Source organism: Simochromis diagramma, unplaced genomic scaffold, assembly GCF_900408965.1.
Source record: "Simochromis diagramma unplaced genomic scaffold, fSimDia1.1 OVJJ01000321.1, whole genome shotgun sequence".
In the NCBI taxonomy this organism is placed as follows: domain Eukaryota; kingdom Metazoa; phylum Chordata; class Actinopteri; order Cichliformes; family Cichlidae; genus Simochromis; species Simochromis diagramma.
The window spans coordinates 11,606,679-11,750,857 of NW_024386772.1; the positions used below are offsets into that span (position 1 = coordinate 11,606,679).

A 144,179-nucleotide genomic window follows, 5' to 3' on the forward strand; every position below is an offset into this window, starting at 1 on the left:
GTCACCTGAGAGACACATGACGACATAACGTCCCTCTGTCTGTCGCCAGAGGACCGAAGCCCTGAGATGAGTATGAGCATCACATGCTGAGTCACTTCACACAGCTCTTCCCCACCCATCTCCACTGTGGTATGTCACAGCTCTATAGACGTGTGGATGGAGACCAGCATCTGGTCATGTGTCTGAGGATGGTTCATCATTAAAATAAATCATAATGATAATCATTTTAGCAATAATAACTGTGATCAACAACCATTCTTTTGATCCACTTATTTTCCGACCAGTCTGGTTTACGTGCTTCTCTAGGAGCCTTATTGTGACTAGATGATGATGATGAATCCATGTATTTTGTCTTAAATGTTGTGTGAAAACAAAGCAAGCTGTCAAGGTGCCACCATACACAATTTTAGGCTGGTCAGTGTGACTGCTTTAGGCTTCTAGTAGGGGAATGGGGGTTGTAAAATGCTGAATCAGATGTCTGTGTAAGTACATAGACCAGTCTCAGGGAGGATTTGCACTTGTCTTGGACTGCTCATTTGCTTTCATAATTAGACAGGGACTACTTTATGGGGGGCTGTAGAAATCATGGGTGTTAACTTGGCAAAGGACAAGATCTTTTCAACCCTTACTTATTTAAATACCTGATTTACTGTTTTGTAAATGCATCTCAATCAAACGTGTTAGAGTTGGGTCACGGAGAAGGTCACATTTTTTGAAGGATTGATAACACTCCACTACAGAGAATTTCCAACAGTTTGACTGGTAAAATATTTTCAGTGCCATTGCATTCTTGTGTTCATTTTCATGTAGTTTAATTTACTTCTGATTTTGAAATTTACCATGTGTGGATCACTTGAATCACACTTTTTGTTAGTTCATGTTAATAATAACAAGATACTGAATTAAACAAAAAAAAAAAAAAAAAAAAAAAGATGGACCAGTGCTTTTGCTTTTGCTTTTTTTTTTTTTTTTTTTTTTTTTCTTTTCTTTTCAATTCAGTACCTTGTTATTTTAGTTTGAAAGCCAAGGCACTGCTAACCAGCTAGCCCCACCTTTTTTCTGCTAGCTAGGAAACTTTCAGCTGCCTTCAGTGAGTCTGTTATCCCAAGAAGGCTCTTTTCTGGCTCGGTACGAAATCAGCTGTAAGCTGAAAGGTCACTTCAGCCAGAATCTGCAGCAGACGCAGAAATTGTACATGTTTCATAATGCAAAGCTCAGCAGACGTGCAGATCAGGACGAGAACCAACATCTTTAACTGTAGTCCAATTCAATGGCGTTTAAGTCTATTTGTGGAACGTGATAAGTACTGGAGAGGCAGGGAAATGACATGAAAACCACGAGAATAGCCTCCTGGCCAACATGGGAGCTAGGGTAAGGTAGTTAATTCCAATTAGACCTAAAATAATATACCTCTGTATCGCAAGTTTTGTGAAAGTTATCTGATAAGATTGGTCGATCACTCGGCCCTTAATGCAGACTGAATCATCTATAATAAGGTGCATGTAATTATAATGTTACTGTTTTAAATAACAACTGGATGAAGCCATTTCCAAATGAATATAATAACGATCAAAAGGGACAGTGGGAATGCTCTTATTTGTCTGTATTATTATTATTTTTTTCTTATAATAATGACAATAGAGGCTGGTTGGTATAAAATTGAGTGGACAAAGCTGACTAACAAAAACACAAGAGTACTTTGATTATTGTGAGTTGAGCTCAGACGAAGTAAAGATAATTTTAGTGTTTTGTGACCATGGAAAAGTGATCCAGTATGTTACCTTTTATCTCGTGACCACAAAGAGAAATCCAAACAGTAATAACACCCATTAGCTCTACAGCCTTCCAGATGTCTTATTTTCTCAGTTGTTTTTTTTTTTTTCTTTTTTTTCCTTTATTGTACAGGGGATGGTGCATTTGGGGGACAGCTAGTTGTTTCTGTCCAGACAGAGTTGCAGTGCAGCCTTTTAGGTTTAAAAAGTAAAAAATAGGCTTGGACTGCAATTATTACTGGAGCCACTAAAGAGCAGATAGTTTTTCTGCCTGTGCACTACCATTCAGATAGTCCCTCTGCACCAAACATCCAGGTGGGTTTCTAGCATCCTGTTGGGATTGATTTATTTAAATCATTGTCCCAGGACTAAACTCAGTTGTTGTTTTTCTTTTATTTTAATTTTTAAACTGGCATGGCAGAAATGAAAGCCTTTTTGAAGATGTGGTTTATTTTTGTTCAATTTTATATTTTTTCTATATTATATATTTAGTAATGTACATGATATTAATGTGGCAATGATTCTTTTGTGAATATCCTCTCATTTCATAAATAAAATTTATTGATTTTTCAACAGTTGTCTTTCTTTTTTTGCTTCTGGTCACCAAATGTTTTATGCTTTCCAAAGTAATGATGTCTTTTGGTTTGTTGTTAATATATCAACTCTTAATTTTCAGTGTGAGAAGGAATGTTTTCTATTGGCTATTCATGCTGTCAGGTTTGCTCATTGTGGAAAGTCTATGCATACAGGTATCCTATCTATCCACTTTTTTTTTTTCCTCCAGTAATGAATGGCTCCCCATGTACTGAGACCATCTTTAATGAGACATGACCTGTGTCTAAGGGAAGCACAATGAAAGGTTTCTTTAATTAGCATGCTATGTGTCCTTGTCACAGACACAGTAATAGATTACATACATTAATGCACCACATGTAACCACGGTTACCGTACTAGCTACAGTGGGCGCTCATTACTTGCCTCCTTTGATTCACCCGCTCCACCTCTGCTAAATTAGAGATGACAAATGGGTTAGAAATGTTCCCGCATTGTAAAGATATACCTCTTTCTGCAGGTGCATGATTTAACCAACATACAGCCTTTCATCTAAGCATCATCATCTGAAGTATATCAGAATATCCTGTTGTGTTTTGTTGTGGACAGATATATACATATATAGAGAGAGATAAATAGATTTAATTTCTTTTTCCAATATGCATGAGGGAGGAAAGAAGCCTATTAAAGAAATATTGCTTCCAAAAATGATTCTTTAAGATGAAGTAATAAACTGTAAAAGGTACAACAGCTAAAGTTGGCCAAGGGCTGTCTTTATTTTAACCAAGTATGTAATTATGTATTTATTTATGAATTAATCTAACTTTTCTGATCCTATTTAACATTACGTGTCATTGAAGTTTTGCAAAAGCCCAAAGGCTGCTCCTGCACCAACCTGCCATTTAAACAACCCCAGTAGGGTTGAGTGTGCATCCCAGTCTGTGCTGTGGAAGCGGCAGATGTTCTAAGCACAGATGTTCTCAAACAGAGCAGCAGAGGGCAGCACACTCTGTTAGCTAGACAACGGTGTTCATTGCAGTCTGAAACTCATAAACAGTAAACAACTCCACAGCAGGATCAAGACATGTGAGCTACATAGAAGATATTTATCTTTAATCAGTTGTTACATAGAAACACACACACACAGAGTCCTTTCCTTTCAGCACACAGATATGAAGGTGGGCGATGATGAATGGCTCCCATCAGTTGAGTGGAGAAGCAGGAGAGAGTTAAATGCGCTGTCCTTGTTCTGCGGTCTATGTATGCGCATACATTGTTATATTTTTACCATGGCCAGCTAAAAATCTGGGTTAGTCTATGGCTCCTTTTCTGTGTGTCCTCTCGGCTGATTCCCATCTCGCTTTAAAGGTGAATGCACGGTGAACACCAGTTACACACAACAGTGCAGGCAAACAGAGAAACCTGTGCATGTTTTACATTCATCAGTGTCTGGTTCACCTTCAGTTTCAAGATTTGCAGATACCAAAGCTCCTGGAATAATCTAACCAACATTGTTCTAAATAATGTTCCCAGGGCAGTCCCTCAAGTAATGGACATTCAGGTGTATATATAGTTATACGTATAAGCGTAAGGACTAAAAGAACATGAGAAAAGACAGAAAAAGTCTGTGTTAAGCTGCTCTGGTCACCTTTGACTCTGTTTGCCAGACTCTGGCTGAAATGTATTTGGGCAGCTGTTGCCTGGCATGAAATGGTGATTGGGTTGGCATCAAGTATGGTGTTTTCCTTCTCCAGCCAACACAAACATCTGCTTTGCCTCCCATCACCATTTCGCCCGATATCAAACAACAAAGCTCGCCTGCTCTGCTGCCCACGGCCATCCTAAGGATTAATGACCCACCGAGCACATTAGCAGTGCCCTATTGCCCCTGCCTGGCTGGGGATGGGAACAAGGAAAGCCAGGGCAGGCAAACAAGGAGAGGGAAGGATTAGTGGTCCGGATGATAAAGTACTGTACAGGTCAGGAATCAAGATGAATAAATTTTCAGGTGATTGTGAAATGTTGAGTATTTTCTCTTTATACACTTGGCCTTGATCAATAATTTTACTGCCAGAATAAAAATATTGCAATATCTGAAAAAAACAACACAGAGCAGGGAAAGTCATCTGAGGATAGAGGTCGTTAAAATACGGAATGTATGGCTACTAAAGCACAGCACTCAGGCTAAAACGACTTGCTCTTAAGTAAAAACAAAAACTAAGGATCTTCTTCCTTCTCCTTTATGAGCTGACCTGCACTGCTCCTGTGAGTACTCACTTTCCTAAATGCTGATGTCCGGGTGTGGACGGGAGGGCTGGATTACCTCAGTGACTGTAGCCTAAACATGCAGCTCCAATGCAGCTGAGACACAGTCGTCATTTTCCTGAGCGAAAGAAAGCACAGTGCGGCCTCTATCTATAGAGCTGTTTTAAAGCTTTGACCGGACTGACCAGACAAGGAAGATAACCAGCTCTGCATGCTTGGGCCGCTGTCTCCAGTCCACTTTATGGCCTCCCTATTCAATTTCACACAATACATTCCACGGGCAATGTACAGTTTAAGCTTTTCATCGCACAGCCGAGTCTGGGCCCCAATCGGACGCTATAAACGTTCATCCCAGAGTTCTGTGTGTCACATGCATGCTGCAGCTGTTGCTCCTTTTATGGATGCTTAGGAGAATATTCACCCACGCTGTCTTGTATTTGTAAAATGTGATGTTTACGTGGTTCCGTTTTGCTCTGTTGAGCTGTCAAAACTTGCGGGCTTTCAACCCAGAGAGCTCTGCAGAGAATAAGTGCAATAGTTTAGAGAGTGTCATGCTAAGTGGGACTGTTTAGGGTTGGCTGGGTAGAACATGCACTCAGCACACCACCATATAGACTGCTGTTTTCTAAATGGACCCTATTAACTGAATGGAAATGGGCTGCACTCAGGCCTGCGTTGTTAGTTCAGAGAGGACAAGCTACGCGGCTCACACAGCCTGGTGTCGTCTCAACACGGCTGACCTGCCACACTGGCATGTTTCATCACCAGAGGACCGATATGGCGCCGCTCGCAGCCACCAAAGGGCAATTTGTTGCATTTGGACTATAACTGTCAGGAAGAGATATACCCTCACTTAAATAGCCGCCCATAATCTGCCCCTCTCCCTGTATTATCCTAATTGAACCCATGGGCGGCCAACACCATCAATAGCTGAGCTCATCTGCAAATTAATAAAACATGGGCCTTCACCAACTCTATGTCTGTGATAGAGCTTGGAGCTACTTAGACACACTAAAGGAGAGAGTGTTTGTGATTTTTATTTGGAGAAGAAAAGGAAGTACAATAAAATGTTCTCATTTTGTTTTCCAGCGGTGATGAGCACAACTTCTTATGGCTCCCATGGTCAAACATGCATTTCCTAATGAGATCCTTTATCTTCTTCTCCTTCCAATAATGGAAATGCCTATGAAAACCATTATACACCACTTACCTAAACATCATCGTGGTAGTTACCCTGTCATATAGTGTTGCTAGATCACTGGTTGCAGGTTCCAGCTGATTCAACAGGTGATACGATGTTCTGTGTTTTTTCCTCACTGCTGATGTGAGACCACATATGCCTCGGTCAGGACTGAGACATGCTGGCACCATCAACAAGTGCCACATCAGCGCAAGTACGGGGCGGCGGGGCTTTTGACTAGTGTTTATTTTGACTGTCTGGACCGAAGCCCAGCGTGATGTGGGAGACTACGAGAGAGGTGGTCATCATAATAAGACCTGCTTCTTAATAACAACAAATCCTCGAGGACACTAAGAAAACAGCCCGACGTTATTAAAGACATCTATCACATCTCGTGGGCCGTTAATCACTCAGTCACCATCTCTCCCTCCACCTCCTTTCGCCACTGATGATCACTCTTCTACCGAGTGTGCAACCAAGCCCACAGTGACCAAACTTTCCTCTTCTTGCTCTTTTTTCAATCCCATGCAGCTTTCTTCTATGTAGCACAAGGACCTTTGTTTTCACACACACAAAAAACCCACAGCAAAGACTTTCAAAGACTTTGACCTCCCACTGGTCCCCGAAAAGGAAGGCCAGGTCCAAAGTGGCATCACTCTCTGAGGGAAAACAGTGCTCCTCCAATATCAACACAGCGTACCTGGCCTTGAGTGCACCTCAAAGCTTTTGGTCTATTCATGGGTTTATTTTACAGAAGAGTTAGTGTGCACTAAAAAAAAGAAGAAGAAAAAAAAGAAAAAGCCTCTTGGACATAAAGAAAGGAATGCTGTAAAAGCTGCAAGGCCATGACAACTTGATGAGCCATCAAGACCGACGCTGAGCAACCACAAACATGGATAAAAAAGGCTGACATCACAGGGCTTGCGTATATGGAGTCATGGATATATGGACAAAACAGAAAAACAAACTGACTCCCCAAAGAAAACAGAGCGAGTAATCCTTGGACAGAGCATTGTTTGGGCACACTCATGATTGTTGAAACACCTCAATGTTATTGTGAATGATGGGGCATGATTGTCTGTGCTGGACTGGTTACAAGGTGGGGGGGTGTAAAAACACGAGTAACCATTAAACAAGGAAGGGTTCCCTCACAAAAATATACACATATATGAGAATGTTTAAAGCTTTTAATTACATGCATAAGAATGAAGAAAAGTATTTCAGAGTATAAGAATCATGCCATAAGTCTTTGAGTTAACTGAATCATACTAAAAAAGGATGGGTAGAGTTAGAATATAGTAAAGTGCATTTTTTCTCAACTCTCTGACTTCACTTGCACTATTCTTGGCGATTTCTGCAATGTTTGACTTTATTCCAGTGAAATTTAAGGGAAAATATAGTGCCTTTAAAGGAGTCTCTAAACCATCCACCAACTCCTTTGGCTGTGAATCCAATGTGGGAAAAACAAACTTGTGACTTTAAAAAAATCAAAAATCAAATCTAGATTTGAAACAAAAAGCTTACATTACAAACCGGAGGTGAGACGTTTAAAGAAAGTGGATATTCAGAGATGGGAATCTTGGTTGTAAAGGATACTCACTTCAGGCAAATGAAGGTCGGATGTATGGGTGGATGTGGATGCTGGGAGTTATACAACACACTGAAACTCTACACCAAAGGCGAGTTGCTCTCGAGCAGCAACTGAAATGTGGTTAAGTTGTAACTCATTTTATAGCTCAAATGCTTTGTTATGTCCATAAAGCGTTTGGACGTAACAAAGCATGTATGGTCAAGCTAGTATGGTCAATTCTGGCTGCAGGAACCCAATGTGCAAGTGGTTTTAAAATGTGGAATCCAAAACAAATGGGTTGCAGGATGGTGGCTGTGTCAGTCTTTTATACACAGTCTGTGCTAGCATACAAAGTAATTCAGGAATTTAGTTTGAAATGCACCTTTTCCCCTAGCTGACTTGATTTCAGATTTCTAAATTTTGCTGTGATGTCAGGACTGAAAAGCCAAGCCAAGCCAAACTGCAGTTCCTCTAATGGCCACTTGACTTTCACTAGTTACTTTAACAGCATGAAGAAGTATAATATATGTTTTTAGCCTACATGAGTAGTTTCCTCCATCATAACAGCTGTTCGGTTGGAGAATGTTTTGATTTGTGGACTAAAGGGGATGGTCCCTTGATTGATAGCTTTTCTAACATACCTGCTCTAGCTAACGGCCTAAAATCCACTGAATTGTCCACTGTGTGTTTATGCTCTACCTGCCTTTTGGAGCATTTTTAATTGAATGATCTGATACATAATATAGCTTGCTGTGTGTTTTTTCATCAAAGAAAACAGTGAGTAATCCTTGGACAAAGTATTTTTTTGGCACTGCACATGATTGCTGAAACGCCTAAATGTCACTGTGAATGATGGTGCATAATTGTCTACAACCTGTTCAATCTCCAGTTGTGGTGAGTGAAATTCTAGTGTTTTGTTAGCATGTAAGCACTCATTAACTGATCTGAATGTATTTGCCTTGCACCCATGCAGATTATGAGTACAGCTAGCTAACATTAGCCGATATCCTGGTGCTTCAAAAAAAAAAACAACCCTAAACAATGCTAAAGTTAAGGCTTTAAAAGGGAAGTCTAAAACCAGTGGGTGACATCACAGTGGCTGTGTCCATCTGTACAAAGTCTGTGATTAATCTCCACAGACTCCCATGTTAAAATACCCAATTTTACAACAAACTCGGCTGTTTACATTTTATTAAAGTTGTGCACTTTTAGAGGGATGGACAGTTGTGTGACAAGTGGCACTGACTAGGCCCAGCTGTCTATGAAGTATTGCCTCGGCATGTTTGATTTTCTTAGCTGGACCTCTCAGACATTCACAATATTATTGTATTCTATGCTCAATATTCCATTCAGTTAAAAATAGCATCAATTTTACTGTTTTTTTTTAACAGCAGGAGATTAAAACATATTGACATATTCACTTTGCTATAGATCAAACGAAAAAATAAGTTAATCCATAGTGCTAGTAAGTGTACTCTGTTCCTTTTAAACACAGCCAGGTTATCCATTTGACCCTGCTTTGAATCTTCATCCTGAGCAAAGTTGTTAGGTCTAGCTTCATATTTTTCACACAAATGTGACAATATTGATTTTTCACATTTAATACTACACCAAAAAAAGAAAGAAAGAAAGAAAGAAAGAAAGAAAGAAGAAGAAGCACATTTCACAAAATGTTGGGTTCTGTGTGTGAACAGCACCCCTTCTTTCTGACAATCCCACATTTCCTGAAATGATAATAGGTGTTCAGACTGTCTAAGACTGTTTGAAATAGTTTGCACAACTACATTAAAATCCTCCCTACAGCTTTGTGCATTAATAATTTAGCACTCCGGAAGGGGCCATTCTTCATAAAGATGACTATTACTTTTGATTCCTAAGTAGTAAATTTTACAGCTGATACTTAAGCGCAACTTCTTCTGTAAGGTTGCACGTGTATTGTCGCAGTAAATTAAATTCCTAGGACTCGAATAGGATCTACCAAGAATGCCAGAAAGAGACATAATACGTTTATTTCTTCAAGTGTGGTCTTTAAAACAGCGCAGTGTCATGCAATGAGCTGTCCGGTTTCTATTTAATGATTTACTCCCGCGAAACTTCAGTGGAAACATAATATTTTACATCCCTCTGAATGTCTTGTGTAGTGCAGCAGAACGTAATGTCGACTTTCATTACTAGAATTGGAGTTTTTCAGAGAGTACAAGCTGGAGTTTGTCCAGACAGGGCTGTTGAAATTTGCTGTGTTGATTAACATAAAAAAAAAAAAAAGAAGTCACTCACTGTCGCTGTCACTGCCCATAAAAAGTCGAGCCCAAAAGACATTAAGTAGAGGATTTATGGCCCCTATATATTTGAGTGGAGGGCTGCTAAACCTTGTGAAGTCTCTCTTGGCGCGGTAAGGTTTTGCTTTCTCTGTCTCGCTCTGTTGGTTTTTTCCCTGTTGCTTCAGAGTGCCTACAATTTCCCTTTCTTTATTTTCATTGGCATTTAAAGAGCACAGCGCTCTGTTGAATGTACTCATTCAATAGTGAGCTTTTCAACACAGACATACACACAGGAATACATTAGAACACAGACCCGTGTACACACACAAAGAACGAAGCCATGCGCATGCAGAGAGTAGACCCTGACTTTCCTGCTCAATGCCACATGACGTTGGAACCCAGCGAGCATCAAACATGCACCGGCTCTGAAAGCATTTCTACCTGTCTGTGTTCGTTATTGTTGGGGGGGCATTAATTGATTGGCTTGCTCTCTGTTCCCGTTTGTGAAGTGGATTTAGTCCTGGCCTTATGAAGGTTGCTGAAATCTATTCAGACCATTCTCTTTGCCTGGTGGAGCAGAGCACAGCGGTGGAGCAGCCGCTGTCTCCAACTTTATTGGTGGAAATTGCCCTTGCACTTTTTAATCTGCCATCTCCCGGGGTCTCATAACACTTTATGGCTTTATATGTCTCATCAGGTTTTATATTCTACGATCATACAAAAGATGACTTTCTGCTTTTTATGTCTTTGATCTCGTTTTTGGTTTTTCAGTCACATCAATTTCTTTTCTTCGATATTTCCAGCTAAACGAGTGGATGATGTTATGGGGCCCTAAGAGAAGTTGAAGTATTGTTTTTACACTTCAGTACAATGGTTAAAAAAAAAAGATGTGCATGTACCATTGCGCTAAAATAGAAAGAAACATGCCTTTTATGAATGCTGTACGTGCGTCAGTATGGCTGAACTGATGAATAGAAGCAGTCACATGGGGGAGATCAAACTGTGTTTGTACAGCTACAGTTTATGATCTGTTTTTTTATATACACACTTCAAACTATGTTCCAGTAATTAAACATTTAGCTGTTTTTCTCTCCCCATAAAACAGCCCACGTGCACCTCGAGGCTATCTGGATCATCCATAATTCTTAGAAGGAATAATTGCAGAGAGAAATTGTCAGGATCAAATCATCAAAAATAGTGACATTACTCAGTTTGACTCATATAAGCTGCAACTTTCTGTGCATGCCTCCCCCCCCTTCTTCTTCTTTTTTTAACACACACACATGGTAATAGCTCATGCAGATGGTTCTATAGTCACATCTGGCAACAGCTGGAGTTGTGGGCACATCTGTTCCATCCTAGGTGGAGACAGAGTGGGATTCTGCTGCTTTCATACTGACCCTCCTTTACATATATTCACTTTTCAATCCACTGCAGCAACACAACAGCCAAAATCCTACACCAGCGGGGCTCTCGTACCTTCCCCCTATTCAGACGGAGCAGTCTATTACGCTCGCCCAAGGGGAACAAATGTCTGCTCAAATCACATACTTTACACTCTCACACGCATTGTTTCCTTCTCTTTGTTTTCTTCCTCTTGTGACTTCGTTGATTTTTCTTCCTTTTGTTCTTTTATTTTTCTCATTTCTGTCCCCCTCATTTCTTTCCCTTCCTTTTCATTTTCCTCCCCCACTTTAATAATATGTCCACATATTATCAAAGTGGCTGGTGACTCGTAATTAACTGCGTGGAACACGTACAGCTAGATGTGTGTGGGAGACACAAGATCATTTCTAAAGCAGCGAGGGTTTGTGGTCATTTCGTCACCGCCGTTTGATGACATCTTGCCATCGGAGGCTAACTCTGCATCAGATCCCCAAACAAAATAAAAACACCTAAGTTCTGTGCGGTTTTTAAACTAGACTGAAAAGACGCAAATAATTCGATCTGAATAAAAATGTGGAAACTCAAATACAGTTCAAGACACATGACCTGTCTCTTACTCGTTTAATTTCACTCCCCAGTTCTTTTTTCTGGAGAGATCCATGAGACCCATTTCCTTTCTCTTCCATCACCTCCCACTACTCTACATCTTACTTTTTACTTGCCACATTCTGCAATCAATCTGGTGTTCATTTTATCTAATGAGCTCACTAGGTTGTCTTAAGCAATGGTGATTGATAATAATGGCTTAGAAATGTCTCATTGATTCACTCCTGTATCAGACTAGTGAAGTAAAGGCTCTCTCTTCATTAAAATCATAGGTCATCAACTGAACGGTCTCTCCCACAGTATGTTTTGCCTCTATCGGGTTGGCAGATCCTTTGTTTTTGACTGCCCCTCCCCCACTCCAATGCATGATAAGTGAAGATGGTTTGTAGTTAACGCATCTGCATCTCTTGTAATATTCCTTTCTGTAAGGCTTCCCAATCTTATGTTATTGCTTTTTTTTTTTTGAGAACATACCATCCGCCATGTTTTACAATATTTTGCACCTTTAAACAGACTGTTGAGTGTTAGCAAATGTGTGCAGTAGACATCATTTCATTGCAGCCAATCAAAAAAAAGCAAACGTGTTACAGTTGGTCAGTTTGCTGGAAGTCTTTAATTTTTATGGCTGGGCTTCTTAACAGCCATGACTGATGGAGCCATTTGACTTTAAAGCTGTAAGAGCTCCTGTTTGTTATGCAGGCAAGATTGTGAGGCCACTGGCAATATGTCTCAAAACATATTACTGCTTTATGCATATACCCTTTGTGTGTTTGCACTCGCATGTGTGAGAGGTTGTGCATGAGAGAGGGGGAGCGACAGCGAGAGAAGGAAAAAGAACTTGAGGGGTGGGGGCTTCTTCTAATGATAATTTAGGAATGGGTGTATGTGACAGAATTTGCACCTACATGAACAGTGCACAGTCAGCATGCGAGCTCAAATCACTTCAGTAGTTTCACATCAACCAATTTAATAGCTCAATCCCGGCCAGTGAAGTTTTTATTCCAAATCCTGTCCATAATCTAATGGCCTTTGAAAGTCTGCCACTTCCCCCTGGCTGACAGGTTGTGCATTTGGATCTAATTGAATCCATTTACATCCTGCACAAATGGAAAGCACATGGAGGCCTTCCCACCTGGTTTTGATCAGCTACTGAGTTGGGAGAACCACACTCTTTGGAGTCCGCCGAGTGCCAGCAGGGGTACGCTGCGGAGTGAAAGATGGAGAGTGAAGGAAGAGAGGACACATTTTGATATCACCCTTGGCTCTAATTAAATTCAGTTTGAGTCCTGTTGCCTCTTTACAATTTTGAGTGTCCCTGCCTGTCTGTCAGACTGTAGTCTTTTACAGTTGTATTATTTTGCCACAAGGGGGAGTCTGGCAATACCCACTCATGTATCACTGCTTCTGTAGACCCAAGAATCTTTCATCCTTAAAGTACGGGCAGATCTTTTCTGGTTTGATGTTGGATAGAATATAGATTCAATCTTAGATGTACAAGGCCTCAGGGGGTAGTTGAAATGTTACAGTAGTTTGAAGGATAATTAAAAACCTTTGCTGTAGCCTTTAATGCCACTTAACAATCAACAGGTTTGAGTTTTTAAAGCAACTTAAGGCATCTAAAGACAAACAGAACTCAAAAGAGGTCAAACCATTTGCAGCTAAGGTGTAGGATTCTACGAAATACCTTTGTTAGGCTCCTCTTTCTATTTTCGCTTCATTTTACAGTGTTTAAACTAGTATAAAAAAAGATTTGGGGGCATGCTGGTGTTGTCACTGGGTGCACTTGGTTTTAGGGATGGGTCATAAAAATGTTTAATGTAGTTAGTCAAAAGTTCCATCCATCTACTTTTTTCCACTAATCCAATTCATGGTTGTGGGGAGGGTGTGCTGGAGCTTATCCCAGCTGTCAGAAGTTAAAACGTTAAATTCATCTCAGGAAGAGTTAGAAGAGAAGCTAAACTTAAAGACCAGACATTAAAAAATATGCTTCATTTTACACATGTTAACCTGTGTACCGCTGTAGTCATCAAGGAGATTTAACAGTCATGCCTTGTTCCCATATAGAACTGCAGTCTTAAAAAATTATGCGTGAAACATATTTTCTCTCTCCCAGGCAGCTCGGTGGTGCAGTGGTTAGCACTGTTGCCTCACAGCAAAAAGGTCTTGGGTTGAAATCCAGTCTGGTTCATTTGTGATTCTCACTGTATCAGGACATAGCCTATCTTGGTAGTTGGGATAGGCTCCAGCCTCCCCCATGACCCTGAACTGGATAGACAGATGAAGATGGACGAATATAACGGATGAACAACTGACCTCACAGCTCATTGTTCATTTAGTGGGCGAAGTTCAGTTATTGTGCAAATGTACTGTTTATAAGGTTGGGGAAACCTGCAGTCAGCTGAGACTGAAGAAGTCACTTAGATGAGTGACGAAATGTTTCTTCCACTGAAAGCGCTACGTTCAGATGAACAGAATCAACCTTTTAGGATGGATGACTATATTTTCTCCCAAACCTTCCTTTTTTCAGAGAGAGCATATATAGTTATATATAATTATATTATTTACGATATAATTTTTTTTCACTTTCTTTCAGGAAATAAATCATACTGGTAACCATAACAAAAACAGTTTAGTCTCTAAAATGTGGCCAATGTTGTGAACCCAACATTGGCCGCATCTCCTGAGTGAAAGATCTGCATTTGACCACCCCACCCTCCTCAAAGTATAAACATCTCTAATACCAGGAGCAGGATTACAGCTATTATTACTGGGGGAGAAAGTATATATATATTAGCTATCAAGAAGACAATCTATTCAAACACAGGCACACTGATGCTGTCTCTCATTCAAAGCATAATTAAGATTTCTTTTTACTTGTGTGGGAAAATAAGAGGTTGTTTGTGTATCACCAGTTGCCAGCAGTAGTTTTGTGTACTGCATGCAGCATGCAAACGTTAAGATTAGTGTCATTATTTCTATCAAGAGAATTTCCTAATGCTGTTCTTTTCATTTAATGACTATAACTTTTTTGTTTGTAATGCTGATGTATTGCGCACATCATGGCTAAAGTATCCCTGCATGCTGAAGGGAAGCATATGAGTGGAAAGTGGCATTTGTGTGTCTTTTTCCACACACATCAGAATTCATAGCACGACTGCTGTGCATGGCCTACATCCATGTAGTTCTGCAAACAGATACGGTTATTGGAGCAATGGGTAACATCATGACCTTCATCGGGTCCTGCTCTGTCCATCCAGCCCCACCTCCTGCCGCATCTGGTTTGACCATCTCAACCCCAAACCCCTGCTAGCCACCCCCACCTGCACCTCATCAATCTTGGGTGTCATCATTGCCACACTTCTGGCTATTGCTAAAGTAAGCCACGACATGAAGACGTGAAAATGATGAATGGACTTTTCCGGACAGGAAGCGGCAATGTTTGAAGAGACACCCCACCCCTCCGTCGTCTTTCCGATCCATTTTTCACTTTCTTGCATCTGCCATGTCTCTCAGTTGTCCGTCCTCCTTGCATCAATAGAAACCCAGTTCCACAAAAATAGGCCTCAAAAAGATGTTTTGCGTTTCTTTTTTTTTTTTTTCATATTCTCTCTACAAAGTTGAATCCTCAAAAACACATTTGTCTAAATTTAGTCTGTTGGTCATGAGCCACACTGAGAAAATGTATTTTCTGCAAACTGTGACTGCATAAAGGGAGCTTGAGAAAATCACTAAATACTTGTTATACATTCATCCTTTTTCAATACAGTCACCCAAACCCATGCAGTTCCCCACCATTTTAGCAGTTACTTCCCCATAAACAAGACTTAAAGTGAACTTTGACTGTCTGCATGTCATCCATTGTTGCGTCTACATACCTATAGTACAGTCATTCATTGCTGTAAAATGCCATCCATTAACAGTTGTAGAAGTTTCTGTATTTTTATGGTTGTTGATGTGAAAAGAACCACTGTGTGTTCCAAAAGAGCCATTATCAATCCAAATCTTCATAACTCTTCTCCATAAAGCTTCTGTCGAACACTTGCATATTGTCGCTGAATGCCACAGAGGTTTTTATAACTGTTCATGACTGAGATATTCATCGTAAATGTTGGTCAGGCATGGTTATTACAATATGAATGACAGTAGTTTTCTCTCTCATGTGATTTTGAAGTTTATCTCAGGATGTATGTTAAGGCTTTAGGCGCATATTTTGTTGAAAAGAGCCAGCACCTCAAATCCTTCTATAGTCTTTGCTTGCATTTTGCTCCCATGAACTCTAGCTTCCAATATCAGACCAAAGAAACACTCCCTTGTTCCTATGCTCCCTCAGGGCAAAGTGGCAGTGCTAGATATTTAAGAGATTTAAGCCTCCTTTGTCAAGCGGACTGAAGCCACTCCTTCTTTTTTTCCCCTAAAGCGCAGTATAGCAGCTGGGCTTTAATACAATATCGTCATCATCTGTAGATTAAGACAGGCAAGGTATGTTGTTCCCATCAAAATGAGCAGGGGAATAAAACGTCCACTGAAGTTTTCTTGAACTCATTTGTTTTCCAAGCCTTTCGGAAATGATTCTCTGTGGAATTGCACAATTTGTCTCACATCAATTATTTCTTATAAGACAAAAAGCTCCTGTTAAGTCTGCTATGCACAGCAGGACATATGTGAATATTCAATAAAAGATACAAAACTGCAGGTAAACACTCCAGTAAGGCTTTTTTTTATTTGACACATATTCCATCACAGCATTTCATTGTGAATACATTGAGAGATACCCTTTCTTGTAATTTGATTAGTGGACCAGAATTACAGCCAGCCCTCTCTCATTTACTATTACTAAGAAGAAAACAATTAAGCTATACATGTTAGCTATCAAGGAGACAACGCGCCTGTGCAGAGACACACTACTAGATAAAACATACACTCACACACACACACACACACAAGTCTCATTTAATCCTTTATGATGCGCCTGGAATTTATAATGATTTTAATTAGAAAAGGTGCGGTAGGAGTCTACTCCATAGCAATGCTGACACTCCAGGGTGCCTCGAGCCAATTAAAAATATGTGCTGATCAAACAGTCTGCCCTCACCGTGTACAACTATCCCCGGAGCCTCTGCTGCAGCAGAGGGATGGACAAGCTCACGGCCTCTTGCTCTCACCGCGCAGGCTACAGAGGAGCCAGCAGCTCCACTCGACACTCTCCACCCTGAGATCTGGTTCAAGGCTCAGTTATTCCCATTAGCCGCATATGACGCAGGGTAACGGAGGCCTAAGCGCTGAGCAGAACCCCCATAAGAGAAATCCATCAGTTCACAATCAAACGTTTGTGAGAAAATGTCACACACCCATTTGATCCCAAAAGAGATCTCCCCCCTCACAAGGGAACAGGCACAGCCCACTTTGCTCTCACACTCTGAGTGAGAATTATATGACAATTTCGAGTGACAATTAAGCCTGGTATTAATTACATCGTTCTTTTTGTTTCAAGAAATCCCTGCGATGTTGCCAGACCCAGGAGTGCTCAAAATAGATACATTTAAATGAATGTGAAATCTTCTTATATTTTCCAGATGTTAATATTCTTGAGGAATCCTCCATCTCTGTCACATCCTTTTCTCCCCTCTCTCTGTGAAGTCCCTCCTCCCTCTATCATTAGGCATCTCTGTCCCTAGTGATTAATGACACTAATGAGCATGTGCAGCCATTCACTCTGCCACACATTATTCTATTCTCTGGCCTAGGCCATGTGTCATGTCCTCTTGAGGATGAAGAACATAGCTTCCTGGTCATATTCAGCTGAACAACAATATTAACCCCTATCTTTTGCAATAAATGCATATCAGGGGTACACTTGATGCACAATCGCACAAACAGAAACAAACAGAAACAAACAGAGAGACAAATGATCATGCTAAAAGGTTTACATTTAAACCCACCTGAGTATATAGTGAAAAATTATTTAGATAGATAATGATTTTCTAGCTCGTGCTCAGGTCAGAAAAATGTGAAAGCACAAACTTTTAAAAAAAAGAGGCCAAAGCTTGTAGTGAGATCATCAAAAAAATAAGATAATTTTTCTCTTTGTGTGTTGCTTTGTGTCACTCTGCTGGTTTGGCAGCTCATAAATCCACATTCAAACTTTCTCTTTCTTAAAAATGAAGGGTTATTGATGATATTAGAGGAGATGTTGCTTATTGAACTGACAGTGTCTGATGCCGTTTCTGCTTTTCTCCGCTCCAGCGTTGCTGTGGTGGATCTGGCGTTGTTAAACTTTTATCTTTGGCAGACGTTGCAGGCTTGTCAGGTGAGCAATAGGAAATCATAACTGCATATTTGAAGATCCATAAAGAAGGCCCCCATATCTTTCAAGACATGTATTAGCCAGGACCCTGAAATACAGCTGCTCACTTTTATGTTGGAACCCCAGTTGGCCATTGGGATTTGAAATTAATATGACAGAAGGGCCATCTGCTATAGGAGACCACAATAGCATTCAGGAAAACTGGTTTAGGCCTTGCAGAGGACATTTTTAATTGGATGCGTCACACAAAAATATATACATGTCATATAAACTCATTTGTTGGAATGATGGCTGAGCTGGATTTATAGTAGCCTGCAAAGAGACACAGAGACACAGGACAAGAAGGGGAGATGCTTAGAAGGAAAATAAATCAAAGGCAGACACCCGGCCACTATTATTATATTCTTGTTATTGCTTTACAATCAATGCACCGCATCAGATAGCTGTGAAGGAATGCTTAGTTTTACTCCAATTGTTCTGCTTGTTATCGGAAGTCATGGCATTTTAACATGTCCTGACATCAGTGCCTTTAACTAAAAGCCACATAGTTTCAGTCAGGCCCGCAGCTTGCTGTGCCGCGAGGCTTGAGTCACTGAATCCCTATTGATCATTCATCAGTAACTGGTGGCTCACTCTCAGCATCTTCTTGATTCGGCAGCGGTGTAGTGTTATGCTCTGGTTTCATTTTTTTGCTTTGCTCTGCAGTCTCTGCTACATGTGTTGCAGTAAAGTCACAATACAGCATTGCAGAAGCAGAGCTGTTTTACTATTTTCATGAGCAATAAAATTTATTTTTTTTGTAATTATTTATTTGAGGCTCGTCTGTACCTTGCATCTGCCGTTCAAACACATTTACAGCTTTTGCTAATTATTATCTGGTACCTTGATCATATTATGACATACTTTTTTTTTTCCTTTCCAAAGCTGGATTTATCATAAATGTCGCTCATAAATGTTTTGCTCTCCTTTCTTTATACTGAATTTTCAAGACAATCTGGGTTCTTGTCATTTTAAAACTCGTGCAGAGGATTTTAGCAATCATCTTAAAGCAGGATTTGCCACATAATTTCTCTCTGACATTACAAAGCAAGCAGTAAAAGAATTCTTCATTTGAACTATTTCACTGTCAGCAGAAATCCCGCAGTATTGAAACTGGCAATTGAAATCAAAATATCCTAACAAACCAGTCCTAACAAGGATTCATGGTGTTGTGAGGGGGAGGGAATACACAGTGAGTTGTGTGTTTGAGTGTGTCTGTGTGTGCTCCTGAATGAAAAGCGGAAACCCAAATAGCTGAGCTGATTTGCCACAGACAGACCTGGGTCTGGGGAGACACCAGGCTCGTCTGGGACCCCCCGAACTGATTGTCGTGATCGTTGCCCAGTTTGGTCATGTGACGTTTATGCAATGTTGTCCAACCTGCAGCTGGGGTGGAAATCAGTCACCCAACACACAAACCCTCTTTTCTTTTCCCAGACAAGAGCTTTTTGGTAACAACAGCCATTTTGCTCACATGACCAAAAGAGCATCCTGTCAGTTGAATTCATTACTTGCAACAATTCAGTATTTTTTTTTCAGCACATACATGAGCACGAACACTCACTTAGCCTTTGAGTGCATTTCCTTCATGTTACCGCAGAAGCATGGAATTGTACTAACAACTGGTTATGCACTTTTCACATATTATCATTTCTATTGTGGGCCTGCAGGGCTACAGGGGAAACAATCGCTGCTCCACTACAATCCTCACTGAGGTAATGAGGGTTTTAAAATATGACTTGAGGCTCAGTGAACCTAAAGGTAAAGAAGGGCAAATGCAACAGAGCGCTAACTTGGAGAGAAAAAGATTAGATCTTGCATTTAAACAAACAATTGACCTGCGTCATTTAAAACCTTGAGACTTTTAGCTCTGCGATAATTTGACTGAAAAGCTTAATTTTTTAATTTGTACTCATTATTTTTAAAGCAGTCAAAATATACTTCTTTGCCAAACACAGACATTTGATCTACAGCTGATGGATAAGTGTGTGTCTGCGTGGATGTTTGTGGGTGTACATTCTGCGCATTGGCTGTAGACACCTTCAGTAAGCTTTTGTTTACAATCATAGGTAATATGATGGAAATGAGCGTGTCCTTTTGTTTTTTTTGCAAGAATAACATCTATATTTTTTATTAGTGTGGTAAAACCAGAGTTCTCTCCTTGAAGTGAAGACAGGACCACATAGAGGGCGGTTTTAAATAGAGTCCAGTCCTAGTAGGCTTCTGGTTTTGCCATATGCCACTACAATTCACAGTTATTAGCACTAGCACCTTACAAGCACACAAGTATGCAGATACACACACGGTCCCACACACACACTCATAGGTCATAGGTCATTTGTTGTCAACCATCTCTGTATTATTTCAGGCTACATGCTGTTTAAAGGCTTAACTTGGCCAAAGTAGAAACATGAAAGCGACCCCCAGTAATAAATTCATTCAGGGATGAATCTCATTGTTTTAGGTTAAACTCAATACACCACGATTTTGGAATATGTGTCTAAATTGTAAGAAAATTGGATTAAAATTGCCTAGATGACTTTTAACCTCTGATTCATGTAAAGTTTTCTTTCTTTCTTTTTCCCCCCCTTCGCCAAATTTACCTGGTACAGATATTCTCTAAACGTGGAATCCATATAACGCTCAAAATACCCCGGATGTACGGCTGCTTGTAATATTTCTGGGTATTTTATTGTGGAACTAAAATCATATGGACATTTTTCCCCTTTCCCTAATATCCAAGGGCCCTTTATCCGTGTATAGATGTGGGTGGGAGGCTACAGACTGTCAATCATTAATGCTTCATTGATCAAGGACAATCCCCGTCGTAAAAACGGTCTCTCTCTCTCTGGCTCTTTTTTTTCTGCAGAAATCTCTCACTCCGCATTAATTATCACTCTGCCTGTTGTGTGTGGGCGTGCGTGCACACGCGCGTATTAGCGTGTGTGCTCCTGTGTGCAACTAAGCACCCCTTTGAATATTTCGCATTGCACGCACTCACTTGAGAAGGGCTCATGATGAGATGAAATTCCAGCACCTTCTGCTAAAATACAAGTTAGTATTCAAGCAATGTGGCCGAGCGTTTGTGAAATCTCACACAGGGCAGTGCACACAAAACTCGAAAGAAGAAAGAAAGGGGGGAAAATGCATTAGCCAAGTCCATCTTAACGTAGGGCATATTTTGATTTTTAACAATTGAGGGCTGAGGTATACAGGCTCTCTGAAGTGAAGTGACACCAAACCAGCCTGAGATTTTCTTTTTGCTCAAAAATATATAAATTACTCGCTTTTTCTTTTCTTTTTCTTTTTTTGGCTATCCATTTAAAAATAAAATTCTTAGATGGATGTCTAAAAATAAAAGATTCTTAGATGGATGTCTAACACACACACGCGCGCACACATAATTTACCATAAACCTTTATTTTTGCCTTGAATAGCTGTCCCTAAATTCCCTTAAGTCTACCTTTTTAAAACCGCACACACACACTAAAAAAAATTCCAATAAATAAATGAATAATTACAGTTATTAGTCATCATCCATACATTGCCAAATAAGAAAAAAATAAACTAGGGCAGTTCGCTTCTTTATTATTCAAAATAAATACCACATTAAATAAATAAATAAATAAAATAAAACACGTCTTCAGTAATATTTCAACCCACATTTGCAGCGAGGCAGGCAGGATCAAGAGTATTTTCAGTAAATCCTTGAGTCAACAAACTATTGCTGGAATAGTAACAAGGGACATGCAGGACCGTCGTTTAAAAAAAAACAAAAAAGTCAAATATTTTGGCTGCACCACATTCACGATCGTCTCTCCAGCCTCTCCACATATCCATCCGCTATCTCGCCTCGCTCTCGTATTTTACACCCCGATCTGAATTTACCGAAGCCAGACAAACAGCATGCGACGCGATCATCCGATTAACTCCAAGTAAATTTCCTGCAAACAAATCACGCTGGATTTTCCCCCCATTTTTATATCATCAGCAGCAGCAGCAGGAGCACGTTGACCGGACTACGACAAACCTCATGCAGCCACACTTTAAAGCGCTGAAAGACTCCATGCAGGTTTTCTTCTCCATTAAAGCGGACCTCGGCGGGGTGATCCACAACCGGAGCTTTTTTTCTGTTTGTTTGTTTTTTTTAGGGGGGGGGGGGGGGTCTTTTTTTTTCTTTTGCCCCCCTTTTCCAGCGCCCTCACGTGCAGCCTATAACCCGAATCGTTTCGTGGCTCGTTTCACTTGTTTTCATTACTTTTCATAAAGCCCCGGCATCGCTAGTCGGCATTTACACGAAAACTAACCTCCATTATTTTAAATATCCAACACATAATTTCCCCCTCTCTGCAGTATTCCCTTTGATTCACGCTTGACTCATATGGCTTCAGGGCCAATAGGGGTCCGCCTTTGGGGCGCCTTAAAACCGTTCCTTCTTATCCCCCCTTTCATCATCTAACCTGGGACGCCTTGAAACTGCAGGGCCAGTTATTGCCTTTTTTTCCCTCCCGGACAGCCCAATGCGGACTGGCCAACAGCCAATCAGAGTCTTGTTTACATTCTGTGACTGACAATGCTCTGTCCTCGTGCCAGCCAATCAGAAGCAAGCATACAATAGGGGATTCATTTGTAAACATTTAAAATAATGCAGTAACCAATCCATAGTAATAGCACTGCGTGGATAAAATTGGGGAATCTCTATCTTATCTCCATGATTCCGCATGGAGATAAGATAAATTCGTCTTGCGAGCATTGGTCAGAAATGCTGTAATGGCTGTAAAGAAGGGGAAAAGTAGAAGTACACGTGTTTATATGTATCCCCATGGATGAACGCCTTGAATTGCTAACAACATTTTAAAAGATATGGGCTATTAATCTATAATCTATAAGTAGTCTGCTTGTACTTGGTGTTGCAATGTTTTGTTTTCAAAACTGCATTTGTGAATAAAAACGGTATTATTTTATTGATTATTTAAACACTATATATTCTAGCGATGAAAAGACTGCTCAGATGGTTTGTAGGCAAAGATCCCTTGTTTAGCTTTAAATAAGTAATTAAAAAAACAAAAACAATTTAATTTAACATCTTCAATAGGGGGTGTCAAACATAAGGCCTGAGGATCAGATTTAGCTCTGCAAAGACTCCAATCCGGCTCCCTGTACAGCTTTAGAAAGTTGTGCAAAGATTTGGAACGTTTAACTGTATTTTTATAGGTTTGATTATTGATTAAGACCCCCACCCCCCACTGCCATCCACACTAGACCAAAGTAAAAGGACGTTTTCTATGAATGAAAGAAAGCTTTGTGTTCTAAATGTACAATTACAAGACAGTCTGAGCAATGAACACGTATATCCTTCATTTTCACTGGCCCAGCCCAATTCACATCAAAGTTGGATGTATATGGCCCAAAAAGTAAAATGAGATTGACATCCATGCTCTACAGTGTACTCTTTTTTTCTTCTTTCTCTCTCTCTCTCTCTTGTTTACACACACACACACACACACACACACACACACACACACACACACACACATACATATATATATGTGTGTGTGTGTATATTAAGTGTTTATGCTTTTATGTGGATTATTGCTCATTTGTGGCTTTAGAATTTTGGTAAATGGTTAAAACGACTCTTTTTTTTATTAGTGTCTCTTCCTTAGAATACTTTGGTGCGCTGCTATAAATAATTAAATGCACATGAATGTAATATGTGCCGTTTAATTCTTGATTTTATACTATCATCAAGCCGTTCTCTATCTTAGTTTTATCTGCGATAGATTAAAAGCTGTGCTCGTGGTGCACTGCGCTCTATTGTAGCGATTTGTGCATCCAGTGCTTTTAAATCTGGCGCTTTTCACTCCTTTTATCACTGCCAGTCACCACACCATTGGTCTCTGCTGCCAGCCAATCGGAAACCACCCTGTCCGCGGGCGGGCGGCACGAGCTCATTAACATGCAGGTATCCGACCAATGGGAGGATGTGTTTACCCTGCCCTCGAGACGCGAGGTACGCAGTTGCACCGGGAGAGAAACCGCTGCTCGGAGATCCGAGCCGCAATCCAGCCAGGCCGGAAGCCCCGGTCGCACTGCTTCCATAGAGTGAACCAGCAGGCTACTGCACAGCCTCAGATGGAAATAGTCTACTGTAGGATTACACTCTAGCCACATGGTTTATTTCAGATTTTGATTTAAATGGGCGTCGCACTTGGCCTTGCACCTTTCCTCCTTGAATTTTGTGATTTTATAATTTATGGTTATGCAAGGATTTAACATACCAGTAAGTAGTAATTTTATATACCTGATTTTCTTTACTTTTAATAAAACATACCAGGGCCTGTTTCCTCGTTGTAAAATGACAGATGGTGTAGTAAAAATGCAGATTAAAAAAAATGCCAGGCTGTATGTGGCATGCTGTGCATTATAGAGTGCCTTGTTATAATTTCTAAAATAACAAAACAGGATGAGCTGTATCTTCCGAGGAATAAATTGTAATTTTATACCCTACATTTACATTTACATGACATAATCAAGGGCCTATTATTATTATTATTATTATTATTATTATTATTATTATTATGCACTGTAATATTATAAAATGACTACTAAGACTTTACAGCTCTTTTTATTATCAAGAAGCTTAGCTGTATTATATTTTATGTGTTTTTATATTTTAGTTTAATTATTTTTTGATTAATTTTAATTTCAGCTATTTAAATAATAATAATAAAATAAAAAATAATATCGTTTGATTAATAGTTTAGAATACTGTGCTTTACCTATTGGTGTGTATATATTATGGCTGCCAGACGTATAAATTCCTAGCGGAAAATTTGCATACAAAGAGAACGGGAGGAATGTCTTCACACACCCCGGCCGATGTGCACTCCTTGCCGGCCAGCTCAGTCGCGGAGGGCCGCTTGTCTCGCAGCACTATCCGACCTATACCGCGTGATTTGATTAACTATCTGCTTTCCTGCCGTCGACTCGATCTTACAAATGTAATTGACATTTGCTTAATCAATTGTATTATGGTCGTCGATCCTTTGATTTTTTTTTCTCCCGTTATTCGAACGATTGTTTGATGCACGATTTCGCAAATTTTAGGCTAAAATAAAAAACAACAACAACAAATAACCACATGCGATTACACGGCAGCAATTACATGCCCGTGCGTATACTTTTGGAATATTTAGAAAGCTGGTAAATGCTCAGTAGTGTTATTCTTACAGGTCTGTTGGCATACAGGGAAGGCTGAACGTAACAGCATGGCGAGGGGAAGGTAATGGCCGACTGCAAAGCACTTTCTCAGTGTGGAAACAAAGGCAGTCCTCCTGACGGGCGGCCATTCACCTTGGATCGCTTTGCAGCCCAAGAACGCAATCTTCTGCTATCATGAATGCTATAGCAGGGCTTATTTCACGTTTTCGCGTTGAGGATTCACATGCAAGCTCACACATTACCTCAGGAAGGCTCGGTCAATACGATTTTTTTCTTCTTCCCAAGGACCTGCGAATGGAGCGATTTTATTGTTGTTGGTGTGGCATTGGATTGGAGGCTGTAACTGGCAACATGGGGAGATAATGGTGCTGAGAATGAAATAGCTTAAATGAGAATATGCCTGCTCTCTATTGGACGTTGTAAAAAAATAGTTTTAATTTAATTACATTTTATTTTAGTTATTACATTTATGAAACAGATATAGATTATTATCTTGGCAATCCATTTGTAAAAGCTATTGATGACCTCAGATGGAGAATCTATAATATAAAATGAATCTTTCACTTATATTTTGGAAATTACTAGAGTTGTTTTTGAATCCCCTCCCCACCAACAGCCAGTACTGAAGCACAATATAAGCTTTCCCCTTTTGGGAGACCTGTTAAAATTCGTGATATATATATATATATATATATATATAATTATTTTTTTTTTTTTTACAGTAAAATACAGTTTATTTTCATTTTGAGAATGGGCCACTTTCCCATCCAGACTAAATATTTCTATTTTTGTGGCATGGCAGAGGATGTAGCCTGTAATGTATTTACTACTCCATTTGATTACCTGACCTGAAATAGGTCAAGGCAGACGAAGACAGTGAGAGTGCAGTTATTCACATGCGCACACACATATACTCACGCGCAGACGCGCGCACGTGCACACACTCGCTCACACACACACTCAGGGAGAGAGGGAGAAAGAGAGAGAGGGGGGGGGGGGGGTGAGTCCATGCCTTTCAGGAGCTGATGCATCTCTGTTATAAGGCTGTATTCTAAGTATGTTATTATTTATTATTATTACTATTAATATTTTCAATACAATTCTTACGATTTGTGTCGAAACTCTGCGAACTGACAGCTCAGACTTCCTCTTCAAATAGTTTATTTTATTGTCATATTTATTAAGAACTGGGATTTTTGTAGCTTGAAAATGCTGCATGATATATTCGCGATTTATGCCACTTAATATCGTTATAGAGCAAAACGGTGCCATGCGTAATGAGAGGTGGATGGAGATTACAGAGGCACAAAAAACGCCATGCATCAACCCGAGACAATAGGACGAGCTAGAGAAGGCAGGCAGCGTTGTTCACCTTGAGATAGGCTGAGTAGGCTTCCATCATTTTTAACCCTCCGAAACAGGACGACACGTTTCCTCTCCCTATCAAAACTACAAAGCGGGGGTAGGGGGGATTGTCAGATTGCCGCAGAAATCACAGTTGATCTAAATCATTATATTGCATGTCATTGTGCTTTTAGAGATGGTGACATCTGGTGACTGCTGACGTGGATGTTGAATAAAATGTTTAGGCTCGACGTAATCTGAGCATTGTAATGCTTTGCATACAAAACTGAACATATAGAAACCTAAAATGTGTCACCCTGCTCGACGTGTCTGTGAAATCTGAAGTACTCCCCTCCATATTTAGGCCTGTATCCCAGGCTGATCAATAGAGCCGGAGCTGAACCCGGCTCAGTGGGCTTTCGGGCGGCTCGGTGGTCGTTTGTATCTGCCATGTCTTATTTTCTGTAGTCAGTTTTAAGTCGTAAGGTTTATTTTTTTATTAGCAATATTTTAAATATATATCCTTAGTGTGACAGGAAGGATATTTGAGCAGAAATAAATGAAGCGGTACTAATGATGTGTTTTCTCCCATTTATTTTATAGTACTAGACTGCAGTAATGTTTTGCATCGTGTTAGGCTTATCTTAAATGAGCTTTCCATTTTTTCCATTTACTGAACATGTCTCTGAATTTCTCCACTGACAGAAAAGATGATCGGGGGCTACGTTTTTGGCTGGAGAAGCCTGCGATCGACTGAATGCAACACATAGATACGAGGGAAAGGATTATTATATGGGTTGCATTTGATTTTCCTGACCTGCCCTATCCGGATTTCGGATTACTAAACATTCTTCGGAATGGAAGGACGGGATTTCGCTGCTCCGGCGCACCTCCTTTCTGAGCGGGGCGCCTTGGTGCACCGAGCCGCCTCTCGGATCGCTCCCTCGGGCCACAGCTCTGTGCAGCATGCCGGCCACTTCCCGCCGGGGAAATACTACCCCTCACACATACCAATGGCTCCCCACTCAGGTTAGTCAAACGTATAATGTGTGTGTGTCTCCCACACAGCAATACTGTTTTTCTTTTTTTTCTTTCTTTCTCATTTTGTTGTGCCATAAAGCCAGCTGTGCATTTATCAGCCCGAATACAAGACGGTGTCGGGCATGTATATGGAGTCGTACCAAGCTGATTATTTTGCACAAAAGAGAATAATAGAGGGGGGTTTCTGTTATAAATTATGGGCTGCTCAGGTGTGACTGTTTATAGGAATCCGCTATGCAAATATCAGCTAATAAATCAAGAGAGATTTGATTTACACAAGGCCTTAAACCAGGAATTGTGATTAAGCTGAATCAACATTTATCTCAAAGGTAATGACGACATCTTTGTTAAACAAATAGTCACTTGATAAGATGGGTAAATGCCATGTGTTTAAGAGCTGTTTTAGTTTGCACGTAGGAAGCTGGACAGAGCACAACGACACTGATTTCCTGCTGGCTCGCGAGCTGAATTTAAAATGAGATTTTGTCACTTCACGTTAAATTGTAAAGTGTCACAATGATGCCATCGCTTAACCAAAACCCTTGGCCATACCCAGAGCCATAAGCACGGAATGGATGGATGGATGGATGGATGAGCAGGTCTGCATGGGTTATGGCGTATGAAGGTTATAGGAAGGAAAGCAATACTAATCCTCCTTCTATATTGGGCTTTGAAGTGTCGGGGTGCAAATGTGTTCACAGTGAATGCATCAGGTTTAGCAAGTGACTTGGGTTTCATGTGAACCCAAATGTGAATGTTTTACAAACGGAAGTATGCACATTTGTGTCTGCACAGAAGAGTCCAAAATTTACAACCCTGCAGAATTAACTCCAACAGCTCATATGTTTTTTTGTTTTTTTGTTTTTTTTAAAGGACAATAAAAGAAAATGATGCACAGTCCCTCCACCCCACAAAACCTTGAAAGTGCTCCTCTTTACACATTTACTTGATTTGTGATCACTTTTTGTGCCCACATTCAGTTTTTTTTTTTTAAATTCTCTTCACACATTATTCTGGATTTAATTAAATATATAATGGCAAGAATTCAGTTCAGACAGGAAAAAAAGGATAATATAATTATATTGCACATCTGTTTTAATGGACTGGATCACAAAATGCGTGCTGGCCCTTTTTATTTTGTCCACCCATGTAAAACAAAAGAGATTTAAATAAGATAAGTCAAAACAGAGGCGTATTGATTGCATCAAACAGCTCCACTTTTGAAAGAATCTTCTTTGAAAATATGTAAATGCAACCCCTAAAAACACATGTTTATGATGCAGCTGAGCAGTCTTGGGTTACTGGCAAGCAAAAAGGCATATTTAAATATTTAAACCCTTTAAAGTTATTTTATATGCCCAAGCCGCTAAAAGTGTAACAACCCGCTCAGTGTCGGTGGTGAAAATTCAGCATGCATGTCATCCCTGATGATAATTATTATTAATTAAAAAAAAAAAAATCTGAATTGTTATTTTATATACTTGTTTGTTTATTTATGTTTGGGATTTTTAATAAAGTGTTCTGCTACAGCAGGGCAGGGTTGTAGTAAGTTAACCAGATCCTAACCAAATTCTGCATTCATTTGCAAAAATCCTACTAAACATGAGGCATAATTAGTCATTCAGGAGAATTCATGGGTGCCGTTCACAATTCATCTCTCATCATTCATGTGTGCTTTTGGCAGTAGTGACACACACACACAGACACACACACACACACACACACACACACACACACACACACACACACACACACACACACACACACACACACACAGTGCCTGCATCCATATGTCTTTCATTTTTATTTTTTTATTTTCTTACCATTCATTCTTACAGATGTTTTGCTTGAGAGCACGAAGGCTCAGTGCTGGCTACAGAGCACAGGTGCACCCCTCCACCACCTGCCCCCAACCATATTTGGTGTACCTTTCGTAGTATTGTGCTACACACATGAAGGCCTAACCTTCCAAATGTCATCACTGTTCAATGAGCAACACAGGTGGTTTATTGTTCTCCTCAGTCTTGTCAGTAGCGCATGGGCGTGACAGTGGCGCGATCTAATATCCTCGTGATCTGCAAAATGATTTTATTCTTTACATTTCAAGTGTTTGATTGAATTAACATAAAAATAATTTGACATAATTTCCAAATCTTCTCTAGCCTCCACTAGGATGACTTTGTTATTGTGCTCTGCTGACATCCAGCATTTGATTCATTGTTTCAATAATATTTGTAAATGTCAGGCATGCCATGATGCAGATATGTGGATGAGACATGAAGCATAATTTATATATATATATATATATATATATTATAATAGCAGCTTGTAAAAATATTGGATTATTTCTGTCAAGACCGCATGTTGCATTTTTTTAGACATTTAAAAAAAAAAGAAATATTTGGTGGCAGAACTAGCTTTTAATACCAGCACCTGGATAGAAAGTTCATTAAAACACAATTTAGATGTAAACTCGTGTTGTAAAAGGAAAAAGAAAAAAAGATTTGTACTTATTCTGAATTCTTTTTTAGAAAGAACAACATTATTTTGCAATTTAATTATTTTCATATAGATTTTTTTTCCAGTTTCCCCAAAACATTAAATCAAATCTTACTATGTAAGATTGGTTAAATGCTTGTAGGGTGTCGAACCAAACTGGTTCCAGTTTGTTCATCTTGACAGGGCAGGTCATTAGTGTCCCTTCAAGTGTCCTGTATGCTGGCAACATTAGCACAACTGAGCGTGTTGTTTGCGGAGTGTGTTCAGTTTCTCTTCACTTTACCCCTGGGGACTAACTTGCACACTGGTTCACATGAATACTTTACAAAGAGCATGAATATTTCAGGGTTGATGTAAAAATGCATTCAAAGGCGGGTTTCTGATGTGGCTCCTTGAAAGGGTTCCTCTGACGTTGCGGAGGTATTTATTGCGAGCGCTCCCTTCACCCATTGCTGCTAAAAAAGAGCGATGGCAGTTGCAGCATTCTCCCCTGGCATTGTTCCTAACAGGCTTTTGGAATTTTGAATTTTTTTTCTGGGAAAAAAATTCCTTTGTTTTTTTGGGGGGTGTTTTCGGCATGCCACATGCACACTTCTACCCTCTTGTCCACTGAACCATGTTACTTAGAGCCAGTAGAGATTCTGTCAGTTTGCATTTGCCTCTGTCCATCTTCACCTACTACAAGCCAGTCATTTGTAATGCATGTCAGGTGGTCGATTTATAGTTTACACTTGCACTGTGTTCTGGGAATCTGACATTGGAGCAACTTCTCTCTGCCTGTATTTGCTGATACAGTTCGACACAGACCTGTAAACTCCTCTAATGCGATTTAATTTGGCCAGTTCATTTACAAGGACTTTGAAATAGTAATTTTATCTTCTTCTGGCTCCGATGCAGAGTTGGAGACGGTCCTCGCTTGGCTGTGAGGCCAAGATTCAGATGTTGGATAGTGTCAGAGCAGGAGACACAGTGGAGCTGTCTTTACTGCTGGCATTTATGGTTGTGGGCTCATCTTTCAGCCATATTGTTCTGATCAGTGTGCTCTGACTGAGGTGTGGCTGTGTGAAAGCAGCGGGGGGTTCACAGCCTGTCCATGGTTGAGCTCTGCTCTAAACATCCCATGTAATCAAAGGTCATATTTATGCCATCTCACTTAGTCTCCTCTTCCTTTGCATCTGCCCGGCCTCCCTTTCCATAGGCTGTCCTCTGTCTCTTTTTCCCTTCCATTTTTCAGTCTCCTTTCTTTCCAGCAGGAAGACTCTTGTGTCTGGGAAGTAGTGGTCTTCCTGCCACTTCTGTTTTAGCCACCCTCCCTTGCCCCTGGGCCATTGTTGTAGACCACAGCTTTGTGTGTGTTTTACAGCTGCTGTTAAAGATAAAAAACAGCCCCTTCCACCCCCTTTATTGTTTTCTGGTAGGATGTCCCTGTCATTCCCTTGGTTTTTATGTCCTAGTTGGATATCTGAGCAGCGCCCCCCTTCAAAGGTTAGCCATGCTGTCTGGCTTCTCCCATTTTTTTTTCCAAAGGAGAATAAATAACTTTACTGGGACTTTTATTGAACGTCTCATTGCTGGACTGTCCCATGGGTCTGTGGATGCTGGGAAGAGGCTTCAAAGACAAACACAGGTGTTTGGTGGAGTTAGCAAGGGGCTGGTTACAACCAGGGTCTTTAAAACAATAAACTTCAGCGAGTGAGTGAAGGTTGTTTGTGGGAAAAGAGGTTTCTTCTTCTTGGCCTTGTAGTTCTAGTGTTTTGAACACTCACCGGGTTTGTACCCAGCTCCTGTTTGCCTTTGCCCACTCCCCTTCCTTGTTGACCCCAGACAAGAGCAGCGGCTGGAGTGTGTTTCATGGCCAGTGTAATTATTTAGCAGCACAGCTTCCAGCCTCACTCATCCTGCCACTAGTCTTTTCTCTGGAACTCTAAACCTTTTGGGCTATAGTGACATCTGAGCGAACATACATTTTGAATATAGTGAGCATTGTATTAAAAGGCTACTTGTACACAGGGGCCACTATAGTTGATGTGCAGTGACAGAGCATGGGTCTTAGGCCAAGTTCTATTTGGCTTTACGCTACGGCTCTGCAAAACAGAGTGAGAACCATGGCCTGTTGTTGGGCTCGTTTGTGGATTGTTGTGATATAACACAGTTCAGACATGCTGTCAGTGGAGTCCCCCTGAATAGTGGAGGTGTTGCTTGGCATCCTACACCTGGCTGAAATAGCACCTTGCCCTGTGCAGCTGCCATCTGTCACCTTCCCCTGACACTGCGGCCCCCCCTGGAAATCCAACTGACTGGCAAGGGCAGTCAACTGTCTGTGAAAGGGTAAGCCCCTTACATATTTGCAAATACCTTTGCTTGCAAGAGTAACAAGACTTTAGGTGTATCTGTATCATTAAAAAGAATTTTTTTTTACTAATGATTTAAGTGATCATGAAAAAATATTAGCATCTAAATCAGCCACTGAGTGTAATAAATTTAAAGTTCTATTATTTAAATTTTGTTGCTTATCAGCAAAACTGTTCACACAAAGTGAACACTTTGGGTAGAGAAAAAAAAAGGATCTGGCTTTGCAAGAGGATTTTGGTTAACTGGTGGCCATGTTACCTCAGATACAGGCTCTTGACTCAGTCCGCTACCCAAACCACACCATGTGGCATGATGCCACAGAACCCTTGCCTTGAGCTTGGGGCGTGTACACAGGACAAACACAAAGGAGTCCCATGGGTGACGGTGACTACCAGGGTAATACCTTCCTGTATTGGATTTCAGGGCATTGGATTTCAAAACCCTCTCATGTATTTTTACACTCAATGTGAGGAAGTGAAAAGTTAATTGACGAATCCAACGAAGCCACGATGAACAGGCACGCACATATGCATGCACGCAAAAAATAATGGAAATAAAAGTGTTGTTGCCTGCTTAAATAGACTGATAGGTTTGCCCAAAGCCAACCGCTGCTATTTTGTTTGTGATTCAGATCTCTCTCTGCCCCCTCATGCTCCCTCCCTCTCTCTTCTAGTATCAGGCTGCTTCTCATCAGGCAGCCCCAGGCCCACCTCAGCGCATGGCCGTATTGCATGTGACAGCTGTTAGACATTATTAACGGCTCAAGCAGAAAATCCAGATTACTGTTTTTTAATTTCAGTTTTATTATTGTAATCGTTCAGTGAAAAGAACAAAAAAAACCAAAAAAAAATAGGGGGGCCCTTTTGTTGTTAGCAGATTTGCGGTCAGTGACAATACTGCAAGCACACGAGTGTTATGAATGTGTGTGTGGTTATGTTTGGGTTGGTGGGTGGGTTTGCGTGTGTGTTTGTGTGTCTTGGGGTAGTGTTCTCCAGACAAACCACCCCACCCCACTAGAGCTGAGGCACCCCGTGGTTGGCTGTAAAGCCTAGACAGGTGCATTGTTAACCCTCTAACGTCTGAGCCTGTCTCTGCTGGATCTGATGTTAGTTCTCTGGCAGAATTGAATGCCACTTGGTGCGGCATGTGTAGCAGTCCCAGTTTGTGCTGCATTCACAGGAAACAGCATGCTGCTCTAATGGCGTGTTCTTTCTCCGCACAAATTAGGAGTTTTGAAAATGACAGTTTTTCGGGGTAGCTGTGCAGGCTTCACTTTCTGCTTCAGCACTAACATGTTGTAATGTCTGGATTTTTATTTTGAAACAACGATACAATTCAGCAACTGCTATGGTTTTTCTCTAGAGTTTGTCTTTATTTCCTTCACTTTCTATTTTCTGGATTCTGAGCTTCCCTTACTCAAATGACTGTAATCTATAAATGATAGTGTGCGGCAAACTGGTAGAAAAACTTTACCCACGATTCGAAGTCTGCCAGTGAAGAGAAGCAGGTGTTTGTGATGTACAGTACCATTCAATAAGATGTTCCACTTAGTATATGCAAAAAAGAAAATTGCCATTAAATATACAAGCCGTATGCCTCTGAAGAGTGTGTCAGCCCTTTTGTGAGAAAACAAAGATTAGCATCAGGAATTCCATTTTAATAAGTCTCTTGGGAATATCCAACCAGATGCCAAGTCCTCAATCCAAAAGGGACTTGTTGCACTTTCTGTCTCTCTCGCTCTGTTTTTTCCACCCTCTGTCTTGGTCTCTCTCTCTTGCATGAATATCCTGAGCTCTGCCTGACACTGATCAGAACCCCCCCAAAAACTTCTTCCTCCCCTTCTGCTTTCTGTTCAAATCACTCGTTTTGCACCATAAATTCTCTCATGCCTACACGTTTGTTCTTTGATGATCCATGTCATACCCTTTCTGCTCCTCCCTGAAGCTTCCCCACATCCTCCATTTCCCCCGCCCTTTTCATATTCCCCCCCCCCCCCCCACACCACCACCAGTTCCTCAAAATGGATTGTTTTGTTGCCCTCTACCTCTTTCTGCATATTTTCCCCCTGCCCCCTCTGCCTGATGTGACCACTAGGCTACACTGCCTCCTCTCTCTCTGATACAGTATGCATCCCGTGGATCCGGGGTAAATGACTGGCTTTGCAGCAACAGATGTGCGTACGTCTGCTGTCGCTGCTTTGCAGTAAGGTTTTTCCTCTTGCCATGCGTGCCCACTGACCTCCCCTCTGGTGTTAGCGAGTTAAGGTTACTTTGTTTCCTCGAGAAAGAAAAAAAAAAAACGGACAGAGAGAGGGATGTGACGGCAAGTCTGGATGCACACTTGTCAAATGCTGTCATACACTTGCTGGTGCATTACAAATACATACGCATAAAAAACAGCATGTACACACTTGCGTATGCACACACACACACACACACAGCATAAGCACGTCATGCAGACTCACACATCTTCCTTCCCAGGAGGCCATGGGGCCAGTGGGACAGAGCAAGCTTGAGAGTCTGGTTCATCTGTTTACATCTAATTATAGAAACAGGGCTATTTCTGCAACCACTACTCCAGCTTTTTTCATATTCTAGAGTGAGAGAGAGAAGGAGGGAGGGAGGGAGGAAGACAGTTGGGGAGTAGGAATAAAAGGAAGGTGTGAGAGAGAGACGAAGAGAGAGAGAGAAGAAAGAGGGAAAAAAACAAAGCCTTGACAGCCTTTTCTCACAATGGTGAGCGGTTATCTCATCCCCTCAGCACTGCTACAGTCTGCAGTGTCTCAGTACAGTACAACAGGACAGGGAGGGGGAGAGTGTCTTGTATTGTAAGCCCTCTCATCCTCATGTAACATGAATGTGCAAATTTATGAGAAACAAGCAACAGCAAAACAAAGCAATCGCTGTTTTCTGTTTTTTCTTTCTTTTCTTTCCCCCCTTATTCATTAGCCTTGACAGTCACCCCAATAAAAGAGAATAAATTCTGCACCCGTGCCCTGTAGGCTTGTAGTTTGACCCAGTGGAGAGCGCCGTCCATCCAAAACAGTCCAAACAAAACGAAGTAAGAGTTGATGTTGGGGATTAACGTTGTATAAAATGTATCTAGTATTAAAGAGACAGGGCCAGTGCTGTAGTTAATCCTCAAGCTTGGTGGCTGACACCCAGCTGAGTGGCTGCAGTTTGCCGGTGGGGCTGGAGCGGGGGAGGCACTGGGCTTCCTGCCTGGGGATGCCAGGTGAGAGCCAGATCAGGCCAGGGATGTGCCTCTTTTTGGTTTTGGGGGGGGGGGCAGTCAGGCTGCAGCCTCTTGCAGGTGTTTTCATTACAAAAAAAAAAAGAGGAAGAAGAAGAAAAAGAAAAGAGGCTGAATGCACAGCCTGTGGGATGCAACTTGAGACAGGTTCTTCCCATCCCCCCACCCTAATACATAAACTCCTACATAATGGAAATGCTTGCTTGCATACACCAAACTGCCACCACCCACTCCTTTTCCTTTATTCTCAGACGTGGCAGGTAAATTAATTGGCTGCCAGCGTGTAACATATATGCCGAGATAAAGGTGCTCTGTCTGGCCGAGGTGTAGCGTAACGACCGTAATGATAGCTCCATTGTGCTTATGTTTAGGGGGGTAGTTAGCGGCACAGCTAGCAGGGTCGTTGCCGGAGGGCTGGATAGCCTCTGATTAATAGTGGGGAATGCTTTGAAGTGACACCCAAGTGCACCCGCTCACAGGCTAATGGCAATGCCATCGGTATAGGGAGTGCTCCCTCTTCCTCAGTCTTCATTAGCTAAGTTTCCCCAGTACTCTCTCGCCACCCACGCCTTACATGCTTGCCTCTTATATAGACAGCCTTTAGGAACACTTACGTGTTTTATTCTTGCAGTTGTTTCGTGGTTTCGCTGTCATTTCTCATTCACATTTGTGTAAGGAGTTTTTTTTTTTTAAGGCATCGAACAAAAGCAAAGAAGAGGCCTTTACTCACAGAGTTTCACCACGAAGGTGAACTGTGTCACAGCCTAAAGACTCATGGGATTCATGTGGCACAAGTGGGACATGGCAGGGGACTGTTCCCAGGATCCACTTTGATCTGGCATGCTGACGGACGAGCTACAGCTGTGGATGTGTGTGTGTTGTAGCAGGGAGGCAGGGTTGGGTCTGTCAGCTGTTGCAGTAAAGTAAACTATTAGTGGTGGGAGAAGGCAGCGATTCCAGTGAAGAATTAGAACCAGTTCTAATTGCAGTGAGGTTGGGCTATGATTACATGCTGGCTAATGCACTGACAGACCTCTTACTTGGCTGGCTCTCAGAAAGCTGCTGAAATGGCTCAATGCCTTTTGGTTATACAGCATAATGGGAGGGTGTGTGAACACACTTGTGTGTGTGTGTGTGTTTGGTATGTGTGGGTGGCTGCCTGTGTGTATCTCTGATTAAACTTGCTTTTAAGGAGTGGGGTTTTTTGTGCTTTTTGCATGTTTTTCCGCAAGTTTTTGCATACTTGTGCATTTTCTGTTTGATAGCTGTGCTCTGCTTGTTTCTTGAGTGCCTGTCATTATTTGTAGTAGAAGCAACTTTTCTTTCCAAATCAAAACTCAGCTGGCACAACTGTCTCTGAACAGTACAGAAGAAGTGTGTTTTAGTGTGTTTTGAGTTTTTGTGTGTATGCCTCTGTTGTATTTGTGTGTGTGTCTGTGTATGCCCATGGGAAACGGCAATCAAAGGAGCCGTGTGGTGTAGAGATCGTATGAAAGGAGTGAGAGAGGAAACAGAGTGGCAGGCAGCTGAGAGGGCAGCATGTGGGGGTGGACAGGGGGCTGATGCAGGTGCCTAATTCTACCTCATCTCTGGGCATTTTATATTCCATCCATCTCTCTCTTCTCCAGTTCTTTATGGGGCTGCTGGTTGATAAATCCACCTGCTTCAATTACATTGCTGATTAGCGGGTATGTCTGAATAATAGCACACAGATGGATTTATACATTGTAAGCCTGTTGCTGAAGTAATCAGGTAGGACTTTTAAGAAGCTGTGCTTATTTTTCACCTCATAATTTGAATTATAATTAGGATTTTGTGTGTGTGTGTGTGTGTGTGTGTGTGTGTGTGTGTGTGTGTGTGTGTGTGTGTGTGTGTGTGTGTGTGTGTTTATTCAGGTGTGAAGGCTTCTTTCCCTTCTACAAGAAGCTCAGCAGTAAAGTGCTTAAAATCACATGATATTCCTTGCATATGGCCTGACAGTTATGGGAAATATCTGCTGTTTCTTCTTCAGACCCTTAGGCCTGTGTTGTCTGTTTTTTATCTAGGCAGAAAAAATACAGACATCATTGTGGTTTCTCTGAGCTCTGGAGGTCAGAGAAAACATTCAACAGAGTCACAGGAATTTTCTAGTGTGTATCTGTGCTGATTACTTACTGGTTTAGTCGTGGCTCTTACATAGACTGGTGTGTTTCAAGGATTACTCACGGGATCACATGAGAGATCTTCAAGAGGCATTTTCATACAGCAGGGACCCCAAATGCAACCCCAACAACAGTCCACTGATGATTACCAATCATAAATGTGTCATGTGTATGTTTATTCGTGTGTGGTTGTTAGGAAACAAAATGGGATGAGTTTGAGTTTAATAATTCATGTACAAGATCAGTAACGTGTCGGCTAAGCAGTGAGGTATGAGGAGCGAATTGGTCATCCTTGGTAACAGGGTATTGCGAGACTAGAATAATCTGTACACATGGAAACTGGATGGATAAATACCACGTGTATAGCGGTAAAGTAGGCAGCTGTGTGGGAAGCAGAGGATTGTTGGGAAGAGTGGAACATGTGAGGGTTGTGCAGATGTCTGTTATTTTAGAGAGCAAATTTTCTTTAAGCTATGAGGTCCACAGTGTATTAACTCTATGTGTGTGTGTGTGTGTGTGTGTGTGTGTGTGTGTGTGACTAAATGCGTGTATCCCTGTTTGACAGATCTTATTTCAGAAAGTGGAGCTGCTTTGAGGATCAATACTGACATGCTGACTGCACTCGTGCACATGCACGACACACATACACACACTTTTTTTGGGCTCAGTGTCTCATCTGTCAGTTGTCAGTTTTCTCCAGCTCCATGGGTTCTCTTTCGAGCTAGGCAGATGGCGAACACTCAGAATGAAAGCAGATCCTAAGTCCTTTTGGATCTCCATCAGTCTCTGGGACCATCCTGCACAGGGCTCAAGTTTCTCAAGCACCGGCTGAGCCTTCCCGGCGCTCCAAACCAGCCATTTCGTCACCTTGCTTTACCCAGCTCACGTATGTCGAGTGTAACGGCGGTTCTTTTAAGTCTCGCATCCAGCAGCAGTCCACATTAACTCACACAAGCGCTGAAGCTAAAAAGGCTGCTGACAGTTGCTCCCATTGCTTACTCCACCTCCTCCCTACCAGTTCAACAGATACCTAATCCCAGTAGGGTATCTATGCCCCTCTGCTCTTCCAGCTTCTCACCAAGTGTGTAGCCCTGCACTGCATGCATTAACCAAGTTCACCAAAGGGCATATTTCCCCACACTGGTCCATGTCTCTTACCTGAAGGAGCAGCTGCACTTCAGGGTCTACCAGCCTGTATGTTTTTATTTGAGAATGAGCAGGATTCATTACAGCACGCTTGCTTGGACTTGCTTTTGTTTGAAGGCCGCCCTGCACCTAACTGCAAGAGATTTTTATGAGGCACGGTTCTGAGCCAGTCAGCCAGGCTGCTGTGCCACAGATTGGTGGGGAGCAGTGCCATCCCACCACATACACCATCTGGGAGATTGTGCGGAGAGGAAGGGAGAAAGTTTGTGTTCTTTTGATTATGCACATATGTTTGTGTAGGTTTGTATTTGTGAACATGCAAAGGGAGAATGGTGGTTAGAGCTACTTGTGAAAGTATTTTTTTTTTAAAAAGGGGGGAAAAAGTTTGTCTTTTTTAAAAAAAAAATTAAGGTGGACCTTATACTGCCCCTGCCCACATCTTGTGATTTATGGGCTTGTGAAGGAAATCTCTCATTTGCCACTTTTCATCTTTTTTTTTTCATGTCATTTTTTTCTCTCACTCCGTCTCAGTGGAATTCAGTTTTTCTCCAGATCTTTCACTGTTTCCACAAAGCAGCAATAGAATAAGAGAGAATAAGGGAGAAAGGGAAGCGAAAAGGACGGCAGCCAGAAGGAAGCCGTAGTCCTTTTTTGCGATTGGTTTAAAACCGTGTTGAATAAAAGCCTTGTCGTAGCGGATATGCTTCAAGTAAATATTCATAGGTGTTGACATGCCAGCGTAACGTATTGTGTTTGTGGCAAGCAGGCATGTCGGTATGCAGTGTATACTTTCTGCTTGTAAATAATTCAAAACACTTGTTATGGTGCTGTTCCCGCTGCATTGTGGTTGGAGCATCATTGTTGACACTAATAAATGAAAAAAATGTGTTTGCATCTTTTGTGCAACTTTATATGGAGAACACTGCTGGCCACGGGGCTGAATGTAACTGGTTTTTGCTGCTAATATCTGCCGGTGAGCACATTACCACACTGAGGTCGCAGTCGGGTCAACTGCAGTCTGGAGCTTTTAGTGTTGGTGTGCATGTGAATGTACATTTATCATGTCTTTATGTGGACCTTACTCACTCAGGTGCTAGCTATAAATCTAGCTCACCCTTTCCTGGCCTGGTGAGGACACAGCAGGAGCCGATGGGGGTTCACCTTTTTTCTTTTCTTTTACAAACATGGGGGGGGGGGGGGGGGGGGGTATAGGAGGCCAAAGGGTTAGACGGGAAGAGAAGAAGAGAAGAGAGATAAATGAGGGAGGGGGCTTAATGAGAGCCCTGACTCACATGATTATGGGACTGGCTGATAGAAATCAGGATCTTTCTCAAAGAAGTCAATTAACCCCCTCCCCCTACTCTAATTATGCATGGATTGCTCCACTGGCTCTTTACTGATAGGGCTGCTCAGCACAGCTCAATATGCAGACTCATGCTGCCTGAGTCTGTGTTGTGAGAAGCATTTGTCAAGCTTTTTTTTTTTCAGTCTGCTAGCAGCCTGCTTTAAACTCAGGGTTTTTCAAAGTCATTTGTTACCCCCATTCTACTCCTCTTTACTCACCTGCCAGGCAGACAGTCAGTCAGTACCAGGCAGTGCCAGTAGGGGGCTCCACTCTCAGGAGGATTCTGGTTATTAGCGTATTAGTAACTAGATGATGACTGAACTCTGTGGTCAGAGTAAATAAGCAATGTTGTAGAATGTCAACACGACCAGGCGGCTCCTTCACAGCACCCAGTGTTGACATAACTGCTCTCTTATCTGAGGAGAGCAAAGCCCATCGCCACAATAGAAAGCTATGCCAGATCAAATACAGTAAAGGCTAGAAACCACACTCTCCAAAACACAAATCCATACTCACACAGTGGCTGTGAGGGAATGCGGTGCATGTGGTAATACATACAGCACAAAACAATGGATAAAGCTGCGGTCCCAGCACAGGTTATTCGTTCTGCTAGACTGTCTGGTTTTCATGTTAACCCATTAAAATAATGGGGTGTTTAGGGTGCTGGCAGTCTGCGTAAAGAACCTGGACTCTGCTGTTATTGCTCAGCTTGGTAACGAATCAGTCTGACAGTCATAAAACACGCTTTGCCATTAAGCATCAGTGAATGAGCGGTTTAAGGTGAAGTGACAACTAATAGTTGTCTCAAAAAAAAAAGCAGAAGAAAACAAAGGACGCAGGGGAGAGAGGACGCAAAAAGAAAGATGTCCGTGTTTTGATTTTCAAAATCTGTGTTTAAGCACCTGTGTCACATTTGCGATCTCTGTGTCAAAACATTTCAGGAGACCTTCTTCCCCTCATTGCCTCACAGCACCCTAATAACTCTTCTTTAGTCTGCTTCCTCGCCGCTTCCCCTCCACACGCCGCCCCTCCTCTCCATTATGGCCTCTGCCAGATCTAGACGGCGCTTGGCTCACACTGGCGTTATGATAACCTGCTGAAAGCTGTTGCTCTCCTGTGAGCATGCAGACTCCCAGCCGAGGTTTCCCTGCATCACTTTTCCCTCGTGTTCTCCGGTCAACCCCACAGCTATGACTTGCTTCATTTGTTTCATACATTCACCAAATCATTGCATGAGTTCAGACCTTTCATATAAATTTTGGCTTTCTGACCCAGCATAGGGGCTGATATATTTTATGGCCACCAATGTTAAGCATAAATTAAAGAAAAATAAGAATAGGTGTCAAAGGAGCTTGCAAAGAAAAGCATCTGGACTTCTTTAAGTTGCTTGAAGACGTTTCACCTCTCATCCGAGAAGCTTCTTCAGTTCTAAGGTCTTCAGTTCTTCTCGGATGAGAGGTGAAACGTCTTCAAGCAACTTAAAGAAGTCCAGATGCTTTTCTTTGCAAGCTCCTTTGACTACGATGACCTGGATGACTGAGAACCTTCACAGACAAGAATAGGTGTACTCTTCAAAGTAACTTTAATAGTTACTCAGGGATACTGAGTTTTTATTTGAAACCTAAAACACTGCTAGTATAGAAGTATTAGACATGGCCAGTTGGAAAACATTTTTTTTAACTTGCAGGTTTATAACTTTTCAGTATTTAGTGGTGTTTTTGTGTGACTTGTCAGTAAGTGTGTGTGATTGGAAGGATCTGCTAAGGCAAACCAAACAAGCAGCTGCAACACATCTGTTGGCTTCGATCAGATGCTGCAAGCCTGTTGTAAGCCCACAAGGTCTGTTCCCTTCTTCTCTGCTATTTCTTTTATACATATGTGTGTGTGTGTGTCCCAGACAAATACAGAGGGGAGGATAACACATGATGGCCCATAATGCCCCTCCAACATACTAAATGCGATCACTGTAAAAGTAATGGAAGACTGCAGTGGTAGCTGTTCATCCACACAGACAGGAATGAGCAGCTGATCTAGAAAAAACAATCCCCCTTCCTCCTCCGTGGTTTGACCTTGTATTTTTGCCTCTTCCACAATGAGTCGTTAAAGCCGTCAAGATAACCAGCTGGAGAGCAGAGGAGGCTAAGGTAGGTCATGGCAGGTCAGGGAACAGGAGGGGAGACAAGAGGCATTTAAATTTGTGGGGTTTTTTGTCTTTGCTGCTGCCTTGTTCTGTGTTACACTTCATCTGCTGATGTTTGTGCAATGATGAGCTCCGTTCTTTTGTAATGATGACAGGAAATGCTCTTAATTTTACTCATTTCTGCCTTTGTGGCTGCAGATGTTGAGCAGACACCGGCAGCAGCATTCCATAGATGACCGGTGTCAAGAGTTATCGCAAGATATAACTCATCTTTAAAGGCCAGTTTGGCAGCGTGATTTGGCTAAATTCGTGCATTTGAAAGTGCAGATGGATAAAGTGGGAGAGGAAGTGGTTATCTCCATGAGTCGAGAAGAGTCTTGTCATTATGGCTAAGACGTTTGGTAACAAGAGAAGTCAAGGTGATGCATGTGAGATTATACACTGTGTTCTTTACAAGGTGATACTGTATAATGTTTGGCCTTGGCTACCCAGGTGCCTCGCTTCCCCTTGTCTGTAGGTTATCAGAACAAAACTCCTTGCATTTGTCTTAGCCGAACGCTACAAGAATTAAACATTTTTCCTTTGTTCCCCCTGTGAACCAACAGCAAATTACATTCAGGGCTGCAGAAAGACCTTGGACTGGCTGGTGCAGCGGTTCCCGGCTCTGTTATCTGCACTGTTCTGCTCTGTGCCTCTGACAGGCTACATCAAAAAGAGAGAAGCCAGAGCAGGGAGCTGCCTTCTGTTTCTTTCACAGACATCAGACTTTATCATATTACAGGACAATCCAAGAGAACTTGGAGGACAGCAGCAACGTAGTGACTCCAACCAGACCCCTGATGTCCAGGACTGCTCTGCATGACCTAAATGAGGTGCCAGGCTACAGACGGAGGGAGGGAGAGAAGATGGGAAGACTAGGGAGAACAGGACATTCCGACGAGTCCTCGTTGCCGTTTGAATGCTAGGATGTTGATTTATGGGTGACTCTGATATAGGGAGGGGCTAACCCCATAAAACAAGATGTTCATTACACTTTTGGACCTTGTGAACACTGATGGACAAACAAGAGCAGAGAAACGGAGCGCAAATGGGACAAGAGAGTGGGAGGAAAAGTGATTTTAAAGAGAAAAAAAACTGAAAATGAAGAGAAAGTGTTTCCATTTTGAAGCATGTGGCTGACGCCAACTGAGGGAAGAGACCGAGGTGATGAGGGAGGACAGAAATATGGAACTGAGCAGCAGGGGGATGGAGGGAGAGTGATGTGGGATGATGGAGAGGGTGTGAGGACGGAAAAGGAAAACTGAGAAGGGGAATGAGTGATGGGGCTCGAAGGAGCAAATGGAGAAGAAGGGATGAAAGTGAAAAAGGGAAGACAGCAGGCAAAATTTGCCCCAATGAATTGAGCTGCTTGCAGATTTATGTGGTGTTGTGGTTATCATTGTGCATGAACCAAAAGGAGATGGGGAGACTCGAGCAATGCGACGCCCAAGCGTGAGCGTGCGTTTATCTGTGTATGCATTGCAGCGCACTTTTATTCTCCCTCAGCACGTTGCCCATGTCTCCTCCAAAGCAAACTAACTTCTGAATTTGACAGAACCCTCGCCTGTGGTGAGGTAACATCCACCAACATCCACACTACACTTTTCCAAAGTCTATCTACCTAGCACTGCTGGTTGAGAGAAGAGAGGATTAGACCACCCAGGACTGGGTAGTCAAAGCACCGCTTTGATGTGGCACGAGCATATGTGCAGTGCATGGGTACAATCTCTGCTAAAACACACTCGCAAAACACAGTTTTACTGCCTCCTGTGCGGCATCATTACTCCTCGTCAGTGGAGCGGTGGGATGCTCAAAAAGAGAAGGAGAGGGAGAGCGAGAGAGACGCAGCCACCTCCTGTGCCAGGCACTGCCAGGCTGAAATGCTGGAGCCGTATGGTCACCCCGAGGGAGGGGAAACCTGCCCGGTCTAACCACATCTCAATTAACCAATTAAGTTCAAAAGTTAACAGGGTACTAATTAGAGAATAGTGCTGAATCCTTGTTTTAATCTCTCTTTTTTCCCCACTACGAGGCATGTCTGTGTCCGTGACCTGGCTGGCTGAGCTTTGCCTGCGTCGGCTGAAACATGGCACGCAAGCTGCCGTTAGTCACCCATCCATCCCCATGGCCAGAACATAAAACCAATGGATTTAGAAGGATCAGTCATCAGCTGTAAAACAAACCAGATTCAGAGCATTCCATCTGATCTTTCCAGTGAAACAGGAGGACCATGAAAATCCCATTTTTGGATCTAGAGTTTTCAGAGACCTGTGAGTGAATATTCACAAATGAAGGATAGTTTTTAGTCATAGCTAACGTGGCTGTTTCCTGCTCATCCGGCTTGTATTTGTTCCTGCAGATGGGCTTTAATGGATGCCAAATGGGAGGTTTAGTGCCTCACTATTGGCCTGTTGGAGTCTCTTTTTAACACCATCATATTAAATGACTTGCGTTTAGGACTCGAGGCAACGGCGTGCTCCTGTCGTTGACAATATGCCTCGGGCAGAAAGTGTTTGTAACACACCGCTAAAAGTATAAATTTTATCCCCGCATTAAAGGAGGAGAAGAGGGGCTGCTATATTGGCTGCTACCACCAATAAAAAGATATGTGGGCTGTATGACACAATTGTAGTAAGGCGGCTTTGAGCCCCGGAGCCAAACATGGTGTGTTTAGAATCAGGCTGACAGCTCGATATAGAGAGAGGTGAGAAAGCCTTCTTTGACTCTGCTCTGCTTTCTAACAGGGAATTATTATTTTTTCTGTCTGTTTGTTTTTTGGGATTTGGGGAGTGGTGGTATTTAATGACCCATGCAATTCAAGCTCCTGAATGATTGGTAGGATGATTAGCTGTTTGTATTTCTGAGTGTGTGCGTGTGTGAATGAAGAAGAGGCTGAATAAGTCTTGGATGTCAGAAAGCAGTTTGAGGGGTGAAGGACTCCCTTGTCGTATGCGAGGCCCTGGAGGATTCCTCCCCTCTTCCTCTCTTCCTCCTCCTCCCTTGTTCGCCCCCTGAATCTCATCTCTTCCTCTGTGAGATCCACAATGCTGGGAAGAAATGTGTCATTAACAGGGGAGACCAAAATAATGTTTATGGGCTCAAGCAGCACTGAAATCATTTTCCATATCAGTGCAACTGCATGGGCCCTGTGGGGGAGTAAATCTGATTTTCTCCTCCCTGTGCCAATGGGAAACATCATGGGAAAGAAAACAGATTGGATTGTTAGAGAGATGGCCTGACGCAGCTGTGGGCGGCTCTTTTTGTGTTTGGGTGTGCTGCTGCTGTGTGCGTATATCATAAAGACAGGATCAACCAGAGAAGGGAAGAGAAGGCAAAATAAAAATGTGGATGTTAGCGTGAATGTGTGGATGAGAGAACGAGCCCCACTATGGGAATCGCAATTTCATGCCTCGGGAATAAAGAGCTGGGATGCAACAAATGACCCTCGTGGAACAATGGGTCAGTTAACAAGCACAACCACCAGTTTGGTCTGGACACATCAAATGTCCTGTAGAAGTTACAAGGAGTAAAGTACTTCCAACTAAATCTGATGCCTTTTATGCCGGTTCCATAAGAAACATTTGCATTTTATCCACGTAGCCAAGAGGGGAAAAAAAGGAATAGGTTTAGTAAAGCGTGGAGGGAAGTTTAATAAAGTAAAATGCTGACGGAAATAACTATGTGCTTTGAGAGAAAACACTTCGTAATGAGAAAACTGCTTGAGTAATTTGCACTTCCTGTTACATCATGAACACTTAAGTTCTCACAGAAAGGACAGAAATGAGCAAAAGCAGAATGCGGTGATTTCGTGTTGTGGTTTTCTTGTATGTTCTCTTAAATCTCTGTTGTGGGACTAGGTAAAGAGAGTGTGCATGTGTGGGTGAGTATAAAAGGAAGGTAATGGGCCTTGAGCTCATTTGGCCTGGCCTGGTGCTGTTGCTGTTTCGAATCTGTCCTCCCACCTTCCGTGTCCCGGACCTGGAATGTCTGCTTGTTCTCCACAGATGAGGCCAGTGACTCAGCAAACAACTGCACTTTCACATGGCTCACAGCAAGCACGCTTAAACAAGGGTCTAAGTGATGAGCCCAAACCTTTGCCTGAGGCTATTAATATTTTAATAGCATTAAACAGTGAGTAGCATTAAACCTTAGCACTGCACTTTACCCTTCATCGCCCCGCTCTTACCCCAGTTTTTTACTCCGCTCTAGCTCTCACCTGCAATCTTCACCGCTTAGCACGATCTCACTTTGACAGTCAGATGTCTGATTGTCTCTTAAACAACACTTCCTGGCCCGCTCCCCAGAAAATAGCCATGAAATTTCAGTCTGTCTTCTTTATTTACTTTGCCCATAACACACCTCTTCAGCAGGAACTCTATCAGACATTGCTATCTCTTTCTGTTGGCCCCCTCCTGCCCCTCATACCAGTGTTGGCACAGCGGCTATGGAACTGAAGAGGAAGCTCCTTTTTGATAAAAATAAACCTTTCTGAAAAAGAGCTTCATGAATGATTAATTGTGATAAACATGACGAGCTGTACTCCTTGAAATGGCAGCCTGGCCAGGTACCTAGACACATGTGACGCTGGCTTTTGCAGTTTTGCAAACTGCTGTATAAACAGTGAAAAGGTTCGAGGAGTAGAATAGATAAAGAGAGACACTGGTGGCATGTGTGCACATTTTCTCCCGTTTTCTCTTTAGCGTGGCATGTGTGGCTCCATTGTTATGTTCGGGCTCCCTGCCAAACTTGAGTGAGCCAGTTGGTCTAATTTGTTTAGGATTAGAATCTCTTATCCATATCATGTCGACTTCTATATTGTATAAACAGCTGGGTGAAGTGGCAGGGGTTCTTCAGCTGACCTCCCAAGGCCAATTTTATTTGCATTGTACTCATGCAAAGAATTCCCAGAATCCCTTTTACCCCGTCATCACTTCAGTAGTGAGAGAGTGGCTGACCACGAAGCCACTCAGCAAACACAGGCTGTCAACTTGAGCGAGACGACCACCATACGGATGCACAATCGCACACACAAAGGATCACATATGTTCATAAACGCACACACACATACTCCCACACGCTCTCTGCTGATTTCACTTTGAAAGTTTCTCACAGTTCCTCGGTCTCTTATCTACTCTAAACTCTCACCCCTTTCCCCTCCTCTGGATGTTGCATGTAGTAACGAGGCTTTCTCACTCTCTTTCGCCATCCATTCTTATAACTGGTTCTCTTTCTCCCACCCCCACACTGACCACATCCACTAAACTCACTCCACAGGCACGCAGTGTGGAGAGTGTTGGAGGCGTCCGCTGCTGGCACTTTCCCCCACCCCTGCACTGGGCCCAGGTCCAGGACTGGACTGCCTGCTCGCTCTCTCACTCTTTCTCTCCCTCACTTCAGTATACTTCTGATCCTCCTGCAGTAGCCCACTCCCCCAGTCCCACCATCAAGCCTGACATCGACACAGAAAGAAAAAAGTCAGGGAGGTGGGAGTTTGTAAAGCAGGGGGCAAGTTAAGAAGAGGAAGGGGAAAAAAACTTGCTACAGTTGTTTCTGAAGTGAGGAGGAATTTGGCTACCAGTTGCACTAATGTTTTCAAGATGACTTTGACTGTTTGAAGGAAATCCCCCCACTTTAGTAGCCATTTGAAATTCCATCTGTGTTTTATTGTGAGGAAGTAGGTGCTGGGTTAGTCAGCGGCCCTCCAGGGTAGCAGTGCAGTCTGTCTGGGGCTGCTGATGTGTACAGTTGCCCAATCCAGTCTGTGTTACTGGAGGGTCAAAAACTAAGTCCTGTGTTTGAGTGAATGTGTGTGTGTGGAAAGTCTGGCTGGCTTCTCCTTGGGCGTCTGAATTCCTGGGCAGAACATGGAACTACATTAGTAGGAAACTCTGATGAAAAAGACACTGAAGTGGGAGTGAAGTTCGCTTACCAACGAGCATCCTGCTCAGTATGTTTTTACTTGGTAAGTAACTCTTCAAATGTCTGTTTCTTCCTTGCTGTTTCCTACTTTCATAGTGGGTTCTTTTGTAAACAAATGCTAAAGAAACAAGCTGCTACAATTTACAGCTAAACACAGAAATTCTTAAATGTCTGATGTAATATAAAACCTAGCTTACCAGTATATGTTCTGTCGCGTTTCTTTCTGTGGTAAAGCAGTGCCAGTAACTAGCAGCTCCTGGAAGAAGTACATTTATATTTATTTTCCCTTGAATCACCAATCTGATGTTAATTTCATTCATTTAAGACAAGAAGGGGAGTGTGTATTTTCTGTCAGAGGACATGACTGAGAGAGTGAGAGAGAGTACGTGGGCTATGATTATTCAGGGTGTGTTGAGGAACCTGGCTGCCACATGGCACTGACCGTTCACTGAGCGACCTAAACTGCTCACAGACTCTCTGATACGAGCTCTTATAAACTGGTTGTGTGTCTGTGTGTTTTTATTCTCTGGCATTTCTTCTTCTGCTTCTTCCCTCCACTCTGTGGCACTTGGTGATCACTGAGCTGTGGAGAGCAGGTTGATGCAGTCACATCTGCAATTTTCTTTCCGTCTCTCTTCTCCTCGCGTCACCATCACTCTCACTTCTCATTGTGCGTCTGGCTTCTTTGTCTAGACGACACGTCCATCCGTCCCTTCGGGCTGCGGTCTGTGAATAAGACGGAGGGCTTTAGACTGCCTTGGCTTGTTTTTCAAGAGCAGACAGAGAAATATGATCCAAGGTGAAATAAATGTACTTCTTCTTCTTCTTCTTCTTCTTCTTCTTCTTAGAGGCGTAGTTGTAGATCCCCATGTGCTCCCTCACATGCTCATAAACACAAGCGCATGTGGATGGGCGTCTGCCTCTTCAGGAGAAATTTTTGATCTGATTCCCAGCGTTGAAAAGAACAAGATGTTGTGGGTGGGTGCTTGTTGTCTTCCTAGCTTTTTTTTTTCCTTTTACCCCATCACTTTGTGGTCCACATGCAGATGAGATTGTATTATGCCTCGTCAAGGCCCCAAATTACCCCGAGTCGTATGATGACATCACATCCCTCCCCTCAACTTGACAATTGAAACCTGTTTAAATTCACTGGACGAGTGTGTGTTTGATTGCAACTGTGACCTAAGTGGGGTTTCAAGGTAGACTGGCTGTTCTTGCTGAGCAGCATGCTGACCAACTGCATCTGCCCACTGCTGTTGTAATGGCTCGTATTCAGCCTCCTTGCCTCGAGCGCTGTTTCTCTTTCGTTCCCATGACAACTGGGCCTTCGTTCTCCTAGCTACGCCTCCCTGCCTGCTGCTCACTCCGTGCCGCCCTCAGGGGCCCATGCCTGGGCCCACATTATTGTGTGTGCATGCATGTATATTTTTGTTGTTGCACGCAAACTGGTCTCCTTCACCCTTGCACACCAACGCCGGAGCAAAACAGTAGCACTAGTTAACACCTCCACCTCCGGAGGTTCTGCGGCATTTGTGTTTGTTTCTCTGGATCTATGTGAACACAACTGTGTGAGTTTGAGTGTTGGGATGTGGTGTTGAGATGTCAGGAAGGGAGGTGGGTTTCCCCTTATCCCGGTGTCCCCTTCTCCTTTAATTCCCTAATAGGATTAATCTTCATCTCTGTCAGGGATCGGTGCCGATTAGGATGCACATGACCCGATTTTCTTAAGAGCGCATACAACTGCACTGCTGGCTCCACTTAGGAACTGGAGAAATAAATAAACACAGTTTAGAGAAAACACACAGGCGCAGAAAACATAACTTTTACAAGGAGGCGGTGGAGCAACGGCTAAGTCACTATTTATTACACCACTAAAACTGTAATAGTAAGTCGAGCAGTGGTGCCGTCATGGCTCAGACTTTTATTCCACTTGTTCTGCACTGCTTTAGTTGGCATCCAAAGTGAAAGAAAGGTGAAAAACCAGCCCACTTTTATAACCTATGTGCTTTCTCACCGACACCTCTGATTCATTAGGATTTAAATGGGTTCAGGGAGGGCATTGTATTAACGCAGCGTGAGTGGAGTTTGTGTTTTCTAAACAAGAGTATAAAAATTTGAAAAAAAAAAAAAAAAGCAGGAATTTGTGTGGCGTCATGCACAGCATACTTTCAGTAGGAGGCAAATATAACACTAAGGGAGAGGTTATTTAGTGTGATTGACAGGTTGAGGAGTCTGCCAACCACTAACTCTCACCTGCTACAGTTTACATCAGAGCGGTGCTCAGTCCTTCACCAAGTGAAGATGCCACGGCCAAACTGGACCACTGGAAGGTCTGATTCGGTTGTGCTGTGGGAAGGGCTTGTGGTTTGATTTGATCCAAGACCCTTCTGAGGTTTTCATTCAATCCCTTTCTCCCTGAACACAGGCTTAAACTTCAAAGATCTCCTTGCCCGACATCTACACATCCCCTTTTTAATGTATTGTCCTTCTCCTTTCCTTGTCTTTCTGGCAGAGGCTCTCTCCTCACTGTGTTAAGAGGGGCTTTGCAGCCTCTCTCTGTCACTCTATGTCTCTCTCACCCTTTCTCCCTCTCTCACTCTGAGGCAAGGCTGTTAATAATGCAGGAGGATTAGCTGATTTATGTGAGCCGGAGGCACTGAGGAAAGCTGGGGTTCCTGGGGGCGACAGGCAGAAGAGGGGAGGGGGGGCAATGAGTGTGCAGCATGGAGGGCGGTGACATACAGGAGCCCGACGTGTCTGGATGATGAAGGTTGGATGTGTGCCTGGTGAGCATGCTGGCCATAATCCACCCACCCACCCCCCACCTCCACTGGCCCCCCGACACCCACTCTGAACTCCGCAGAACCGTGCCAGGAGCCCTCCACAGGGACCAAGTGATAGGAGGTGGCAGCAGAGGGGAATGGGGACTGATACAGAGCAAAAGGAGAACAGCATGGATAGTGTAGCATGTGACCAGGCTACTTGACAGTGTCTCCCATCAACATGTGAAATGTTGCTATAGACAATCGAAATCTGATTAAATAGAAGATTTTTGCTACCATGTGATTTAGGAGATGTAGTCTCATTATTTTGTTCCAATGTTTTGTTATTAGAAGTGGATCTAAATAAAAACCTCCAGCCCAATTTTACAGGCTTAGACTAAGATAACCTGATAATCCAGATAATCTATGGCAAAAGAGAAATGAATCACAACACACTTTGGCTTCATTTCTTTCTGTGATCAAATTTCAGAGACCTCCAAGAGTGTCGCTGCATCCACATGCGCACAAACACACACACACACACGCAGGATTGGTTGTAAGGTAGTTTTTCGAGGCAGGGCGCTGTAAGGTTGGGGATCGTGGGGGATTTCCACCTGTCTGGGGTGGTGGTACCAAGTGTGACAGAGGTGCTTTTGTACGTGTTGTGTGTTTGTGCGCGCACGCCTCTGCATGCTTCTGTGCTCTGGCCTATGAGCCATAGGCTATTCGGTGCAAAAGCGAGAAGCAGACTGATGGGTTTATCCCTGCTGTCTGCCCAGAGGATGTGCTCACTCACTGGCTGGCTGATTAAGGCTCCCACACAATTGTTCTCACACTCCCAGAAAAAGAAAAAAAAAAGGATCGATGCATGTTTGGACTGATTCATGCTCCAAGAAAATCAAATCACTCAGCATTCCTTGGGAGATCAGCTTGTCATAAGAGGCTCATAATGAATTTCTACTGTGTCGCTCTCCCCGTGTTTTGGTGTGCGCGATATACAATACACTAATGTGTGTCTGAGCATGTATCTGCATGTGTGCTCTCATACAGGCAACTTCATACATATGCATGAGACTTCACGGTGGTGTGACTTGGGGGAAATGAATGCGCAAAGAGCCGGGCACCCGGGCCCCCCGCTCAAGTGCACTGGCGGGCGCGTAATGGGAATGCAATTTAAGCAGTGGTTAATCAGTGTGTTTTCTCCAGCTTGCCCAGCAATGCATAATAGACAATCAGCCCCCAGTCATACGGGCGTTGCTACAAATGGTCAATTACTCATCATAGTCTTGTTAAACACACAGTTCAGCCAGCCAGGGACAGATTGCTCTGCTGGTGCCATTATTATGGTAAAGAACAAAGCAAAGCAATGCTAGAAACAGGGAAAGAGGGAGGGAAGGAAGAGACAATGAGGATTTGGAAGAGGCATGGTGTATTTCTGCACATCAAAATGGGACAGAGGAGGGAACGAGAAGAGTGAAGACAGCTTTTGTAACAAAGCAGGAGGAAGGAAAAAGGAGTGAAACACCGAAATGGAACCAGAGAAGAAAGAAGAGCACGGGATTGTCAGCGTCACGCAGAGAAAAAGCAAGACTGAAAGAAAACCAGACAGAGAGGAGGTGAAATGGAGCAAAGCAATAAAAGAGATTGAGGGCATGAAAGTGAGAGATGGAGAGCACAAGATAATGGAGGGAGGGAGAGAAATTGAGAAAGGGACACTGGGGAGCAGGAGCAAAAGTGTGTGAGAGCGAGAGGGAGAGAGCCTGAGAAAGTGTGTACTCAGCTGTGAGATGAGACCTCTGTCTGCCCATGGGGAGAGGTGGTGTGAGGGGAGAGAAGACGAGGGAAGAGGACTCTGCTGACAGTGAGGGGGAGGAGAGTCTCACACTTTCTCTCTGTCACACACATACGCTCTCTCACTCATTCAGCCTCTCCCGAGAGCAGCGATCACATTTGCCTGGCTTAATGATTCTACCAAAAAAAGAGAAGAAAAATATGTATATATGAGTGGGCCTCACACTGAGATGCAAAGCTTTTCTTTTTGTTTTTCCTTTTTAGTCACACTCACTGTCCCAGTGTACACACACTCCCAATTCTAACCATTCTTCTCTCTCCTTACCTTTTGTTCCTGTGGGAATGCAGGCAGTGGATTGATGGGCAATTCTTCTGCCTCCTTCATGGGGACCTTTCTGGCCAGTAGTCTGGGTTCCCCTCCTTCCCACCCGTCTCATCCCTCCCGGCCGCCCTCCTCGCCCTCTTCGCCCTCCTTCCGTGGCGGACCCCACTCGAGCGCCTCGCAAATCTGGTTTCCCCATTCGCATGAAGGTACCTCAAATCACACATGTACACAAACACACAGCCACAGCCCCTCATCTGACCGCACCATCTGGATGAGGTGATATTTATGTCCTGGCATTATTGGAGGCAGCTTTGCACGGTGTATTGTTACTCTGATATTGTATATTTTTGTGTCGCGCTAGGTTTGCACCAAAGTACGGCTTGTAATCGTCTGGGCTCCAACCCTTTTATTTATGCACTAAAATAGGCCCACACCCAGCATGTTTGGGATAGAGCACTGTGCCACGGTTTTCTGGATACAGACACAGGGTTAAAAGTTCAGCCACAGAATCTTGCGGTATTCGATTCATGTCAGCAGGAATGTCACTCAGGGCCCTCTGAAGCAGCACATGCGACTGTGTGCCAGTAAAAAAAAAAAAAAAAAGTTGCAGTGATTGCAGAGCTTTCAGCCGGTGTCTCCATCACAGTCTTAAAAAGATGGTTCCCACCAATCAGAATTACTAAACCCTTACTCGACACACACGCACATACACTCACAAACCAACTTCAACACCTCATATTCTGTCTCGATACAGCCAGGAAGTCAGATAACGATAAAGCTGAGGGATTAATGAAGTTGGGTGTTTCAGGAATTAATTGGGGTGACAGATAAACACAAGACAAATCATCTTATTAATATATTAACGTAAGGTCAGCTTTTCTGTGTCTTCACCTTCAGATTTACATCTTGCTAATTACGCACTGTGATGGCCACCTAAAATTACCTGGTGAATCACAATCCTGGATGGACTCTTGTTATTTCAGCCCCCTGGTTATAATATATTTATTATCTAAGAATAGCCCAGATGTTATCGGTGGGGAGACCAGTGGGAAGTGTTTCGTTTCTCTTTTTTTTTTTTTTTTAAATTTGTGGTCACTCATCAGCGGCACCCCACCTGCATGTTATGTGTCCAGGGATGATTAAGTGGATTACAGCTGAAATGCTGTATAGTCATGAAGATTGTTAAGTCATATGATATCTCCCAGCAACTTCCTTGCTCTGATGCCCCGGGCACCAGGCCGCTGACTCAGTGGACAGATGCTACACCAGATTAAACTCTAGACTCCTCCAAGATATTAGCTCCGGCGTCAGCCCAATCTCAGACATTTCCCTCCAAACTCATTTTGTAAGCATCAGTGTTTCCTTTATCTTATACTTTCTAGGTTTCATTGTCAAACACTTTCTTCTTGTGGAAAAGTAAAATAATATTAAGAGTGATGAAGATAATGCCAAGCCTAATAAAAGTAATGGAGGTGATTATGACTGGGATTATTACTCAGTTGGCAATGGAGGCCATTATCTCTATTGCAGTTTAATTGCATATAACGCACTAAGAGCATGATTGAATCCAGACTGTTCATCAACCACATTCAGCTGTTCCCTCCTCAAGATAATTGCATATTGTCTTTTTCCTGTTTTGCATAAAAAGCAAGTCATCGAAATGAGCGGCACAATTACCCAGACTCTCGCCTTCTCTCTCCGGGTGTCAGCAGAACCCCACCAGCATCAGAGCAGGCATTGACTTGTGCTTGTGTCGGTGCATTAGTGTTTCGCTTGTAACCTCAAAGAAGTGCTGTGTTTTTATTTTTTTTTTCTTCTTCTTCTTTTTCTCTGTTTTTAAAGTGGCTGCTTGCGTGCATATCTAAGCAAAGCAGTTCAAATTTGTATTCGAAAACGATTTTACGATTCGCACGTTTCTGGCATATACCTGTCATTGCGCGGAACGTCTTTGTTTCCGCTATTCCTCTGACACATTTTTCTACAGATTAAAAGCCCGAAATCTATCACGTAACAAGCAGATGAGAACAATTATCTCCTTTGCTTGCTAACTAGTCACTTAGTGGGGATAAACAATGGACTGTGGCTATATGGAGCAGGCTAATCACATTTATTTTTTATTACTCCTATTTGGTGAGTCAATTAAGAATTAATTCCTCTTTTCAATATAATAAGTTTTGCGGGCATTTGAAATGAGTTGGTGATAAAGAAAAGCCACATAAAATGTAAGATGGATATTATTTTTGCTCCATTAAGCCCGGAGAAAACAGCAAAAATGTTCAGAAATGCAGCATTCTTCCAAGGTTTCAGCACCCAGATGTACCAGCATTACACTTCTTTTACTGATTATGCGGGCTGTTACAAAAATTTGAATATTTTAACCTTATGCATTGACCCTAAACATATCCATGGAAACGCCCCTACTTTGGCTACTAAAGTAACAAAATATCCCATCGCAAACTTTCAACCTCAGTTTCTCAGGTTGGCTAAACTAAGAGGGAAAAAAAGGTCTCTCAACTTCAGCTGCCCTGGCATGGGCAGTAGTCTGGACGTGCTCTCCTGTCAGTTTAGGCTCCTTTAAATGACACTGGCGGTAAGGATAACTTTGGCAAAGGCATTTTTTTTCTTTTTTAACACAACAGTCTTTTGTTGACTTTTGGTTAAAGATTTATTGTTTTGGGAAAAGGAAAGTGTACAGCCAGTCTAACAAATTCTAGGATATTTCTGTAAGGTCACAGCAACAAGACCCAAACCATTAGTGGCTTTCATGACGTCAGAGGAGTTAACAGAGATTAAAGGAAGTTTTTGTTTCAGAATCTCTTCTTGCCAGCTACAGCAGCAGCCATTGTATGTTACCACAAGGAATTGTCTGTTTTTTTTCCTTTGCTGAGCTGAGCAGTGCTGTGAGCTCACTGTCACAGAGACGGAGTCTTAGTATACGGCTACGGATGCAAGAAGAAGGGTGGGTCGGTGGTGGGGGGACACAAAAACAGGGGCAGATGCAGTGTAGTGAATGTTTCAGTAAATGTAAAATGTTTTCACAACACCTGTTAAAATAAATTAGGCCCACCGAGCTTTTGAAAGATTTATTTTCATGTCTGGGACTGTTTGAATAAACCCCACTGAATCGACTGAGTGGAAAAATGACAAAAAAAATAAATAAAAAAAATAAAAATGACCAAAAGAGGAGAAAAAAGGGTGGGGAGTGGGTAAAGAATAAAAAGAAAACCTGCCGACTCCTCGCAGTCCCGAGGCCAGCTGGCCAGGGTCCAAATGACTTCTTAAGTTATGCCAAAAATAATCGCAGTCTCATATCTTTGTCCACACATATAAACACACGCATGCACGCACACACAGAGTTGCCTGCACACACCTGTCTAATCCACTTCTGTTTGGTACGCCTTTCCAAGCCTATCTTCAGTTGTCCATCTTTCCTTCTGTGAGCAGTTGCTTGCTTTTCCTTTTGTAGGATTTAAGCTGCACCCCCCGCCTCTCCTCTTCCTTACTCCTGCTTCTTTCATTCTCTCTCTCCCTCTCTCTCTCCTGTGCCAGTCTGCATCCCTTCCTTTCAATTAGTCAAACCTGAAGAGATCCACCACAGTACTGCCCCTCCTCCGCCAAACATCTCTCGTCTCCTCTCCTCTTCTCCTCCCTCTTCTGTGTCTTGATGGTTCTGTCACTTTTTTCTCAATTAGCGGACCTGACAGGCAGCTCAGGCTGCTCCTCCTCTCCTCTCGGTCTTCCTGTGGCGTGCTCTCTCTCTCTCCGTCCTTCTATCTCCTCGTCTCTGACGCGTTACAGCCACCTCCCTGGAGAAAATAGAATTTTCATTTATGTTATTTTTTTTCTTCTATCAAAAGTGGTGAAAGCCTTATCAGTAACTGAATGTCTTCAGAGAAGGTGTAAGAGGACTGGTATTGTGCTAGTGAGAAACCGCCTCTAAAGCAGCAGGAATAATTCTCCTCTGCCTCTAGGTGCTGTTCTATATCTAACCCCCTTCTTTGTCCTCCCTGTTGGCCTGCTTCTCTCAACCCACCATGTTGCGAGAAATACCTTCAGAACTTCTAGAAATCCCTCCTTGGGATGCAGCTCTGTTTGTTCTGCCTCTCACCCCTGCTCTGCCGGTGGAAAGGAGGGCATGCGCTGTGAACTCCCCTCTGCCATTCACTTGCTGATGCTGGCGTGTTTATGTGTGAGTGTGCGGAGGGAGCGAAGGAGAGCGAGGTTGCTGTGCAGTCAGCAGACTGCACTAAGACCCTGCTCACGTCGCCTGCAGCAGCATCGGCAGCGGCAGCAGAAGTAGCAGCTTCCCTTGTCCTGGCCAGATTAATGGCTGAATGAGCTCCGCCGTGCCCAGCAGTCCCCCTCTTGCTGCCCCAGTGGAGAGCATGCTGAAACTGAGCAGGCTGGCATTATCGGGCACAGCCAGACCACACTGTGAAAAGGGATTACGCCATCAATCGTCACGCTCACAAACAACATGCTGCCGCAGAAAAAAAAAAAAAAGACCCTCTCCCAGCTTGGATAAAGACTGGCAAACAGCTCTCTGCTTTTCCCTCTCCTGAAATCAAAGGAAAAAATGACTTGCTTAAACAAAGCTCCCCCCCCCCAAAGCTGTAAATGAATTGGCATAATTTTGCGTTCTTATTAATCATGACAGCAAAGGAGGAGACAGAGACAAAAGAGGGGGGATGGGAAGGAAAAAAACAAGGTAGAAACATAGGTGAAAAACGGGAAAAGGGAAAAGTGAGGGTATGTAATTATCACCCCTTTGCCCTCCTCAGAAAGCAGCACCTCCTGTGTTATTGCAGGGCTGTTTGCCTCCTCTGTGTATTTCATTAATTAAGATGGGAGGATGCAGAGGCCACACTGAGAAGAGGTCATTAAGCCCACCACAACACTCCTCCCTCCCCAGAGCTGGCTCATAGGACCGGGCCCCATTGTTCCACCGGCAGAAAGTGAGACATTCAACACTCATAGCTGCTGTAAAAACCATGTGTGTACAAAAACACATGGCCGAATAAAGTGCATCTGCGCTTTCTGGGATCAGGTCGCACGTTTTCCAAAAAATTTTTCCTCTCTTTCGGCCCGTATCCTTTTTACGCCATCCATGAGCTGCACTGGAAAGTAAAGCTACAGCGACAGATGGGTCTAATAGTTGAGCTGAAGAGAAATTAATCACTTAAATTTTACTTTATGACAGTGGGCTGATAGACCTGTCTGTCCTATGAATTAAAAAAGAAACAAAAAAGTGTGTCTCTGTCTTTTTTGGTTTTCCATTTCAACAAAAGTGGTTCACTCATGTGACGGTGTGTATGTGTGTATATATATATATATATATATATATATATATATATATATATATATATATATATATATATATATATATATATATATATATATATATATAGTCCTTTTATTTTCCTTAGTTATTTCTTTAACTTGTATGTAGACTGATGACTTGGATTTAATCATGCTTTTTTAAAGTATTAAACTGAAATTACGCTATAGCGCTGCTGTCACTAAGCAACATCATCGCATTATTGGACATTTTTTGTGTGTCCTTTACAGTACCTCGATTTTATTCCGTTGGTTGGGTGAAATGATTAATTACACGGTAGCATAGATAGGCTAATTTAATTCACATTGATGTGTTTAGATGCTATAGTTACTCAAATGCAGTGAAAGTGGGTTGTCATAGAGATGCTTTTTTTTTTTTTTTAGTATTGATATTGCGATGGGCTTTCATCTCAGTCCATCTTTTCTCTCCTCTACACTCAAAGTCCTTTGTGTTTTCCAGTGTCCCGTTGCAAAATGAGCTTTTTGTTTGGTTGTGGCGTAAACGTCCTCCAGATGGGCTTGGTGTAATAAGCCCAGGTGTACTAGCTTACAGGCCCAACATCCCGATGACCTCTTACCTCTGATGTAGGTCAGTAAAGGTTAGCCGCCCAGCTCTCTGTTCATTGCAAACACAAGCTTCAAATCCATCCTTATCACCCCATTCAGATGGTTCAAGGTGCGGCTGCCACTTCTAAGAGTGAGTTAAAGAAAGCACCATATGTTTCAAAGACAAATTTCATATATTACAGAAATCCCCAGGCTTGTCTGTTATTGTTTTCATTCTAAACTCCAGCAGGAAAGGCAAACATGTGAGGCACAGCCAGCACTTATTTGCGTATGAACACCACCAGCTGCATTGGACCTGAAGGATTACACTGGATAACTGCATCTCTGTGGTTGTTATCCTTTCTTATCAACTCTCTCCCTCTCTGCTATCTTAGCAGGTCCAGGGTATCCTCGATTCTCAGGGAGTCTGGCCCACACGTTCCTTCCTATGAGCCACTTGGATCACCATGCCAACAGTGGAGTTCTCTATGGGCAACACCGTTTCTATGACACACAAAAAGGTGGGACGTGAGACTATTAAAATTTAATCACACGGAAATAATATGAATTCAAATGGAAGCGGTATAGTCTGGTGCTGTTGTCTGTGCAATACTGAGAGCATGCTTTTTTTTTCTTTCCGTGACTAATTTGTCTTCTTTTTTCTATTTTATAGAGAACTTCTACCTTCGAGGTCTCCCATCCCAGCCACCTCTTATCTCAGCCAATCATAGTCTGCCACCAATGTCTCGGGCAGGTTCAGGACACACTCAGGGGTCCTGCAGCAGAGACAGAGATCAAGGGGTAGGCACAGGCATACATAAGGGTCTTAAAGAGGGGTCTGTGGAAAGAGGAGTGGTAAATGTCAAAGACAAGGAGAGATCCAGTGGTAAACAAGAGGCTAAGGAAAGACAGCAGCAGCAGCAACAACAACAGCAGCACCACGCTCACCAGCCACCCCAGCCAACACACCACCACCATTCTCACACTCATCAGCAGCACCCGCACTATCCTCAGCACCCGCTGCCCCTGGAGGAGGTAAACAGCCGGGCCCTGGAGAGGCATAAGGCGTCGCTCACGATGTACAGTAAAGAGCACCCTCAAAGTATGAGCAAGCCCCTCAGTGCCTGTTTGCACAATAGCAAGATGCAAAATGGAGATCCAGGAACTGGAGCAGGGGCTAAGGTGTCCATGTCCAGCTGTGGCGGTGAGGACACAACCCTTCGGGCTATGGGTGGTGGGGGGAGCAGCCAGAACAGACATTTGGGGACTAGTGGCAGTGGCCGCTGCACCAAAGAGGGGGTAAGTGGGGAAATGAGGATCAGTGAACAACCTTCAGACTGTTTGGAAAGGGGTCAGGCACCACTTCACCACTCTCTGCCCTACTCCGTACCCCCACCCCTACATATGAGTTCTGCTACTGGAGGGGCCCATCCACATCCTCATGCTCACCCCCATACACATCCACATCCAGGGGGCTTCCACTGTCTTCAGCTCCACCCCAGCCACCCACATCATTCCCACCACACACACCACCATCCAGAGTTTTTCTGCCCACCGCCACCTGCTCCTCTAGCCAACCCTGCCTCGCACGAGAGGGGGCCAGTCAATGTGGGGCGAGAACCTAAAGTCACAGGGCCTACATTTGTGCCATCTGTGGCAGACGTAGGCGATAAATCTAATGGGCCATTCCAGCTTAATAACCCTGACTGCCAGGGTGTGGGTAGTGGAGGAGGAGGCAGCAATGCCAAGGACAAGACAATAGAAAAGAATGGTGGCGGTGGGCACCACAGTAATTGGCACAGAAAACAACAACAACAACAACAACAGCAACAACAGCAGCAGCAGCAGCAGCACCCATACAGAAAGACAGAGAAGGCTCCAGACTGGATGCAATCCCACCATCAACACCTTCAGTCCTCACAGCTTCCTCCACCTCCCCAGCAACAACCACCACATTCTCAACAGCAGCATCAAGTAGTGCGATCGCGGAGTGCTGAGTGTATCAACAGTGGTGTGGAAATGGATGTGTTCAGACCCTCGCTGCCCCAGGGACCCAAGGCAGGGCACTCGGTCCCTCATTCTGTAAACACTTCTCCTTATCGAGACTGTTCCCATCCCGGACCCCCGCCAAACTCTTCCCCACTTGGAAGTAAAAACATGGGGCAGCACAGTGGAACACAACACAGTGGTCCCGGAGGTAGCTGCTCTTTACAGAGAGATGGCCAAAAGGTAGCCAGGATTCGCCACCAGCAGCATGGCCGACCTGGCCCAGAGACACCCACTGAGTTGAACCAGGGGAATAGTCAGGAGCTTAAAAGAAAGATGGACATGTCTCCTTATGGTTACAGCAACAGCAGTGGGCAGCAGCACCACCACCAGCAGCCCCCAGTGCCACCCTGGAATATGAGGCCTCCTCACCACATGTCGCAACCTGAGGAGGAGCAGAGGAAGTCATATATGGAGTTGGGGAGCACTGGTGGGCAACACTCTCAGCAGCAGCAGCAGCAGCAACAACAGCAGCAGCAACAACAACAGCAGCAGCAGCAGCCGGGAATAAGCCTTCCTCCTCCACAGCCCCCCACTGCACCTCCCCTCAGCCAGCAACAGCAGCAACCACAGCAGCAACCTGATCCCCAGGGTCCAACTCAGGGAGAGAGCAGTGCAATGAAAAGCTTACTAAAGTACAGCAACCAGCAACAACCACTGCTCGTCTCCCAAAAGAATCCATTTGGGGGGTTAGGAAATCTCAAATCAGGTCCATCTGGGGGGAGCTGTGCCCTGCAGGGCAACAAACAGACTCTGCCTTCCAGGAAGGGTACGGCTAATGACAGTGAGCGTCCTGATTATAACGGGCGGAGCAGGGACATGGGGGAGCCAGGTCATGGTGAAAGTGAGGTGCGGCAGCCGCCAGTAGGAATAGCGGTGGCGGTGGCCAGACAGAGGGAACCACCTTGTCGTTCAGCTGAAAATCATCCGAACAGCCGACAGGGCAGGGTCCATCCGTCTGTGAAAGGTAAGCAATCCAGGTCACTGGCTTGTGAGAAGGCCTTATATTTCTTTATCTGTAACTTGCCAACAATATCGCTGCAAACAGAGAAACAGCCATATAGAAAATAAACAAACAGGAAAAAGCACATTTTTAAGCGGATAAAAAGCCAGAAAAATATTGATTTTGTGGTGATACCCTTTGCTGAATGCAGTAAAAATCCAGAATGGTATAATTCTCACACTCATTGCCATCAGGGATACGCTCCAGTCCCCATGATCCATTACAGGATAATATAGGCATAGCTAATTCTATGAATGGAGTTTAATACTTATGGGTTTAAATATAAATTTCCTCTGCAGCAGTCCCAAACAATGCCTTGCTGATTTTAACTTGGTTTTCTCCTATTTAACTTTCTAGTTGCCCTTAACCAAACATTAGTGAGTCAAACAGGCATCAACCATGATGTTTACAGATGTCAAGTCTGAGTCCATTTAGAGTTGCCAAGATAAAAAGTAATTAATATAAGATTTCTAGGCCTCGCTCTGAGAACAACAGTATATAAATGGAAATAAATAGATATACAAAGAAATACAATATTTAAAAAAAAAAAACAACTTTGGACAAAATTGACCTACATCAAGTTTCAATTTTATTTCATAAATATCTGAATGTGTTATTATATTATGAAGCAAGTTATTTTTCTTTCCAAATAAGACAGTAATATGTCAATACTGTGCATTATATGGTTTTAGCATGAATTCTGCCAATACGAAATCATTTAATACTCAAAATGTATTCATTTGCAACTTGCGGCACGGTTCTGACAAGTGGTGAGAGACTTGGGATTTTGTTCTCACTGTGATCCACAATGGTGAAAGTTGATGTTTGCCTCACAGGGCAGCCCCGCTCCATGTATCTGTCAGATCCCACCACTGAGGAAGACAGGAAGAGGCTGAGTGAGGAACAAATAGGTCTCACTTGCTTGGACAGGGAGAGGGATGCATATATCAGGTATGTATTTTTAAAGGTGTTGTTCAATACTTAATAAATTAAAATCTTTACAGAACATTCTAATTTGTATTTCTTTATCTTTATCTCATTCTGATGTCAGGGATAACAAAGAGAGGGTGGAATTTGCAAGGATCCACCCTTCCAGCAGCTGTCACGGAGACCTTGCCTCTCATCTCATGGTCCCGGGCGGGACGTCCCTCCAGTCTGGCCAGTTGGGAGATCCTGCTGCACATTCTGCTCACCATCATTGGATGCCAAGAACTGGAAGCCCATCTCTCTGGATGACGGGACATTCTTATGGTAAGACGCTTTCTGATGGCAGGATTTTATTGTTATGGTTATGTTTATGTTTATTCATGTGTTATAAAGACATATAGTCCAGCTTTTTTTTGTTTATTGAAAAAAGGCCAAAACAAAGATGTTTAGAATTGATTTGATCAGCTGATACATATATTTAAAGTTCTTTTGTTTATATGGAATTCTGTAATTTAATTTCTTTATAAAGCAGGTATAGGTCATACAACCCTACACCAGAATCTGCCACCAGCTTTCTCTGCAGCCATGCCAGGCCCTCTGCAGCCAGTCCTGCCTCTGCCTCAAGACCCCTCTGCCCAACTGGTGGTCTTGCCCTCCGAGCCTCCCACCCATCCTGCGACCCATCACCTGGGTAAGCCATGGCATTTTATATGTTAATCTAATCGATCTACAAAGCACAGGCAAACTCCACTGGTACAGTATCTGTATACAAAGAGTAAAAATAAGAAAAGCTTGTTTGTTATTATGCTTATGTTTTTGTGATTGTTAACTGTGTGTGTATGGATGAATGAGGACTGACAGGAAGAGAAGCTAAGGCTGATGCTAATGGGAATCCAAATAAATACAACACAAGCAGCAGAAATGCACCAAATTTAGCTTATGTTCTGTGAAACTAAAACGAGTTATTTCACTGTTAATATTACTTTGGGCTAAGATAAGTTTGCAATCTTATGATAATTGCTACATGCCAACTGCTTGGCCCGGCAACAGTGGCACTCTCAGTAGTTCAGGATGCTCATACAAAGCTATTTTGCCCCTACAATACCACAGCAGAGGAAGAGGAAGTGAATGAGGTGAAAAATCACTTCACCAGAGTCATTGTAGATGCGTATTCAGTGAACAGACTGTGAAATTTAATTGGCTCCCAGTCTTTGACGATATGTTTCCTTCTGCGCGCCACAGGAGTTTCAGCTGAGAAGGGAAGTGCATCCACAGAAACTTTCCCACAGGAAATATTTTCATATCCGATTTTATGTGGCGAAATTCTTAGTGTGTCTTGCAAAAGGAGCTGAAAGATCAAATTCATTTGGATAATAAAACCGCTAATGTGGAGTGTGTAGCACAGTGCTAATACAGATATTATGAAGACGCTCATTATGTAGTTCTATATAGTGTGGTCTTAGTACTTTCCAAAAGGCACCTCTGTCATTGTAGATCACCCATATGGAGTTGTGCGTGTCCTTAAATCCACATAATGAGACAGGTTGTACACCCACACACATGGGAACCAGGCTTACTGCTGGGCCCTTTTGCAGAACCCCTACTGTGGTTTGGCCGGGAAGGTGGGACTTTTTGGCATAAAGGCCAAGACGAATGCTCTGACGAGAAAAACATGCATTTCCAGCACAGCATTTTGACCTCTAATCAACCTATGACCATTATATTCTGTTCACATTTCATCATTTTCATAACGTCTTTTTCCAGCATTCCAAAATTCTCAAAGCAGTTCTTAAGAGACAGCTTTCTGTTCAGAGCGGAGGAGAGTGTGGGATTGTTTCTGCCTGGGGAGATGTTGTTCTGTGAAGTCAAAAATCTTTTTTTCCTTAAAGGATACATGTTGTTGCTATAAATGTGAATACAATGATTCTTTAAATGATCCATAATGGTTTCAGTGTTTTGAAATAGTTGTGTGGGAGGCACATAATGATAAATATGGAGAACACAACTGTTCTCTGTTTGCTAATGTATTCCAGTGAGTCGTGCCTACTGTCAATGCGTATGAGCCCAAAGAAAAGTGATGTAGAGTGTGTGTGTGTGTGTGTACGTGTATGCATGTGTTTTTGTTCTAAGGTAGCCCCCTCCATCACATTTCTCCTTTTTTTTTTTTTTCCCATTAGATGTGATGGAGCAGCCAGGGCTGTGGCCCCCTGTGTACGGCGCCCGGGGCCCACCCTCCCACATGCAACATCCTGCTGTGTACTCCCGATCCCAGTTTCTACGGCAACAGGAGCTGTACGCTCTCCAGCAGCATCAACAGCTTCAGCATCAGCATCAGAGTCACCAGTCGCAGCAATCACAACTGCAGTCTCAACCTCAGCAGCAGCAGCAGCCACAGCAGCACAGAGCTGCACATGCCATGAACATGCAGCACCAACCCGCTCACAATGCACAGGTGATTGTAGAGTGAAAATACGCAAGGGAGATTAATACATGCAAAAGTGCAGGCAATACAGCGAAGCGTAAGCGAGTCATGGATCCCGTGACTTTTGAGTCTATTTTCAATTTGCATAATATTCTTTGAAGGATATGCCAACTTTCCTACAGGGGAAAAAAAAAGTGTATTCCCGAATACAGAAAAGCAAGTAGCATTGGCTGTCAACCAGATTGCAATAAATGTACTATTTGGTTAATGCATAAAATCACTTGTTCACTAAATTTAGATATGCAATAATTTTGTATTAATGCCACAGATACAGAAGAGAGCAGACGAGCCCTCAGTGGAACTGGAAGAACTCATTTCAGAGCCAAGAACATCTAAACCTGCCAAAGCTTACTCTTACAACCCACCGCAGAGGAACACCTCACCCCCTGGGACCTGCACCACTCACCTGTCCCCTTGTTGTCAGTCCCCTTCGCTGCGACAAAATCCCAAAAGCACTCCTTCAACACCCTGCCCCGCTCCTAGCCCTGTTGCAGCAGTACCTCATTCACCCGCCATTAGCCCTGCTCCACCTCAAATGCTAAAGGCTCCTGAATCCGAAGACAAGACGGGAGAGGGGCAGCCTCCACAGGAATACCCAGGGTCTCTGGAGCCTGGTAAGTGCAAAGAAGTGTCTAGAAAAAAAATGCAAAAACTGTGCGTAAAAGTTTTCAAACTGTCTTTGAAGCAGTGTGCACAGTGGTTTTTGTACAAACAATACTCATCAAATTAGCGCTTGTGAGATAACATACTCACACTAATCAGGTAATAACAGAGTCATGTAGAAAACCAGAAAGAGAACAGAAAACAGTTCTAACATATAGTCAAATCTTGTGCATCATACCGATTTATAACTGGAGTTGTCACTGTTCAGTGACCCCATTTTTTTCTGCTGGTGTTGTGGTAATATGTGTGGGTAGCTCTTTTGGCAAAGCCTCTGATTGAATAAACGGTGAAGAAAATGGCTGCCGGCTGTGCTGGGACTTTCCAGAACTGTTACCTTGGTAATGATTGAGAAATACCTTAGTAGCGGCCTTTACATCTCCTCCACCCCCACACGCCTGACACTATCTTCATCATTATTAATGTCTGGCTAACGGCTCCTGCAAGCCAGAGGAATTGTGTCAGTTTCTCTGATAAACTAAAGGTCTTGTCCACTTTAAACAACGCGCAGACACACAGTTACTTGTGGTAACTTCCTAAGGTTGGGGGATCAAGGGAAAGTGCTTTTTCATTTCCTTGCCCTGCTTTTTCACTCCATGGAACCTAGTTAGCAAGAGAGTTTCGTTTATCATGGGTATGACTGGTAATCTGTAACACATCCGCATCACAAAAACAGTGCTTTCTATTAAGGAATCATAATATGTGGGTTTTTTGGGAGGATGGTTTATCAGAATTTTTGGAATAAATAGACAATTGTTAAATATTAAATTAATAAATATTCTTTTCATCTATAGACTTGCCTCCTGGATACACATACCCTGCTATTGCGATGGACTACAGGAGCGGACCGTCACCTCAGGGTGTTCAGCTGGCTGAGCCAGCTGACCTGGACGCAGTCCAAGTGGAGCCTGCTGAGCATGCTCCCCAGTCTCTGGCCAGCCTAGGGGAGGAGTTAGACTGTCAAGTGGTAGTCAGACCCCTTCCAGAGCCACTCCCACTCAAGGAAGTGGCGCATGAAGAGGAAAACAGAGTGGTTGATGGAGTTCTGGAGCAGAGGGATGAGGTGGAAATAACAGCCGTGACAGAAGCTAACTATGTCCACAGAGAGGAGGAGCAACCAGAGGAGCAGGGACAAACTGCAGGAGAGGTGCTGGTTTGTCCACCTGTTGAGAGTACTGTGTGTGAGGCTCCTTCCTGCCCAGTCTCCATTTCAACAGAAGAACCTGACAGGCAAGACGCTGTCATTACCTTGGAAGAAGAGGAGGATGATGAGATGACGGGTGGGGAGATTCAGGTGGCGTATGCTCAAAAGGTCAGCATGCCTGGAGAGCAAGAGCCAGAGCTGCCCACCATCATCGAGCTTGATCCTGCTTCTCCTGAGTCACAGTCCCCGCCTAATGAGTGCGCAGAGGACAGTGAGCAGCAGCACGACAACAAGATGACCTCTAATGATGCCTCAGTGGATTCTGTGTGTCTTTCCCCGGCCTCAGCTTCTGCCCCTAGCCCAAGCGAGGAATCTTTTGCTGTGGCCCCAAAACCTGTTGTGCCCTGCTACTGGAGTCTGGAGCTGCTGATTGCTGCTGCGTTCTGCACAGATGTGCCTCCATTTCCCTTGTTCTCATATAGTACACCATCGGTTGCCCCATCGCAATGCAACCCACACCAGGGTATCGAGCTTCTGAGTGAACTAGCGGATCTGGAGCTGCAGCAGCAAAAGCGCACTTGTGGAAAAAGCCAGGGTGAGAAACAGTGGCTCCTCCATGACTCTAACACATTCACATTCACACAGCAACACTCACATCAACAGAATGCACTTCTCTCATAGTTTACTCTCCTTTTCCTCTATGTCCATTGAGACAAACTCCCACTCCCCCCTCAGGCCTAGCCTCATCGCTCTGTGCTCCCTCCCAGATAGTCCTCTCTTCCTGCCGGTCTCATGAGCCTCTTGTGAATTCTAACACATCCCCAGAGAGGCTGTCTACATGCTTGCTTGCCGTTGCTCTTCTTTGGCATGTTAAAGCCACTTTTATTTCCTAAAAGGCTGTTCTAATGATGCAGGGCCTCAGGAGAGGGAGAAAAAGCAGGAGGACAGGGCTGAACTACTAGTGAAGGGTGTACACCTTCCTCTCTCACTCACGCTCCCTTCGAGCTCTCCTCAGGGAACCGTCTGTGTCTCTCCATCCTGCAGCTGTTTGATACACTCATGCGCGCGCACCCAAACACGCACAACTGCAAATACACAGAGTTAAACTTAAAGGAGAGACACCAGTTTGTTTCATTCTCTCACTAGCATAACACTTCATACTGAAAGTTGGTGTGTAATCACAAAAGCAGTCATTGTTTTCAGCACCCTGGAGCATTGCCTGGCTAATTAGACCCCATTGTTTTAAAGTGGCTTTAAAAGCTTCCTTGTTTTTCAAAGTACCATGCGGTTTGTTTTTTTTATTCATGCAAAAGGATGTTTTGTGTTTACCACAGCATCCTAATGCATTTAACTGCTCCCAAAAGATGGTTCTTTAAAAAGGGTATCATCTGATTCCAAAGTCAGTGATGTCTTCGATATGCGATATTGTTGACAGCTCAGGCAAGTAGCAAATGTCGATTTAGAGTCACAACTATGGTTAGTAAGACGATTCAGTATATTTCTATTTATTCATGTTAAGATGTAAGACTGTGTTACTCTTACAAACAAAATGTCATTTTCCTTGTGACTAGGCTACAATCTGCTATTCAGCTTGTGGCTCAGACCATTAATGGCAGATAGACTACTCAGCGTCATAAGCAGATAGGCTACATAGGAAAAGCTCAGTCCAGATGGTCTGTGAGATATCAGCATATGGTGAGTCCAAAATAATGTGACCTCTGAAAAGATATGCTGCTGATTTCTCATACTGTCCTAATCTGCTCAAATTTCTGCAGAAAACAAAACAAAAACAAAACGACCCATCTTTCTCTCTCACTTTGACATGAGTTTCCTTTCACAAATGTTAAGTAAATAAGCTCTGTCCACTGTGGCATCTGAATCGAAAATGTATAGATGCAATATGAACCCTCCCCTTCTGTAAACAGAGGAGGAACTGCTCATGTTTGACCTCCAAAGCCTTGCTACCCTGGCCACGGCCCGTGCGCTGGAGCTGGGCTCCGAGGAAAGCAGCAGCGCGAGTTCTGAGCGACAATTTCCAGCCCGCAGGATCCTCAATTTACGAAGGAAATGCACCTGGACACCTCGCAATGAACCAGTAAGGCTATAAAAGTGTGCCCTTCTTGACGCTTCAAAATGTTCCCAGAATTCTAACGATGTTTCAAACAAATAGTAACTAATGAAGTTGTACTTAAAATGTTCCTTGATTGCTTTTGTTACATGTTACATAACCACTAATTATGCGTGTTGTTCAGGTGTGCCCAGCCAAAGTTAGCATGGAAACAATGGATGGTCCTGAGCTTGCAATGCGTGTGAAATTGGCTGAGTTACAACGTCGTTATAAAGAGAAGCAGAAGGAGCTTGCCAAACTTCAGAGGAAGCATGATCATCAGTGAGTATGGCGCCGTCCTCCTTTACCTGTGCCGATTCCCAATCGGTCCGTTCCAAAGTAGTAAAAACATAAACGTATTTCATTCACTTATAGTTTCAAAATGGATTTCTTTTAGTGCTTTAGAACCTTCAGAGTTTAGATATGGGTAGCGTCTTAAAGCTCGGCCTGCTGCATGTGTGTTTACATCTGCATGTGCCAGCAGGAAGGAAGAAACACCTCGCAGCCCAGCACGGCGAGGACCGGGGCGGCCGAGGAAGCGGAAACCCACCCTCACCACAGGTCCAGTGTCCTCATCCGAGGGCCAAAGAAAAGTCAAGTGAGTATCAGTTAGCCCATCTCCGCTAGCTGGCTGTAGTCCAGTCATGCATGATAAGCCCCTCTGTATCACTGCCATACAGGCGCTGCCTCTCATTGGCATAAGCAGGAAACGGGAGAACCGCTGAACTATTCTAGGAAGTCAACTCGAACCTCTTCTACTCTAATCAACATTGGTGTTAATTGCGTAACGGGGCAGTCTGTGTCAGCTGTGTCCTACAGAATACTCATTCAGGGTTAATATATATATAAATAAAAACATTCAACTTTACCGGGCTGAATTGTGCACGTCTGATTCGCTAGGCAATAAGAGTTAAGCTGACTTTTTGAGTCCATGTATGTGTTTGTCCGTGTATGTGTTTGAGGACGAAAGAGGAAAAATTAGCAGAAACGAGCAGGAGAATGAAAATAAAGGAGGTGTAGAGAGTGCAGAAACAAGGATCCTGACTTTTTCCTTAAATGAATTGATGGCATGTTTTTTTAAATCAACATTGTAAAAATAGGGATGCCTTTCCTGTTTGGAAGTTGTGTTGGAGGGGTTGGTAAAAGGTTTACTCTCAGGCTTCAGTTATCCCCGGCATCTAGGCTCAGAATGCCTTTGGGCAGTAAATATTACCTCGGAGCATTCCCTCTCTGTCAATCTTAATCCTTCTTTTCTCACTTCAGTTTCTGGACAACTGTCCACAGCTGCCCCTTTGCAATGTCACTTGCCACTCTTCTTCCACCCGTGTCCTCTTGCACCCCCCTCACTAGGGCCCGTGCTGATCAGATGCTAATGCTGAGTGACAATGACACCCAAATATAAGGCCTGGGCCCTCAAGTGAAGTGCAGTGGAGGGAAAGTGGGAGCAGATATGGGGTTACAGTCTCACAGAAGAGTAAACTGAAGTCTGTCTTTTTGTTGTACTTTAAATTGAATCACAGCCGAGACACTTTATTTTTCTTAAAAGCTCCCAGGGTGTACACCCTTTTGTTTGTGATGTGTGCACAACCCAAAAGAGAATGACGTGATACTTGTGAATGAGAAACAAGCAAGCAGACTGAGGACTGTTTAGCCCCATGTTGCGTTATGTGGCAGGGTTCTATAAAAGCGCTGTCCTGCACCTGCCAGTCATGCCGCTACAAAACGCTGATGCTTTTGTGCTGATGGGGGTTAGTGGGTCAGTGGGTCAGTGGATAGCCCACCCAGCCTTTCAGTATCTTTTTCCCTACTTTGCTTTAACCACCGGGGGTGCATGTGTGTGGTAGTGTTTGAGTGGGAGATACATTCAGGCCTCGTGATCAAGCCTTCCAACTTGCAAATTTTATGCATCTGTTTAGTTAGAGATGGATGCAGCAGTGTGCTTATGAGCACTGAAGCAGGCATTGTTTGTTTCTGTGCACACTTATGTTATTCCTGTGGGTAGAGCATTGGGGTCCTTTGTGGTGTCGCTTTGATTTGGGGTTGGACGGGGTTGTATGCTAGAGAGAACTCCTGCTTGCCAGCAAACCCTGATAATCAATTCTGTTTAATTAGTCACTGTACACTCAGCTCCACCAGCCCCCTCCACCATAAATGGGAGGGACTCTGTCACATTGTGTTTGTCAGCAGCGGAAAGCAAGCCGTGGTGGGATCTGCCTCACGGGGACAACTCACACTCCACTGGCACCTCTGTCACTCTCCTGTCAGTCAGTGGGCAGAGAGTCCCACTGCCTGACAATTGCTTTCATTCTTCTTGAGTCTTGCAGGTGCATGCTGGAAGATCCTGATTATGAGATTTACACACAATCAGCACCTTCATGGGCACTGTGAATTTGCATGCTGCTGATAAATGACATCAAAACAAACATGCAAAAAAAACCAGCACATGGTTCTTTACTTTAAAATCAGTTTCTGCACCAATATGGAAGCAGAACAAATGCGCAGTATTTTACTTATCTACGTCAGATTTAGTCATTGCTTACTTTCTAAATGGAATGGTTTCCGAGGTTGTATGCATGCTAGGAGAGAGGAAGTTAATCTTTTGTTTGAGCATGGTCTGGCTCATTTCGGTGTGGTCTATGGGCAGTCTTCCAGGGGGAAATTCAAGGGCATTTGGAGTGGTTGGCCTGTGATGCTGCTCAGCATAGGGGAAAGTGTGTGCCACAGTGATATGAAAACGCAACCAGAGAGCCATGATACTCACTGAATACAATATGACCACATTCAAATTCCAGTGCCTTCTAACCATTCACGGTATCCTTCAAAGCTGTGCAGTAGTGCTTTACAGGGGACAAGCATTCTCCCTAGAAGAAGCACCAAATTGCCCTCAAACAATCCCAGTTTTCTTGTTAGAGATTAATTTTCAAGTGGGTGTCTCAGACACTGGACTCTTCTTGTCCTTTTTGTCATTCGGCTCACTTGACAGAAAAGGGAAAGTTACCAGATCCCAGAGAGAGGTGACTCAACTCCCTTCTTTTTTTTCCCCTTGCAGATCGATGGGGGCAGGGCTTGGTTTGCCTGACGACCTGGGAGGGGGCGGAGAAAGCCAGCGAAGGAAAAAGAGGCTGTCCAGTCGAGGCTTTGAGCGACTCAGCAGCACACAGGTCAGGGTCCCCTTGTCCTACTCCCTTCTGTCCCACACATAGCCAGAAATAAAAGAAGCCGCTCTTTGTTTCGTTGCATTTGATATATCCCTTTGTTGCATCCCATTTCTAATTAGGCGCTACCCTCAGGAGTTCATCCTGATCCTCTGCTCTCCATATAAATGTCTGTCTTGTTAGAGCTTCTCCAATTGCTTTTTTAATTCTCTATTCTTGAGAAAACAAGGGCTCTCTTCACAATGTCAGAGGAGATGATGATGTCATGATGATGTCATTGTGATGCTTTTGTGGCTTCTGTAAGGAGTGTAACTGGTTTTCACCAGTCTCATCTGTCTTTCTGTTGCAGCAGGTAAAAGCACAGAGCTGCAGAAAAAGCAGTCTTCACAGCATGCTCAACTCCAAGCTGGCTGGAGATGTGGTTCAGCTCAAGCAAAAGGCCCAGGTTAAAAAGAATCTCTCAGGGACAGGCTCGAGGGACAAGGAAATTTCACTCTGCAGCTCCAACCTTAAGCATGGACACAGAAGCCAGGGCACAAGCAAAGCAGACTCCAGGCGAGAGTCTGGGGGACAAAGCGATACAGGTAGATAGTGGCAATCATTGCACTGATTGTGCTTGTTCCTCCTGTTTTTAGTTTTACTGTGCAGAGTATTGTTGTTTTTTCCCCCATCAGCAGTTACCCTTAGAGTTAAGCAGTGATTTATTTCTTAAACTTTTTCAGCAGCCAGTGGGGACAGTGTCCACCAAGAGAGCTGGACCGGACTGGTGCGTTGTGGACGTAAAAAGGGATCGACCACCCTGAGCCAGCACAGAACAAAGGTTCACCGTGGCCAAAGGCACGAAGCAATGGAGGAGGAAGAAAGCTCGCCTGCAGAGAGCGACTCCTCTGATCAAGGTGGGACAGTAAATACTGAGCCTGGAGACGTAGTTAAGTCAAGTTAATGATTAAGGAGACAAACACTCTACTTTTAAGATTAGGATTAAAACTTTCTGTTTTGATGAAGCTGATAGTTAGGGCTGAATCGGGTGACCCTGAAACATCCCTAAAACATAGGCTGCAGTAGACCCAGGTTGCTGGGTGCACTGAGCATTTCTTCTTCAATCATCTCTTTTTGCTCTCTCTGTGTTTATACACCACTGCTATATTTAATCATTCATAATTATTCAACTCTGGCTCTTTCTCCCATAGTGTGTCTTTTGTCCTGTCTTTCTCTCACTGCTCGCTTCTCTTTGCCGTCACCCCCCAACCGGTTGCGGTGGATGACTTCCCCCCCCTGAGGGTGGTTCTGCTGGAGAGTTCTTCCTGTTAAAAGGGAGCTTTTCCTTCCTACCGTCACCAAGTGCTTGCTCATGATTGTTGGGGTTTCTGTCTAATATCACAGGGTCTTTATCTACAATATAAAATGCCTTAAGGCACCGCCAATTGTGAATTTTTGCTATATAAATAAAATTGAATACCAAAATTGAAAGTTACCTTTAGATATCTAAATAGCTAGCTATGAAAATATGACAGGGATTTTTTGAAACATTTCTACAAATTTCTACAAATAAAATAAAAATGCATATCTGACAAGTACAGCTAATGTACTGAGTCTATGATCCAAAAGCTCCTTTAAATCTATATTGCCTTTTGCTCATTTCTAAAAAAAAAAAATTGAAAACCAATCCATTTTGATGGGCGAGTGAAGAAAGATTGGGACGTATGTCTTGGCAGAGATGTGCATTTACATTCAACAGCTCAGTGGTCAGCTCTGTTGGCTGGTCTGGGCTGGACACAGACACACAACTATAGACACCTGGCTGTGAGAGTTTTGCACACCCCTGGAGACCCGCATACCAGGTCAAAGAGCCGCTGCAAAGAAAAAAAACTGCAGTGACAAACATAAAAACTCCCTCATACTCTCCCTAGCACACACATTCGCAGTAGCATGTGGGTTCACACCAGGAAATACCACTGAAGCAAAGCAGTTCATATATCTTTCCTATGAACCGTTAAACTATTTACTTTAATGCTAATGAAGTGTCTGTGGATTGATTGGGAGTGAGTTAAAGAACTTTACTGGTTGGTAATGACGTGGGGAGATGGATTGGATAAGCTAAGTTTTTTTTTCATGCCTTTACTGAATATATATTGTTTCCTAAATCTGCTAGAAGATGAAGAAGAGGAAGGCAGTTGTGATACTGATGAAGTTCAAGATTACAAAGTCCAACCCTCTAGAGATGTCACTTTAAGCTCCTCCATGATTGGTCCTAGTCCATCGTCTGTTGTAAAACTGGAGGCCAACCAGAAAGCCTGGAACAAAAAACAAAGGCAGGAGCTTTATGGTAAGACTGCCCTTTGAAAATAATTGATCATTCAAGAAGCATCTGTTTTACATTTGTCCTCCTTTCAGTCTAAATGTCCTTCTGTAATCAAACCATACAGGATCCCAGAGTCTGTCTGGTGCAGAGGGGGAAGTCAAAATCAGGAAGAAGTCCAACTCTAGGATGGGCATGACCACAGCAGTTAAAAATCACCAAGACCACCAAGATCGGCAGCCTGAAGTAGCAAGAAAAACATGTGGGCCCAGGTCTAAGGAACCTCGGTGGGGCAGTCTTGGGACCAGAGGCAACCGCTACAGGAGGAGCATGGGACTAGCTACCTTTCCCACCACAAGTGAGAGGCTGAAGCGGGCAACCCGCAAGAGCACCATGTTGAGAGGAGCAATTAACAAGGTAAAAAAAAAATTTCCAATCGAAATTTTGATCAACCAATTTTATTAAACCACATATACTGAAGATATATGTAAACACAACAAAACTGAAGTACAAACTTTGCATTTGCTATATCTTCATGTGCCCTTGCTGTGGCAATAATTCCTCTTCTCTCACTTTACCAGAGGAGAAGTTGCTGGCCAATTGGGGGCTCATCTTTGCAGGGCGAAGATGGAAGCAGGGGACAAAGGAGCAAAGACCAACAGGTACCAGCAGGCGAACAGCAAACAAACACAAGCTTTCAATTCTGGTCATATCTTAGGCTACGTTCACACTGCAGGTCTTAATGCTCAATTCCGATTTTTTGATCAAATCCGATTTTTTTGTCTGCTTGTTCACACTACAAATAAAATGTGGAGCGGTGCTTCAAAGGATAGTTGCAGATTTCTGTCAGAATCTGCAGATTATACAGTACAAATAAAATGTTCACGTTTCTCCAACGTTGTCTGTCAGTTTCACTGACATCTACGCTGGATGGCCAGGAAGCGTTCCAGTGTCTTCTCCGGCGCTGATAATTGGCGTCTGTCTTGTGTCAGTGACGTAAAAGACGGATTTAATGCGACATGACCGTTCAAACAGCAGTCGCTTTCTAAAACATCGGATATGTATCGGATTCAGTACCACATACGAAAGTGACCCAGATCGGATTTGAAAATATCGGATTTGTGCCGTTCACACTGTCATACCATGATCGGATATGGGTCGCATAGGGTCAAAAAAATCGGATTAGATGCGCTTTCGCCTGCAGTGTGAATGTAGCCTTACTTTCCAACACATTATTGTGGAACTACTATATGCATTCAGCATGTTTTGCATAGCTCAGCCTCCTGCTGATTAAACTCTGCGGAGAAGACTATGTGTTATGAGGGAGGGAAAAAACAAGTAAAATGAGTGCAGATAGGTAATGGTACAGGTTTTGTCCCCTGTGGTTAACTGCTAGTTTGAAAAGCATTATAAACAATATCTTATCACACTATCTCCACATTTATTATTTATTCATCTTCACAGTCATTTATGCTTCCTTTCATCCCTTCTGATATGTTCTGTATAGCCAAAGGGACGAGCAGTGAGTCGTTTGTTGGAGAGCTTCGCCGCTGATGAGGGTTTTCAGATGGATGGTAGCAGCTTCTCAGAGGAAGAGGAGCACAGCAGCCATTCGCGCAAAAACCCTGAAGGTCTGAGATAAAATTTTATATCTTTTTTTTTTAATAGTGTTTTAAGTAGCAGATAGAATGGTTACTTTCACCATTACAAATTTTAACCAGGATACATTGTTCGCTCTTTCTTATGCAGTTCCAAACTGTGTCCTGACCAAAGAGCTGTTAACCGATGGCCTGAAGGTGCTGATTTCCAAGGAGGATGAGCTTCTATATGCTGCCAGGGTCCACACTCTGGAGCTACCAGACATGTAAGTGAACTGTTGTTTTTTAAATATACACAACACTTTTTTTAATGTTAGTCTTAATTTAACTCAAGGATGTTAGCTTTCAAATTATATCCTAAAAACTTTAGTCTGACCTTTTGGTCAATGTTAACATGAAGTAAACTTTGTCAAAGTGGCATTTCTAAGCAGAAGCTGAGGTATGGCAAAAAAAGGGCGTCTACAGAAGGTTATTATAGCTGTCAGAGCCATGTTGATAATAAAAAGGATTTTTGCATGCTCATCATAGAAGTTATCAATAATTTCATGCTTCTTACTTAACAAACGTCACATTATTCCATACTAGGCTCTGAGTATCAATACAGCTCCTCTGGTGCAGGCAGCAAAGAGATGCTATAACAACAGTAGAGTGGGAGTAACACATGACATGGGAGCCAGGCAAGCATAATACAAGCATCTGAAAATAGCTTCATCTTATTTCTCTCTGCTGTGCCTCCCTCTAGCTTTAGTGTTGTTATTGACGGTGAAAGAGGAAACCGCCCAAGAATCTATTCATTGGAGCAACTGCTACAAGAAGCTGTAAGTTCACCTTGCTGCACCTAAACACTCTTTGTTAAAAGAAAGCCATGTCTCATCTTTGGCCACGACAATATATTCTTTCTTTGTACTTTTTTCCACATTGCCTTCCAGCTTTTCTTTAGCCTCTTTTAGTCATTTCGCTTTCTCTCTTTCAACTTCCCTTGTTTCCTCTCAGGGGTCATTGAGAGCATCTAAACTTAAGTGAATATGAACAGATGGGCAGGATCTTTAGGTTTATGTGTGTGAGTATCTTTGAATGTCTGTTAAACTAAGCTCTTTGTGTGGGCTGGATAATCCCACCAAAACCAGGATCCATTCACGATTTGGAGATTAAATAGGACATGATGCGTACATTACGTCCCCTTTACTGCCAAAATAAGAGCTGTTTAAAGGTTGAAATTAACAAAGACACTATATGTGTATGAAGACCTGTTGTGAAGCAAATGTTGGGTTACAGAGCTATTGTAATATTGCCATTTAATTTATTTAACCGCTTCAATACCTTGGCTGGTTCTTTACCTTCTCTGTATTCACAATAGCTTCATACTGTTTACTATAGTGGGGCAGATTTGTTCATGCAGGTCTCTTTGCACTAATAACAACTGGGTCACTCAAAGCAGAGCTGTCGTACCCACATCTCCTGAAACTGACTTCATTATTGCCAAACAGGGCACAGGACATTATGTTTGCTCAAAACGAATATTCCTAAGACGAGGAGAGCTGAAAAGTAGAGCAGAGTTTAACTGGCACGATTGTGGTTTGCAGCTGTTAAGAGGCCACTGTAACTTTGCAGTGACTTCATCCTAAATGCTGTTGTGTTCATAGCTCACTCTAATTCTTTTAGAAATTAAAGGATAAAGTTGTGGGTGTTTTTTAAACTTTGCATGTAACCAAAACTTCCTCATGGTTATGGATACATGCAGCATGCATACATTTTCACCTCAAGTGTCCTTAAAGAAAATGTGACCTTACATTACAAAAACTAGTGGATGCTCATGCTTCAGTACTGTCTGGCCTGTTCATGCACTTGGCTAGAAAATTTTAAATGACATAATGCTTTTTATAAAGCTGTTCTAGGTGAATGGATGCAAGAAAAGAGGGTAATTTTAACTCATTGCTACGTGGTTGCTAGGCAACGTGATGACATTATTGTATATAATGTATAATTCAGCTATTGCGGATATAAATGAGATGTTGCTGTTGTGAAATTAAAACGATAAGATGCTTTCAAAAGGTCTTATAGGTCATTTTCACTTGCTGCTAGCTGGTTGCTAGGCAACATGATGTCATCATAATATCTAGTATAAATAAGAGTCTTCACTCGTGTGCCAAGTTTGGCTGGTGTAACTCTGATTGTGTAGAAGGAGTTGGAGGACAAAGAAACGAACGCGCATGCAGAGAGATTGTGTGTATTATATTTGGTGTATTTCATGAATTTTTTCTGAAAAACTTTTTCATATTTAGTTATTACGTTTTTTTTTAACGATAAACCACTTTTAAATGTTTTTAAATATACTATAGAAATAAAATGTACTTACTAGCTTTAGTAAGATGACTTTATATATTTATTTACATTATTTATTCATTTATTTTTTATTTTTTAAAGTTCAAACTTCACACCAAAATCACTGATTTTATATTTAGATTGTTTAGGGTGAGTGGTGTAGGTGACCAGTTTTTTTTATACATATATATGTATCTGCATTCTCTTTAATATAATGGAACTACAACATAAATTGCCTTGTGGCTCTTAATAAACAAAACGAAATACATAAATACATTCATTATAAAATGGAAAAAAAAAACCCAAACAGTAGCTATATCTTTTTCTAGAAATCATGACCTAAAATACTCAAAAGGAAAATGCTCACAAACAGGTCTCTGATTTTTTTTATGTCTATGTCAGCCAAACAAGGTGTCCAGCTAACCCACACTGCTGTTCCTTTCACTCATAATTATATATCACATGTTCATATGGTCTCAAAGACAATAATAAAAATAAATCTTACTTTTTAAGTATTCTTTGTATAGTGTAACGTCCTTGCTTTTTTATTCAGGTATAAATGCAGACATAGTCATACAAGAACACAATGTTATTTCAATTATCCTCAAGATGATCTTGCATGCCCATTAGTACACGTTAGCCTACTCTCTACCTTAACACTTACCTCCTCTCATCAATGTCAACTTGTTAATGTGATCAGTTTAGCTTTTTCTTTTCCTTCTTTAACTTTCTTCTCTATTTCCCGCTTGTAGTGTCATTTTCTAACTTTCCTGGCAGTTTTATACCAAGTAGTTCTGGCAACACTGCTCTTATCTAAACACTCATCACATAGCAGCTGGTTCTAATTATGCCATACTTCCACTTTGGTGTCTTTAGATTAGTCCAAGAGCCATTCATTTGACTCTGACAGCAGTACCCTGATACCCCCCCCCCCCCCCCCAAACCCCTGACACGCATACACACACAAGCACAAGCACACACACGTTCACATCTACACCTCATCAGTCAAAGGGTCCCTTGCCATAGCAACAGTAAATGAAAGCAACCTGAAAGAGCCCCCAGTGAGTGGCGGATGCTGGGGCTGCCTGCATTGTCGGAGGGAGGATCTGGCAACCTGCAATCACAAGCCCTCTATTCAGGCCCTCTTTAGTATTACTCAGCAAGTCAGGATTTACTGCATCATGGCTTCCGTTCTTTTCAGCCCTGACTGGCACATTGGCATGAGATAAGTGCCGCTTGGAAACGTGGCACAGTGGCTGCCCAAGCACAATGCTCCATTGCTCTCACACTGTTTGTATGTGTGTGTCAGTGTGTGTATGCAAGCATGTCTGTGTGTGCATTGTGTGGAACCTGTAATGAATCTTAATTATGTTTTGGTCTGACTCCAGGTCCTGGATATACGTCCAGAGTCGGAGGCTATGCTCGCTGAAGGAACCAGAGTGTGCGCTTATTGGAGTGAGCGCTCCCGCTGCTTATACCCAGGCTATGTTCGCCGAGGTGAGGCATCAGCAAAGAAAACTGTGTATGCATATCGTCCGCTTTTATCACAGCTGATAGAGTGAATTTTTACCACTTGCAGGTGGTTCATCTGATGAGGGGAAGCAAGGTGGGGTGATGGTAGAGTTTGATGATGGGGATCGAGGGAAGATTTCACTCCCCAACATCCGCCTCCTGCCTCCAGGATACCAAATTCACTGTGGGTGCCTCCTCTTGGAGTAACATGGAATTAGACCCTTTTTTGTTGGGGTGTGCGGCATACTGTGTTAACTAAATGCTGATAATGTTCTACTTTAGGTGGAGAGCCATCTCCTTCCCTATTGGTTCCCAGTGGTTCAGCAGCCAAGAGAACCTCCAATCTGGAGCAGGCACCAATCAGTGAGAGACCTTCAGACAGACTGAGCACTATTAACACTGTAAACACCACCCAGAGTCTGACCGTTATTAAAAGAAGACCAGGTGAGAGTTAACCCCTGAAACCATGTTTACCTCCAGTGTTACATGAGCTGTTAGGAGTTTTATAAATGATTTAGATCATTTTATTACAGATTGAAAGACTTTTATAATCCTCTAAACAAAGGTACAACAAACAAAATGATAATTAACAGTTCAAAATAATATAATCATTTTAGACAATCATCATTATGGAAAAGCTAAAAGCAAATTTTAGATAACCTATAGTATTAGCTATACTAAAATAAAGAAGATCCCAAATTTTCATTTTGATATTTAATTTGTGCTATAATTTCAAAACGTATTGATTCATATGCACAAAGAAAACAAAAAAAGAACAATTTTTTAAAATTTATCTGTATTTTATATGAATTTATAAGTTGACGATTTGAGAAAGAATTACTGTAGTTTTAGTAACACTGCAAATAGATACATACTAAAGTAGGCTAAATATCAAAAAGTTGCCAGCAACACAAAGTTTCACCCACTGACCGATCGCACCCCTAGGCGTGAGTGGCCCATGCTGAGGTTTTTCCATTGTAGCCAAAAGGTTTGCTGGACGAGGATTTGGGCAAAACAGTGCACTGTTTATTTGCAGTTTATTATCAGAAACTGTTCAATAAACAACATTTTCTTCCGACATAGTTTTAAGAAATATTTGCAGACAGTGAAGTTAACATAACAAATATTGGATGTTGGAGGTTCTTCACTGCGTCATTGCTTGGCTATATTTCTGCACAGCTGGGATTCTTAGTCTGCGTCTTCGCTCTGCTTTTGTCGTGTTCCATTGCATGCCTATATTTATCCATCAGCCATGACGACAGCCTGCATATCAAAATGTGTGCAAACAATATGTGCTGCTAGGCAACCAGGCATGCCTCGATTCTATGGAGGTCAAAATGGCCTCTTTGGCGATTCTAGGTATAATTATTTTTTCTTTTTTGTCTCTCATCAAACCCCAGAATTCACTAGGTAATAATTTATTTTAGGAAAAGTCATGAAATAAGAGATAATGGGGTTTTATTTTAAGAGAGGAGTCTAAATGAACCCTTTGGCAATTCTAATGTTAAAGATGAAGACATGTCTTATCTCATAACAAAACATTGTTGATTTTAACAAGAAATTTAGGAGTTCTTGACAATAATTCAATAAATAGACTGCAATGCGATCTAATACAACAGCCTTGACTTTGTAAAGTGTTTATTTTTCAGCTTTGGTTCGCTGTTAGAACAGCTTATTGTTGTGTTTATATTTAGTTATTTTCAGTATCATTCTAGACATATTTTATTGAAAGGTGTTTCTACTGTATGAAAGGTATATCTAATATATATACACGGGTGTGTACAAATACACACCCGTGTTTGCTCATTTGTGATTTATTGCTAAAGCATATTATGTTTTTTTCATTCTAGGGAGACCAAAGGGTTCTGGGAAAAAACAAAAGCAGCAGCAAATTGAGAATGCCAATAAAAATCCTTCGCCTTTCCTGGGCTGGAGCTCATTGACCAACACCAGAAAGAGGACGTCTGATAATCTCTTTCAGTTCAACGGTGCACCCAAGAGGACCTTGAAAGGAAAGGAGGATGACCTGTTCTCTATGACTCATTCCCAGTCACAGGCTTCCGTCCCAACCAAAGGCCTTTTCAGCAGCAGCTCGTTTGAGGTGGATTCCTTTAGAAGCATTGCAAATGGTTACTCTTCCTTCTGTACCCAGTCTACAGGACCAGGTTCGGCTTTATCTTTGGGTTCCAGAAGTGGGCTGTATGGTGAAAAGCGCAAACAAGATGAACTGGTTATGCCAAGGAGCAAAAGGTCTGGACAAGAGTTCCTCATCAAGTTGGATCATGAAGGAGTGACATCCCCCAAGACAAAGAACAGCAAGGCTCTGCTGCTGCGAGGGGCATCCTCCAGTGTAAGTGGCTTACCCAGGACAGAAGCATACTCTCATCCAGTCCTGCTGGTAAAGGATAACAAGAAGGGAGCCTCCAGAGTAGAACTTCTTCTAAAAGGGACCACACCTCAAAGAAAGCCCTCTACTTCTATGCGTCTCGGGGAATATGGTGACTTGGGCTTCAGCTCTCACAGAGACTGTCACAGCTCCTACTCTGATCTGGATGATGAAGAGGAAGAAGAAGAGGAAGAGAGGAGGGCTGCACTGGCTGCAGCCTCAGGAGGATTAAGGACTGCTGGTCGCTTCCTTTCTCGTCTCTCGGTCTCCTCCTCTTCTTCAGGTTCTTCAAGCTCCTCCTCTTCAGGCTCTCTTTCAAGTTCCAGCCTCTGTTCCTCTGAAAATGATTCCTCGTACAGCTCAGAGGATGAGGATAGTTCAACACTGATGCTGCAGAGTTGTCTTTCCTCCCATCGGGGGCTCCTACAACCATCAGAACCCTCTACATCTTCAAGGCCTCGCCAGCATGCCTTTGTGGCCAAAGCTATGGCTGTTTCCAGTGCCAAAGGTGCCACCCTTAACCAGGTCTCTCACAGCAAGTCCTTGAAGAGGAAAGAATGTGCAGGCTCCCTATCTAAACCAACTAAGGATTTTGTCAAGAAACCTAGGATGCTTCCAGATGAGGCTACATTTATTCCAAGGCCCAAGATGTCCGCATTCCTTTCAGGAAGACAAATGTGGAGGTGGTCAGGAAGCCCTACACAGGTGAGAATAGGCTATCAATCGGTTTAGGTTTTCTCTTGCAATATTAGCTCAAATAGTTTACAATACGTGCCCCTTGAGGTCAACAAACATCAGTAATAATCGTCATTATCAAAGAGGATTGGTCAAAGTGTCTGGTTTTTCACAGAGGCGAGGACTTAAGGGCAAGGCCAAGAAGCTTTTCTATAAGGCCATTGTGCGAGGCAGAGAAACGGTGAAAGTGGGAGATTGTGCTGTGTTCCTCTCAGCTGGACGACCTAACCTCCCATATGTGGGTCAAATTGAGAACTTCTGGGAATCATGGACTTCTAGAATGGTAGTCAAAGTCAAATGGTTCTACCACCCTGAAGAGACAAAGCTAGGGAAAAGGCATCGAGATGGCAAGGTAAGCTGGGTTGTTATACGGGATACAGTGCAGACAAATATGCAAAAAAATGAAGAAGCAGGCAAATACATTTCATAACACTGTTTTCGTAGCTATATTTGTAACGTTTTGCTTTGTGAATAGCCTGTAACTAATCCCTTGTTTCTGTCCAGCATGCCCTTTATCAGTCGTGCCACGAGGATGAGAATGATGTCCAGACAATCTCTCACAAGTGCCAGGTGGTGAGCAGAGAGGAGTATGAGTGTCTGACTCGCAATCAGAAGCCGAACAGTACCTCTCCAGATCTGTACTACCTGGCTGGGACGTACGATCCGACCACTGGTCAGTTGGTCACTGCTGAAGGTGTTTCCATCATGTGCTGATCCACTAAGGGGACACACTACTGAAGAACTTCTTCGGAGGAAGAATATAACGTCATGATTTCTCCTATTCAACCATTCAGTCCGGCAGAATGGCTAATGTTATTTGGGTTTGCCTCCAGGACCCACAGACAAGATGTCAGCACCAAAACTGGACTGACTGACATTACACACTGGAGTCTGTTGGTGTCTAACATTTGTGAGGCTGTGAGCATAGCTGGTTGATCCAGTCATTAAGAATAGCAGAAAGTCTGTGTCTTTCTGAGCATAGCAAAATTCAATAAGTGACATTTCAACCATCTAACTAATCTCTTTTAAAAAGGTCCTTTGACAGCTTCACAACTCCTTTTTAAAAACTCACGCTTCCAGCTCCTATCAAAAGGAGAGCTGAAATTGTAGTTGACTGTAAAAAATAACATTAGGCTCAAGAGTCAATGTGGACCAATTCTTTAAAAGGTAGCCTTACCTGAGGGAATGGAAACAAAAGTGAGGCACGGGGCTCGACCCAAGCCTCTTCATTCCAGGGAAGTTGAAAACATGTAAAGGATGTAAAGTTGATGTCTGTAAATATTTTTAAATGTTCCTAATGAAGCCATACACTTCAGTACCTCTCACCTGTCTTAACTGTTCAGGTGTATATTGTATAGTTCAATTATTGTATTGTTGTCTGTTGTCTATATGTACATAAAAGCTATTTTATATAGGAGTTTATTATGTATATATGAAATGTATCTTTCCATGTTTGCAATTGATTTATTTTTATATATGTGTAGAATACATTACATTGTGTGTGCTTTTTCTTTTTTCGTTTGCTGCAGGAAGTTAAGGTTGAAGATGTTAGTGTTGCACTGCATATGCCCTGCTGAGAGAGACTGAGACAGAGCACAGACAAAGACAGAAGGATTTAGTCTACAACAGGACAAGACTCCCTTTCTAAGAGAAAGGTGTCATTCTGTTTAAAAAGAAAAAAAAAACCCCACATAGGTCAAGTGGCTTTTTGCGTAATTGTCTGTTCCTTCACATTTTCGTTTGGCTATTTTTTATTTATTTACCTCTCTGATGGTCATCATCACAAAGTCAGATCAGACTTAACCGCAGCCACGGGTCGAAAGTGATTTAAGATGTGATACGAGCGTACCGTTACGGCGCGACGTTTGTGTGCGATGAGTGTCCCGACAATATAATCGTGTCCACACAAATCAATGTTACACAATACTGGATCTTCTAATGAAAATGTGTTAAATGTGCAATGCACTCATCAGTGCATAGTTTAGCATAATATGGCCTACAAAATACCAAAGTGTCTTTAATATCTTAATTTCCTTTATTTAAAAAAAACAAGCACCTGTACTGAACACAGAAATCACTGGTAACTTATAAAATAATTGTCCTCCACTATGTGCAAATTTACTGGCTTTGCATTGTGACAATGGTTTCTTGCACACGTACCTGCAGTTTTGGTTAGTACATAAATATGTACCAAAATGCCACCTGGAGGTGTGACTGTGAAGGTCAAGGTACTGATAAGGAAAGAAGATGAGTACTGACAATTTGTTGAAATGAGTCCATTTTTAGTTTCATTAGCCGTCTGTGTCTATTTTGTACAGAACACATACATCCTTGATGCTAACTGTGAAGGACAATCAGATTCACAAAGCAATGGACATAGAGCAGGTTTACTCGATCTGGAAATTACTTATGTTATTTAATTTGTGCCAAGTACATTTTCTCTATTTTTGTCTTGTTTGATATGCAATCCTGAGTATTTTTTTGCTCACAAAGTTTTATTTTGTTTGCCAACATTTTATTTATTGTCAATGTTGCTGTTCATGCCAAGAGCGCTTTATGAGAATGTGACATTGTTTTTTTTCTTGGTGTGATGTCGCATTTGCATTTCTTAAATAAAACTGGTCTTATAGAGGCCATTTAGTGAAAAAAAAGATTAAAAAATAAAGCAACACTGGATTCTTCTCATCCAAAAACCTCTGTGATTTAATTCTGTTATTTTGACTGTTTCCCACTCATCTTACTGTTCATTTCCTATTACCAAACATTATATCATTATATGGACAAAAGCATTGCCCACACCTCTTAATCTTTAAATTTCACTGTTTTCAATCAAGCAAAAAAAAAAAAAAAAAGTCAAGCAACTGGTCACACAGTCTGCTTTTATCTGTAATAGGATGCCACTGTTGTAACAGGTCAGTTTGTGAAATTTATTGCCCCTAGATATTTCCAAATCTCTGATTGCATTAACATCAGCACGAAAACTGTGCTCCCAGAGCTTCGGGGCATGAGCTCCCATGGCTGAGCGGCTCCTGTGGGTGTAATGTGTCGGTGGCCCAGTACTTTTGTCCGTATAGAGTATGTTTAACCCTGTTCTTTTTTTAATATACAGTATATTAGTTAATTTTGTAAAGCAAAAATAAACATTTATTTTATTTCATTTAAGCAGAAAGTTATAAAACTGCACTCTCTATGCGTGCACACTATAAATCTGTGATTCTTTAACAAATGTATTAAACCACCAGTCATAAAAACAAGAAAGGATAAAAAAAATCTGTCAAAAAATGGTTAAAAAACAAATTTATATAGTTATTTATTAGGCATTTTATTAGGCAAATAATAACCAAATTCATGTTTTTATACCCAAATTTGAGCCGGCACACTGGACTTCTCTAACCAGTCAGAAATTCATTAATCAAGGATAACACTCAGTCACTAAAGCTACCTTTTTCTGTTCATGAATGCAAGTACATTAACTGTGATTTGTCATCTTTATTTAAAAAAAGTTTTAAAACATAACATGCTTTTTTTTTAAAACAGTAAATTTGAAAATTCATAGAAAACAGCAATAATATTTTATCATTAAAAATATCATTTTGATTAAAGAGATGGTGAATTAACAGTGATTACAGAAACATAAAAATGTCTCTGGTAATTACCAATACTGTTAATTTAGGGCAGCTGTCACACAAACCTTACACTGGGTGGTGGTCTAATAAATTTATCAAGCACTGAATATCAGCAAGACAGAGTGATATAATTCTAGAAAAATGATTATGGTCTTCTGAGTGTGTCAAATGGACACAAAATTGAAGGCAGAAAAAGAAATAATAAAAAATAAGGCTGTTAATGCAAATGGAGTAACTAGTTCAGGCAAAGCACAGCACACTCTGTATCGTTTGAACTTAACAGTCACCAAAACAGAAATTCGTGAAGTCGGCACACAATCGTCACGGCAAGCTCGTGCTTGCTGCACATTACACTCTTTACTTTTTACTCAACTCACATGACTTATTTCTACTTATCTACCTTCTAATTACAAATTCCCCAGCCTCCACCACTTCTAGATGTTGGAGGGACCTCTTGTCATGTTGCACATTATGTATATCACATGCACCATTTACATGTCTGTGTTGACTCTTTTCTTTATACCCCTTAGGGAGCTTTAACATGCTCCCCTTAGAATACTGAGGCTACTTGGATTCATTTGCAAAGCACCATCAAGCACAAAGCCCCCTTTTCTGCCAAATTCTTTTATTTGTTCCAATAAATCCTTTGATGTAAGTGTCTCTGGCTGAACTAAGTTTATGTGAGCTTTGTGTTCCTTAGTAAATAGAGACAGATCTGTCACAGCATCAAATAAAGCCTAGTGGGTTTAGCTGCCAAGCTCTGTAAATATGATGTTGACTGATTCAGAGATAGATGTGAATTTGAATTTCTGTGATTCAAGATAGAGTATATTTGTCTATTTTCTTTTAAAAATGAAACGGTTCTTTGACGGTGTGTGTTTGGTGGGGGTGGTAGACAGGCATATGATCACCCCGAAAGGTGAACAAAACTACAATTTTCTCCACCCTCCTCCCAAAAGATCCAATTCCAGAGTGCTAATCACATCAAAATGTCTGAATGTGTAAATTCAATGTGTAAGTCCTGTGATGTTTATATATAATTCAGTGATATAGATTCTCAAAATAAGAGAAATAACAGAAATGTACAACTGATATTCATATTTGGTTATTTTTTTATCAAAATAATGGGATTTCTTCAAACATTTTTCCATATAGGACATGTCAAATAAAGGATATAAGTAACGAAGAGTGCTCTCTAGTGGAACACAAAGCACGCTGCATATAAAATACGTTTAAAAATACTTTTTTCTTCACAAGATTTAATCTCAAAACACAGTCTAGTATCATGAATTTTAAATAGAGCATGAAATGCCTGCAGCAATATAAACCCATGCTCATTCAGTGCCTGAAGCAGCAGGTACATTCCTCTGTACACCCACATGATCCGTAACCTACAGCATCTGTCCATTTGCATATATGCATAGCGGCTTTGACAAAGCCAATTTCTGTAACCTGAAACCCGGGAAACAACTACTGACGAGGCCTGAAGGAGACACAATATGGGTCAGTGACCTTTCTCTGCAGGCCCAGGGGTCTTTTTGTCCTGCATGGAGCCTGGGCGCCGCAACCCCGCCCCCTAATGCCCGGGCAGGGACTAATGGGTACATCAGTCATCTCCAACAGCGTCCCAGTGAACACAAACAGTTCTATTTACCACCACAACCTTTTGTGTTGACTATGGCCACTGCCCCGTGTCCAAGCCGTTGCCTTTCCTGCGTCAGCAGGACTCAACTGAAGCAGAGGGTTAAGAGTGGGTGTGCGCACATGTTAAGGTCATTATTATGTTTTGAGATAGTTTTGCTTCATTACTTCTTAGTACACATAAGACTCATTAGAGATCTAATAGGATAATTTGGGGTTTAATTAAAATACTTTTGACAAATTATACTCTCTGAATTAAGCCAACTAAACAACTTGTTTCTATGAGGAAGATAAATACCACTAAAACACTTTGGTACATCGGACCGCATTCCTCAAAGACTGCCTCAACTCTTCAGCTGCACCCCAACCTAAGTGTGAGATCTCACTCAGACTGGTCTGCCTGCCTTACATTTCAGTGCCTGTCTGGTTCAGCTTGGTGAGCATCCAGACCATGTTGCTCAGTGTCAACAGGAGGAATGCTTTCCTGCACAAATATCTACACCTCATAAATGTCTCGCCTTCTGCTTGACCCTGTCTGGCCTCTGACTGTGACGAGGTTGAACAGGGGACAGACAGCCTGGTTTTCTGTGCGCGCATGTGAGAGAAGGGTTGAGGTGAGGTCTCGGGTCTTAACGAGGTGCTGGGAGAAGAGAGCAGGGCAAACAGATCACTCGGGCTCTCACTGCTTATTTTTAAACGACACCCTGATCATTCTTCTAGAGCAAATCGGTTATGGAGCAGCTAAAGCCATCGTGAAAAAACCTCGACCATATTGTACTGGGGAATTACCATAAATTACATTCGTCAATGGTGAGACGCAAAAGTCCAGCCACAGTGTGAGAAATAAAAAACATATTTGATATCAAATGACTCATGTTGCAGGGTGCCGGATATATAAAAATGTAAATGCTCAATAAAACGAGTGTTTTGGTGTCTAATCGCAAAGAAACTGTTAATATGTTAGCAGATAAAGTTTAAATATCAGTGGGGATCTGAATGCTTTTAGCAAATGCCCATAGTTCTTCAAAGGGATATGCTGGAATAAAGATATTAGCATATACAGACGAGTGACAAACTAAAGAAAAGAACAGTAAAAAGTTTCCAAATAAGCGACTACGTCACTATGTGCTATCACAACACCTTCAGAGCACCTTAGCATTGATTATAAAAGTCTTTTATAAAAGTCTAAAGGAGGGAAGAACCCCATTTCTTCTAAAGCTTTCCCCTCAGTTGTTGTTCAGTAATTGCATGTGAAGGCCAAAGAACGTGATTCATATAATTTCAAAATCCATCAAACCACTCAGTGACCTCTCTGTCCCTACACGTGGGGAATTTGTCATCCTTGAAAAGACTCCCTCCCACGAGCAGAAAAATATTTCATCATGGGATAAAGGTGATCACAAAGAACACCTTTGTATTGATTTCCTTTCATCTAAAAAAGGGGCAAATGGACTCAATCCAGGTCATGCAACCATGCAAAATGCAAGTAGGTATCCTGGAGGAGATCCAGGGGCTCCTCCTGGAAGGGTCAAGAGTTCAGAGTTTTTCCTTTATTTTGTCACCTGTCTGTATGCCAACATGCAGTAAACTCACTAGCTGTGCTGTGTATTGCCTCCTGTGGCTCAGTTCCAGCCTCGCCGCCCCTAATCCATTTCTCTGTTGCTCATTATTAGTGGCTTGTAAAGATTCTGTATCAGCTATGCTAAAAGAGCTTTTCACAGTATTACATGGGATTACTGTGTCTCCTCACCAAATATGTTGTGTACAAACTCTGCTGTAATATTACCAACATGTTTACATGGTAGAGACAAAATAACTGCTTGACTCATTCCCAGGGTCTCCCCCTCTTTTCGTTTCTGATTTGGGCTGTGTTTTATCTCACATTCATCTCTCTCTTCCTTTTCTTTTCTTCTGCAGCATACGTTTGCGTGTTCACAATGAAGTGAACGATGGTAATGAAAAGAGAACAAATCTCAGGAAAAGGGGGATTTGTATAAGTATATGATGGCTGTCTCACGGGGTTAAGAAAAAAAAGCAAATGCTTAACTACATGGTACGAAACACCATCATGTGTTTCAAACTGCTCAATCATAGTGCAGTTACCCAGCGTGGCAGCAATTGTTGCGGATTTCTGAATCTAAAATACCAAATCTTTTTCTGACTCTGTTTTTTTGCACATGACCGAGCTATGAAAAAAAGATGTAAAAAAATATGTCAGTAATTCTGCTTTCGGCTGAGCTCCCCTGCATAGTCACAGGAACTACAACAGTGGTCACTTGTCACCCCTAAGTCAACCTCCGCACCAGAATCAGCTCTCTCACATGTATAGATTGCCTTAGAGTGTCCCTTTTGTCACATTATGAAACAATACTGTGCCAAGAGCCGCAGTTGTTCTCTCACTGTCCGCAGTGCTCTGCTGACCTAACAATAGCAGGAAAAATTACAGCCTGTCATGAAAAAAGGGGCCAGGCGCCTTCTTGTGCTATCCTACTTGCAAATGCAGGACAGCTGGAAAAGCTCTATATCCCATAAATAACAAAGGAAGGCCTTTGACCACCTTAAGAGGGAAAAGATATATACATTTAATGAGCTGCATATTCAGCCCACAGGTTGTTAGTGTTTAGATTTCAGATTTGGGAAGATCGGTGTGAACTGCTCTTTAATCATCCAATCACAGACCAGCAACTGGATGCATTTAGGTATGCAGACATGGTCAAGATGACCTGCTGAAGTTCAAACCAAGCCTCGAACGGGGATGAAAGGTGATTTAAATGACTTTGAAGATGACATGGTTGTTGGTGCCAGATAGGCTGGTCCAAGTATTTCCGAAACTGCTGATCTGCTGGGATTTTCCCACGCAACCCTCTTTTGGATTTACAAAGAATGGTCCTAAATTGAGAAAATATCCAGTGAGCGGCAGTTGTCTGGGTGAAAATGCCAGAGGTTTGGAGTGAATGAACAAATTACTTTGAGATGTTAGGAAGGTAACGGTAAGTCAAATAACCACTTGTTACAACCAAGGTATGTAGAAGAGCATCTCTGAACACAGATACATCAAACCTTGAAGCAGATGAGCTACAACAGCAGAAGACCACACCTACCTACCTTTCACAGTCATCAGAGCTCAATCCAAAAGAGCACCTTTGGGATGCGGTGGAACAGGAGATTCATATCACAGTTGTGCAGCCGACAAATCTGCAGCAACTGTGTGATGCTATCATGTCAATATGAACCAGGAATGTTTCCAGCACATCGCTGAATCTGTGCCATGAAGAAACAAAGCAGTTTTAAGGCAAATGGTCACGGTGTCCCTAAATAAGTGGTTGGTGAATGTATGTCTTGCCTTAAACTCTTATAATTAATCCTTTCCATCAAAATGAAAACATACAGGTCAGAAATGGTATGGGACCTGAGGCCACAATAGAGCATTATGGTTTACTTCTTTCACAATACACGCCTCCTCTCTTTCCACACCTTCTTGTGTAGTGGTGTTTGTGCATTCCTGTGATGACAACCCCTCCATCTAGTTCTCTTGGGTGTTTACCCTCTTTCACGGTAGCAGAGAAGCAGCTCCCACCATCCCTCCTCTGTTTACTTTGCTCTTCTCCTCTATTTACTCTGTGCTCCAGCGCCCTGGCGCACCGCGCTCCAAACAGCTGTTCCATTATGGAGAGAGCAGGCGCTTCAACCGCACAGTGCTGCCACACAGCTCTCTTTGACAGCCCACCCTGGTCGCTACCACGATGACTGCCTGGCTCCGCTGGCACGCCCGCCATTGTTGCCATAAAGCTCAGTCTCCCTCAATGCCAGAATGGCTTCTGGGCATAGAGTCAGGCGGGGCAACTGTCAGAGATTGTCTTCAAACCGCAAGACAAATTTGCCAAGTTCAGCTCTTGATTAAGTGTCTCCGTATGGATGCAGTTCTGTGGTGGTTCAAACAAGCAGAAATCATATCCAGATGATCTAGAATAAACTGGCACAGGCACCTCCAAAGTGAAACAGGGGTTTTTATTAGCGTGACATTGCAATAAGATAACTCCTCTGCATTTTCATAATTTTGGCACATTTTCTTCAGATAACCTAAATATAGCATATTCCTACATGATCCACATTATCTATAGTGACCATTCTCCCATATAGTGGACAACAATCCTTCCTTCTGTACACTTTGCCTGGCTTGCTATCAGGTAAAAAGGAAGACCATTGTCTATCTGACTGCCTTAGGGTCATTATAACAGGAATCTCAAGTGAATTATTTTTACCCTTCGCATGTTCGTTTTCCTGCTGATGTGCACAGCTGGTGCTGAATCAGGAGACAGGAAACCTAGGAGAAAGGCCACCAAGCACCCACAGGATCCCAGTGGACCACTGCAGTGCCCCGTGGCTACAGCGACAGGAGACACTCCATTCATCACAATACAATAGCATCTGCCCAGGTCCAGGGGAATACGAGCTTACCTAGTCTAGCAAGTCTAGTATATGCCATCACATGTAAGGCAGTGGGTGTGTTGATCTCGTCTTCTCATGTTGCGTTTATGTTTTCTGGGGGTACAAAAAAAAAAAAAAAGGAGACGAAATAGGAAAGAAGGCAAAACAGAAAGGAAAACCTCCCCTATACTGGGATGCAGGTGGTCACGGCAACTGTTACCCTCCTCCACATTCACCACAGATTTCTCAGGGTGACGATGACACATGGGTGCATCAGTTTAAGCTGCTGAACACACACTCCCCTTTTCTCCCACCTAGTCCAGCTCGATAATAGCCTCTACTACGATGAAAAGGGATATCAGTGTGTATAATAGCACAAGTGGTGAGTGAGCATATTAAAGAGAAAGAGAGCCTTGCATGCATGCCTATGTGTATGTATAAAAATGCCTGTCATAGCAGGATATAAAAGAATTCTGCCCAGCTGCCAGGCCTCCAGTGCCGGTTGCCAGAGCCCTTAAACACATCCATGTCCTTCACTGGATGGCTCTGCTCTTCTCTCCTCCTCGTTTATATCTAGCACTTTAAAAATATACAATCTGCTTAGATACTACGCACTCATAAGCTCCATGACTGGCACTTGGACATCTTCTCAACATGAGTTGAAGCCCCTGGGCAACTAAGCCAGGCTTTGATCAGACATTTTGGAGACATCTCTCGTTTTCTTCAAACAAATCCAGCGGGGTTGATGTGCTAAATTCGAAACAAACCCTAAGAACTAAATGTACCTTGCGATGGAGGAAACAGAGACATAAGCCATATATGGTCTGTTTAATGAAGAGCAAAAACAATCAGTATGCACATGCGTGAGTGAGGAATGAAAATCAGGAAAAGAAAATGTGTCAAAGAGAGGTAAGAACAAAAAAAAAGGGTGAAAAGAAATTCTGTCAGAAAGAAAAGAGAGAAGAACACAGCATGCATGGACCGCAATATGAGATCAGCTGACAAACATCTCTGCAACCTTAGCAGGGGCAAATCAGCATCTATCACCTGAATGGCCTGAGACAGTTGTTATGTATAAAGACTCAATTTTATCTTTTTTCTTGAATTTTAGCCACGCTGCATGTCAGTGGGAGAGACACAGAAAGTGGGTGAATGAAAGAAGACGGCAGTGAAGTCGGGTTAGGGTCCGCGGCTGAACGGTGGGAGTGAAGGTGAAAGAAAGGGAGAAAAAGAAAGATGTGGACAAGAAAGAAAATGAAACCTAAATGGACCAATTCAGCTGGCGGAGCCACACAGAGAATTCACCTGAGGGTAGTCTCATGCCCTGTTTGTGTCTCCATGGAGACAGCCCTCCTGAGTGTGTGCTTCTGTACAGACTGACAGTAGTTCAGTAAGCTACTCTCACTATTGATTTCCACACAATTTCCTCATTAAAATCAGTGACAAAAAAAAGCTAGCCTATCTTCAAGTCTTCTGCACGTGGGGCTGGTTTTGATAACTGCGGAGAACAGCTGTGAGTTTGCTTCAATGTTGAGATTAATTTCTTTATGTATTTTGCATTGATCATTAAAAGCAAACTTGCTTTTTTTCTTTGTTTGTGTGTGTGTGTGTGTGTGTTTTGTAAGAGCCATTATATATGGGTGTGGGTAGCTCTGATCATATAAACAGTGGTGAAATGTAACTATGTGCACTCGTGAGGTACTTGCACTGAGTCTTTTCTCCATGTCACTTTCTACTTCTGTTCTACACCATCTAAGAGGGAAATATTTACTTATTTATATTGATTTGAACTTTTCAGGTCTAAGTGATTTATTAATTAAAACTTTATGATGAACTCAACGAATAAGCACGACTATAAAAGTAGAAGTTTTGGCAGTCGCTGGCTTGGAGCAATCATGTGTGTTAACGCGCTGTCAAGAAGGAAACCCAGAGCAATGATGTAAAAGAAGCAATTCTTGCTGCCCATCAATCTGCGAAGGGTTATGAGGCCATTTCCAAACAGTTTTAAGTCCATCATTCTATAGTAAGAAAGATTATTCGCAAGTGGAAAACACTGAAGACAGCTGCCAATTTTCCCAGGAATGGACGTCCCAGCAAATTCGTCCGAATGTCAAACCAAGCATTGCTCAGAGAAACTGCAAAAATCAAACAAGTAAAGCAAAAACCATCAGCTTGATTTCAGACTCGGGTTACATCCACACGTACATGGGTATTTTTGAAAACGCAGCTTTTTCTATGCGTTTGGGCCTTTCGTCCACACGTAAACTCAGTTTTGAGTAGTGAGATTTTTAAAAACTCCTGCCAAGGTGGAGATGTTCAAAAACATCAAAGGTGTGCGCCTTTTTTGACCTCACGCATTATTGTTTACATGAGATGAATTTCTACAATGGCACATATAGACAAAATACTGTTGCTGTTAATCTTGCTCTCTGCAGTCTTACATATACACACGCAGTTACTTTGTTTACTCTTTCCCTCCCAGGCTTCTAGACTTCTGATTGGCCAACATTTCTACACGGTTAGGATTATATCGCCACCTGTTACTTTGGCATGTTCTTGACAGCGTTTTACTTCATTTTTGCGGTTACATGTGGACGGGATTTTTCTTTAAACAAAAATGGAAAATCTCCATTTACAAAAATACCCATGTATGTGTGGACGTAACCTCAGTTAGGCCTAAGTTAGCATGCTAAGTGCTACATGACGGAGAACAAAGACCGAAGAGGAGATGATTGGCCACAGTGCACAATACCATGTTTGGCGAAAACCAAACACAGCACAAACGCCTCAGACCAACTGTTAAGCATGACGGTGCAATTACAACATTTTAGTAGTCATTAAGTCATAAAAATGTGGATGAAGTTATTGGTGTGAAACACAGATTTTTCTTTTTTGTGTAATAAACCACTCACTGGTAGAACGCAAATACTTAAAGAAGGAAGAAGGAGGCGGTAACGCAACGACAAGGGTTAGGGTTAGTCTAACTGTTTGCCAACTACTAATAAACAACCATAGAAGAAGAAGCGCCACTTGCTACCAGAGGTCAGAGCATCTGAGTCGCTCTATTTAAAAGATTAAAAGATCCAGAGCAAACTGTACCAGCTAAAGCTAGCATGCGTCATATGCTCCATACCTAGGCAGTCATTTGAGAGTATTCTTTGAAGATCACCCTCTGCGTTGAACCAAGGAAACTCAAAGAAACCTTACCTAAAGTTTGCATATTTTTACTTCATAACATTTTTTAATGTAGGATTCTTAATTGAAAAATCAAATATAAAGATTTCCTCCAGTGCCACTACATAAAAACAAACAAACAAAGCACTATTTTTTCTGGCCTGTGAAATCTACAGCTTTGGATATAGGGCTCAAAGTCCTTTATCATCTTATATTCTGGTGCCTTAAGATATAAATCCATTTATAATATATGACATATCCATTTCTTCTCCTGTATAGTTACAGGCTCTAAGAGGTCATAAAGCACTGGACAAAAATGCCACAAAAACCTTTCAGCATATTTCAATTTAGTTGAGAGGGAGCTAGACTCCTGTACCTCCTCTGGGCTCTGCTTTCAGACCTTAGAGAATCCAAACCCCTGTTGGGAGACTTTGGCCAATCACATGACCCTTTAAGAGCATATCAGGTGTATTAAATAATGAGCAAAAAAATCCTCCTAGGAAGTAAGCTGCAGTGGCACAATCGGTTAAGCGGAGCACTGTAACTTGTAAAAGTGGGATCTGAATCCAGGTGGAGGTCTGTCAGTCTCTTTTCAGGCTACGCCCTTTATTTTTCTGCCAACTGGAGCTTTAATAACAAAGCTTTTTCTGTCATCCCCACCCAGCTTTACTTCGTTTGCCATCGAGATGCGAAGCAGATCAGAGGTTCAATATGGCCTTTATCTTGGGTCTGTTGGCCAGTGTCAGCTTACAGGCCCCACTCTGTACACACCGCACATTATGGAAGTTTTAATAGGTGATCAGCGCAGCTGTTGCTGGCACAGCGTTGATTTACTGTGGCTAAGAGAGGGCTTAATGACTATAGAGGCAGACAGCTCTTAACCCTTTGATGTGCGGTGGATAATGTAGTTGGATCAGGTAGCCCCCCCTGGGAAAGTTGCATGTACACTCTTGCACTGACATAAGAATGCACTAGCAGAAAACGCTTTAGGAATATAATTACACCGTCTAAAAGCTCCCTAATAAGAGACTGCTAACCTCTCACTGTTAGTAGCTTATTCCTTCTGAAAAGTTAAAACAACACATGGGTTAAACTTGTGCTACCAGTTTGGGCGCACTAAATGGTTTATGAACATATAAATGCACAGAAAAAAACAAACAAAACAGATACGATGGTGGTGCTTGCTTATAGGTGGTCCACACTTAAGGAAATTCAAGCTTACCCAGCACACACAGCTCCGACAGAGAGCAGCTAAAGGACTTACGCAGAAGCTCGTGCTATTCAGAGCATGCACATCCATCTCAAGGGTCAAACGGCACAAATTCTGTTTACACCTCCAAGACACCAATATCCTCTCTTTTATAGTGTTTAATATCACAGCTGGATAAACAACAGGGACTGGGCTTGTCAAACAGTCATGAGATGGATTAAACATCTGGTGACTTATAGCCAAGAGCCTGAAGTAATGCTTTTTAGTTCTCTGAGAATGAACTTAAAATGCAAATGTCACAAGCGGCACAATCAGTAAACTTTAAGTTGGTATGCAAGTTATTAAGCAGCTTCCAGTTTTTTTCTCTTTTTTTTGTGGGGGGGGGGGGGGGGGGGGGAGTGGCTTGTTTTTGTTATTTTTTTCCCCTCCTCCAGCCGACAGATCTCAGATCTGCTCATACAAAATCTAAACATGTAAACAATGTACGTTTACCTCAGTGTTTCTCAACAAGCTGCAAATTCTAATAAAACCAAATGCTGCTGGTGAGTCCGGCTCAAAACATTACCCTGATTATTTTGTTTTAAAAATGCAGAAACCGATCTGACATGACTTGCTAGAGAGATATTGTGTCACCATATTAGGACTGATGGAGTTGTTGGGATTGTAAAACTTGTCAATGTGTGGTTTAATTACTTCTTTTCTTACTAGCAATCCTGGAAAAGTACAAATTCAAAGACGTTGCAAGCATTAGAGTCAATAGCTATGTCGTTGGCAAGTAAGACTTATGACTGCCTCACAGGGGAGACTTAACTGTCCACACACCTTCTCATATTTTAAAGCAATGACATCACAAGTGCAAAAAGAAGTTTGTCAATTTAAATAATAAAAAAAAATTATATTGTATTATATCTATTGGCAAATAATTTACTGATGTTTGAGCAAATATTTGTTAATATAAAAACTGCTAACATATAGTACTGAGCATCACTGCGACTCTTTGGAGACCACGTGAAACATGTGATCTGTACTGCCAGGTTAATTGATTGTGCAATATACTGAAGTAGAATTTCTGCACATCAATTATGCTGGGGTTTGTTTGTTTTTTACAAAATTAAAAAAAGAAGAAACATGAAGGGAAATTTTGCTTTTGTGCCACACTGCTCTCACAATCTGAGCCAAAATACTTTACATCATGTTTTGTAGCCGAGAGGGACAGACCATGGCCTTGTACCATAAAGCAAGTTCAGCATACCATCTTTTCATTACCTGGATTCACTCATCCTAACATCCACAATCAGGTTAAGCAATCACATGGAGCTATCAACTCTGCAAGTTAACTCGGGGTTTCCTCTGCACAGCATTTGCAGCAATGACCAATCACACACTTAGATAAGTCTACTGGCAGCAGAGGGATTTGATTTTACAAAGGAAGATAAAAGACGGAATATCAGAAAATTTTAAAAAGGTTACACACATTTAAATAAATCAGCCCTGAGAGAGGAAAAACTCTGTACAGTAGTTCTGCTGTTGAAAGTCAGCATGAATATGTGTGTGCTTTAAAGCTTTTGTGTCAGTAAGACTGGAAAAAAGCTACTATATTTATACAGTAAATGTAGCAGGTATTGCTTATTTAATAGTGTGAAGGAAAACCAGCAAAAAAGCCAACAGTGTAAGTGTAAGACTCATTAATATCACAGTTCTATCATTAAGACACATGAGAATCAGATGAATTAAAGTATTCCATTAACACATCTGGGCGAATAGCAACATTAATGCTTAAGTTTGACTCAGAACGTTATAGTTTTTATTCTTTTTATCCTTCAAACCCTCCAACAAACTGCGCACAGATGCCTGAAGGCTCTTCCAGCAATAGTTACACTATTTTCTGGAGAATTGATTGGTCAGCAGGCGGTCATTTCATCCCTGTTGATCTCTAATCTGAAGCAGGTTAGGATTCCAGCAGAAGTCATCATGTTGATACACTTGGGTAAGAAGTGAAGCACCTTCATAGCACAGAAAACTGAGGGTTAACCTGGATAAGTTCAAAGCCTTCTTTGTAGTAGAGACCTCATATCACGAAGTAGAATGTTTTCTTGGTCCCTCCCCAAGCTGGATTTCAGCAGATTCACTGCTAGAAGTCTTTGTTAGTGAAATTGTCAAAAAGCAAAGTTAAAGCCAAATGCCCCTTAAGTCCAGGGATCAACAGACTTAATGTCTTTACAAAACGTTGGAAAATTTGGAGGAAATCAGTGGACTGACTAGCTGACATTCCCATTCTTAAGCCATGTTGCTAGCTTAGCTAGATACACATGTGTACTGCCACACAAACTAACACTTTCACACACTAACCGCATCGCTGTAACAAGTGAAAATCTGTGCCAACCTACTGTTTTGAACCACAACATAAGCCTTCAGCCATTAACCCATCTAGGAATGATAGCTAAATTGTCCAGTAGCTGTCAGAGGAAGGCCAGGATGTAATCAAAAACAGACGGAATAATCAACAAAAATGCTCTCTATTCCGGTAAAGATGTCTCCCAAAAGCACATGAATTACACTGAAGCAGGCTTTGGGGCTGTGAATGATGTTGGGTTACCAGCAGCAGCCAAGTCGCTGTCTCCCAATGCCAAGTGAGAGGATGCCAGGCACTTCCTGCTGTAAACAATCTACCCGCAGACTGAGAAAGAGGGGAGGAAACCTCTGAATGAGAAACAACAGGAGACACAGAGAAGACCCAGTTGCTCAATGAAAATTTCTCCAGTGAACAAATGTGCTCAATTTGTCAGACAAGCTACGGAAGTCTGTTTGAGGGGGAACGTGTGTGTTTGCGTGTGTGTCTGCTAGGGACAAATGGCATCGCTGTGTGCAGATGAACACATAGCAAGTGCTCAGGGCTTACGGAGACAGACGTTGGATATACAGCTTGGCTGAGTTCACGCTACATAATAAGGGCTCTCTCTCCTTTCTTTATCAACCTCTCTCCTCCCACGTTGTCACATCTATTCCCACTGCTGACCTAAACTGCTATATTTTAGCCAGTTTGACTGGCTACTAGGGCCAATACTCACGTCACATGTCACCATGACTAGCCATTGCAGCATTTTTTTTAATCTACACCTGTAATTTGTATGCACACTGGTGTATGCTGGGAATCCAAACAAACGGGCTCCTCTGACCTGCTTAACGTAGGACTAACTAAAGCTTTCAAATCAGCACAGGAGGGGTATAGCGCAAGGTATCGCTAAGTCATGGCATTCACTCGTGTATAAAACCCTCTCTTTTACAGTCTATGCATGCGAGAATGCAGTAAAAAAAAATAAATGAGGGAAAATGACAAGTACAATGTATGTCTGGGTCTTGTGAAAGGCAGAGCTTGTTTATAAACGTGCGAGCGAACCGACCAGCATGTGGGGACGCTGAAACATATGTGTTTGCACATAAATTACAGCGTATGCATGAGCATGCATATGCAGGCATAAACAAAAAATGCACACAAGCAAAATGAACAGCATTCACTACGCATGCAAGCTCACATCCACCTAGACTGATTCACACACACAGGCATGTTTTTACAGACAGACACGCATACCTGCCTTTCTAATTCACACGATCACTCACGTTCTATGAAAGACACATTGAATTGTCAGAATGGCAGCAGCTGTGGCCTCATATTCGACCTGATGTCAAAGCCAGTGAGCCAAGGATAACATTAACACGAGCCCACTCCTGTCCCTTAAAGCGCACCCAGCCTGCGTCGCAGCGAGAGCCAAGTCTGCGCACACAGCTGAACAAAGTCCAACAGTTTAATTAATCGGAAACTTCATTTATTGTTTACCTATTTACAGGCTGCTCTGGCTGAAAGATGAGCCATCTTTGCCAATGATGGTACACGCTGACAGTAAAGTAAGCTCAAGTTTTCATTTTACCACCTATTCTTAAAGCTATAGGCCGCTTCTCTGTCTTTAGGCTTCTACTTTGAGATTTGCGGTAAGGGGGTAGGAGATTGGGTGCGTGTGTTTGGGGGATGGGGAGGTGTCACCATAAAAGAAAATGACAGCTTTCAAAACAAGTGCGGAGTTACAGCTAAGTAGTAAAAGGCTTTAAATTCAAGTCTCATTTATATGGCTGTTCGTATTAAATTTAAAAGGCAGTCCCAATTACACTGATCTAGGACCAGAACCTCTTACAGCGGGCAGCAGTGTGAGTGAGAAGACCATGACAGGGCTGGTTTGGGCTGGGCAAACGCAGTAGGGTGAGCCGTAACGGCCTTTGGAAGGATCTTCCTGTAGATGAATGAATGGATTAATGGGGTCAGTGAGTACCAAGCTGCTGAGAAAGGAGAATCCCAGCCAAGGCAGCCATTTTACATTTTACTTTTACTGCATGTGGACCATTTTCCTCTGCTGGTTTTACAGAAGGCCGGAGGAGGGTCCAAAGGGAGCGCGGGAGAACAAAGAGAGGACATTTTTGACTGCTTGTAAATAGGACATAAAAAGTGGGGCTACAAGTTATACAGTTATGATTTTATGAACTCTCAGCCACTTCAACGACTACACTGTAAAGGAAATTACCAGTGATAGATTTGACGATCACCAGCTGATTCAGACGAATTGGTGAAAGAACCTTCCTCGTGACATTTAACTTTAAAGTTATATCCTGTCTTAACATCCAAAGTGTCGTTTTTCAGATAATTTGAAACATTTTGCACTTTAGTATTTTGGGATGTGACATGTCTAAATTTGCCACAAGGAAAGCTTGACTCAAAGCGCTTTACAGTGCAAGCTAAACAGGCAGGGTTCTGGCCCTTTAAATGGAGCTCTGAGTGCTTGGCAGCCTAATAGATGCAGTCTTAAGGTGCTAATGGATGGCAACCTGAAAAATGGTCTTATCTGAAAAGGTCCAGGACAGTTATAAATTAAATAATCATGCTGGCCACATTAATCCATGTTCATGCCCCAGGGCCAGACCTCAGCTCCTCATTTGATGTGTGTGAGCTGCATATATGTATATTTGTGGATGTTTGCACTAGCCAGCTGCTTTCATTCACCCCCTTGTTTGATTAATATTTCTTTCTCACTAACGTTTAATTGCAAATTCGAACACATGTTATGGTTAAAGGAGAAGTCAAAGACAACTAAAAGAGACATTTTTGTCTCTTATTGGGGATGTCCACCACACCACCACAATTTAAATGATGTACAGTTATGGCTCATAAGTTTCCTTGAATACCAGGCAACCACGACTTGCCAGGGGGTAGGGGCATCTGAAGGGCAGGAGACAGACTGTCCTCATTAGTTAAACATTATTCCTATCATCAGAGACTCACGGCACATCACTGACAGCATTGCTTCATAACACACTGCTTTTCTGGATTCTTGTGTGCAAGCGGAAACAGGAGCGGACAGCTTAAAAACCTCAGTTCATCACTTCTTATACCTAAAATCAATTTGAGGCACTTTGCCATGAATTAATTCAGCTTTTGCTTTGTGTTCAACCAGCCAAGCGACTCATTTCTATTTCACAGTATAACCAAGTGAGCACTAGAATCCAAATTTGGAAGGCATGGGAAAAATCTAGCCAACACTGCCATCTACTGGGCATCGATCAATTGAACTTCTCTAGCCAGTGTGTGAAGATAATATACCTATTTTTAAGCATATTTTTCAACCATATTTTTCAGATTATCTAAAATCAAAGGTTTAGTGTTAAAATATTTTTTCCTAATAGCCAGACTGAGTTTGTTGTGTTACTGCATTCATTTACATTTGATATCATATCATCACACAAATGGGACAATGCAGGTTGATATAAATAAATAAAATCAATATCAACAAACCGGTGTGCTTTTGACCCTCGCCGGCCTTTTATGAAGTCTGAAAATTTTTTGCCTATTTTCATTTGAATCATTTATTGTTTCATAAATATTAAACATCAATGAAATACACACAAGAGGCTACATTGTGGTGTCTGTTAACTTAACGAAAAGGGAAAAAAAAACAATGACATGTACAATGTAAATTAAAAACAAAGTAACAAACAAAAAAACCCCCATTAATTTAAAAGACGTTTACTCAAGCGACATGACTGTGGGGATTTTCCTAAATGTAAAGCTACTGTAGAGTCACTGAATACATTAAACAGCTGTTTTCACTTTCTAGCATCTTTACTCCACGACCAGTAAACAGATTTTGACATGAGAAATTTGTGCTTTGTCTGCATCTCCCCTTTAAAATAAATTCTGCAATTGCATCTCCTCTGATGCTATTAATATGTAATCTATTGTTAAAAAGTAAACAACTATGTGCTGGGTGAGGTTATGCTGCCACCCAGTGACCAGAGGCCAAAAACACATGGAAAATTATGTACAGTGAATACATGTGTGTGAATATGGGGATAGACTGAGTGTGAATGTGTGACTGCACAGTTCAAGGCAACTGAGAGCAGAGCAGTCAATATTTTGTCAAGTCTGAAGAATGAAATTCTCAATACAGACAACTGTTTGGTTGTTGTTCTGTGTGTGTGTGTGTGTGTGTGTGTGTGTGTGTGTGTGTGTGTGTGTGTGTGTGTTTAGAGATAGGACTTTTCCAGAAAACTCATCAAATAATTAAAATAATTAATTATCAATCAGTAATAATTGCTCCTTTGTGGATCCACAGGGAATAATGTCCTTTCAACAAATAGGCGTAACATTCAGTGAAAGCATAGCCTTCCTTCTAACAGCCACCAGGAGGTAAAAAATAAGTCCAGTTGTCTACGGGAAAGCAATTTCCTGATAAGTTTACAGTCTCAATCACTAGTTTATTTGGAAATTGTGATCCTGATCACAATCCAAGACAAATAATAGGAAAGGCTTTATTTTTGGGTGTACATACCTTTTGACAATGACCATGTGAGCATGCAGTGAGCACGGAGTGGCTCAGAATCCATGCATTTGACACGACTCTAACATGGTTAGCTGTAGACTGTCTGGTCTTAGCATACCATTGGCAATGTGCAAGTGTACACCCCAAAAACTGAAATGCAGCCTCTGTATGACTCTGCCAGTCTCTCACGTCGTTGTGAAGACATTCTGTCCCACACTTCTTTACAATACTGCTTCAGTTTATTAAAGTTTGTGGACACTGCTTTTTTTTTTTCACAAGTCTTTTAAGGTCCCACTGCAGCATTTAAGGCAGGTTGAGGCCTGGACTTTGACTGAGGCCAATGCAATACCTTGATTGTTTTGTTTTTGCAGTCATTCTGTTATCAATTTCCTGCTGTGTTTGGGTCATCGTCTTGTGGCATGACCCAGTTTTGGCCAAGCTTTAACTGTTGGACAAGTGGTCTCACATTAGAGTCTACCAGATGAGTTTATGGCAGACTCAATGACTGCAAGGTGCCTTGTTCGCCTGGCTGTAAAACAAACCCAAATCATCACCCGCTCCACCACCGCTTGACAGTTGGTATAAGCCGTCTGTGCTGTGCATTATAACCAAATATCCTTACTTTGGTCACATCTGTCCACGGCACTTTGTTCAGAGGCTTTGTGGTTAGCTCAGGTGCAATTTTGCAAACCTAAGCCATGCTGCCATGTTTTTTATAGAGGGAAGAGGATTTCTCCTGGCATGTATTTGCTGAGACATCCACTCCTGGGAAGATTGTGGGAAGATTAACACACACCGAACGGTCCAAAGGAGTGAACTACCAAAACCTTTGCTTTTATAGAGATGGTTACAATTGTTGATGATCAGTTAACCAAGATGTTTGATTCTCAGCATGTTTTGACAGGACTGCATAAAGCCCTGTAAATCAATCATTTTCACATGACTGTAAACCTACATGTTTTAAAGACAACCTTTCACAAATTCTACATAGTTTATATATTTTTCCAAAATGCCTACACTGGAAGGGAGAGTAAAAAGGCAGAGAGGGGAAAGACAGTATGATTTACATATGGATAATGTGTACATTTTTTACACTCTGTTTCTGAGAATGTTTTCATAGTGTTGCACTCAGGATCATTCCTACCACTCATCTTCTCAGTGATTCAATTACTGTAACCCTGTGTGACACTGATTTAATTGCCGAGAATTTAGCTCCAGCAATAAAAAATTATTACTGGAATCACCGTAGCATATTTGTTTGCTCTCTAGGTGCAGTTTCTGTCTAGGTTTGGGCTATTGCCAACCTTTGTCCTAGATTAACATTATACTGGTAACTCCCTAAGGTGGTCTGGGATCACCATGCTAATCACTCTTAATAATAGATGAGAGCAATTACCATTAAAGGTTATTAAGTCGAAATAATACCCTCAGAATTTAGCTTTGCAAAACAATCCTAATCACATAGTTTTGTGGATTTGCAATATTACAGTTCTTTTTGGTATTACCCACAACATCCTTAAAAGAGGGTGAAAGAGGGCGGTAATACTCTTACTAAAGTAGATATTAGCACGCACTGTTACAAAGGTCACAGTGCGTGCCAGTGTATTGAGCTGCGTCCTCTATTATTAATTGTCTGGCGGGATAACAGCGAAGGGTTCGGCAGGATCAAAAAGAAGAAGGTTAAAACACAGCCAATATGAGAGTGAAGAAAAAGGCAAATGTGCATTCAAATGTGTGCTATTCAAATCCCTCTTGGGTGAGCTTACAGACTTTGACTCAGATATTTGAATTTGTGAAGGAAACAAAGGTTCCAAGAAAGTCTCTAGGGACCTGTGTGTAGCAAACTGTTGCTATAAAGATAACATTTACAACTTTACTTTCATTATAGTTCTCTAGGCATTGGGATTCTAAATTAGCCATATACATAAATGCTGGCCCATTGCAATGGAAAAGAGACGCTTCATGAGGAGAATGCTCCTCATAGATAAGTAGTGTCTTTAAAAATGTCAATGCAAAAGTTGCACTTTTAAAACCTGCTTAATCATTGAAAAAAATCTATTTGTAAGGGGACTCAAAGGAGAAGGAAAAAGTGGGGAACATCCAAAAGCACCTTTACTCTCTGGACATTTTGCAATTAGACTGAGGTTCGCCAGCAGATCAACGCTAGGATAATCCTGGGACTGGATAGCGTGGCTACTAGTATATGGACCTAAACAAGGAGAGGTAAGAACCAATAGGAGTCAGGCTGACAAATGAGTGTGTCAATGTGAGTTACAGGGAAGCAAGACAAGAAGGAAAAGAAGGAGGAGATGGCAGAACAGGAGATACAGAAGAGAGGGGGAATGAAGCTGCACAGACAACATGCTGGAGAAGAATAGGGAGGAGGGGTGGCTTGTGGTTGGTGCACTGGTTTGTGACGTCAGCAGCTTGTTGGATTGAGGAGCTGTGTCCTGCTGATTTTAATCCTAACTCATTAGGGAACCAAGAGCAAGTGCCTGAGCAAGCCCTCTGGGGAAACAGAGAAAGTGACAAGAGAAGCAAGGACTTCCATCAAGGGAGATAAGTGGAGCTACTTCACAGCTTGAGAGACAGAAGAGGAGAGAAATCAAGTATTTTACTTGTTACTGCTCAGTCTCATGCCTGAGTTTCTTCATTTCTCATTACTCTGTCTGTCCTAACCTTCTCCACACGCAATCTGTAACGTGCGTCCTGTCCAAGCATGTCTACAAACGGAATTAACAAAGCTTTGAAGCTGCAGTTTGGCCTCATCAACTATGAGAACCGCTACCTGACGGCTGAGGCTTTTGGATTCAAGGTAAACGCCTCGGCTACTAGCATGAAGAAGAAACAGATCTGGACCTTAGAGCAGGATGAGCAAGATGGGCAAGTAGTCTTCCTCCGCAGCCACCTGGGACGCTATCTGGCCTCTGATAAAGATGGTAAGATCATATGTGGGGCAGAGATGCGTGATCCTGAATGCCGTTTTCTTATCGTGCCCCAAGCTGACGGACGCTGGGCTCTGCAATCAGAACCTTTTCAACGTTACTTTGGAGGCTCAGCAGACTATTTGTCCTGCTTTGCCCAAATCATTGGGGAACAAGAGCTGTGGGCCGTCCATTTGGCTTTACATCCACAGGCCAGCCTTCTCAGTGTGGCACGTAAGCGCTATGCTCATCTCTCTGCTTCAGATGGAGAGATATCTGTGGACAGCAACATTCCCTGGGGAGTGGACTCCCTCGTCACCTTGGTATACCTCGATGGCAAGTACAGCCTGAAGACCTGTGACAGCCGTTTCCTCAGCAACGACGGCAAACTTGTGAAGGAGAATACCAATGCAACTAGCTTCACTCTAGAGCTAAAATCTGGCAAGCTGGCCTTTAAGGACTGTGACGGGAAATACCTGGCCCCGGTGGGACCCACAGGAACGTTGCGGTCAGGCCGATGCTCCAAGCCTGGAAAAGACGAGCTGTTCGATCTGGAAGAGAGTCATCCACAAGTAGTTTTTCAAGCTGCAAATAAAAGATTTGTTTCAGTCAAGCAAGGTAATTTGGATCCAATGCAGTGTAATACAAATAAGTATGTTCTTCGTGTCATTACAGCTCTGCTTTCTTAAATGATGAACAGAAGGCTATACTTACAGTTTACTTTTCTTAACTGAGTATCAGATTCAAAATCATTAAAGAGGGGATAACTTTAATGAGCGACAGTCTGAGAGGGTAAACAATTTGATTTAAGCATTTGCAAAGACATAAAATCTTTAGGCAAACATTCATGCATTAATTGTAACAAGCAGACACCAAAAAGAGCATAAAAATGTGAGATAAACAGCTAGAATAACTACACGACAAAGGAAAGAACAAGTTCTATTTCTGATTATATGGAATAATATTTTTATCCAAGTACATTTGATTTCTGATAAGTAGTCTCTTTGCAGCATTATGCCTCTCTTTAAATCAGCAGGGACTTTGCAAAGTAATTCAAGAACTAAGCTATGATGGCTACGTTGATTGTTTTCTAGGTGTAGCTATTGGGGTTATCTGAGAGTTCAGCCAAAGCAAAACAGTTCAAACCAGCACAATTGAGGTCATGACTTGTCTTCTGAGTAGAACATTGCCTCTGTCTATGATAATGAACTTCACTTGGTCTAGGTTTACAAAAATACATCTTTATAGCTATATTGTAGTAACTAGAAAAAAAGCAATGAGTTATATTTTACCAGTTAGGAATATAAAGCTCTGCCACTTTTGCCTGGATGTTGGAATGGTTGATGGCAACTGTGAAGGCAGTTGCAGTAATGGGCTTTGTCATTTCCACTGTGTCCATTGAAGATTAAGTAGTGTGCAAATGACTCCAGGAGAGATCTGTGCCCCAGTGGTGTCAATTACCATCAATGGACTTTAAGCCTTACAGCTACACGCTCTTTACCTTTTACCTTTCTCCACATTATGTGGATCTATAGTTAACTACTGTGACAGTGAGGTGTTAGCAGCTATAGCCAGGCCTTAGCAGACAGCTCAGGCACATGATCTTCTTTCAGGCTGGTTGATGTGATCTGCTCTGCCCAGTAATATTATGCAGATGAAGCAGGACAAGGAGAAGATAGTTTTTTCTTCTTCCAAGTTTTTCTCAAGCTTTAAGAGTCAATTAAAACAATAATTCAAACAACTATCACTGTAGGACAACTCTGTTGTTAAATTACCTCTATAGTGAAAAGTGGGAAGGGGATTCTCAGACTAATGTTGGGCTGCAGACATTATGCAAGAATAATATTCTGCATTAAAAGAGATTACTATGAGGGAAATCTTTCAGCAACCTGACAGTTCATCTACATAACAGAAGGTTAAGACTAATTTTCGCCAGTACTGTTTTGCCTTGTGGCAGCTCCACGTTTCTTTAAGGAACAAGGCTCTGAAAGCTGCTTACTGGACCCTGCCGTGCAGATTTGCATTTCACCACTCAGGGAATTACAGCAAGCGAATGAACAGGAAGGGTGGAGGGGTGACTGAGGGGGATTAGGGTTGTAACGGGATTAAGAGAGAGGTTAAAGGATATTTCTGTGGCATCTAATTTGAACTACAGCAGACACAGTTCAGTTATACGTGTCTGTGTTACCACCAGAGTTTATGTGACATGCGGATTAGGGGCTGAAACAATAGACTCACTGCAAGTGAGGCACCTGTGGTTAGAGAACAGGAGAAAAACAGGTCACGTGAGATGAGGTCATGAAATTTGTTTAAGAAAGCAAATGCTGGGTATTGGCTGAAAAGCTGCAGTGCCGGGAAACTGATTTCTTAGTCAAACCGTATTGAGACCTTAGGGTCTGAAAGACTGATAGATGGATTATATGGTTCACTGGTAGGGAAGAAAGGCAAAAGCATGCAACTTACCTTAGAAATTCAACAAATGCAAATCTTAAAAATTCTGCAGTGGCAGGGGTACCCGGACCTGGGATATAGAGTATGTTTGGGGAGTGTGAATGTGTGTACAGTGTCTATTTGTGTCTGTCTCCACGTTGGGTGAGTGCCGAGTATTTATTTATGTATATGGGGGTGGGCATGCACGCTTGAGTCTGCGTGCGCCTGTTCGTCTGTGTCTATATGTCAGCTTGGGTCTTAGACTCTACCTCTCTGGGAACATCTCAGGCTCTCCGAGGTATGGAGGCCTATCTCCCCTCACCACACTCCCTGCCAGTGGCTGATGCCCTCAGACGTTGGTGTGTTGGTGGTTCTTGGTGTCTGGGGCTGGGGCTGGGCGCTCATGTATGTGCCGACTCACTCCTTGTGGCCGATTGGCGGGGCCTGGCACCTGTGGCCCAGCTGGGCCCCTTCCGGAGGGTGGGGTGCCCTCAGGCCTCTGGGCCTGAGGCCCGGTCCTCTCTGGCACAGCTGGCTGCCGGCAGAGCCCGCAGGCACATCACTGCAACCCCCTCTGGCCTCTGCTCCGTGGCTACTGGGTGACCTCTCGTTTGGGGCTCTACATCTTTCTTGGCTGCGACCTCAAAGCACATTGTGCGCTGTCAATCTTGCATACTACACAATAACATGTAATACTTAGTATGTACTATTATCTACTGTTAGCTAGTTTATTGTGATGGTGTTGTATTTATTATGTTGCTCTTTTTTGTTTGTTTTCCCTTCTGTGTTTTCTTATCTCCATACAGGTGATCCAGGTGTTTTGTTTGTTTTTCTTTTTTTTTCTTCCCCCCTTTCTCACCATCTCTTCTCCCCTCTATTTTTCTTTGTCTCCCTCTCTTTCTTTCATTCTTTCTCCCTGTCCTATCCCCCAGTCATGTCTGTCCCGTCTGTAACAACCGAAAATCAAATCAAATAAATACATACTTATAATAAAGGTCAATCAAATGGACCAATATGGCAAGGCCATGATGATCCAATTGGTAAAGGGAATCCGCTTGGCATCTTTCTTGGCCTGCAGACAACAATTCTGATGGCTAAAGATCCAAACGGGACAGGGAAAAAAATTAATTTTAAAAAAAAAAAAAATTCTGCAGTGTACCTATTACTCAAAACCAACCAGGCATCAAAAAGATTACAAGGCACATAAGATTCATACTTGAGACTTGTTGTGAGTGTAACATTTAGAATAGGGTAAATGCAAATGTAATATTCATTTTAGCACATATTATTCAACTTGTCCTGTTATCACACATACCTTGGTTAGCAGAGCTGATATATAACAGACTAGAGCAAGCTGCAGTCTTGAAGCAGATGGTAGCATGCACTGGAGTCAACAGCGACAGAAACACTTTTGTTGCTAAAACCTTTGGAGCAACTAAAACGATTGTGGATTACCGTTATGCACAAACAATCTGTTTGGCAATGCTATAGCTTGAGTATCTATCACTCAATAAAAAGCAAAGGGCATTCCGACCAGTAAACCATATAAACCAATAAAAAAAATGATAATAAAAAATCCATTTAACCAAGACACACTTATCAATGTTATCTCTTCCTCCCTTTATTACTAGGAGTGAGTATTTCAGCCAATCAGGACGTGGAGACAGACATGGAGACCTTTCAGATGGAGATAGATAAGGAAAGCAAAAAGTCTATGTTCAGAACCAATGGCGGATCCTACTGGACATTAGTGACTCATGGAGAGATCCAATCCACTGCCACAGAGGTGTAAGTAGCTATTAAAGCTGTGCAGGAGCTATGTATAACCTGTATACTAACGTGAAGAAATAATAAACAGTATCCATGTTATGCTAGACACGTCTTTGCACTGTGTGCTGCAGACATATCTACTGAAATTAGCATGCTAACTACACTGTTTCATCCAATTAAATCATGGCCTCACAGGCCACTGTGAGGTGCTATCGCTTCAAGTTTAACAAACTACTCTATACATAAGATGGAACATGTGACTTGATATATATTCCTCTCAATAATTTTAGAACATATGAAGTCTGATTAATGACAATCTGTTCTTTTTGAGTAGTATGGTGTGAAGTATGGCAAAATCAGTTTTATAGCACCTTAAAAGAAGCATTAGAGAGATACACAAAACTAGAAAATGTTACAACATACAATGCTACAAACATATACTGGACTGAAAATGTTTTTCAGTCCAGAATAAGACAAACTGTCCACATATAGAGAAAATTCAGGACTTGCACTACTCTGTTACTACTCTGCTAAAAATCACACAAAGAATATTCTGGACAGAGTGAAAAAACCCTGATTATTCAGTCCAAAAAGACATACTATAACACTTGGGACAATGTCCTGTGGGGGGAGACAAAAGTAAAAAATTTTGTCACAAATCCCCAATAATTGGGAAGACAAAAAAACAACACTACACCCAAACAGCAAAACATCATAGCCTGGGGCTGTTTTCCTGCTTCCGTGTCATGCAATCAATGTGTGAACAATAAATTCAAAATTTTACAAGAGAATGTCAGGATAACAAGTCCATGATCTGAAGATTAGAAAAGTGTTTGGTGAAAACAACAACAAAATAACTAAACCCAAGTGAAAAAGGCCTGAAGACGGGTATTCGATCAAAAAAACTTCTGAATTACTGATGAAATGAAGCGTTGATATGTAGGTATCATCCAAAATATGCTATTGATTCAATTCAATTTTATTTATATAGAGACAAATCAGTACAATAGTTTCCTCAAGACGAAGGAATGTGGGAAGGAAAAACTCTTTTAACAAGAAAGTGGTTCTGGCTCAGGGAGGGGCAGCCATCTGCTGTAACCGGCTGGGGTTGAGTGGAGGAAAAAAGGATACAGAAACACAGTTGTTGTGCAAGTCACAACTAAAGTGTGTTCTTCGAGTTACTAAATTCAAGAGTTCTCAAGTGTGCACTTTGTGTGTTTAAGAATTGTATTTAACTCTAAAATGTTACCATTCCTGATGAGTTGTTATTTTAATTAGATTGGGTTTGTTCACAATTGTAACTTAGTTGTAGACACAGGTTATCCTCCCATTGGTTTGGTTGTTAGTGCAGTTGTTATTATTGGTATTATCAATCCAAACTGTTGCCTTTTATAAATCCTGACCAAGTGGTTTTTGTCCTTAAATCTAAGCACAAGAAAATCACAGTTAACGGTGACACTTAACTGCCCCAAGGAAGATTTGCCTCTAGTTGTGGAAAACACTCCAGTGTGTCATTTCAGAACTTCTTGTGGTTTTCAAAATGCATTTCATAGGTAATCAATGTCGAAATCCTGGTAAGTCTATATCTCACGTCTGATTCTCCTTCTGCCTGTTTATGTCTTTTACCCAGTGAGGTCAACACAATGTTTGATATTGAATGGAGGGGACAAAGAGTAGCGCTCAAAGCAAGCAATGGAAAGTACGTGTGTACAAAGAAGAACGGGCAGCTCTCCGCAGTCAGCGATACAGTGGGTACGTGCCTTTAAGCAAGATGCTGGAGAGTCAGCTGTGTCTGTTTGAAATTCCCACCACGTATTTATCCTTCGTTTCAGCTGATGATGAGTTGCTCCTGATGAAACTCATCAACCGCCCTATGCTGATCCTTCGTGGAGAAAATGGCTTTGTGTGTCACCACAAGAACTCCAACACTCTAGATGCGAATCGATCCGTCTATGACATCTTCACACTGATTTTCAACGACGGCGCCTACAATATAAAAAGTCAGTGTGTCCACAACATATTACATTTTAATGAGTACACTTGCATTTTGTTGCCATGTAATAGCTATTAATTGTATTATTAATGGATGTGTATTCTTCTGTAGGTGTGAATGGAAAGTTCTGGTATGTCTCTAGCAGTGGCCTGGTGTGCTCAGATGGAGAAAAGTCAGAGAATTTTTTCCTTGAGTTCCTGGAACATGGACGTGTCGCCATCAAGGGCTCCAATGACAAGTACCTTCGTGGAGACCAGGGAGGCACACTTATGTGTGATGGCAAATCTGTCGATGCATCTTCTCTCTGGGAGTACTGATTCCCTTCAATGTGGGTCTTCAGTGATGGCCTATAATGCAAGGGCAGGATGTGCTTTTACCAGGTCATATGAAGCAGACTGACTGGAAAAGATTTTCCTGCCTTTTTTGTTTTGTTTTCCTTTTTTTTTTTTTGGCTTGATTTTTTTCTTTTGAAATTGGGAAGAAGTGAACACTTTAGAAAGATGTTTCTTTGATGTTTTGTCTTTCAAAAATGCCAACATCAAACGACACATACTGTGTGAAAAATGTGTCATTTTTTGTAATTTCACAAATGGGGAGACAAGAGATGTTATCACGGTTCTTTCAGTCAGGCTTTGTTCAATATGCAACCTTATATCTTTGAGGGCAGCCATACCAACCGGTCACAACACAGGGTGTTACTGCCAAGAATGTAAGCACCTCTCACTGTTTGCTGTTACTTTGACAAATTTTCTGCTTAACCTACCCAGAGAGTTTGTTAATAGATAGCAACAAAAATCATCTTCTGTTGAAGCTGAAGTTTAATAGGTTACATCTCCAAAAGTAAAAAAAAAAAAAACAAAAAAAAACAAAACACAGATAATGACAAGTCAGTGTCATTATCCCTGGATCCTTAGGCTTAATTAAAAAAACATTTACCTATGTATAGAAACACGTTTGGTTTGGTTTGGTTTATGTACAGTGCTATACAGCTAGCATTGTCCATGTTTATGAAAGCCTGACGTGTAAAACCTCTCGGCATTTGCGTAGAGCTTTTAAATGATTTCGAGTTACGCTCTGACTTTAACACATTCAACAAGAATAGTTCATTGATTGAATCATTCTAATGAAAGGTGATGCACCACTGACTTTAAAAACAGCACATAGTTGGTACCACTATCGCTTTCATTTGTCTTAATGAAACATTTATTGATTTTATTTTTAAAAAATGATAGACCTTAAAATAAGTGGACAGGCTGAAAATGGAAATGCAAAGAACACCAAAACTAGGCTCACTGCAAACATTGAGACATATACAATATGTGCTACACAAAGAAGAAGTTCAGACATCTTTAGGAATAAAGAATGTCGGCAGAAAAATTATTTATGATTTATTCACATCAGGGAATAGTGAGAAAGAAGTCGGAGGAGATTTAAAGTATCGGATGGATCTTTCTAATGTATCTGATGTAAACTCAGAAGTGCTTCTCTGGTGATCTGCCTAGGGGCCTTAATCTACACTGCACTGTATATCCAGTTATGTCCTGTTTTCATGTTGAGAGGCTGGTAGCCACATAAGAAAATATAATGGATTTTGACAACAGATGTTTTTGAAAAACACTGCAAAGATTGATTTCCAGGATGCTTGTTTTCCATCCATTTGCTCAAACTTAGATGAGAATATTTAATCATCTAGAGTAAAGGTGCATGCACTTTGCTTGCCTAGTGGTTGCTGGTTAGACCCAGCTCCTGCAAACTCCTTCAGAAATCTTTATAGTTGTTGGAAAACATGTTGTTCCACCTTTGCGTCCAGTCATTGTGTATAGAAAGGCCAGCAACACCCCACTGAAACCGAATGATCTTCTTAATTAACTTTGGATACAACAGCAAGTTAGTACGTTTAATAAATCAGTAGAATCTTCCTAAAACCTACCTACCCGGTGCTGCTTATGAAGCACTAATAATTGGCTTGAAGTTGACCCTTAGCTGCAAAATCCTTTTCTTTTTTTGGGAAACTCTTCATATTATGACTAAAATCTCTCACAGGACTCACTAAAATGATTACAACAAATCGCTAAGGGTACAAGCTGCCCAGAGTTAATTAGAACAGATGTTGTTGTGCACTAAAGAGGACAACCAAAAAATGTAAACAATTAATTCTGTAGATTTTTGTTGGATATTTCCCAGAAGGTAATAAAATCTACCATAGTTTCAGCAGAATGTCTAAACGAGTGGTTTTGTGTTGTGTGCAATCTGGATTAGTTTTAGTTATAAAAAAGTTTGGTTACCTATACATCCTGTAACAGCTCTATAGAGAACCTCTGGCCATATTTTAGAATGTATCTAATATATGTATATATAGGCATCGTTTTACGATCTTTGCTTTATGATGATGATTTTTGACAAATGTTGACAATAAAAACTTATAATATCACTGTTGTCTTTGAGATTTACAGCTGTGGGTCAGGCTTAGAGGACGTGTGTGAAATTTTTGTGAGCTGATCATCGGTTGGCGTAGAGCTCCTGAGTCCTAATCCTAACCGTAAAAATCTGCCACATCATTGTAATGTATCAGAAGCCAACATTATGCCATCTGACTTTTATGACTACTAATTCATTGTGCGGGGAACTCCAACAAAGAAGTGTGGTGAGCTGTGATTAAAACGTGAAATGACTTCAGTTTAACATTTACCATCAGTGATGATTTCAGATCTGCTTCCAGTAGCATAAAGTAGAGGGATAACCAGTGCCGCTGGCACTGTCAATATTTTGTTACATCTGGAAGCCCAGATGTTGCAGTGATGCCAGCTGCCTGTGTCTTGATTGTTAGAGCTAAATAATATTTCAGCAAATATTACTTTCAAATGAAAAGCATTACAGTTTAAATACAGTTGTATTAACTTTGCTAATTGCTATACTTACGATATTTACGTGCAATATCTCCTTGATCCTGCCGTAATAAGTCATTTTTCTAATAAGAAGAGGATTTTCCCATTCACCACACTGGATGGCACTGTGTACCTCACTTAGTTCTTTCTATGCAGCAATAATCAGTGAAAATACCATATCCTGCTGCAACAAGCACAAACACCTGGTAGTAAAACAGCACTCTGCGACTGACATGACCTTCATTAATCATTTTAAGAAACACGGGTTTTAGAGTGGGCTCAGCTGGCATTTACAGATCATTCTCAAGAAAAAGGCGTGTTTTTGCCACAGCCACATTTTCAGGTTACTAGTTGCCATCCTTCTGTCATCTCTTAGCGATTTCAAATATTTATGGTCCACAGCAAAATAATTTTTTCCTGAGAATTTCAGTTCTCTCCTGGTCTGACTCGAGGAGGAAAATTGCACAGACAGAAACGGCACCGAGAAACACACAAAGGCAAACACACATACAACCGCATCTCTACAAAGCATAATAACTGTGCACTGTGTCTGACATTTCAGTGAAAGTGCCAAAGATCTCTGAAAGCATTTGCAAGGAAAATTTTAAGCAACACTGAAACTAAAAGAAAGGCTTTCACAACAATTGTGTTTGTTCTAGATGCGTGTCGGTGTTCTGGAGGAAAGAAACGGCAACACTACGGTAAACTTAATTGTGCTAGATTACCACGCGCTTGGCTTTCTTCTTTTTTTAATTAGATCTGCTAGAGTATCTCAAAAGTATACACCTTAGACAAGAAAACAAAGTGGTCGTTTTAAGCAGATGGTCAAGACTCTCTAAGCCTTTATGCAAATGAAGTTTAAAGAAAGTTCAGCTAATTCCTTGGATTGGCAGCAGCTTTCCAGTAGAACACACACAACACGCAAATACACACAGTGGCTTTAGGGTAGACACGCTGTGCAGCTGAATGTCTTTTTGTTTCTTTGAATTGGATGTCATCTTGGAGGGGAAGAGGTCAGAGATGACCGGTGTTGAGGGTTTAAATGTGAGGGTTACAAATTCAGACACACAGATTCAGTAAAAGGACTAGATGTTACAATCCCTGACAATGCATGGCTTTAAATGGAGAAAATCTTGAGGGATGGCTGTTATGAGGAAAAGCAGCCCAGAAACATTACCAGCGGCAAACATCGTTGTGTGCCTCAACTTTTGTTCTTTTACCCAAGCTAATCTGCCATTTTTCCTTGGCTAGGTTTAGGGATTAGAGATCTGATAAAAATTATTATACTGAAATTTGGGACACATCGTCAGTAGTGGACCTTGGATTCATTGGGTGTTTCTGCCATTTGTCACTGGACATCCTCATCCAAGGAGGCCCTGCCAGGGTTAATCAGGCCCTGGAGTGTGTCACTGGTTTATGTTAAAATTGTTATTTCTCTTCTTCTTTCTGCTGTTTAGTTTTCTACAGTTTATTCTATCTATTCACTGCAACTGAGAAATACTTACCTCTTTAACATTTATGGAGCCTCATTTCTTCAAAGGGACAGAAAAGGTGATAGAGAGAAGTAAGACAAGTAAGTAAGATAAGATAGGAGAGAGCAGAGAGGAGAGCCGAAAGGGGGGCGCCCGATCTGGCTTCCCACACCTCCCCATCGGATCGGGCTGTACGAATGTGTACAGTGTACAAATGTATTCTTAATGGACCAGTTTCACTTTCTATAACATTGTTGCTTGCAGTGCAAAGTTACGAGATAACAGTTGCTTGTCATAATAATCCACCATGAAGCAAAACACAGTTTATCCTTCATTATGAATGGACCGATTTCACTTCTGATATAAAGCTATAACAAAAAGACATTCTATAAACATCTTAGAGCCAGTAAGCCCAACTCCAATCAATGGAAAAGCTTCAAAGAGGAAAAGGTGGAAAGGAGCCCTGTGACCTTAAGCTGAAAGGCTGACAGAGGCGAGCTAAATAAAAGACAGTTTTAACACAGACCCTACAAAAACTAGACGGAGCAAATTTAAGGCAAAGACAAGAAACAAACACATAAACTATTGGATATTCATTTAAATAAATAAAAATGTCATTAAACCAGAATCAATGCTATTTAGCCTGAAACAGAAAAAGCTGCGTGTCAGATTATTGGATTATTAGGATACCAGAAACTGAAAACAACTTGAAGAACTGAGAAGGATAAGAGTGACAACAACCTTAAATTGAGAGTGGTAAACACAGAAAGGCCTGGCAGGGTCAGTTCTCAGAACAACAAGAGAGGCAGACAAGATCTAAGGCAGAGAAAGAGGCAGAGGGCATATTGGTTTATTTGTGAAGAGAGAAGAAACTGGACAGGAGAAAGAGGTGCTTCTCTTATTAAAAACAAGGAGGTGTGAATTTTTCTGCTTACCTTTTGAAGCTCTGTTGCTACATTACACTGCCCTCGAAGTCTTTACAGTCCATTACATGTGGTTTAGTCAATTTCACAAATGCTGTTTTTATGAATCTGTAAAGACAGATTAGCAATAGTAGGCTTAAAATATGCACGACAGCAGCCCAAAATCATTCAACTGGGCATCTGTGATTTTCTGTTGGGTTGTATCAAAGCTTATATAGCAAGGCATGCATACCAAAATAAAAGTTAGGAACAATTCCTGCAAGTTGAAAATGAAACACAGTTGTCCACAGTTGTGAAATGGAATGGAGTACATCAGAAAAAGAGCATAAAGAATATTTGAAATGGTTGTTATAAAAGTGAAAACATGATTTGCTCTTACTCTGCACTCAACACAGAGCAATTTTTGTTCTTCTGGATGAAAATACTTCAGTCATTTAGTTGTGGTGTTGTACTACTTAAATGAAGCATGAAGAGTTTCACCTAGAATATTCTGTCGGTGGATGTTTGTTCATTTTAAAAGAAAAGTTTATTTTTTTTTCAAATTAAAACTCTTAATAGCTTCTCGAAATAAGTGCTTGCAGAGGTTTTGAGCAAATAACTGACAAGTCTCCAGAATAAGAGGCCAACCTGTGCGCGACTGTGTCAACCGCTGCTCAAGACTCCTTCAAATGATTGCATAATTATAGAGTCTCAGGAACTCTGACACATCATGACATTTCATTCCCGCTTTTCACCCAGGATGGCATTTGCATTATTCTCAGGAAAAGAACTAAAAAAGTTATCTTAGGTTTACAGGTGCACATGAGGTCTCTGTGTTCTGTTTGTTTGGAAATGCATTTGTAAAGTACTTTAGCAAAATATCTTCAACCCAGTACAAAGCATGTGCAGAGCAGCCCTGCTTGAACAGTGCGTGCAGCGTGCCTGGACTTGGAAGTTTTAAGAGATGCCAGGGATCAAAGTTGACTTATTGATCAGTTCTGGAGTAAGGCTAGGCTACAAGTATGGACAACCTTTTTTTTTTTTATTCCACCCAGTAAAGACTCAGACATTGTGCAAAAAAGTGGTGCAGCAAATAAAAACAATAGTTAAAAGAAGAAGGGAACAAAAGTCAATAAATCAGGTTAAACACAAACTAGTTGGAATGTCAATTAAATGGAATTTCACTTTTAAAAAATATATTTATATTTAAGACAAATTAGCTCATTAGGAGTGTTCTCCAACAAACACCCATCCTATAACAGAAATGACAATATTTCTCTAATTAAAGTCCACCCACTCAATAATAATCGTGATGAGTGAAAAATCTATTAAAGATAGATTTGGCGTGTCGCAGAGAGCTCAGCTGCCTTAAACACACTTGATGTATTAGTTTTTTAATAAAGACGCTGACATTGATTTTTATTTGTGGCTCATGCAGAAATTTGTCTGTGTGCTCTGGGCTAAACGCATAACTAAAATTAATTCTGTTTCACTGCATGGTGGTTTTTATTGAGATGTACCCTTCTGACTCCCCTACGTGTTGGAGTTGGTGCATTCAAGGAGACACAGCTGAAAACCAGTTAAACTACAAAGAGGCCGGACAAGGTTCAATGTCTTTGAAAACTGCACTGATTAAGATTTATTTCCCAGCCCACACAAATCTATCTTTCCCTTAACTGCCTGGGTGTAAATGCAAAAACTAAAGATTTTAAACCAATTTCCAAAATTGAGAAAAACATGGCAAATGAGTACTTCTACCTTTCCTTAGCTGTTCTAACTAAAGACAAGGGAGTATTCAATGTGACTAATAATCTTAGAATTAATAGGATGAAAGTCCTTGTTAGAAAAGTGCCTTTTAAAAAAATGCCGTCCACAGCCTCCCTTAAGCCATAAGAACAGACTTCACATTTCAGTCTTCTTAATTAGAGAGTAGATTATTTTTATTTTTTTAAAGAAGCAGTTTGCTTGGATCACTTATTAACCATGAAACACTATTACCCTGAAGTGTGCAATTATACTCGACCGGGTCATTAGAAAGTGTATATGTTACACCACTATTTGGATGACATGAGACTGCAGCCGTGGGTGTGCAATGAGCACGAAAAGCAAGAGCAAAGAAGTCTGATTTTCTTTTGTTTTCTGGTGGAAAACGGGGGAAATCCAGCAGACAACAAGAGAATTTCCCAGTGAGATAGCCCAACATAAAGCAATAAAGCTACACGGGAATTGCCTCAAAACATCCTGCAGTGGCCAAGTCGGAGTCCAAACCTCACTCCAATTAAGATCAGTGGCAGGACTTGAAAATTGCCTTTTATTCACCATCCCCAGTGCAAGCCGACAACTCCAGAGCAGTTTTACAAGGAAGAATGGGGTGAAATGCTTGTCCAAACCCTCTAGCTGCAGTGAGTTCAAACTTTGAAGTGGTGAATAGCATGTTTACATAATTTTGTTTTACAGCTGTGCTTAATTTGTATCATGTCATTAAGTTGTGAAGACGTTACATTAATTCATTTTCTTTGTCTCACTGAAAAAAAGCTTAATCACCTACCTTCTAGACCTTTTTTCCTACTTAAACTCACGTGTGTGTCACGTGTTTTTTTTTCGACACATCTATTGTTGCTCCAGCTATTCAAACTTAGCCTTTATTTGTTTATTAAATCGTTGATTTCTATTAATATTAGTATTTTTGTCCTGTCTTTATTATATTACATGTATCTATATTAATCAAAATATAATTGCAAAATGTTACCGATCGACGTTCCACGGATGTAGTTTTATTTTGGAGATCGTCACCGGAAGTGCGTTGTTGTATTCCCGCATTTTGACAATTTAAATTGATCGTGGAGCACTTACAGCCACCATGCACACGCCCGGGATCCCTACCTGTTATGCGATGGCACTGACAAAAAATATTTTCTCGTCTAATTTGTCTCGCTTTGCATTTTTTGTTTGACATTGCCGAGCCGGATTTCTTTTATTAATTTGTTTATTTTGCTCTAGAACTATATTTGTGGATGGGGAGCTGGCACTTTGCGGAGAAGGATTTAGCTGGAGCGCTTTTACGCATTTGAAATATTGGCGTGTCGTTGAAGATCCCATTTTACAACAATAAAGAAAGGAAAAATCTTCCCGTTGACGAGAAACTGTGCTTTATATGGGCTGCACGATGAAGTACGGACCGGTGGTTCTATCGGCTGGGCTTACAGGTTTGCTCAGTTTTTGCTTCCTCGCCGTAGCGATTGGGACTGATTATTGGTACATAATTGATGTGAACAAACCCAACTACACAGGTTCAGATGACCTGAGTTCCCATTCTGGACTGTGGAGAATTATTGAAGGTATGTCAGTTTAACTTCATCTTTAATGAGCTGTTATTGGGGTCTTTACAGCTGTGCGACTTGTTAAAAATCAGCCATCATATTCGCATAACTTTTGCCCTGCGTCTCACAGAGGTAATTTTGAGAAGCCTCCTCAAAAAATTATAAAAGTTCATTCTGATTTGTGCAGATTTCAAATTGGCGCACTAATAGAATCCCTTAATTTCACTCTAGTTGGTTACGTGCAGTGCTGCAGAGGTTTAACATTGTCTTTAGTTTCTGATGGATCAACAGCAGTCCCTCATTTAATCCTCATTGGTCTAATCTTAGGTGAACTTGATGCATGGAGAAGCTGATATCCCAGTGCCTTTATATTGGAAATGAGAAGCATGGGGATATTCTAAATGACGGACTACTCAAATTCTTGCAACATTACCTTGAATCCACAGAAATTCAATTCTCATGCAGTGAAATGAAGCCTGAAATGTTCTAATTGTGGAATACAGTTTGGGTAGGAAAATGGCTTTTAACAGTAGCAACTTTTACCCCACACATACCAGTTTCTGCAGCCACCTGCAGGAGAACACACAGGAGACCAAGGAGAGCTTGTGAAGGATGGTTCTGGCACAGCTGCAATATAATGTGCTTCCAGCTTGAGGTCCCAAATGTGTTCTATTTGTTTCGGGCGGCACCCACAGTTCATGCAATAAATGCCAAGTAATGATCCAACATGAAACTAATCAGGCAGTGCTCACCTGGAGATTCCCCAGCAAAAAGGGAAACCATTATTTATTTTCTAATATTGTCTACTATTCCCACACTTAATACCACATTTTTTCACATCTAAGAGCAATTTTGCAGAGTCCCAGGGCTCTGCCACTGGTCCTGTCATGTGTAACCTTTTCATTTGACATTTTCAGGAGCAAACTGGAGTTCAGTCACCCCCTCTTTCACAGCAAATATGTCCAACCTGACAGAGGCAGAAAGGCACCTTGTCGGTGAGTGGGTTCCTTGATCAAGTGATGCATTTTAAAATGGTAATGGTAGCCACACGGGAGTATGTTCTTGGCAGTAAGGATTAGAGGTCTGATTGGAAGCCTAAAACATCTGCATTTGCAAGATATGCTATGCAATTAATCACATCCTGCAAATTAACATGACGAGATTGGGGGGGTTTTTCCCTCCAAGTGTGCTTTTGTAACTGAGCTTACTAGATAAAATCAGTTTTGTTAGGGTTTTCAGGAACACTTCCTGCTTGCAACGTTGACAAATAAAATGCAGTAATAAACTGTCCACTGTGGGAGAAGAACTCAATGGAGTCTCTGCTAGTTGATTTCAGTACTGACAATGGGAACAAAAAATCAGCAGGACCCTGGATGATGGGAGTCAATTGGAAAATCGCTGATTTTAAAAAAAAAAAAAAAAATTTTATATTTTTTTCAAATGTGTGTGTTTGCAGGCTTGCACAAAGTAGTGGTCATTTTGTTGCCTCTCAGCCTCGTCCTCCTGGTGTTTGGCTGGATCTTTGGACTTGTCAGCTCATTGGCCTCCAGTCCAAAGTTGCTGGCTGCATCAGCATCCTACTTTCTCCTCTGCAGTAAGTCCCCACAGAATTCCCTTTGTTTTCTTTTTCTGAGCCCGGATTCACACCGTGTGCTCTTGCTTGTTTATGTCGGCGTGCAAGACGCACAGCAAACGTGAAAACGCACGTGGGCGACACATCGTGGTCTTACAGGTACGTTGCGCGTGCATCTAAGAGACCCTGAGAAGCGCGTTTTCAGCTGTTCTCTCTCACATCGGATTTGGTTGTGAGTAGAGGCTCCAGTAGTATCTAATTTCAGCCTTTATAGACATAAACTGTGTGCTTGAGCTGGCCGATGGCCAATGAGAAAACGGTGATTATAGTTATGTAAATATTTTATCTTGAAGAAGACGAATCGGCAGCAACGTATTAAATATCTCTGTGCGGACATTAAAAATCCCATTCAGCTTAATTGAGTTGAGTTAGGTAATGATCTTTTCACACAGACTGTTATTAGAGTGGTGAAGATGGGGATTTAATGGTGAAAATAAGGATCCGAGGCACAGAGCACTTTTGGACTGCTGTGAGCAGCACTTCTCTCTCCTTTCGGTCTGTTCCTTAGATTTTGTGAATAAACGATAAACAGCGTGACTATCTCCATTCAGATGCAGACATAATGGCACTGTGAGAGGTGGTATGACGGCATCATTTGAGGCGCCACGTGCTAAAAGAACATTTTCACTGAGCTCTACCATGTTGAAGTGTTTGGTGGGAATAAAACTAGTTGTATGTCCAACCCAACTTAATCGGGTGCTAAATGCTCTTTAACTCGACATCCCTGACAGTGAAGTCTGGCATGTCGAATTGAACCCACCCGAGAATAGTACGAGTAATTGTTTGGTGGATTGATGGCTAGTGAGTCCTGTTTCTTGTCCGCTCTATCCAGACAGCACATCTCTACAACTCCCAGTTGCAAGAGCATTAATTATAACTTTGGGCGGCGTACCGACTTGATTCTCCTAACACAGTTTGTAAAGGTGGGGGGGGGGGTGGTGATGTGTGAAAACAGCTTCAGTGTTTCCCTGTCACATTTGCATTAAATTAATCAGAATTGCAAGCTGGTTCCTGGTGAGCATGAACATAATTTTAGAAACCATACCACCAAACATTCTCAGCATGGAGACTGACGTAATTGATTGCAGCATGGAGGCTGATTGTTGATCACAATGAAGTGGCTCAAATTTACTGAAGAGCTTGTCATTGATTGAAAGATGCAGTCAGACTTCCTCCTGGAATTACCAGTGGGCACTTTCTGATGTCATTTTCCATCTGTCCTTTTTTTGCAGAAATTGGTTGCGATAAATTCTATTATGCAGAAAGTTGCTCTTATTAAGAGTCAAATCAGAAACGCTCTCCTAAAAATGTAAGTGCAAATGTGTCATAATCACGCACAAATCACACGTGCTCTGCTTCTTTTTTTTTTTTTTTTTTTTTTTTTTTTTTCCCTCCTCCCTTAAATGGCAGTGGAAGGGCCTGCTTTTGTCATCAATACTGTAACACAAATGGGGTTGTTTTTTTGTTTTTTTTTTTTTTTTTTTTTGTTTTTTCTCCCCTCTAGTGAAGGGTTCAGCTGTTGAGCAGCTGCCATAAATATCCATCAAAGAATCCATTTGATTAGGTCTGAACTCAAGTGGAATGAGATTGAATCTCTATTTGGTTGAAATTGAGGGTAAATGCGCAAATCTGTGACAGACATAGGACTTATTATACAGTGTGCCATCTCTGCTGACATGCTCAACCTCCAATGTCACATAGAAACAGAGATAATTTAATGCTTTCTATCGAATGTCCTGTCCACGTGTGTACTCCAGGAGACCCGCAAGCACTAAGCTCTGCCACTTTCAAAACCACTGATCATATAAAAGAAAAGAAAGCTGGCATAATGGATGTCTGTGTTATTGTGCTTTCTCCCCTTATTCGGTGCATTCGCAGTAACTACGTATTTTAAGTTTGATATTTTGGTGAAGGTCTTCGTAATCCCACTCGCACCACATACTGCAGCACTGATGAATCTCTTTGGATTTTTCGGAGGGGGGCAACCTGCTATAAATATGAGCTATAGCAAAGCTGACATTTCTATCTCAGGCAATATGTAATAATGTCCTTCTTTAGCTGTTCAGCCCAAGGTTTTTAAAAAAAAAAAAAAAAAAAAATACATTCACTCCATTCACACGGTGGTATTTTAATTAGTATTGCTTTGTCAAGTAAGCTCAACAGATGTTTAGTAAATTCCTAGCGTGGCATCAGCGGTGTAACAGCATGAGTCTCACATAAAGTGGTGCACAGATAATGTACTGTACTTGGGAAATGCACACACTTTCTTTTTGCTGATGTGCAAATTAACCACAGTACATGCAAAGGAAGACCACAGCTGTGACTTTTTATTTGTTTTGGGGGTTTTTTCTTCTGCATTTAAATCATCAGTAATTAACTAGATTTAATTGCAATTGACGACTGCTCAGACTGGTTTTCCCTCCCTATGAGTCTGACTAAAGGTCGACCTGAATTGCTTATTTAATGGCTCAATGTTTTGAGGTTGACGTTTAATGATGTTATTCTTGTCGGCTCGCCTCTGTGGCAATTGTTATGTGGGACATTTCATCTGTCCGTTTGGGAACACAAGAAATCAAAAAATATTAGAAGCACACTTAAGGCCAGACTAAATTTGGAGCCGCCTTTGTGGGCACGTTTCCTGAGACTGATTTGAATTGGCCGGCGCTTTAAATTGGTACACGTGAGCACGTTTCTGTCTATATTATCTTAAACAGTCTACTGAGCAAAGCATGCGTTGGGGGAAGTATTATTTGCTCATCAATGTGTCATTACTGTAATGACCTAACTGTAAAAGCCGATTAAGTGTGATGCATAAAGGTGATCATAGTGCTCAAGCGCTTTGTAATTTTCTTTCCCACTGATAGATCCGTTTCTCTGTTGCAGCTAAAAAGGGAATGTGTTAAAGTCTAATAAGGCCTTTGAGTTGATGAGCTGTCTGTCTGTGCTTCATCAGGTCTTTTCACCTTGTCTGGGGTTAGCGTCTACATCAAATACTCCAATCAGGCCATGGAGGAGTTCCAGCGAACTGTGCCCCCAGAGAATCTCGTCTATGTGAACGTGTCGTTTGGCTGGTCATTAGCCACAGCCTGGCTCTCCTACAGCCTGGAGGTGGCAACAGGCCTGCTGCTCATGCTGGCTGCCAGAATAACACAAATGAAGGGACATTATGACTCTGGTGTCGCCATTGCCATGTTATAGAGTCGCACATTCTGGTTTCTGAGTGAAACTACAGAAATCTTCAATTTTTATCGACTTGTTTTTATTTATTTGACTAAAACAGTTGGTCACACAGACCAGGGGCCAGGAAGATAAACCATTCTGCAAGCTGGCTTTACAAAACTGCAACTGTAGATACAGATGCTCTTGAACATCTGCTTCATCATTGTTTTCAGAGGCTAGCTGTGACATACCGTCCTTGTAGACCGTGATGTTGTAGAGTAAATCAAACCCAGACATGAAAACTAAGCTTACTCTTCCGAGTAGTTACTGTGAAGATTGGCAGTTTTATTTTCTTATTTATTTTTTTAAATGTGTTCACATGTTTCAGGCTCGGTGCTGTATAATTTGGTAAGTTAAAGCTTTAAGCAAAGGACCAGTTATATTTTATGGTTTAATTGGTTTGATGCATGCTCGATAAGACTTGAGAGGACTCGAATATGGTTTAGTGTATTTAAGCATGTGTGCATCAGTAGTGTTAAGTACTTCATTCAAGTGGAAACGCTGCTGATTCTGCAAAAGTAAACCACCAGGCATTAAAAAGCCATCCGGGAGACTAGACAGTATCAGACTGTAGTTTCTATCATTGCTAATACTTTATAAAAGAATTACTGCTACACCGTTTCTCCAAATGCCAGGGGAAATTTGCATTGCACAGCTTTTTGAAACCTCCAAAGAAATGATGTAGACGTCAAGTCATTTGGTGCTGAGAGTTTGACTACAGCAACATCTAAATGTTAGTTTGTGCGTCTGTGTGAAACACTTCTGTAGCTAACCCACCAGTCCTTACATTAATCATGGAAATGAGGTTAAAGATAAATGCACTCCTGGGGCAACTGCAAGTTATTTTCAGCAGTAAAGAATATGTGCATGTGTCGCTGCCTGCTTTACTGTCGCCAATGACTCAATATTGTGAGATTCTGTCTGTTCTGGAAAGACTTTTCTCTGTAATTCAAATAAAGTGAACACTGTGAAAAACACAACATTAAGCATTTGCTGTAAGACTTTATGATGTCGTCTTCTTCCTTTTTTGGTTTTCTCCTTTTTTTGTTTTCTTTTTTAAAAGCATTCATAACAGACCTTATGTTTTCATAACTGAGCAGCTGTGGCAGAAAAGCCAGATTGATGTTTCACATAACTTGCAAACAGAATTAAAAAGGAGAATATTACCTGTGATTTGAATAAAATTTCACAAATGTGTGACGATTTGTGACAGTTTGATTATTTAAAGCCGCATCTGTTGTGAGGAAATTTGATCACTTTCTTGTGCGGAGTAAATCACAACTGAACACCAGTAGGGCCAAAGAAAACTGTCTGTAAGTAACACAGTAGAGGCTCCTTATGGCTTCATCTGGAGCAGGGATGAAGGGCACCCCTCAGCCTGAGTACGTCATCTGTCAGGAGTTGGTGGAGCCAAGCTGATCTTGGGAAAAAAAAAACTTCCATCCTGAATGAAATATGGCCTGTTTCAAAAGAGTGCTCATGCTTAACCAGAACCAGCAAGACTGCTCGCTGGACTCTGCTTTGGGGTATTTCAAAGGAAAGAAATACAGTGTAATCAAAACTATTGTTGGCATGTCAGGTGGCATAAAGGCGACATGATTATAGGTGAGCTTTAAAATCTTGACTTTCCTGTTAGTGTACCTTCAAAAAAAAGCACAATAAACATCTATATATGCTAGGGATGCACCGATACCGGTATCGGCCTCCATACCACATTTTCTAAAGTACTCGTACTCGTTAAAAGTCCCCCGATACCGAGGACCGATACCACGGTCTGAGACCTGTCAGGCGCCGAGTGCCCGCCCCCAGGCCCCGGCTGCAGCTCAGAGCGGGGAGAAAGCGAGGTGAGACATATCAGCTGTGTGGAACTATTTCAAAGTGAACGAACACACGAAAACAAAGGTAGACTGCAAATTGTGCTCAGCGAAATTGTCCAGAGGAGGCTCTAAAGGTAGCGCATTTAACACAAGCAATTTAATCAAGCACCTAAAATCCCAACACAACGAGTACAAAGAGTTTACCCACGCTTATTAGCACAGAGGAGCATAGCTGATGCTATAGCAGTGGGACGGAAAATAGTTGGGCATTTTTAAACATTCCGCCTTAGCCTACTCCCGCCTCGAGGACAGCTCAACCAGCCAATAAAGAGACTGCAGCAGGACGTACAGACGCGCTGGAACAGCACGTATTACATGCGCCAGTCCCTCATTGAGCAAAAGCGAGTGCACGAACTCCCTGACTATCTCACCGCTCACCAATGGGCTCTTATGGAGACGACTGTTGCCATCCTCGCCCCCTTTGAGGAACTAACTAAAAAAGTGAGCAGCTACGACGCACTAGCCTCTGATGTCATCCCAGCTGTGACTGTGCTAGTGAGACTTCTAAACAGAGAAACAGACGAACAAATTTAAAATTAAATTTTGTTTTTTTATAATTATTTATTCTGTAATATGTTGCATACAACATGCTTTTCATTTTAAATAAATGTTCTTAATTCCAAACTAGTCCCTTGTTTGTTTGTTTTTCGTTAAATTATAGGACTAAAGCTGTTACCTGCAAATTTAAATCATGTTTTTATTAAGTACTCGGTATCGGCGAGTACTGAAATGCAAGTACTCGTACTCGTACTCGTTTCCAAAAAAGTGGTATCGGTGCATCCCGAATATGCCAAATCGTTCACCACTATACTTTATATATAATTAATGCTGTTCATCTTTGCTGAGGACACCCTCTCCAAAAAAGTTCAAAATCCTCTCAAGCATTTTACGTCTTTTTTTTTTTTTTTTGTCTTGAAGTTACTAGAACGTGGGCATCTGGTTTCTTTTGGTAGAGTCTGTGAATATAAATGAAGCCCCCAGACAGAAAAGGAAGAGTGTGGGGAGAGGAAAAAAAACTACTGGATATAGAGATGGCCTCAGAGGAATTCAGAGATGCCTGAACAATATGCTGCAACGCTGCTGTCCATAAAAGATGCATTCATTCATATGCAAAGCATCCTTGCAGAGTCAAATCTCTGTGTAATTGGTTATGATTATATAACACCGACTCAGGATAGTTAGTACTTTACTAACATTTACTTTGATAATTGCTGGAACAGCAGAAATAATACACTGCTCAAAAAAGAAATAAAGGACGATTATGCAAACACATCAGATCTCACTAGACAAAAAAAAATCATTCTGGATATCAATACTGATATGTATCAGCTGGAGTCACGAGTACTGTGTTAGCAACAAAAGGATACCACTGACTTTGATGTAAAATGATTATTCTCAACCTACACAGGGCTAAATTCAAAGACATCCCGAAAAAAAAAGTGGGAAAAATAGATGCACCAAGCTCGCAACTCAAAATGGTACTCAGTAGTTTGTGTGGCCCCCATGTGCCGGACAATGAGTCCTAATGAGACAACGGATGGTGCCCTGGGAGAGGGGTGGTCTCGTCCAAAATCTGGACCAGGGCATCACTGAGCTCCTGGACTTTTTGATGTGCCACCTGGCAGCATCGGATGGACTGAAGCATAATGTCCAAAGTTGTTATATTGGATTTAGTTCAGGTGAGCGTGGAGGCCAGTCAATGGTATCAATTCCTTCATCCTTAAGGAACTGCCGCATGAGGCCAGGAAGAACTAAGGACCCACTGCACCAATGCAGGGTCTGATAATACGTTTAAGGATTTCATTCTGGTACCTAATGGAGGTGCCTCGCCAGACCAAGGGCCCGGTGGCGCCAGTGTCTGGCAGCCTCGCCTCTGTCAGTGCGCCCCAGGGCAGCTGTGGCTACAATGTAGCTTGCCATTGCCAGTGTGTGAATGTGTGTGTGAATGGGTGAATGACTGAATGTAGTGTAAAGCGCTTTGGGGTCCTTAGGGACTGAGCAAAGCGCTATACAAATGCAGGCCATTTACCATTTACCATCACTGATCCACCACCAAACTGGTCACACTGAACAATGCTACAGGCAGTTCAATAAGAAGAGATCGTTAGAAGGAATTGAACATGGTTTATTGATTTACAGAATTCAGTTTGTGGTTAAAGTCCCAGAGCCCGTCACAGCAGAATGGAATCCCAGTAGTGACAGTTCCCTGTCACTACTGGGAGTTGTGACATTCCTACCAACAGAGTCTAGATGCTGTTGGTGGAGATAAAGATGGAGACTTGAATTGAGCCTGAGTGACGGGAGAGGAGGTGATGTGGAGAGGATTGGTTTCACCAAGGCATCTGCAAGGAAGAATTACAGATGCACAATGAGATTTAAAGTACGCGGCGTGAAGGCTGATTGGCCCGAAGGAGGCCACCAGAAAGCTGATTGGACTAGACCAGTGATGTCACAATCAGCTCGAAACATGGGAAAGTGGAAGGGATGTAAAGCTTAGATTATCCGCCAACACCTGGGAAGCAGACAGATGTGTGACTACAGATCTTCCTTATTGAAGTTACGTATCATGGAGAAGATCACAATGTTCTCCACAGCTTCTTCGGACCCATTCACGTCTGTCACATGTGCTCAGGACGAACCTGCTCTCATCTGTGAAAAGAATAGGGTACCAGTGATGGACCTGCAAATTCTGGTAACCTCTGCTGCAGGCCCAAATAGACTCCAGGATACTGGGCAGTGTACAGGGCCCACAAGGTGAAGTCAGGCACTCAGGCCAACCTCGTGAAGTCAGTTTTTGATTGACCGGTCAGAGACATTCACACCAGTGCCCTGCTGAAGCTTGTTTATGCAGAGCTCTGGTGCTCCTGAAACAGATATTGATCCTGGTGAGGACCTTAAGGACCTTCTGTTGCTCTGCTAATTTTTTTATAGACACGTTCCCAGTATTGATACATTGCAAAGAAATATAAACCATACAGGTTAAAAAGCTTCATTTTTGTTCAAACAGAAAATGTGTTTACAGTAAAAAATCGAATGCATAAAACAACCTGAACTATCTGAAAGAAAACTCTAAAGGCTATTCATTATACTACACATCCTCAGCTTTTAGCAGCCTACCTTCAACATAACTATAGGGTACCTGATAATAAGGGTCTTCCACTGGTTGCTTTCATAAACTGTGGCACAAGGAAAAAAAAGTGATGGCCATAACATAAAATGCAATTTTGGCTAATAGTTTTGTAAGTGGAATTTTCAACCCCAGGATATGGACCTGCATTAAACACACTTCAAAATTATACAGCTCAGCACTCTAATGGGTAAAGGAGGGCAGAAGGCTTCGCTAAGGGTGCTCATGACAGAGATAGATGCTTAAGCATTAAAAGGTGTGCTTGCGTTTGCCTAAATGTGATTTGCAACATGATCTCATGTGCGTCGGCGAGTCAATCAAAACCCAAACCATGAAACATTGTGTCCACTCAGCTGTTTGTTTAGCAGCTACTGGACCAGTTTCAGATGATACAGAGAGCAGAAAGCTATAAAAGGGGAACCAAAGCACAGTGGCTCAGTCTTGCAACCCTCTTTTATATATTAGGGCTGCTGAAATTCCATTAAACTTTTATGGAACATAATAATTCAATCCGCACTGGCAGAAGAACGCCAAAGCTGGTGCGAATCCATTACTCTTCGGGTTGCGGCCTTGTCCTAGACAGAGTGCAATAATTTTGTCTTAGACAACCTTTAGGCATTGAGTTTTAAAAATCCATTTTTTTTCTAACAGAAACGCTTTCTTTGATCAAAAGCAAGGCTGTTTTCTAAAACTTTCAAATATATTATCAATCAGTAAATTGATCCCATTCAAGAAGTCCTTGTGTGAGATTGATTTGCCGTGTCTTTGTAAACATTTGTCTTGTCATTGAAGTTCTGTTCTGGCCATGTTTCCAAGTTTAATCAGGCTTGTGTTTTTGTTTATACCTGCACAGTTTGGCAAAAGTTTCTGGCTAATATGACGTAGTTCCAACTATTTAGAAATTATAAACATCTGAACCCACTACTCAGGGGATCCAGGGGCTTATTTATGCAGGAAGTATTTTACTGGGATGGTTTCAGTCCACATATCCAATTAGAAGTAAGGGTCACTGCCTATCTGCACAAAATTGTTCTGAATAATCAGCTTTATCTCACAATGAGGCTCTTCTATACACTTAAGAGTGGTTTGTCTAACAATACCTGTCTATAGGGCACGAGGGATCACTGAATGATTTGAGGGTTATGAAATTATGTGAATCATGTGCTACAACCCTCACAAACAGTCACCAAATCTCAGCCTAAATTGACACCTATGGAAGGTTTTCTACTGAGGTGTTAGTCAACACAACACAGACAGATCTGGGAGCAGGCCCAGCACCTTACTAAGACACCTTATTTACTGTTGCTGTGAACAGTGAAGTTTCCATAATATAGTACATATTTCCCAAATATAGCACGATAACTCAGGCACGGTGGTTAGCACTGTTGCTGCACAGCAAGGAGCAAGAAGGTCCTGAGTTCAATTCCACCATCAGGTCGGGGTCTTTCTGTGTGGAGTTTGCATGTTCTCCCAGTGTTTGCTTGGGTTCCCTCCAGGTACTCCGGCTTCCTCCCACGTCCAAAGACATGCAGTTAGTGGGGAGTGCAGTTGCCCATAGGAGTAAATGCGAACACAAATGGTTGTCTGTCCCTGTGTGTTAGCCCTGCAACAGACTGGCGACCTGTCCAGGGTGTACCCGGCCTCTCGCCCTATGACAGCTGAGATAGGCTCCAGCGCCCCCGTGACCCTGAAAAGGATAAGCGGAAGCGAATGGATGGATGGAACTCAGACATAATGTAATCCAACCATAACAGTTCTGTATTTTAAAGAAAGAGTAATTCAAAGAAAGATATGAGACCATGTTGCACACAGGGGACAGGAGCTGTGAGACATAAATTAAACAGTTTCATCCATCGATTTCCCATGCTGTATGAAACTAGTGTGTTGTGCCTCTAGTCATTGCTTTCTTTCTGTAGTCTATCATTATAATGAATCTTCCACCCACTCTAATGTTACAGAAAAGCGAATACATCACGAGTCAAGCACAGCAACAGTCTTACTCACTGGGTATTGTCATACTGCTGGAGTGCCCTTGAAACGAAGCAAATTCGAGAACCGCACAGTGAAAAAAGGTCCAATTAACCAGCTGTGGAAGATTTAAAATGTATCAAGCTATTTTTGTGACACGTGCAAGACTGGAGTAGAGTGTTTTTATTAGTAAATGTTCCACCATGGTTTGCCAGCTGTTGTTAAGTGTCAACACATTAAACAAAGAAAAGAGAATATAAAATAACATACTATTGAAAACGACCGTTGTGATGGAAAAGAAGGGCATTATGCAGCTACGACCGTGTTTATTTATTTATTTATTTTTTAATTTCACATGGAGTAAAGATATTGAGCCACCACAATCGATCACATTCAGGGGTCCCCTGTAATTACAAGAGGGAGAAAAATGTTTTATGTGCCCAAACAAAGACCTCTCTTTGATATACAGCCTCAAGCTGTTAAGTGAAAGGCCCCCAGCACAGACACCAAACTGTGGAGTCTGATTTGGTGCATTTTTGGTGCAGACCCCTGAAGAGGAGACAAGTGAGAGGCACTGCCCAGCCTTCAAATCTTAGGAATGCACTAGTTGTATGCTATGCTATATAATACAACACAAACCAGCCACTTTGTTAGGTACACCGTGCTAGAACCAGCTCGCATATATATGATATGAAGCTCCCATTTCACCACATCCCAGGTGCTCTGTTGTTTTAAGATCTCATGACTGTGGAGGTGCTTTTACAAGAGTGAAACATGATTTTTGATCTGTTATCCTGCTGGGAGCACATCAGAAGATGGGTACGGTGTGGCAAAAAAGAGGGATGGACATGGTGAGCAACAATACTCAGGTAGGCTGTGGTGTTTAAATATAATTTCCTTGGGGATTAATAAAGTATTTTGATTCTAATTCTGATTAAAGAAATTGGTACAAAGCATTGGTCGAAGCACAAATGAAGACTCATCTGACCAGGCAGCGTTTTTTCCAATTTGCTATTGTCTAGTTTTAATGACTTCCCTCAGTTTCCTGTTCTTAGTTGAAAGCTGATATGGTCTGGTGGTGCTGCTATAGCTGCTTACTAGTTTGATATGTTGTGCATTCAGTAATGCTTTGCATACCTTGATTGTAACAAGTGGTTATTTGAGTTCCTCTTGCCTTCCACTCAGCTCAAAAAAGCCTGGCCTTTCTCTTCTGACTTCTGACATCAACAAGACATTTTCACCGAGAACGCTGCTGCTCGTTTTCTCTTTCTCAGACTATTCTCTGTAAATCTTAGAGGAAAATCAGAGTAAATCAAACCTTTTATGAAAAACTCTGTTGCCATCAACAACCATGCACATCCAAAGCCACTTAAATCCCCCTTTTTCTCCATTGTGATGCTCAGTTTGAACTTCACAGGTCGTCTTTCCGATGTTTACGTTCTAAATGCACTGAGCTGCACAGGTGTACCTGATAATGTGGCCGGGAAACCAGGCTGAAATCAATCATGCTGCAGATTCTGCTCATTTCCTCATATTTTTTATGCATTCTGTTTGCAGGTCAGCAAAGGGTCTGGCTGATTAATTCTCCAACACTTCTTTCTTCACATTTTGATTCACCTCATCTTTCTTCTCCATCTGCTGCGGCCGCAATTTACATCCGTAACTTCCTTGGACACCTTAACCACATTGCACTGCTTCATTCTAATGCTGCCACTGAGGGTGGGTGTATGTAGCAGATGTCACAGGATTGAGTGGACTCATAAACCGAGGAGGGACTCAATCCCTGGAGGAATGTTTTCTCTTACCAGGGAACCACTTGAAAAGTTAATTAGACCTGTCCCTTGTTCAGTCAGCGCCAAAAGTAATAGGATAATTTTAGAAACTGAAAAAAACATGGATCTCATTTTCATTTGTTCCCTAGGAAAAAAAGAAAACGTCTTCTACTCAGGTAAGTGATCAAACTTGAGGGATTAGGATAAAGGCACATTGGCACAAAGAGAGTAAAAATGAAGAAAAAGATGAATTGCTACTACTGAAAAACTGGTTTGGGGACTCAAGTTGATGCAAACTATAGTCATAAAGACTGAGACTTTTTTCAATTTAATGCACTAAAAATTCCAGCAATAAAAATTACACAACACGAGGCAGACTTTAAAATTGTAGCTTTGCCCCAAAGATTCCTTGTTCCAGTATTTTGTCACTACATTTAAACTGCTCACTGCATTATAATGGCCAGTATGGGTATATCACTTTACTGCGCTTGAAATAAAATTCTTATATACAAGCTCTGTGATGTGAGGATCTATTTTATTTCATGTAACACCCATTCTATTAAACGTGGGGGTGTATCTCTGTAACTGTAATTACTATCAACAGTAAAATCAAACAAATGTACTTTATCTTTGTGTATTTACTACATGCAACATACACATTTAAGTCACGAACAAAACTAAGCGTACCCCATGCTTCACTTGTAGACCCACTTTTAATAGCAAGAAATTAAAGTTATTGCTTTCTGCACAACTTTATCAGTGTCTCACATCACAGTGGAGGAATTTGGCCCACTCTTCTTTATGATGTTGCTTCAGAGGCTTATGAGGATTTGTTTATGCACAGCTCTCTTAAAGCCCCACCCCAGCATTTCACTTGGATTGAGGGCCTTGACTGGACCACTGCATTTCTGTAAACGCTGATCCTGATTGCAATAAAGCAGACTTGGATTTTGGGTAGGCCTAACTTTTGGCTTTCACCAGATGTGGTGCTTTGCCTCATTTCGAAACATCTCCTTTTGTTGTTTGTTCAGATGCAACTTGTAGATGCAAATCTAAGATGTGCTGCTATGGTTTTTCTAAAGTAGAGGCTTTCTCCTGACAATTCTTCCAAATAATCCCTGTTCCTCTATTTGTACTGTCATGAATGCTAACATTTGACATGCTAACTGAGGCCTGTAGAGCATAAACATTTGCTGGGACATCCACTCCTGGGAAGATTGTGGCAGTGTATTAACACACATCTTAATGCACCAGTAAACCTCTGCTTTCATAAAGGTGCTCACACTTGATGAAAATCATCTTTTTCACATGACCGTATGTTTAGTGGATCTAGAAGAAGACGAATGTAAGACAAAATATTATAGTGAAAGATTAACCTTAATTACAGTGTTAATGTACAAAGTTAATAAGAGATGACTGAAATATTTAAGCAAGCATCATGCTGTGATTCATTTAAATAACAGCTCTGAACCTATTCCATATTTGTCATATAGTGTACAGCCCTCAGTTCACATCATGTTAAATGACATGATAACAGTGGACAGCGTATATAATTGATTTAATAGCATTGTTTTCTTCAAATGCGTTGACAAGTCATCAAAGGCTGTATAAAAGATGGTTGAAAAGCTCTAAAGGAATCAGGCTTAAACGGTACATCAAGTCACGGTCCGCCATCAGAGACCTGAATCTCATGTAATAAGACTGGCAGTTGTCTGATGAAGACTCTAAAAGTATGATTTCTACAATGAATACAATGATTGCAGTGAGTTGTAAGATGGCATCTGCCCGGTTAAAAAGCTGCTCAGTACCATCAGCCTCAACCCGAGAAAAATAGTTTAGAGGGAATAAGGAGAACATGGCACAAATGACTTTATTTTTCTTCAGCCTTTACCACTATCTCCCCAGCATTTCCCAACGTGCAGTATTTACTTCAGTGGACAAAGACAAATCGTTCCTGTCAAAGCCGAGTACAGTCTTATCTCCAGATTGCAGCTTCCTTCAATGGAGCTGCCGTTCCACACTGCCAACAACAACAGTCCAATGGAGGCTAATAAGGTTAAATGAAGCCAACATATAATGCAAAATGGGCAAAAAGTAAATTGTCAGCAAGAGCCAGGCAGCATGTTCATGGCTGACTAGAAAATCATGCAGGGTAGCTGCAGCCACTGTAATGGCGTCATGCCTGCCAGAGACATGGTAACCCAATCAACTATGATGCATGCGGTCTTTAATTTGATTCTAGACACCACCTGATTCCTGACCACATTTTCTTTCACTGCTTATATAAATGTACAATGCTTTGGTCTGTGCAAGTAACTAACTAAATAAATAAATGAAATAAGCAAACACACAAACAGACACACACACACACACATACACTGGAATAAGCAGCAATCACTCCAGTAGATGCTGTAATTAAATCCCACTGTGTGACAGAGAAAACTGTGCAAGGCAATCAAAAGGTTAGAGATAAAAGCAAATCTGAATAGAAGATTATAGCTTTTGGCCAGACTGAAAAAACAGAAAAGAGTTTTAGCAAAAATACAAGTCAATCATAAGAAAATCTATCCTTTGTCAAATGCACTAATCACCACATATTAATAATATTAATATCAATGAAATAATTTAGCAGCTCTAATTTCTGTAAACACAACAGTTATTCTCTCTGGAAATACAGCAAGGTAAAAATAAATAAGAATAATAATAATAATAATAATAATAATAATAATAATAAAACAGGTGCATATATACTGTGAAACTGACAAACAGCGCATCTTGCACATCCTGTCCATGAGGTCCACCTTGGAGTGTTCAGGTCATCATTGCTTAAAGTCTCCACTTTGTTTGTGCTGTTCCACGTCTCTCTGCTGTATTTGCAGTACAGTTAAACCAGGGTGAAACTGAATTAAAGCAGCAAAGTCAAAGGTTGCGGAACCAAAACAATGAGCGGAAACAGGTTTAAATTCAGAGAACTGAGCTGAACTGATGAATGGAAAATACTTTTCTGCTGGTTTGTCGCCTTTTTTATTTTACTTTTATAGCAGCAATTCCCAACAGCAGTTACCTCGAGGTATTTTACATTGTAAAGTAAAGAAAATACAACATGAAAAGAAACACCAAGCAAGCACTCAGCAACAGTGGGAAGGAAAAACTCCTGTTAAACCGGAAGAAACTGCTGGGTGAACCAAGTTCTGGGAGGGGCATGAATTTGCTACGACCATTTGATGGATTAAAAGAAAAGAGGAGATGAAAAAGTTTAGCACTAGGAAACCAGGACAAATCATACAATATAGGAAAGACGAGGTGCAGTTTAATAACATGACATAGTGGTGGATAAGCACAGAGGGGGTGGAGAAGAAGTGCTCAATGCATCATAGGAAGCCAAACAGCAGCCTGAGCCTACTGCGCCATAACTAAGGAATGGGAGTATTATAATGCTTGGCCAACAAACTAATAATTAACAAATGTACCACATTCACACATGACCGCCTTCTTTTCATACTGAAAGCCTTAAGTCAAACTTTCCACGTGTTGCAATGTACTACTCTGTTCTAGTATGGGCTGTACAAGCTGAAAGGGAATCTCTTACAAATTCAGCAGCAATACAGACTTTATTTATTTATTGCTTTACGTCAATGACTGTGTCCCCTTCAGATCGGAGGGGGCACATTAGACAATAACAATAATACCAATAATGAAAAAATAAATGTGTTTAAAAAAACTGATTGCTCATAAACACAGAAGCAAAAAAGCCCAATAGTAGTAATAGATGTGCTCTTGTTGCTTCAATGTGATGAGCACAAGTTTGCTCAAGCTTTATCACAAACTCATTATGCATGCACTAAGCCTGTAGGCGAGTAGTTAATCATCCAGATGGTTCCATAAACTGTCTGCAGCAGTCACACTGAGCCGGGTCGTAGAAGAGCATCCTTTTATACACTAGGTGTCAGCATTTCCCCATTCTCTGTGCTTGTTACAGTGTACAAACACTACCCACACAAAAGCAGAGTCAAACAGACCTTCAGTATACTCTTACAAATTCAGCAGCAATACAGACTTTATTTATTTATTGCTTTACGTCAATGATTTTATTACATTTCTTATAATTTTGTGAAGTTGCATTATAAAAATTAAGTGTTTTTGCACTTTTCTTTCTTTGCGATGCTTTATGCGAAGTTTGTAATTTTGTCACATATCAATAAGCTCCTTCATACTTGGTGGGTGGATGTACCACATTCACACATGACCGCCTTCTTTTCATACTGAAAGCCTTAAGTCAAACTTTCCACGTGTTGCAATGTACTACAATGTACTGTTCTAGCATGGGCTGTACAAGCTGAAAGGGAATCTGTTACGAACTATTGTTTGCATGCATACCAATGACACAATTACTCCATGCTGGCATACGCTGTCACGCTTGTCATGTTATTCAAATAGCACCATGCTTCCAGTAAGGCCCAGCAGGGTGTGTGCCCTGGCAGTGTTTCCTGCTATTCTACTCCATTACAGTAAAACTTCTGTGCAGAGTCTGGTATCAGCACTTTGGAAAAAGCTTCCTCCACTGAAATCTATGCAAACACTTCTTGTCATTTTTAACCCGACTCCTTTGCATGAACAACTTCCTTGCATTTTGCATGCACATTCAAAAAAAAAACATCACCGTACTAGACCGATGAGTTCAGGTTCACCTGATCCAGCAGTGTAATGGCAGTAACAAGTGCAATAAATGTTTAGTGCACTCAAATGACCCTACATAAATTTTCTCTTCCTGCTTTTTTTGGAGAATTACAGGGAAATGGGTCTGTTTTGAATTGGAAACTGTTGGCTTCAAGGTTGGGGTTAATCCTGGTCTATTTTACCCGGGCTTCTTTGGAGGGGAAAAAAATCGTACTGGGGGTTTTCATTTGGATGATGTTAATTCCTGTGTCTTGTAAGAGAAAATAAAATCCTTTGTTTAGTGTTTCATGGAATGTCTTTTTGACCCATTTTTAATCTCTTCGTGTTGTGGCTGAACAAAGGCCCACATTATGGTCTCTTTGCTGTGTGCAGAGAGAACAGCGTCTCCCTCTGCAAACTGCTCTGAGTCACTTACTTTATGATAAATAAACAAACAATGGTGCAGTGTTTCCAAGAACTTATTTCTGTCCACTCATCTATAACATCTGTCCACTTCTCTGTCTGCTGAGTTCACTGTGGCTCAGCTGAGATGTGTGTTTGTTCCCATAGAAATGCTTCAGCAATAACATTCTGCAAAACATGCCTTTCAATCTGCCTGTTCCTTTGACCAGACGGTCCCACTGTAATTCCACAGAAGAGCCATTACAGCTCTCGCTTAAGCTTGCTGTACTGTTTTCAAAGATGAAGCAAAAGGCTAGCCAAAATCGGATGGACCAACATGAGCTCACTGCTAGTGTGCTGCCAACCCTATAGCCCTCCATACACACCAGAGTTCTATGGAAACCTTTCGCTCTCCTCGTTTCCTCTGTCTCTGCCATTCATCTTTAAATGTAACACCACAACCTGGAATTTGGATGTGATCACAGTTTTTGTTCAAGGGCAGCAGCCAGGTGTTAAAGCAATCATTTTTCCACCAGCTCTTACTTCATGTGTGCTCTTTATTTCTCTCTACTGACATTACATTCTCTTTTCCACTCTCCCTCTCTCTTCACATAAATCTGACCTGAGCCGTATAATTTGCTTGTTTTTTTGGAGGGCTTTGTTCTGTCTGTTCTTTTGAGCATTTGAATGATATAGCTATCGGCAATTATTTCAGAGTGTGGTGCAGTCTGTCTAACAACTCTCTAAAAGTCCAATAGGTAAAGGTCAGAGTTCGGAGAAATTCCACTCACTCTCAGATTGCAGTGATCCCACAGATATTTGTTTAAAGTTAATGATTAATCAGCTGGCTTTCTGTTAAATTCATTTTGACACGGTGGTAACTTGTCATGCGCTTATACTGAAACACCAGACCTGTTCTTGTCTGGTTACTGGGAAAGAGGAAGCAGTTGAGCTAATCTTTAATATTGTGTCACAGACAAAATTCCATGTTAGTTGGTCTTGTAAAGCAGAAATTCAGAATAAAATATGTAAAGTACAGCTGAAACTGTTCAGGCTTGTTGATCTTGAAATAAGCAGAAATGTGGTTGATAAAATGTCCGTTTAATATCAGTTCCCGATCAAAGGAGTTTCTGAGGAAGTTTTCAGAAAAGAGCATTGTTTATTTCTGCTACATCAGCCCCTGTTGACCGCAAACAGTGTCCAATCTTTAACTTAATAACAGTGTCATACATTATGTATATACCCAATATTATTCACGTAGGAATTTTGCAGCACGGGGGGTTAAGCTTACATTGTGGTAAAGATGCTCCTGTACTTTTAGCTATGTAAAATTGTTATAAAGTAGCTATTTATACAGCTTGTATAGTGGTTACCTCCATTTAATTTAACCCAGATGTATTTTATTTTATTACAACAGCTAGTTGATAAAAAAAATGATTAATGTAAAAAAGAAATTGTTAAATACAACAAATATATAACAGTTATTTTGAATAATTAGCATGATATAAAAGCTAACACACTACAGAGGATGACCAGAACTGAAAACACTTAAAGACTACCACAGCAGGCTGTGGTCTTACACTTAAAGATGTAAAATGTTGCTGCATTGTCCCTTTTTCTCCTTTTGTATAACCAAATCTACAGTTTTTAAATAAAAACTGAGTGGTATGAATGGTATGAATGATTCTATATATAGCATTTAGAGTAGAAAAAGTATTTAACACCCTCCTGTGAGTTGATTAAAAATGGAACTGTCTCCTGCTTGCTTGTCTGGCTGTTACCTGATCCACTCGTGCAGCCTGGTAGCTGCACACTCGATGGCATTACCTCAGACCAGAGGATCTTGGATTTCTCTAGGCAGAGCAAATGGACTCTTGCCCAGTCACTTTGCAACAGCAGAGCTTTCTATCAACTGCATCCCCACACAGTAATTTTAATAACCTTGTACTAAAGAATAGCATGTGGCACTAATGAGACAGTTTTGGTTTTTTTAACTACAGGGTGGGCCATTTATATGGATACACCGTAATAAAATGGGAATGGTTGGTGATATTAAAGTCCTGTTTGTGGCACATTAGTATATGTGAGAGGGCAAACTCCTCAAGATGGGTGGTGACCATGGTGGCCATTTAGAAGTCGGCCATCTTGGATACAACTTTTGTGTTTTCAATAGGAAGAGGGACATGTGACACATCAAACATATACCACACCAAACCATCGCTTTTGTTGTTCCAACAGTCTTGGAGGGATCCATCCAATGTGGGTTAGCGTCAGACCAGTGGCGGTGGTTTTGTATGTTAACTTCACCATTCACATAAAAGTTTGCCTCATCACTGAACAAAATCTTCTGAACTGAGGGTCCTGTTCCAATTTTTGTTTTGCCCATTCTGCAAATTCTGTGCACCAATCTGGGTCATTCTCGTTGAGATGCTGCAGTAGCTGGAGTTTGTAAGGGTGGCATTTGTGAGTAGCTAATATCCGCCGGAGGGATGTTCGACTAATGCCACTCTCCAGTGACATGCGGCGAGTGCTACGCTGTGGGCTCTTGCTGAATGAAGCTAGGACAGCCACTGATGTTTCTTCATTAGTGACAGTTTTCTTGCATCCACATTTTGGCAAATCCAACACTGAATCAGTTTCACGAAACTTAGCAAGCAGTTTGCTAACTGTAGCATGGGAGATGGGTGGTCTCGTGGGTGTCTTGCATTGAAATCTGCTGCAATGATCCGGTTATTGTGTTCACCAGATATCAACACAATTTCAATCCGCTCCTCACGTGTTAACCTCTTCGACATGTCAATGGCTGTGAACAAAGAGAAACTTGTGAATAACTCAAAGTTACGTTGAAACCAAGCACACCATTGTTTTTCTTGTGACATTACCAATAAGTTTGATGTGTCACATGACCCTCTTCCTATTGAAAAACAAAAGTTGTATCCAAGATGGCCGACTTCTAAATGGCCACCATGGTCACCACCACCACCATCTTGAGGAGTTTCCCCCCTCACATTTACTAATGTGCCACAAACAGGACTTTAATATCACCAACCATTACCATGTTATTATGGTGTATCCATATAAATGGCCCACCCAGTACATACTGAAAAGTAGTGGAAAATTCTGGATGAGTTTTCAGGCAACTATCCAACACTTTGGTATCACACTTTCTCTTTTGTTGCCAAAAGGTGAGCAGGAATAAATAAAATAAAATCCTCTCATCATCCGCTGTGGAATTTACCTATCGTCACTGACCTCAGCCAGCAAGTTTCTGCAGCTACATTCTTAGTCTGCATGAAAGTCAATAGAGGTTTGTTTTTACAAAATAAAAAAACCAGCCTGACTTATTTTGCGGGAAGAGGAAGCTGTCATCTCA

At 41.8% G+C, this 144,179-nt stretch overlaps 4 protein-coding genes and 1 long non-coding RNA gene across 13 annotated transcripts in view; 4 read left to right on the top strand and 1 right to left on the bottom strand.

The window, feature by feature from the left end:
* LOC120744610 (protein FAM104A) overlaps nucleotides 1-2,027 on the top strand; it is a 4,870-nt gene extending 2,843 nt beyond the window's left edge. The window contains exon 3 of the mRNA XM_040049115.1: nucleotides 1-2,027. This exon is cut by the window's left edge and continues 193 nt beyond it. Coding sequence (XP_039905049.1) covers nucleotides 1-20 — 20 coding nt within the window. The 3' untranslated portion in view covers nucleotides 21-2,027.
* Nucleotides 2,028-23,953: 21,926 nt separating this feature from the next.
* On the top strand, nucleotides 23,954-85,188 carry LOC120744620 (BAH and coiled-coil domain-containing protein 1). Of its 8 annotated transcripts, none has more exons than XM_040049153.1 (29): nucleotides 23,954-24,218; nucleotides 27,209-27,532; nucleotides 53,279-53,461; nucleotides 59,534-59,659; nucleotides 59,812-62,151; nucleotides 63,024-63,138; nucleotides 63,239-63,438; nucleotides 63,644-63,805; nucleotides 65,292-65,566; nucleotides 65,865-66,210; nucleotides 67,051-67,995; nucleotides 69,326-69,495; nucleotides 69,653-69,789; nucleotides 69,989-70,105; nucleotides 72,557-72,668; nucleotides 73,012-73,246; nucleotides 73,385-73,558; nucleotides 74,818-74,988; nucleotides 75,089-75,378; nucleotides 75,543-75,623; nucleotides 76,469-76,592; nucleotides 76,711-76,825; nucleotides 77,302-77,377; nucleotides 80,270-80,378; nucleotides 80,461-80,577; nucleotides 80,676-80,837; nucleotides 82,244-83,484; nucleotides 83,630-83,866; nucleotides 84,019-85,188. In XM_040049153.1, exons 2-29 carry the CDS (start codon nucleotides 27,361-27,363, stop codon nucleotides 84,226-84,228), a joined length of 8,742 nt encoding a protein of 2,913 aa, XP_039905087.1. In that variant the 5' UTR covers nucleotides 23,954-24,218; nucleotides 27,209-27,360; the 3' UTR covers nucleotides 84,229-85,188. The 8 variants fall into 8 exon arrangements, with proteins under 8 accessions (XP_039905087.1, XP_039905099.1, XP_039905095.1 ...); XM_040049165.1 differs by having other exon boundaries at nucleotides 73,388-73,558; nucleotides 74,815-74,988; XM_040049161.1 differs by having other exon boundaries at nucleotides 63,647-63,805; nucleotides 74,815-74,988.
* LOC120744664 lies at nucleotides 32,194-46,775 on the bottom strand. Its single transcript, XR_005698430.1, has 3 exons — nucleotides 46,658-46,775; nucleotides 40,685-40,690; nucleotides 32,194-32,205 (listed from the first exon to the last, which is right to left on the bottom strand). It is a non-coding gene; the product is annotated as an uncharacterized LOC120744664 (long non-coding RNA).
* Nucleotides 85,189-106,804: 21,616 nt separating the features above from the next.
* Nucleotides 106,805-114,429, top strand: fscn2a (fascin actin-bundling protein 2a, retinal). Its single transcript, XM_040049182.1, has 5 exons — nucleotides 106,805-107,998; nucleotides 111,442-111,598; nucleotides 113,211-113,332; nucleotides 113,413-113,580; nucleotides 113,685-114,429. Exons 1-5 carry the CDS (start codon nucleotides 107,176-107,178, stop codon nucleotides 113,888-113,890), a joined length of 1,476 nt encoding a protein of 491 aa, XP_039905116.1. The 5' UTR covers nucleotides 106,805-107,175; the 3' UTR covers nucleotides 113,891-114,429.
* A 6,535-nt stretch (nucleotides 114,430-120,964) lies between these two features.
* On the top strand, nucleotides 120,965-127,984 carry LOC120744677 (transmembrane protein 235). Of its 2 annotated transcripts, none has more exons than XM_040049191.1 (5): nucleotides 120,965-121,234; nucleotides 121,833-122,170; nucleotides 123,070-123,147; nucleotides 123,609-123,746; nucleotides 126,739-127,984. In XM_040049191.1, exons 2-5 carry the CDS (start codon nucleotides 121,987-121,989, stop codon nucleotides 126,981-126,983), a joined length of 645 nt encoding a protein of 214 aa, XP_039905125.1. In that variant the 5' UTR covers nucleotides 120,965-121,234; nucleotides 121,833-121,986; the 3' UTR covers nucleotides 126,984-127,984. The 2 variants fall into 2 exon arrangements, with proteins under 2 accessions (XP_039905125.1, XP_039905134.1); XM_040049200.1 differs by lacking the exon at nucleotides 120,965-121,234 and having other exon boundaries at nucleotides 121,655-122,038; nucleotides 122,123-122,170.
* Nucleotides 127,985-144,179: the final 16,195 nt, after the last annotated feature.

Excerpts from the sequence above, each read along its gene's own strand:
- LOC120744677 (XM_040049191.1), top strand. The coding sequence starts at position 121,987 with ATGGGCTGCACGATGAAGTACGGACCGGTGGTTCTATCGGCTGGGCTT. Across the intron at positions 123,148-123,608 it reads GGCAGAAAGGCACCTTGTCG|GCTTGCACAAAGTAGTGGTC; the intron begins GTGAGTGGGTTC and ends GTGTGTTTGCAG. Across the intron at positions 123,747-126,738 it reads ATCCTACTTTCTCCTCTGCA|GTCTTTTCACCTTGTCTGGG; the intron begins GTAAGTCCCCAC and ends GTGCTTCATCAG.
- LOC120744620 (XM_040049122.1), top strand. The coding sequence starts at position 27,361 with ATGGAAGGACGGGATTTCGCTGCTCCGGCGCACCTCCTTTCTGAGCGG. Across the intron at positions 66,211-67,050 it reads CCCAGGGTCTCTGGAGCCTG|ACTTGCCTCCTGGATACACA; the intron begins GTAAGTGCAAAG and ends TTTCATCTATAG. Across the intron at positions 80,578-80,675 it reads TCCAGGATACCAAATTCACT|GTGGAGAGCCATCTCCTTCC; the intron begins GTGGGTGCCTCC and ends GTTCTACTTTAG.
- fscn2a (XM_040049182.1), top strand. The coding sequence starts at position 107,176 with ATGTCTACAAACGGAATTAACAAAGCTTTGAAGCTGCAGTTTGGCCTC. Across the intron at positions 113,333-113,412 it reads CGCAGTCAGCGATACAGTGG|CTGATGATGAGTTGCTCCTG; the intron begins GTACGTGCCTTT and ends CCTTCGTTTCAG. Across the intron at positions 113,581-113,684 it reads CGGCGCCTACAATATAAAAA|GTGTGAATGGAAAGTTCTGG; the intron begins GTCAGTGTGTCC and ends ATTCTTCTGTAG.